Source organism: Paramisgurnus dabryanus, chromosome 24, assembly GCF_030506205.2.
Source record: "Paramisgurnus dabryanus chromosome 24, PD_genome_1.1, whole genome shotgun sequence".
NCBI lineage: Eukaryota > Metazoa > Chordata > Actinopteri > Cypriniformes > Cobitidae > Paramisgurnus > Paramisgurnus dabryanus.
This window is the reverse complement of record NC_133360.1, coordinates 8,927,644-9,062,643: the sequence shown is the minus strand read 5'-3', so window position 1 is coordinate 9,062,643 and position 135,000 is coordinate 8,927,644. Positions and strand designations below refer to the sequence as shown.

At 37.9% G+C, this 135,000-nt stretch overlaps 2 protein-coding genes across 2 annotated transcripts in view; both read left to right on the top strand.

Moving 5' to 3' along the window:
- Positions 1-46,812: 46,812 nt before the first annotated feature.
- ahr2 (aryl hydrocarbon receptor 2) lies at positions 46,813-118,740 on the top strand. Its single transcript, XM_065244622.2, has 11 exons — positions 46,813-47,125; positions 58,978-59,165; positions 98,757-98,878; positions 100,242-100,331; positions 109,831-109,936; positions 110,178-110,317; positions 110,617-110,819; positions 111,651-111,760; positions 111,854-111,995; positions 112,081-113,899; positions 115,642-118,740. The coding sequence occupies exons 1-11, from the start codon at positions 47,067-47,069 to the stop codon at positions 115,747-115,749; spliced, it is 3,087 nt and encodes a 1,028-aa protein (XP_065100694.1). The 5' UTR covers positions 46,813-47,066; the 3' UTR covers positions 115,750-118,740.
- Positions 118,741-120,593: 1,853 nt separating this feature from the next.
- ahr1b (aryl hydrocarbon receptor 1b) overlaps positions 120,594-135,000 on the top strand; it is a 33,136-nt gene continuing 18,729 nt past the window's right edge. Inside the window, exons 1-2 of the mRNA XM_065243237.1 lie at positions 120,594-120,634; positions 122,728-122,915. Coding sequence (XP_065099309.1) covers positions 120,594-120,634; positions 122,728-122,915 — 229 coding nt within the window. The remainder of the gene's footprint in view (positions 120,635-122,727; positions 122,916-135,000) is intronic.

The window sequence follows — 135,000 nt, the reverse complement described above, 5'->3', positions numbered from 1 at the left end:
TTTGTCATTTCGTTTTACCTCAGAGTCTAACATTATTCTAGCGAAAATAAATGGCTATGGGAAGATCTGTTAACCTAAAGGGAATTAAATGTTTATTCCTTTTTAATAAATATCTGTTTTAAGTCTGCTATATTGTGTTAAAGTCACTGGTTGTTTATATATTTGATGAAATACCATGTTATCTAAATATGTGTTGAGGTATTTTATTATATTAAATTAAATTAAAAATAACCTGTGTTATAATACATTCATATAATATAACATTCAGTAATATAACATTAAATTATTCTAACGTTAGGGGAACGTTAAAATAACCTAAAAATAACATTGGGTGAATGTTTATTTTCTTTAAGAAAACATTCCTTGCTATTAAACAAAATCATTGGAAAATAACATTCTAGAAACCAAAAACTAATGTTAGGGGACCGTTTTGGGTACCAAATTGTTAGCTGGGGATGGGCAGAAATAGTTGGCTTACATGGAAATCCAGGATTTATTAATATTCTACATTAAACAGTGTATTTTTTATTCGGGCTACTTGAATTCATTTTGGGCTACCAAAAATGAAAGAGTGCCTGCCCGAAGGGCTATCAGGGATTTAAAAATTCTGGAAAAAAATAATACAACAAAATCTGGAAACATACTAAAACTAAATGTGAAAAACAATTACTAAAGCAAAATCTTGAAAGAAATACTTTTAAAAAAATCTTGAAAGAAATACTAAAACAAAATGCGAGAAAGAAATACTACAACTAAATCTTGAAAGAATAACTAAAACAAATTCAAGAAATACATACTACAACTAAATCCGGAAAACAAATACTACAACAAATCTGGAAACGAAATACTACAGCAAAATCTGGAAATGAAATACTACAGCAAAATCTGGAAACTAAATACTACAGCAAAATCTGGAAACGAAATACTACAGCAAAATCTGGAAAACAAAGACTACAACAAAATCTGGAAAACAAAGACTAAATCAAAATCTGGAAAACAAATACTACAACAAGATCTTGAAAGAAATACTAAAACTAAATCTAGAAACAAATACTACAGCAAAATCTGGAAAAGAAATACTACAACAAAATTTGGAAAAGAAATACTACAGCAAAATCTAGAAAAGAAATACTACAACAAATCTGGAAACGAAATACTACAGCAAAATCTGGAAACAAAATACTACAGCAAAATCTGGAAAACAAAGACTACAACAAAATCTGGAAAACAAAGACTACAACAAAATCTGGAAAACAAAGACTACAACAAAATCTTGGAAACAAATACTAAATCAAAATCTGGAAAACAAATACTACAACAAGATCTTGAAAGAAATACTAAAACTAAATCTAGAAATAAATACTACAGCAAAATCTGGAAAAGAAATACTACAACAAAATTTGGAAAAGAAATACTACAGCAAAATCTGGAAAAGAAATACTACAACAAAATCTGGAAACAAATATTAAAACAAAATCTTGGAAACAAATACAACAACAAAATCTGGAAACAAATTCTAAGAAAATTCAATTTTGATTAAAATATAAAGTCTTTAGAATTACATTTGTATTTACATTTGTCCTGCATTTAAACTTATTTAGGACTATCCTGATGTTTTTACTAACAAACCCACATATGAGTGCAGATATACAGCTACTGTATATTTATACGTTTGTGTGTTTATGAAAGAGTAATGATATGGTAGAAAGCTGAGGCTTTGATGCGACGCTGTGTGTGTGTTTGTGTATTTCTGCATGTGTTTGTATAATATAATGAAGTCTGAGTTCACCTTGGAGTGAGACTGGAAATCTCCTGAGACAGACAGTGAGGTCAAAGATCACATCCGAGTTTGGACATACAGAAACCACACACACACACAGGAGTTTGATGTCTTATTTATTGAGCTGTCTTTATTTTTTAGTACCCACTGACTATATAAAGCTCGAGCAGGTTTTGTGCTAAAGTAGATTTACATGCACTACAGTACATAAAATCGGTGGCCCTGTCTGTGAAATCATAATATAATGATGAGACTAGCATTAAAGATTGATTTTGCATCGATTTAAATCTTTGAGAGATATCAAGGTTATACTTTCTTTATATTATATAGGATGATATAATGTCAGTGATGCACTGTACAGTAGCTGTAGTGTACACGTAGTGCGTCTCATTTCGTGTCTCCGGAGGTCGCATTTGTACCTCATTAGGGTTGTCTTCTTCAGGAAAGCAGCGGTTACATTTCAAAGTATGAAAGAAATTACAGTAATTACGCATCACGAGAAATTAATGTTAATTTTAGTGTCACAAAATGATCTCAATGACATATTTGCGGCTTCGAAATGATATGCAGCTTCTAAGTCACTTCTGCCAAATGCCCAAATGTGAATGCAATGATCTTACACCAGAAAGTATCATATAAGCGGACGATTAATTCTTTATTTTGTCATTTTAAGAGAAGTCATTGCACGGAAAGGGATTAATTAGTAAATGATTTTCAACTTCAAACTTTAACATCAGTTGGCTTCAGTCCCAGGTGTATAGTGGATCTCGCATATCTCCGTGTCGTGCCCCTCGCCTTTAGTTTTGCAATTAAACCTGACAGGAAAGATCATGCTGTTCATCTGATGCCAGCACTTATCCAGAGCGAGAGACCGAGAGAGTTCATCCATCAGTCACAACCCCCTTACCAACCATCCACGCCGACTGCTTTTATATCTCTTGTTTTTTTGAACCCCTGAAGTTCTACTTCCTGTATGAACGTCGTCATTACCAAACGTTCAATATCCTCATGATGGTGCACTACCGTCTCTGTCATGCCGTCTCCAACATCCAGCTGTCCCCAATCAATCCAGCCTTCCTCCTTCCCAGCATGCCACCTGTCCCCGCTGGGTGACTTCCTGGTGTCTGGCGTTCTCAAGCTTTTTGATTTAAATTTTATTGAAAATAAGGAACATGCAGAATTACTATTAAAAAGAATCCAATTACACAAATGAAAGCGTATGGGGTGACCGGGGCTAGTTGTCACACTTTTTACACCAATTAAATATTTCTCTTTTTTCTTTTGTGCTTTTATATTTGCGCATTGAAGACCCTTCACCTCCGATCAACAACACGAAATGATTGAATATATCTTCATATATCAAGCCACTTTTTAATTTCATCCTCACACTGGTTCATACATGGCAGGTGTAGTAAATATGAACTGTTTAAATAATTTTTTATGCGTGCTCCCACTTCACTGTTTTCTACCGGAAGTCTTGAACCGGAAAGGAAATACGTCACATCACTTATTTCCGCGTTCGAGAAAAAGGTGGATAGCTGTTTTGGTTTGAGGTGTGGTTCGCTTATTAAGTAGCTTAAATTTGTGTATATGGGATGATGCAGATCTGTGTAGAGCATCCTTGACATAAAAAAAAAACAAAAAAGTAGTGTCAGTGTCTCTTTAACAGTGAGTGAGTCAACAACAAACAACTGCTTTTATCCAAAGTGACTTGTGGTGCATTTGATCAAACCCATAACCTTTTGCATTGTTAACACACTGAGCTACGCACACAAACTTTATATCATCAAGCGCTGAAGGATTGCTGCCGACTGACAGAAGATGGGTGCTTAGCGATTCGACGGCATCAATTATTAACATTTCCTTTTGTAAACAGACATTTTATGACATAGAAATGATTCTTTTTAGAAAGTCCATCATCGAAGCGTTTGCACTCGAAGTCTGAACTTTCTGTAAGACAACCCGGCTTTATTCTCCCCCGGGGGTTTTAAACATTTATGTGGCAGAGATGGAAATATGGCAATAAAACTCTGAGTATTGGCTGAATGGAGAAACTAGACAGGAGTTATTTGTTATTGAGTGTGTATGTGTAGACGGGGTGATGCTGCCCTCTAGTGGCTGAACGTGTGTCTTTATTTGGTGTTGGTAGTCTGCTGGTGGACGGTAATAATAACTAGTCTGTAAAAAAGATATAGAAAGATAACTGTGGAATTGCTGCTTTCATGTAACTATTTTCTTTAAAAGACTTCTGCTGAGCTGTCCCTGGGGCAGTACCCTTTCTTTCTTTCTTTCTTTTTTTTTCTTCACACCATTCCATCATCTAAGGTTATATTCATGGTGGGAACGTGTTTATCTTTACACAAGTTAATCCATACACAGGTTGGGGGACTTTTTTGGTATCTCCAATTCACCTAACTTGCATGTTTTTGGAAACCGGAGTAAATCCACACTGGCACATGCAAACCCCCACGCAAAAATCCACCTGACCTAGCCGGGCCTCGAATTAGGGACCTTCTTGCTGTGAGGCAACTGTGTTACCCACTGTGCCGGCCCAGTACCCTTTCAAAAAGTACATACTATAGTACCTCAGGGGTGCATATTGGTACCTGGGTCAATGACGTGACGTTAATTATTTTGTGTCCGTATGGTTCAATTAAATGTAAATAATAATTAATAAATTAATTTGGAGATTACTTGCATACATTCTTACCGAGCACCTAAGGGGACATGGAGAAAAAATTTAATAAAGTTTAGTTTTGCGTGCGCACGCGAAACTCGCGTTTAGTTTCATGTGCGCAGCGAAAACTGCACATGAAGGTTTCGCGTGAGGACATGAAACTCAACTTTAGATTTTGTTTACTCCAATGTCACCTTAGGGGCTCGGTACGTTCTCTTTTTTGAGGACCAAATGTAAAATTTCTGGTTTTATTTCATTTTGAAAGAATATTTGGGGGATAAGTGCAAAAATGTCAATGTGGTGTAACCAGTCTGTGTCAGTTGGTGTAACTAGTATTTTTTTAAATGAAAATATAAATATATTCATAAAAATGTGGAATAAAATATAATAATTTTATTACATTTTTTAACATACATTTTTACATAATTTGTCAAAGATTATTTAGAAAACTGAGCTGTTTTTGCATATGTCAGGACAAATATTACAAAAATGCATTAAAATTTACATTTAGAAATAACTAATAAAATAATATTTTAAAATGATTTTTTTTTTTTTTTGATGATGGACTTACATGCCATCAAAGTGGATCAAATATTTAATATTTCTCATTCTTTAGGGCAATTAGCGATTACACCATTTGACATTTTCAGGTCCATTCAGTCTTAATTTCATAAAAATGGTGCAAATGTACTTTTTTATTGCATAAAATTAACTTAAATACACTATGTGCATTGAAATAAACCTAATGTGTGCTTTTAGAATACGTTTTTTTTTATTTATTGAATTTCTCATCTTATCAAACTGTTTTTGTCGCCGACCTTGCTTTGAGAAAAATAACACTGTAAAAAGTTGAATCAATAAAAAAATACTTAAAATAAATTGGAAATTAAGTTTTTTCAGCTTATGGGTGAAAAAGTTTCTTTTTTAAAGTATTTTGTAAGTTAATCCAACTTTTCACTTTTTACAGTGAAGCCAAATAAACAAGACACATTAAGAAATGATAATTCGATATTTGACACCACAATTTTTTTTACACATTAATCCCTTTTCCTATCCCATGGGTCATATGAAAGCACTATATAAATGCAGTCCATTTTAAATAAACCAAGAAAAAAAATACACAATTATGTCTGGATGCATGCAAACATGATGCAGAATCTTTCAAATAAAAGTGGATTATCCATTGGTTTAAAATCACTGTATTGGTATTGTCAGTCTTTCTTTCATCACCATCATCATATGAGGTGATAATTGAAAGCGTCTGCTGACAATCTGAGAGATGAATGTGTTTGCTGTCAGTTTTAAAGCTGTGCTAACATCTGTTTGATGATTTAGGAAAGGATATCAACATGCAGCATGCAGGGAAAGATAAATGCGTGATGTCAGAAAACGTGTGCCGACTGATGCAGGTGTAAATATAACAAATGCCAGTGTGTTTGAATAAAAAATAATTTTTAGGAAACAGCGTTGACTTTTAAAGTATCATAACAGCCAGAGAAATGCATAGTTTATTTAGCTTTTAAATCAAACATTGTCTATTTGTCACCCTGTCTGTGAAATCCAGGTTAAAGTTTCATAATCTAATGATGAGATTTGAAGCATTAAAGTTTGATTTTAATCTTTGACATGATTTTACTTCGTCAATTCTATATGTAGGATGAATTATGTAAAAAAAATTACTTAAAAATAAATACTGATATTTGTGCTAAACAAATATTTAATCAACACTGGGATAGGAAATCCGGGCCTGTTTGAAACTAAAATAAAAGTAAATTAGGAAAGCAGTGTAACACATTTCCAAGACAACCACAAATCTGTTTTTAGAAATAGGTTTTAATTAAAATCAACCCTTGGGGTGTAAAAGCGTGTGTAGTGTATACGCCCTCCTGTCACTTCTATAACCACAGCCGCTTTTAACCGCAGATAGTTCTTACTGCTGCCCCCTGCTGCTCGTCCCTTGTTTTACATTCACAGCCACTGAAATGTTTATTGTTCAAAGGGTTTTCTGTGCAGATTTGTAAGATGGTTGATGTGCGTGTGATGCTTGGCTCTCTCTGTCTTTGCTGCCAGGAAACCGCAAGAAATTCCCTGGTGAACAGCAGAGAGGCGCAGGCAAACTTCCCCTGATCTCAATGGGAGACCACACACCCGGATCAACCCGGGAGCGCAGATGAAGCTTGATTGACGGGAAGTCAGATGGCTGCTACGCGGCGATGTGATGGTAGGCAACATAACTCTAGTACCTAAAAGGTTAAGGCTTAAAAACAACAGCTCAGATACAATTTAAAGTCACGTGCAAACAGTTCTCATGCTCATCCACATGCGTTTAATTACTCTGTACTCAACAAGTGGCCAATTATTATTATTGCTTTTAAAAACATCTGAGATACCTGAGAACTCAAGAAAATAACTGTTTGCCAGTATCCCTCTGGATCCCTGTTGTTAACCTCGTCCAGCTCCTCCAACAATCGGTCAAAACTTTGACCTTTGTGATTTTCATCAAATGCATATTTTCCAAAAGGTCTGTTTACCGTATTCACCAAAATGTGCCGTTCGGCACAAAGCGGGCACGCCAGGGTTTATTTGTAAGGCTTGGCTCGGAAAGGTCATCCAGTGAGCATTGCTTTATAATTCAGAACAGACGCAACTGGAGACGGTTGAATGGTGAGCAACGCTGGGTTTATTAGTAGGGTGTGAACAGGAAAGAGAAATGGCATTAGCGAATGTATCCAAAAAAACTTGGGCTTACAGAATATGTTGATTTTGCATTGCTTTTAGCAGTTTTCCATCACACGGTGAAAGGGAGGCCAAGGTGGGAGTTCTCATCTTTGCAAAAACAAACCAGCGGCAGGGTTCTTGCTATAAAAGAGGCCAGGGAGGATTTTCTTGTTGGTTTTCTTACTGGTGATGTAGGTGTGATGGAGGTCAATGGGTAATTCAAAAGAGATTAGATTGATTGTTGCTAGGGTGTTCTGACTGGTTGCTAGGGTGTTCTGGGCGGTTGCCAGATGGTTGTTATGCTGTTCTGGGTTCACTGTAAAAAAAGATTTGTTGGTTCTACTTAAAAAAGTAAGTGATTGTGCTGCCTTAAAATTTTTAGTTAATTCAACTTAAAATAAATTAGTTAACTCGAAAAAAGTTGTTGTGTTAATCAATTAATAAAAATAATGTAAGTGATCATGCTACCTTAAAAACATTTGTTGATTAAAATTTTTTTGAGTTAACTGATATATTTGAAGTTGAATTAACTCAAAATTTATGTTGAATTAACTCAAAAAAGTAAGTGATTGTGTTGTCTTAAAATTTTAAGTTAATTCAATTTAAAAATATTAATTGATTCAACAACTTTTTGAGTTAACTAATATTTTAAGTTGAATTAACTAAAAAAAAGTTATCGTGCTGCCCTTAAAATTAAGTTAATTCAAAAAGTAAGTGATTGTGCTACCTTAAAAAAATAGTTGATTCAACAATTTTTTGAGGTAACTAATATATTTTAAGTTAAATTAGCTCAAAATTTTAACTAAGAAACATAAGTGATCGTGCTGCCCTTAAAATTTTAAGTTAATTCAACTTAAAATATTAGTTAACTAAAAAAAGTTGTTGAATCAATTAATAATTTTAAACAAATGAAACTTAAAATAAATTAGTTAACTTAAAAAAAATGGTTGAAGCAACTAATATTTTTAAAGTTGAACTCAAGTTCAAAAAAGTGAGTGATCATGCTACCTTAAAAATAACTTTTTTTTAAAATGAACTTATATATTTTAAGTTAAATTAACTAAAAAATAACTGATCGTGCTGCCCTTAAAATTTTAAGTTAATTCAACTTAAAAAATTAGTTAACTAAAAAAGTTGTTGAATCAAGAAATATTTTTAAGTTGAATTAACTCACAAATTTAATTTGGCACACTGTCAAAAAGAAAAGATTTCACCCTTAAAAGCATCCTAAAATATACCATTTAAGTACAGATGTGTACCTTTGAGGTACCAATTCTGTATGTAAATCTGAGGTATTAATTTGCGCCCTTTAGGTATTTTTTTGAAAGGGTACTGCCCCACTGTTAGCATGCATTTTGTTATTAATTTTTACATAATATTTTTATTAATTAAAAAACTATTCATTGTTGTAATCATATGCATCCATCAGCCTTTGGTTGAACATAACAATAATTACAAAAATACAAAATAACAGCAATACTCAACATTGATATATTTGTCTCATTTATGGCTCCTTTATCAGACACTTTGTTTGATTTGATCTTAATTTTTCTCCAAAAAGCCCCATTTGCCATCAAATAAACATCAACTTGAAACAGATTTCACCATTAAAGCGGCAACATATCTGTTGCATGTTCACAATTGTGAGAGACACTGACGCTGCTATTTTTAGTAAATTCCTATTGCTGATATGCATGTGTAAAGGTGTAGCAGGCATCACGGTTTTGGAAGGCAGATAAAGGGAAGTCTATTGGATCACCTTCAAACAACCACACCTCTCACATTTCACTCCAAATGATTCTTTCACTCCATCTACCCGTTTGTCTCTTTTCACCCGCTGAGATCTTGCATGGCATCTGGTTTGTGGTGTGGCGATTTTATTTTTTGGCCCCGTTTCGGTTTCTGACAGAAAATGGCAAGCCGAACTGATCTGGAGCCAGTTTTATTTGCCTCAAAACCAGTGCAAAACAAATGTTTGAGATGCTGGTATTCACGGTGGTATTTTTTAATGAAAATCTAATGTTTAGAGTTTAACAACAACAAAATATCTTCAAGCTTTGTCCGTTTTTTGCAATGATTCATCGCATTTTTGGGGTTGCAAGCCTTCGTCGCTGTTTTGTTACTGAATCTTGTCTTTCTCTGTTCAGTTTCAGTCTCCGAAACAGACGAATAGGTAAAACAGGTTTCGGAAAGGCCAGAAAACCCCAGACATGTCATAAAACCAGCGGTATTTTCATTCGAAGCATTTTTCACAAACTTTCCCTAATAGAGCACAAGAGCCGGTTTTATATGGAGACATTGATTTACTGGTTTGTAATTCCAACCCTGTTGCTTTAAATTGTTTTAGGCAAGCAGGATCTTGGATAGCGCAGCACCTCTCCATTCCCAAACCTCTTATAAAAGCCTCTCCCCTCCAAACAAACTCTATAGCTTGGTATGAAGGGTGGGTATGAAGAAATGGAAAAGAAATATAATAGACTGGAGATTTTTCTGGAATGATACAAAGCTGGGCAGTCATTTAAAAGAGGAAAGTGCTTTAAGGTTATTGGCATAAACTTTGCAGCATACTTTAGAATTGCTTACATTTTTCTTCTTTTGTTCTGTTTTGCACATTACACCCTCTCACAATTTTTTTTTTTTACATTCCCATTTATTCAACAAATGAAATGTGTAATAATATTAAAGCTGCAATCCGATGAAAAGTTTTTTGGTTGAAAATTGGTTGAAAATTGGTTGAAAATTAATCAAAAAAGCGCTGTTTTTATGTGCTTCTCTTTTAATGCAAATGAGCTGCTGCTTCCCAACTCGTTTACCGAACACATACTCTGAAAACACTTTACTTCAATGTTCATAATGAACGTGCAGTAATAAATTATGTAAAGTAGATTTAAAATAGAGACGATGACCTCACAGTGGTTTTCAATGGTTGTGGGCAGGGCCTGCGCAAACTGATGTCAGCTTGTCCCATGATGAGCTTATTGATGTTTTACTAAAAATGTGTGTTTTATAAAAAAGGAGTGGGCTGATTATTATCATTACAGGGTTGTTGTGTTCTAACAACATATACAAGTGAATTTGTCATATTAAGTGACCAACATAACAAAGACTAAGAGCTTGAGACTTTTTACAATTTTGATCTGGCTGATCCCCCATCATTTTCCTCTGCAGGTGTTCAAGTTTTTTTGTATCAACCTAACCTGTAATTATTGCAAGAGCAAATGCCAGAATAATGAGGTATGTTGAAATAGGCAACGTTCTATTTGACACATTGATGATGTCATACCTTCTTATGATGTGATTGGTCAATTAACATACAATATTATGCTTTGACTTTATTCACAAGTTCGAGCACGTGTGACTTTACTCACGAGTAAATGTTGCATCGAGGTACACAGCGTCTTTCCAGCGCAAACACATTTTAAAAGTTTGCGGTAATGACGCAGTGAAAAAACGGACATTGATGATGTCATCCCTTCTTATGATGTGATTGGTCAATTAACATACAATATTATGCTTTGACTTTTTCACAAGTTCGAGCACGTGTGACTTTACTCACAAATTATGTTGCATAGATATACACAGCGTCTTTTCAGCGCAAACACATTTTAAACGTTTGCGGTAATGATGCAGTGGAAAAACGGACATTGATGATGTCATACCTTCTTATGATGTGATTTGTCAATTAACATACAATATTATGCATTGACTTTATTCACAAGTTCGAGCATGTGTGACTTTACTCACGAGTAGATGTTGCATAGAGGTAGACAGCGTCTTTTTAGCGCAAACACATTTTAAAAGTTTGCGGTAATGACGCAGTGGAAAAACTGACATTGATGATGTCATACCTTCTTATGATGTGATTGGTCAATTAACATACAATATTATGCTTTGACTTTATTCACAAGTTCGAGCATGTGTGACTTTACTCACGAGTAGATGTTGCATAGAGGTACACAGCGTCTTTCCTGCGCAAACACATTTTAAACGTTTGCAGTAATGATGCAGTGGAAAAACGGACATTGATGATGTCATACCTTCTTATGATGTGATTTGTCAATTAACATACAATATTATGCTTTGACTTAATTCACAAGTTCGAGCATGTGTGACTTTACTCACAAATAGATGTTGCATAGAGGTACACAGCGTCTTTCCAGCGCAAACACATTTTAAACGTTTGCGGTAATGACGCAGTGTAAAAACGGACATTGAGGATGTCATCCCTTCTTATGATGTGATTGGTCAATTAACATACAAAATTATGCTTTGACTTTATTCACAAGTTCAAGCACGTGTGACTTTACTCACAAATAGATGTTGCATAGAGGTACACAGCGTCTTTCCAGCGCAAACACATTTTTAACGTTTGCGGTAATGACGCAGTGGAAAAACGGACATTGATGATGTCATCCCTTCTTATGATGTGATTTGTCAATTAACATACAATATTATGCTTCGACTTTTTCACAAGTTCGAGCATGTGTGACTTTACTCACGAGTAGATGTTGCATAGAGGTACACAGCGTCTTTCCAGCGCAAACACATTTTAAACGTTTGCGGTAATGACGCAGTGTAAAAACGGACATTGAGGATGTCATCCCTTCTTATGATGTGATTGGTCAATTAACATACAAAATTATGCTTTGACTTTATTCACAAGTTCAAGCACGTGTGACTTTACTCACAAATAGATGTTGCATAGAGATACACAGTGTCTTTCCAGCGCAAACACATTTAAAACGTTTGCGGTAATGACGCAGTGGAAAAGGGACATTGAGGATGTCATACCTTCTTATGATGTGATTGGTCAATTAACATACAATATTATGCTTTGACTGTATTCACAAGTTCGAGCATATGTGACTTTACTCACAAATAGATGTTGCATAGAGATACACAGGGTCTTTCCAGCGCAAACACATTTTAAACGTTAGCGGTAATGACGCAGTGGAAAAACGGACATTGATGATGTCATCCCTTCTTATGATGTGATTTGTCAATTAACATACAATATTATGCTTTGACTTAATTCACAAGTTCGAGCATGTGTGACTTTACTCATGAGTAGATGTTGCATAGAGGGAGACTGCGATTTTTTTAGCGCAAACACATTTTAAACGTTTGCGGTAATGATGCAGTGGAAAAAGGGACATTGAGGATGTCATACCTTCTTATGATGTGATTTGTCAATTAACATACAATATTATGCTTTGACTTTATTCACAAGTTCGAGCATGTGTGACTTTACTCACGAGTAGATGTTGCATAGAGGTAGACAGCATCTTTCCAGCGCAAACAAATTTTTAACGTTTGCGGTAATGACGCAGCGGAAAAACAGACAGCGATCGTGGTCGGCGAATCAAAAAGCGTCAGGAAACTTGGTCTTTCCCTCGCACGGCCATGTCAAGTCAATTCATAAGCTGAGAATCAAAGTTGACCCTGCTGTGAGAAGCGTACTGTAGGTAAGTTGGAAGGTTTTGAGAAAAGCAATAAAGCAGGTTTGACAGGAAAAGAAGATTGACAGCTCTAATTGTAAAAGTAGAGAGCAGTGACAGTCAGTGGGCAGACAACTACACAGTGGGCACCCGAACCCCTGGAAAGTCGGAACGATCGAATACTGTAATTGCGTGTAATGGTTGGTGACTTCACTGCCACACAAAATAACACGTTTTTTTAAACCACAATTATATAAATTAACCTTCGAACAGTAGTTCCCCTCATTCACAAGAATAGACGGACCCAAATGCACTTGGTGCGTTGAGGTTCAGGAAGGGCATTCTGGAGACTTCAGACTTCAACTGTATTCCCGCAGATAAAAATGTGATTCACACTTGCTGGCCACAGACTAAAAGAAAGTTATGAGTTGTCCATGGGAAACAGAGGCTTGGATATTTGTGGTGGGTTGAAGACTAAAAGGGGAAGTGGAGAGACAAATAGATGTGAGGAGAAACAGACAAATTAGATGCAAAATTAGATAAAAAGAGGAGGGCATGAAGTAAAATGAGATGGAGAAACAGAGGCCACAACTCGCGTCAACAAGGGAGGCAGAATTCTAATCAGCACCAGATGATCGGCAGCTAAAAACGGCCAAGACCGGGCTGAAAGCGAAAAGGGGGTGAGGAACGCTATGGGAGAGAGGGAGAAAGAGAAAGTCCTCCTCTTCTACACCTCCAGAAGGAACGGGCCAGCCCGCGTTCCCATGAGCCCTGCGGATGTAGACTCACCCTCCTGAAGTCACCACCTGAGAATGTCTGAGACCACTGGCCCACACCGCACCTCGCGTGCGAAGAAAACAGCGTGTGCGTGTTTGTGTGCGTCTGCATTCAGACGCAGAGGCCCAGCGCTGCACCTATGCCAGACAGAGAGAGCGAAAACCAAACCACATAGCCACAGTCTTTGGCAGGGGCTCCTCACCAACACAATAAGAGGGAGGGAGGGGGAAATGGTGTAAAAACAAAAGAATGGACAAAAACAGAACGGTTTTACATAGATGAGCGAAAGGTGCACGGGGATGTGTTGAGGTTTGGGTGGGCGTGTTGAGGAACTGGATTCACTTGGAAACCTCACATTATGGTCAATGAATTGCAAATTGCAGACTGAGATGTTTATGCAGATTATACTCAATAACAAATCTACATTTTTCTATCTCTCTCTCGCTTTTTCTTGCATGCTTTCTCTCTTTCTCTCGCTCTTTCTCTCGTGCTCGCTTGCTCTCGTGCTCGCTTGCTCTCGTGCTCGCTTGCTCCCGTGCTCGCTTGCTCTCGTGCTCGCTCGCTCTCGTGCTCGCTTGCATGCTCTCGTTTGCTTGCATGCTCTCTCTCGCTCACTTGCATGCTCTCTCTCGCTCACTTGCATGCTCTCTCTCGCTCACTTGCATGCTCTCTCTCGCTCACTTGCATGCTCTCTCTCGCTCACTTGCTTTCTCGCTCGCATGCTCTCTCGCCTGCTCTCTCTCTCTCTCTCTCTCTCTCTCTCTCTCGCATACATGCTCTCTCTCGCACGCATGCTCGCTCGCTCGCATGCTCTCTCTCTCTCTCGCTCGCTCGCATGCTCTCTCTCTCTCTCGCTCGCTCGCATGCTCTCTCTCTCGCTCGCTCGCATGCTCTCTCGCTCGCATGCTCTCTCTCTCGCTCGCTCGCTCGCATGCTCTCTCACTCTGTCTCGCATGCTCTTCACAGGCTCTCTCGCATGCTCTTTCGCTCGCTTCCATTCTCTCTCTCTCGTTCGCATGCTCTCTTGCTCGCTTGCATGCTCTCTTTCTCACACTCGCTTGCTCTCAAATGCTCTCTCTCTTGCTTTATCTTGCTTTATCTTGCATGCTCTCTCTCGCTCACAAGCTATCTCTCTCTCTCGCTCGCTCCCATGCTCTCTCTCTCGCTTGCTCTATTGCTTGCATGCTTTCTCGCATGCTCTGTCTCTCTTGCATGCTCTCTCTCTTGCATGCTCTCTCTCTTGCATGCTCTCTTGCATGTTCTCTTTCTCTCACTCGCTTGCTTTCACATGCTCTCTCTCACGCTCGCATGCTCTCTCTCACGCTCGCATGCTCTCTCTCACGCTCGCATGCTCTCTCTCACGCTCGCATGCTCTCTCTCACGCTCGCATGCTCTCTCTCACGCTCGCATGCTCTCTCTCACGCTCGCATGCTCTCTCTCACGCTCGCATGCTCTCTCTCACGCTCGCATGCTCTCTCTCACGCTCGCATGCTCTCTCTTACGCTCGCATGCTCTCTCTTGATTGCTCTAGCTTGCATGCTCTCTCTCTCGCTTGCATGCTCTCTCTCTCGTTCGCTCGCATGCTCTCTCTCGCTCGCATGCTCTCTCTCTCTCGCTCGCATGCTCTCTCTCTCTCTCTCTCTCGCTCGCATGCTCTCTCTCTCGCTCGCATGCTCTCTCTCTCGCTCGCATGCTCTTTCTCTCTCTCGCTCGCATGCTCTCTTTCTCTCTCTCGCTCGCATGCTCTCTCTCTCGCTCGCTCGCATGCTCTCTCACTTGCTCGCATGCTCTCTCGCTCGCATGCTCTCTCGCTCGCATGCTCTCTTTCTCGCTCGCTCGCATGCTCTCTCTCTCTCACGCTCGCATGCTCTCTCTTGATTGCTCTAGCTTGCATGCTCTCTCTCTCGCTTGCATGCTCTCTCTCTCGTTCGCTCGCATGCTCTCTCTCGCTCGCATGCTCTCTCTCTCTCGCTCGCATGCTCTCTCTCTCTCTCTCTCGCTCGCATGCTCTCTCTCTCGCTCGCATGCTCTCTCTCTCGCTCGCATGCTCTTTCTCTCTCTCGCTCGCATGCTCTCTTTCTCTCTCTCGCTCGCATGCTCTCTCTCTCGCTCGCTCGCATGCTCTCTCACTTGCTCGCATGCTCTCTCGCTCGCATGCTCTCTCGCTCGCATGCTCTCTTTCTCGCTCGCTCGCATGCTCTCTCTCTCGCTCGCTCGCATGCTCTCTCTCTCGCTTGCTCTCATGCTCTCGATCGCTCGCTCGCATGCTCTCTCTCTCCCTTGCTCTAGCATGCTCTCTCACTCTTGCATGCTCTCTCGCTCTCGCATGTGCTCTTGCATGCTCTCTCGCATTCTCTCTTTCTCTCACTCACTTGCTCTCGCTCGCTCGATTGCTTTCTCGCATGTGCTCTCTCAACAGAGAGGGAGTAGTTGCACCCCTGATGCACCACAAAATGCATCCCTGATTAATAAAACCCCTAAAACCAGCCTAAGCTGTTTGGTTGTTTTTTGCTGGTCTCCCAGACTGGTTTTTAGCTGGTGTAACAGTCTGGTTTTGCTGGGGTTTTTTTGGCCACTTTTTAGCTGGTCAGACTGGAAAAAGCTAACACCAGCTAATTCACCACCTTGACCAGGCTCTAAGACCAAATTTGCCAGGCTGCAGGACCAGCTTAAACCAGCTCTTCCATCTGAAACCAGCAAAGACCAGCTTGGCCAAGATGGCCTAGTTTTCAAACTGATCAGGCTGGTGGATCAGGTCACCAGCTAATAAAGTGGCCAAAACCCCTCTAAAACAGCCTGCTACATCAGCTAAAACCAGGCTGGGAGACCAGCTAAAACAAGCCAACCATTTTGGTTTTAGATGTTTTTAGCATAGACTATAATAAACATAAATACATATAGAAAAGAAATATAAATAATCAATTATTTTCATCACAAACATGTTGTTAACCCATCACAGTTAACATAGCATTCATTAAAAAATGCAAAAAAGATGTTATGTTCAGCTAAAAATCTATGCTTGATTTTTATAATTTCTTCAATGAATGGAGCGCTAATGCTAAACGCTCTATCCGCGGGTGCAGTCCAGTCTGTGAATTCCCCCTACCGAGGCTCTTCGTCGTGCCATGTGATTTTGGGAGAGCTAAACATGTGGGAACTCTGCAGAGACGCTCTGTTAAGGTTTGGCTCTAAACGCATGTTGGCACAAGAATACATTAACTCGACCTGAGCTAAAATACAGGGAGGGAAAATAGCAAGTTAAATACAGAGTATCAGATCCCTGGTGGAAGAGACAGAAAATAAGGTTATAAGACGAGGAAACTACTTCGTGTTTATACTAAATGAGAGGATAGCAGCTTTGGGATTATGTTAAATCTGCAATCCGTAACTTAACATGTTTAAAATAAACAAAAATCGGTAGGTAAAACCGTTTTGAAAACTCAGTTTCCTACCCTGATTCACAACGGTAAGCTCATAATAATGATTTATTGTTTGAGATGTCAGGTACTGTTAGGATTTGGTGGGAAAAGTCAGTATAACCTTATTTGACCTCAAACAAGGGTGACGCACACGATCTGGAAAATGAAGCCAAAACATTTCGATCGCCCCCCTTGTGGCTGGCTGCAGTAGGTCATAAACCCTGCCCTCTCCATTTAAACATATGGGATGTGAGGCAAACTTTAAAATCAAATTACACTTCAAATCCTTTTTTCCCAACGATGGTTTCTGTTACTTTTGTTATTTCTTATGTTGATGTACTTTGAAGTGTTTGTTTTTCTAATACGTTAAATGGTTTTAAAAGGGGGTGGGATGACATGATTTGTGTGTTTGTGAGTCCAAGAGGAAAATGGGTGGGGCTTTGATATTGTGGCTCCACCTCACGATCACTGTTTTTTGACTACTTTGTTTTGGAGCACCATTGACTTTCATAGTGTTTTTTTTCTACCATGGAAGTCAATGGTGCTTCTGCTTCCAGCTTGATTACAAATATCTTCCTTTGTGATCAGCATAACAAAGAAATTTATGCAGGTTTGGAACAATCTGAGGGTGAAGCAGGGGCGAAAGTACATTTTTTTCATAAAATTAAAACGTAATTTAAAAGATGTTTTAGACAGATATATATTTTTGCTGTGGTCAGTAACGACTTCAGTATAATTTCACTTTAAACATAAGTATCACATTGTTACTTTTGACCCTGTCAGCTAAAAAAAAGTAACACAACATAACATGATATATTTTTTGTTACACTTGTTATTGGAACAACACATCTAGTGTTGTCCTTTTTATTTATTTAAACACAAAATTACACATAATGTGTAAAATAGCATAACAAAAACAAATGTGTAAAAATTAGCACATCCTGTCTAATGCTGTGTTCAGCCCAGCCCCGGTAGAGGCGTCAAGCGCGAGTGATTTCAATGTTAAGTCAATGTAAAGACGCGTTGGCGCGCGTCTGGAGGTCTCGCTGCGCGAATTAGGCGTTTAGCGTGGCGCCGTAGACGTGATTCCGCCTCATACGCGCTTCTAGCTTACTGCGAATTGAGCGTTGCCGTGGCAAATGCGCGAGTTAAAAAATTTGAACTTTGGCGGAAAAATGTGCCGCGTTAACCAATCAGGAGCTTGCTCTAGTAGTGACGTGATTACAGAAAGCGAGCGAGTCGCAGAAGCCCCTCCCATGACGCGAATTTCCGCGTGAATGTCTCGATGACAAAAATTTCACGAGCGAATGAAGCGAGTAAACTCAAAATGCTCAAATGGCAAACTTGACACGAATTTGACGTCTCAAACGCGGCTGGTGTGAACCCACGGTAAGAGTGTAATACTGTTGCATTATATTGAGAATTAATTTAATTTATTTTTCATAGTGTTCATACATTTGTATTCTCAACAATTTAAGTTTGTAATGCGTTTGAAACATTTGATGAAACTGAAATTTAAAATGAAATTTTTTTTACAAAGATAAACGACAAAATATGTTTGCAATTACAAATTAACAAGGTCATAGTCATGCATATTTACTACACTGTGAATAAAAATGCAGCATGAAATTAAAAAGACTTTGTTTTGCAAGTCAATTTAACCTACTATTTTAAGTTTTGACTTAAAATAGTTAGCAAAACTTCTAAATTAAAGTTCAAATTGTTTTTATAATTGTAATTATTTAATTTAAAGTAACATACAATATGTGTTCATTTGATAAAAATGTTGCAATTTTTTATAGTACTGTAACACATCGTGAAGTTTGCGTTCTCAGGCTTTTCAGAATAAAGTAAATCAGGTTTAAATGTCAGAAGATCCTGTCGGGACTAAAGTAATACGTGATACTCTTGTCCCGCTGCTATAACCTGTAGATTGATCAGTACCGTGTTTAGGGGTGTGACGAGACACTTAATCCACGAGACGAGACGAAACACGAGATTGGGTTCACGAGAACGAGACGAGACGATATTTTTACACTTTTTAAGAAACCCTCAATGATAAAATAAATGAATAAGAAACTGAAATTTTTAAACGTTTTAACTAATCAAGGACTGGCCCTAACAATTATTTTGCTAACTAATAATTAAGTAATTTGTTATTTGGGGGTAATAAAAATAGACCCAAGTGAACAGTAGCATTTAAAATTACATAATAACGAAGATGCAATAATAATTGGTTCACATACGTATTTAAACCAAGTTACATTAAACAACATTTTGTGACTTTAAGTAGTTAACCTACAGTCAAAATATTGCTACTACTTTAAAATGATAAATTTGGAAATATTTCAGTCCAAAACGATTATGAAAACATGTTTTTTATTGTGTTATGTTTTATTGTGCTTTTATTGTGTGTATTGTTTTAGTTATGAAGGCTTAAATCAAAACAAACCAACTGCAGTTTGATTGATATTATTTGGAATGCACAACCAAAAACAAGATTTTTGAGAAATGAAAGAAAAACTGAGATCTGGTTTTGGAACCAAACTCTTCATTTATAACATTTAACACATAAGTCAACAACCAATGCAGATATATCATAAATGCCATTGCAGACACACTCTTTTAAAAGATTTTTCATGCATAAGTTTCCCAGCCCCAAACCAAAACTGTCAACATATTGAATATCACACATTTTAAATCAATTTAAGCTTGTGTAGCGCATGCAAATCCAAATCAAAATCCCCTTTACTTATCTTTCATCTGGATCCGTGCCCCTTGGGCCATTTCTCCCAAGCAGTAAAAAGACGGGGACTTTTTGTTAGGAAGTGTTGATTTAATAATCTGTTTTAACATGTTTGGCCCAGAGATCAAAGAATGTTAAAGTACATTCCCCTGCGGCAAAAATAAATAAATAAATAAATATATGTATATATATTTATATATAAAATATTTATATTTATATATAATATAAATTATAGAAATGTATATACAGTATTTAAATGCAAATATTTCTTAAATATATACATGAATGTGTGTGTATTTATATATACATAATATTTATACACAGTACACACACATATGCTATGTAAACACAAACTTTTATGTTGGATGCGATTAATCGCGATTAATCTTTTGACAGCCCTAAATAAAATACAAATATATATATATATATATATATATATATATATATATATATATATATATATATATATATATATATATAAAATACAAATAAAATTTGTATTTATTTATTTATATACATATACATATAAATTTAATATAAATATACATATAAAAATAAATATAAATGAATAAAAATAATAATAATACAAAATAATGTATTTATTTATTTTGTATTATTATTATTTTATTTATTTAAAAAATATAATTTGAAATATGTTTACAAAATGTATTTTTCACCAATATTTTAAATATATTTTAAAGCATTTATACTTATGTCACATTAAATTACATTTTGTTATTATCCTGTAAGATTAAAATTAAATATATTTTTAATTGCAAAAATGTACTTTATAAAGTTTTATATATTAGGCAGGATATATATTTTTTCCATATGGTTTGTAAAATTAGAAATGTATTTGTTGCCCCTGAAATACATCGTAATATATGAAAGTTAAAAATAAATATATATTTTCAAATTCAAAAAATACTTTCTAAAAATATTTATTTAGCAAATATTTCAAACACATTTTTGGCCAGAGAAATTTATTTTTTGCCGTATTTTCCGTAAGCTTTACAAAAAAGAATAATTTGACATAAAAAACAAATTCTTCAAAATGATTGAGCTTGTTTTCAATATACACTTGTACAGTGATGTTATTCCAGGCCTGATTTCCTTTCCTCTATGAAGAGGGAAATTTCGCATAATCTTCAAGATGTTTTGTCGGTGAATTGGGATTTGAACTGACAGTTTTTGGCACGTTGGAATGTAAAGAAGCAAAATAAGCTATGGGAAGATTTTATAGGATTTGTCTTGTAACACGAAGCTATTATGTGGCTTTTGAAAGCATATATGTTTATATGTATATATGTATTGCTAGTGCATGATGTTGCTGTGGCCCTTCTTGTTATTTTTTTGATGTGTCAGTCTCAATTTACTTTGATTTCATAAAAAAGAACGCATTGTACATTTTGATCAACAACTTATTGTGTTCTGGAAAGAAAGGAATACGAGTTTGGAGCGAAATGAGGGTGAGTAAATCATAACAAATTTTTCTTTTTTAGCAAACTGTTCCTTTAAAAGAGGTTTCGACATGCGAGTCCAATGATTTTTATCTCTACTTCTCTCTCACTCTTCGCAGTGATGTTTACATTCTCGTAAAATTTTTATTAAACCGATCGGATTATCGCAGTTATATGTAACAATGACCCTGTGGCCTTCTCACAGTTTGCACAAAACAATCATGCCAACTCGACTGCATGATGTATTTGTCATCCCCACCTTAAGCACACAACAAAAGCAGCCCACGCTTTTTTTGTAAATACACACTTGACAAAACACCCGTCCCGTTGTAATAAAATGTACAAAGATATATAACACCGTCCACACGTCGGCCAGACTCTCCCTAATGTAAACATGCGGAGGTGTTAAGACATCTATCAGTTCGATGCCGGTGGTTCGAAGGGGTTGGCGTTGAGAAATTGACTTTGGAGGGAAGGAAAAACAAATCAATTCTGTAAGATGATTGAAATCCTGATACTGGAAAGTGTACAAGCTTTTCCCCGCTGAATGCAGTCATTTTTTCTGATGGCTCCAGAATCCGGGTTTGTAATAATCCCTTGTTTAAAAGACGAGGGGTGGATTGGGACGGATTTGTTTTTGAAAGGTTCATTTCATGCGTACGAGAGTGATGGTCAACCAGCATGATTCATCAATGAGAGAGAGAGAGAGAGAGAGAGAGAGAGAGAGAGAGAGAGAGAGGGGAAAGAGTTTATTTGATTTTACAGTTTATGAAGAAAATGTGAATTATGGTTGCCTGTGCAAAACACGTCCATGGCCAAAGTCTTCTGAGCTTTTTAAGACATTGCTATCCAGTTGCTAAGGCATTGCTAAGATGTCATGAGTTGATTTTAGGTGTTCTGGGGATATAAAGGTGTTATGGGTGGTTGCTAAGGTGTTTTGAGTATCTTCAGATCATTCCAATGTAGTTAAGTTTTTTGTTTGCTTACTAAGGTGTTCTGGGTGGTTGCTAAGGTGTTCTGGCCTGGGTGGTTGCTAAGGGGTTCTTGGTGGTTGCTAAGGTGTTCCGTGATGGTTGCTAAGGTGTTTTGAGTATCTTGAGATCATTCCAATGTAGTTAGGTTTCTTTTTTGCTTACTAAGGTGTTCTGGGTGGTTGCTAAGGTGTTCTTGTCTGGGTGGTTGCTAAGGTGTTGTGAGTATCTTAAGATCATTCCAAATATAGTTAGGTTTTCTGTTTGCTTGCTAAGGTGTTCTGCCTGGGTGATTGCTAAGGTGTTTTGGATGGTTGCTAAGGTGTTTTGGGTGGTTTCTATGGTTTTCTGGGTGGTTGCTAAAGTGTTTTGGGTGGTTGCTAAGGTGTTTTGGGTGGTTTCTAAGGTGTTTTGGGTGGTTTCTATGGTTTTCTGGGTGGTTGATAAGGTGTTTAGGGTGCCATCTAAGGTTTTCTGGGTAATTGCTAAGGTGTTTTAGGTGGTTGCTAAGGGCTTCTGGGTGGTTGCTAAGGGGTTTTGAGTATTTTAAAATCAAAACAACGTAGTTAGTTTTAATATGTGGTTGCTAAGGTGTTCTGCGTGCTTGCTAATGTTTTCAGGGTAATTGCAAGGTTTTCTGGATGGTTAATAAGGTGTTATGGGTGGTTGCTACCAAATTTTGAGCAAAAAGCTGAGAAAATTCCATTTTTGTGAAGGACTTTTGATAGAGATCAGATGCAGAGCGATCTTTAAAACATACACGGACATAAAGCTATTTGCCCTAGGGCAATACTTCCGGTTTTTATAAGTTGCGGAAGATAGTGGTAATAGCGGTATTGCAGATTCACGAGATAACTCGTCAATGGCAGGGAAAGAGTTAATATGTGGTTGCTAAGGTGTTCTGCGTGCTTGCTAATGTTTTCAGGCTAATTGCAAGGTTTTCTGGGTGGTTAATAAGGTGTTCTTGCCTGGGTGGTTTCTAATGTGTTTTTGGGTGGTTTCTAAGGTTTTCTGGGTGGTTGCCAAGGTGTTTTGGGTGGTTTCTGTGGTTTTCTGGGTGGTTGCTAAGGTGTTTTGGATGGTTGCTATGGTGTTTTGGGTGGTTTCTGTGGTTTTCTGGGTGGTTGCTAAGGTGTTTTGGATGGTTGCTAAGGTGTTTTGGGTGGTTTCTATGGTTTTCTGGGTGGTTGATAAGGTGTTTAGGGTGCTATCTAAGGTTTTCTGGGTAATTGCTAAGGTGTTCTGTGTGGTTGATAAGGTGTTCTGTGTGGTTGATAAGGTGTTCTGTGTGGTTGATAAGGTGTTCTGTGTGGTTGATAAGGTGTTCTGTGTGGTTGATAAGGTGTTCTGTGTGGTTGATAAGGTGTTCTGGGTGATTGCTAAGGTGTTCTGGCCTGGGTGGTTGCTAAGGTGTTTTGGGTGATTGCTAAGGTTTTTCTGGGTGGTTGATAAGGTGTTTTGGGTGGTTTCTAAGGTGTTTTGGGTAGTTGCTAAGGTTTTCTGGGTGGTTGATAAGGTGTTTTGGGTGGTTGCTAAGGTGTTTTGGGTGGGTGCTAAGGTGTTCTGGGTGCTTGCTAAGGTTTTCTGGGTGGTTGCTAATGTGTTCTGGGTGCTTGCAAAGGTGTTTTGGGTGGTTGCTAAGGTGTTTTGGGTGGTTGCTAAGGTGTTTTGGGTTGGTGCTAAGGTGTTCTGGGTGGCTGATAAGGTGTTCTGTGTTGTTGCTAAGGTGTTCTGGGTGCTTGCTAAGGTGTTATGGGTGCTTGCTAAGGTGTTCTGGCCTGGGTGGTTGGTAAGGTGTTCTGGCCTGGGTGGTTGCTAAGGGGTTTTGAGTATCTTAAGATCATTACCATGTAGTTAGGTTTTCTGGGTGCTTGCTAAAGTTTTCTGGGTAATTGCTTAAGTGTTTTGGGTGCTTGCTAAGATTTTCTGGGTGCTTGCTAAGGTTTTCTGGGAGGTTAATAAGGTTTTCTGGCCTGGGTGGTTTCTAATGTGTTCTTTGTGGTTACTAAGGTGTTTTGGGTGGTTGCTAATTGGTTTTGAGTATTTTAATATCATTCCAATGTAGTTAGGTTTTCTGTGTGGTTGCTTAGGTGTTCTGGATGCTATCTCAGGTTTTCTGGGTAATTTCTAAGGTTTTCTGGGTGGTTGATAAGGTGTTTTGGGTGCTTGCTAAGGTTTTCTGGGTAATTGCTAAGGTGTTTTGGGTGGTTGCTAAGGTTTTCTGGGTAATTGCTAAGGTGTTTTGGGTGGTTGCTAAGGTTTTCTGGGTGCTTGCTAAGGTGTTCTGGCCTGGGTGGTTGCTAAGGTGTTTTGGGTGATTGCTAAGGTTTTTCTGGGTGGTTGATAAGGTGTTTTGGGTGGTTTCTAAGGTGTTTTGGGTAGTTGCTAAGGTTTTCTGGGTGGTTGATAAGGTGTTTTGGGTGGTTGCTAAGGTGTTTTGGGTGGGTGCTAAGGTGTTCTGGGTGCTTGCTAAGGTTTTCTGGGTGGTTGCTAATGTGTTCTGGGTGCTTGCAAAGGTGTTTTGGGTGGTTGCTAAGGTGTTTTGGGTTGGTGCTAAGGTGTTCTGGGTGGCTGATAAGGTGTTCTGTGTTGTTGCTAAGGTGTTCTGGGTGCTTGCTAAGGTGTTATGGGTGCTTGCTAAGGTGTTCTGGCCTGGGTGGTTGCTAAGGTGTTCTGGCCTGGGTGGTTGCTAAGGGGTTTTGAGTATCTTAAGATCATTACCATGTAGTTAGGTTTTCTGGGTGCTTGCTAAAGTTTTCTGGGTAATTGCTTAAGTGTTTTGGGTGCTTGCTAAGATTTTCTGGGTGCTTGCTAAGGTTTTCTGGGAGGTTAATAAGGTTTTCTGGCCTGGGTGGTTTCTAATGTGTTCTTTGTGGTTACTAAGGTGTTTTGGGTGGTTGCTAATTGGTTTTGAGTATTTTAATATCATTCCAATGTAGTTAGGTTTTCTGTGTGGTTGCTTAGGTGTTCTGGATGCTATCTCAGGTTTTCTGGGTAATTTCTAAGGTTTTCTGGGTGGTTGATAAGGTGTTTTGGGTGCTTGCTAAGGTTTTCTGGGTAATTGCTAAGGTGTTTTGGGTGGTTGCTAAGGTTTTCTGGGTAATTGCTAAGGTGTTTTGGGTGGTTGCTAAGGTTTTCTGGGTGCTTGCTAAGGTGTTTTGGGTGGTTGCTAAGGTTTTCTGGGTGGTTGATAAGGTGTTTTGGGTGGTTGCTAAGGTTTTCTGGGTAATTGCTAAGGTGTTTTGGGTGGTTGCTAAGGTTTTCTGGGTGCTTGCTAAGGTGTTTTGGATGGTTGCTAAGGTGTTGGGTGGTTGCTAAGGTTTTCTGGGTGGCTGATAATGTGTTTTGGATGGTTGCTAAGGTGTTGGGTAGTTGCTAAGGTTTTCTGGGTGGCTGATAAGGTGTTTTGGGTGAGTTTGGATTATTACAGTGTAGTCGCTAGGGTTTTCTGGGTGGTTGCTAAGATGTTCTTGGTGGTTGCAACGGTGTTCTGTGTGGTTGCTAAGGTGTTCTGTGTGGTTGGTAACGTTTCTGGGTGGTTGTTAAGGTTTTCTTTGTGGTTGCTAAGGGGCTTTTTGTGGTTGCTTGGGTGTTCTGGGTGGTTGATTGTGTTCGGGTGGTTGCTGAGGTGTTACAAGTGTCTTAAGCTCATTGCAATGTAGTTGCTAAGATTTTTGAGTGGTTGTTTAAGTTTCTAAGTGGTGTTTCAAGTGGCTTAAGGGCGTACTCACACTATCCAAACCAAACCATGCCCAGGCGTTTGACCCCTAAAGCCTGGTTCGTGTGACTAGTGTGATCGCTCTGTTCCGTACCCAGGCACGGTTTGGTTAATCACACCTTGGCCGGCTTGCAGAGCAGTTTACTTGGGCTCAGGTGTGGAATGCGCAGTGTGATCGCAAATTTAAAAGGAGAGACATCAATTGCGCAACCACTCACCTGCATCTGCCTTTGTAAAACATCTTCAAACCAACTTAGCAATATAATGGCATGTGAGAGGGCTGTGTGTCATCGCGTACTAAACGACTCCGAATGTGAGTGCGCACTAAGATCATTGATATGTAGTTGCTAAAGTTTCTGGGGGGTGGCAAGATTAGCTGGGCAGTTGCTAAGGTTTTCTAGGTGGTCGCTAAGGTGTTCAGAGTGCTTGCTATGGTTTATTGGGTGGTTGCTAAGGTTTACTTGGTGGTTTCTAAGGTGTTCCGAGTGGTTGCTACATCAAAAGAACCCATCCCATGTCTCTGTAATTTCCCGGTCACTAGATTTGGCCCAGTTCCCTCCTTTGATTCAAGTTTGTTTTGGCCCTTTTCAATTGTCCAACAGGAAGTCTAATCATTTTGTATTTGTATTGTATTCAACAGTCATACATAACGACTTTGCTAACTATAGAATAAAGAAAAACACTGATCTCAAAACTATTACAGACTTAATTTTTCACACAGACACACACAGAGAGTAAGAGACAGGGATCACTGACATTAACCCCAAACATCTGCTGCTTATTAGCGAAACAAACTGACCGGCTTTAGGGAGTCAAAACATTCGAGACAGCTGTTATAGGTCAGTGCGTGTTTGTGTGTGCGTGATGCGTATTTTCGCACTAATTCAATATTCACCCACATGTTAATGATAAAGTGGAAATGTGTCCTGTTTTAGGAACGCTTGAGAGTGCTACCAAATCAAAAGTATGAGGAACGTTGTGTTTTCCCAACTTAAAACCTCATAAGACGCCCTGCAATTCATGAGTCACATAATACTCCGCGTAGACACATTCAAAGGCTCCGTCTGGAGAGCGCTTGCTCATTTTCCCAGAATGCCGTGGTGGTGTTCGGCTTCTCATTCAAAAGGTTTTCCAGGTCGGACACATGACGAAAAACAGGTTCTTCTGACATTGAAAACACTTTGTAAACATTTCCAGATTTAATAAATGTACAGGTATGTTTTTTTAGATGTTTTGTATTTAGACTCTCGGTCAGTCAGTCAAGGCTTAAACCAGCCTGTACTGGACTTGCTGGTCCTTGAGCGTTTTAAGTTGGTCAGACCAACAAATTAGCTTAAACATCTAAGACCACCAACCTGTAAAACCACCTTGCAAAAACAACCTGTAAAATCACCTTGCAAAAAAACCTGTAAAACCACCTTGCTGGTCTCGGCAGGCAGTTTTTGCCAGTTTTACAGGTGCTTGAGCGTCCAACAAAACTAGCTTAAACATCTAAGACCAGCAACCTGTAAAACCACCTTCCCAAAACAACCTGTAATACCACCTTGCTGGTCTCGGGCAGGCAGTTTTTGCAAGTTTTACAGGTGCTTGAGCGTTTTAAGTTGGTCAGACCAACAAAACTAGCTTAAACATCTAAGACCAGCAACCTGTAGAACCACCTTGCAAAAAAACCTGTAAAACCACCTTGCTGGTCTCGGCAGGCAGTTTTTGCCAGTTTTACAGGTGCTTGAGCGTCCAACAAAACTAGCTTAAACATCTAAGACTGGCAACCTGTAAAACCACCTTGCAAAAACAACCTGTAAAACCACCTTGCTGGTCTCGGCAGGCAGTTTTCGCAAGTTTTACAGGTGCTTGAGCGTCCAACAAAACTAGCTTAAACATCTAAGACCGGCAACCTGTAAAACCACCTTCCCAAAACCACCTTGCTGGTCTCGGGCAGGCAGTTTTTGCAAGTTTTACAGGTGCTTGAGCGTTTTAAGTTGGTCAGACCAACAAAACTAGCTTAAACATCTAAGACCGGCAACCTGTAAAACCATCTTGCAAAAAACCTGTAAAACCACCTTGCTGGTCTTGGCAGGCAGTTTTTGCAAGTTTTACAGGTGCTTGAGCGTTTTTAGTTGGTCAGACCAACAAAACTTGCTTAAACATCTAAGACCGGCAAACTCCTTGCAAAAACAACCTGTAAAACCACCTTGCCAAAACAACCTGTTTAAACCACCATGCTGGTCTCGGCAGGCAGTTTTTGCAAGTTTTACAGGTGCTTGAGTGTTTTTAGTTGGTCAGACCAACAAAACTAGCTTAAAACATCTAAGACCGGCAACCTGTAAAACCAACTTGCAAAGCCCTTCCATTGTAACTGTGTAAACCCCCCATTGAACCACCTAAACACACAGCTTTTCACAGGCAAGATCGCTTGTTTTTAATATTAGGAAATGTGAATTCATCTTAGGCACATGACCAGAGATGAATGTGGTTTTCTTTTAAGCTAAGGCAAAATAAAGTTTATTTAATGTAAGTGCAGTGATTCTATTGAGTCTGACATAGAGAGAGCGAGATACTCAAGGTATGCATGTACAGTACAAAATTGCTAAAGTAAAGAAGAGAGAGAAAGATAGACAGGCAGAACATATTTGCAAATCAAATGTCAAACTTTGAGCCAACATATAATTTCTTAAGTATGCATGTACTTTGTTTTTTGTTGAGCCACTGGATGGCGTTGTTCAATTTGGTCGGGACTCTTTGGCTAACTTCCTAAAAACCTATATATTTTCCATATGCTTTCCTCAAGTTTAATTATACACTGACTATACAGTCATCTATGTATCTCACACACACGTGGACCCTTTAAAAGTGTGAGACAGAAAACAATGGGCGTTTGTGTGAGAGAGATTTATTGCATTAGGGGTGTCTATAGGGCATGTTGATCTCTCTGTACTGATTTCACCATAACCGCTCGGCCTCTGTGCATGCATGACACCGCACGCTCAAGCGACTGTGCAAAAGTGTGTCAATAGTTTATACTTAAGAAACCTTCCTGCCACTTTTACAGCAGCGAGATACGAAAGCGACTTAAATGTTGTTAACTTGATTGACAGTTGCTTACAAAGCGATGCTGCGTCCTTAACTTTCTTGCGATCGCAGTTTTGCGATTATTACTCAAACAGGGTTTATGTTAGTACTGGATAAACTCTTTGTTTGTCCTCGTGAGTACGGCAAAGGCGTGTTTTGTTAATGGGGCACTTGGCTTTCGAGGGGACATAAATCACTGAAATGCGATTTTCAGGGCTTAAACAGTGATCCGTAACACAACTGTGCACTTTATCTAAAAGAACTCACATGTTTACAAAGCATTGTGACTTTAAGCGTTAAAAAGGACTCTTTAGAATGGGTCTGTGAGATTTGTATTACATGGCGTAATACGGCAGCTTCTTAGTTTAGTGGTTTTGGCACTTAAGCACGCGTCGTAAATCGTAAAAAGATGTTTGCTGTGAATCTATTTGCTTGCAAATCTATGTTTGGCATGAGCTGAAAATCATCTCTGCATGTTTTGGGCAATTTTTTCTTGTGGAAAGTGGTCAAACGTGTACTTTTACATGTGTCTTTTTATAGGCGATAATTCACCCTTGTTTTGAACGCGTCACGTTGTATATTTAAGGGCGGTTTCCCGGACGGGGATTAGACTCTTAGACGTAAATTAATGTAAGAGCTGTCCAAACTGAAAACAACTTGCATTGACATATCTTAAAATACATCAGTGCACTGCAAAAAAGGATTTTCATGAAAAAAAAATATTTTGTATTTTTGTCTTGTTTTCAGTAAAAATTTCTAAAAATTCTTAAATTAAGATGCTTTTTTGATGAGCAAAACAGCCCAAGAAAAGTAGTCTAGTTTTTAGACCAAAAATATCAAATCTAAGTGATTTTGTGCATAAAACAAGCAAAAAAATATGGACCATTTTTCTTAAGCACTAAATTCAAGAAAAATTGGCAGATTTTTTTGCTTGTTTTATTCACAAAATCACTTAAATTTTATATTTTTGGTCTAAAAACTAGACTTATTTTTTTGGGTTGTTTTGCTTATCAAGAAAAAGCATCTTCATTTAAGAATTTTTAGATAATTTTACTAAAAACAAGACAAAAACACTAAGATATGTTTTTCTTGTAAATCATTTTTTGCAATGTGGCCTTTGTTTTGCCTCAAAATACACACAAGTAATTTGTTATATTTCCTAATTAAACTTAAGCCTATTCCTGGCTTAAGATAATCCCTGTCTGGGAAGCCGCCCCATAGTGTTTACATTTGCAGATTTTTATTACATTTGTGAAGAAATTCTTCAAATGTGCGAACCCTGTCTTTGAATTTTTTTTGAAAGTCTCAAAATCTAATACAATTATTTTAGAGCTTCAAAAATTGATTTCAATCATTGACTTCACATTGATTTCAATCTTTGGCATGACCTTATTAGTCAATATTAAAGATAATAAATATATTTACTGTAAATGTGCCGATTTAGGGATATGACAGAGAGCGATTTATAACAATTTTTGATCGTCAACCCAATGCTATTTTATGGCTTTAGATGATTTCATTGGAGCTTCAAAGTTTGATTTCAATCATTGATTTCAATATTAAAGATATCAATGTTATTTTCCACACAATGTTATTTATCTTTATTTGGGATGATTTTATGTAAAAAACAATAAATTACAAAACAATGGGTCTCATTCACTAATAATTGCGTTAATTTTTCGTATTTATACGCAAACTTGAACTTTTTACGAAAACTTTTCGCCTAATTCACAACATGTGCGTACGCACATGAGTTTGTTCTTGTTCTTAGGTTAGTGAATTTGGAGTGTTCTACATGAGCGTCCGCCCGCACAATGTTGGTAATTTGCATAAAACACGCCCAAACCAGCTCCATATAAGGATTTTCCGCAGCGCTGGTCCACAGAAAACTTTAGAGCAGTTTGTCATAGAAGCAAAAGAGCTCGAAAAGAAATCCATGATCAGGTTTATTATCTGTAAAGTTCCGTTTTGCTTGGCATTTTTTATTTGGGATGTTTTGCTGTCGCTGGAGGAAACCAGTGTTGTCCACTGACGGGAGTAACATTAAAGAAGTATCGGATGCGTTAACAAATATGCCATGTACTTAATATGACAGAGACCAGGGGCGTCGCTAGACCCCTTTTACTGGGGCACGTGCCCCAGTGTAAATCTTTTGTGCCCCTGTGTAAATCTCAAGTTTACATTTTAGCAGTTAACTAGTTTATTCAAAGACAATCGCGGCAAAACGGATCTATATGCAATGTAGTTACCCAATTCACGTTTGAAAAAGCGACGCAACAGTCGCACTGACGCGTGCACGCCTCAATTCATGTCCGCGCACGGACATGAATGGGTGCGCGGACGCGGACATGAATTGAGGCGTGCACGTGACTGTTTTGCCGTGCGCAGCCGCATACAAAGTACACGCGATTGAGTTGGTTTATGAAAACATGGCGAGACTAAAGTAAGTTTCTAAATAATAATGAAAATCTCATTGACGCATGTGATGGACATCAGAAATGTTTTGTGCAAAGCAGGAAAAGGGAAGGAAAAATGAGAGATGATGAATTTAAGGGAGTAAAGACACATAACATCCTACCCTGTCAGGGCTTAAACATTAGAGGGAAAATTTCAGGAAAACCTCTGTCAATAGTCTATAAAATTGCATTGTTCACATACAAAAACTGTGTTATACTGTTCTGTATTTTCAGATATGAAATTAATATTTAGTTCACTAGCTCTAGGTCATTACATAATCAGTTAGCAGTAACTAAGATTTTTTAGTAGTCATAAAATGAAAATATTCTTAAAAATAAAAAAAGAAGTTATTAATCATTGTTATGTAAAATGCAAATGTGCATAACATTTTTTTCTCTCCAGCCATTATTTCCAAACATTTTATGCCTTAAGACATGTTAATGATGTATAATAATATATATATATATATATATATATATATATATATATATATATATATATATATATATATATATATATATATATATATATCATGTATAATAATATATATATATATATATCATGTATAATAATATATAATAAAGAAAATATTAGATTATAAAATATAATCATGTAAATTTTATATATAAACATTATTATAAACAGTATAATTATAACCTAGTATTTGATTATAGTGTACGTGATTATTGCGTACGAGTGAGTTTATGTTTTCTTGAACATTTACGTACATTTATAAGACATTTTTATAAGAAAGTTTTTGTTGAACCACGATTTGTTCTTGAAAACATCCGTACGCACATCTTATGCACAACTTTGTGCTTACGCATGCTTTGTGAATGAGACCCATTGACTTCACAGCTAAGGTCCCATTTAATGCATCAGGTCCCATTTAATGCATCAGTGTAACTTTTTACAAACATACACTTAAAAAAATCCTTGTTACACTTAACGTTTTAAGTTTAATCAAATTGAATTTACATTTTATTTCAACTTTCTTGACTGGTTAGGAGTTGCTATAAATTACATTAAAAAGTTGAATTATCTTAAGATATTTCATTTTTTTTTTTTTATAGCAACTCCTCACTAGTCAAGAAATTTGAAATGAATTATAAAGGGACATATCATGAAACTCTGACTTTTTCCATGTTTAAGTGCTATAATTGGGTCCACAGTGTTTCTATCAACCTAGAAAGTGTTAAAAATATTAACCCAGTAACTTAGTTTTGATAAGTCATTCTGTGCAAGCATTTGAAAAATTTAGGTCGTTCAGATTTTGCCTGTTTTCAATGAAGCACCATCATTGCGATCAGTGTTTGCATTTCCGCTCATTTGCATTTTAAAGGACACACCCAAAAACGGCACATTTTTGCTCAGTCCTACAAAGTGGCAATTTTAACATGCATTAATTAATTATTTCTGAAGTATTTTGAGCTAAAACTTCACATACGCACTCTGGGGACACCAAATACTTATTTTATATCTTTAAACAAATCTCATCGTATGACCCCTTTAAACTTTTAAATGTGTGTGCAATAAGGTATTTTTACAGGGTAGGATTAGGAATTTAGACAGTTAATAAAAGTTTTTATCTTTAGTGTGTACCTCATCATAACCTTTGTGCTATTTACATGATTAGTACCATAAATCTTTTTTTTTTTTCTAAGGAAAATGATGTCAATCATTTTTTTATTTATTTATGCTTTTCACCTGGCAGAAGATGAAATGGGCATCGAAGAAGAAACCCGAGCAACCACATACAGTAGCAATGTGTTTAAAAACACCAGCACCCCCTATAATTGTGACACTATTTATATATTTTTCTTAAAAAAAATGTAACTTATTCAAATCAATGTTCATATTTTCTGTCTCGCTCTTCCGCTGTTGGGGAATCTTGGCTTGGTGTGGTGTTGGTCTGAGCCATCTGGAAATTTCAATTCTGGAATACAACGTACAGCAGAAAAATCTCCTTTACCTCATCTTACCTCGATTGACCTCATACTGTCTGCGCCTCACTTTCTCTCGTTTGTTTTTTTCTCTCTCCTTAGCTTTTCCTTTCAACCATTCAATCTGGTTGAAGGGAAAGTTTGCCCAAAAATGAAAAATCTATTACATTTATGCATTTGGCAGATGCTTTTATCCAAAGTCACTTATAGTGCATCCAAGCTATAGACTTTATGTGTATATCCTTGGGAATCAAACCCACAACCTTTGTATTGCTAACACAATGCTCTCACAAATGGGCTACAGGAACTATTTACCCATACAATGCGATGTACAATTTGCGATGTCACGAAAACCGTGTGTCTGCCATTGCTGATATTAAACTAAAGTGTCTTCTCATTACATTTACTGTAAATGTTCATGTGCCGTTTTAGGGATATGACAGAGCGAATTATAACGATTTTTGATCATCAACCCAATGCTATTGTATAGCTTTAGATGATTTGAAACAGAGGGCATCAGTCGAAAATAAGTTTCGAATGACATAGTGAGGATCTTAACTAGATCACATTACCACAACATCAACCCAAAACTCATTTCAGTGTCCCAGAGCACATGCCAGGCCTCGTTGCCAGATCTTCTTGCCCTAATGGTAACGATTATTACTTTTTAGAATCAGGAGGGTAGCACATCATAAACCGCTATTTGCTGGTTTGCTGGTTTTGTTTGTAATTAAACAAAATTGCTTCTATGGTAACACAAAACTACCATTTCCTTTCGCAAAGTGTGCATTTTCCTTGTGTTGGCCAAGGAAGCTGCTGTTGGAAAGGCGTGACGCTGTTTGGTAAGTGACTGCCAAATGTTTCCTGGTAGAGGAATCTGTGGGTACAAAAATGGTATTTAGCCAAATCATCCATGCGATTTGGAAAGGCCCGAAGGTTTGTTTTAGCTCTCAATTAAACAAGGTGTCGTTATTATTAGTCACAGTTTTCTAGCTTTATATATGTCCCTGGCGGCAGATCTGATTATAATTAAAAGCATTTGACATCAGTAAACTGAGTGCTTTGCGCTATTTAAAGTTTCTGTAAATTTAATAGTACCCATACGTTTAACTCTCACACTATGCCCTTGAGGCATGCTGGTTACACGTTTAATGGCTATTTTATTTAAAATGTAACTATTAAAAGCGATTTCATATTTCATGCATCAAATAGCATTCCTGTAGCTCAGAAAAAATGTAGTGCGTGTAGTACCCAAAAGGTACTTGTTGCCAAATGTTACCTGAATAGTACATATTAGGACATCTTTAAAGGGTATTGCACCATTTTTGTTTTCTGACAGGTCACTTTAGGGAACACACATTAGAGGTCTACACGGGTCCAAAAATTCCTACCCGAACCCGATCAGACCCGTAAATGTGCTACACTGAACCGACCCGGACCCGTCTGTTGTTTTGAAAGCTGGACCCGGAACCGACCCGGACCCGTCTATTATTTAAAAGCTGGACCCGGATCCGACGCGGACCCGTCTATTATTTAAAAGCTGGACCCAAACCCGTCCGGGAAGACACAGACCCGACCGGCAAATATTTTTTAGCTAAATGTTATTAATAAGTCAATAAACAAGTAGCGAAAATTAAACTTTTTGTCTTACCCATAACGTTAGAAGTTAGTCTTCTCCCTCCTCCTTGTACCTGACTGTGTGTGATGCACAATCCTTATTTCCAAGAAAGTTCCATCCATGTTATTCCTCTCTTGACGATTGAAATGTTTAATGCTTATTCCAGCTTTAAAAGTCCACTTTGTTGTGTATCGGGTCAACTTGCTTAATAATGTTTACCCATTTGGATAATAACGATTGCTCGTTCAGTGTCATATCTGCTTTCGTTAGCTTTACTTTGCTATCACCTCTGTGCTCTTTGAGCAGAGTCGCGAAAACTGTAGATATAACAGCAAGACGTTCAATTTATAATATTATTATAAAAATTAGAGAAGTCACGTCAGTGCAAAATGCGCGGTACGGCGGAATAGGTCCCGCCTTCTAAATAAAATAGCCAATTGTCAAAGGTAAAGTCATTGCGTCTCACTGCAGAAGCTCCTGACTGGTAGCCAGATAAACATTACAAGAGCGCATGCGCGTTAGCTGCCTGGTTGGAGCAACCAAATATAAACTTTTTAACGCAACTTTAGCGTCATAGAAAAAATGTATGCGACAGTTCATCTAAGTTTTTGTTGCTGGAGAAATATTTTATTTAAATGTGAGTGTGTGTTCTCCGAGTCCGATCGACCTCGGGTATTACCCACAATGTTAAACAGACCCGGACCCGAAGTAATAGATTGAGACCCGACCCGGACCCGGCTGATCATTTAAAATATAGACCCGAACCCGTACGGATCCCGGGTCGGGTCCCGGGTCTTCGGGTCTCGGGTCTTCCGTGTAGACCTCTAACACACATACTGTTAAAATGTATAGCTTGTAATGCACTGTAAGACACTTTGGCTTGGTTAGCTTTTCCATCGAGTTTAGTGTGAGGGATTATGGTCGTTATATTTGCGCTGCCTACTGCTGTGACATCCTACAAGTGAGAGCGTTGTTTTACATTCCCATGCATTTCATTTATTTCTCAGTCTGCCACAAAATTAAAAATTGATCACCACAAATAGATGTTTGCAAATCGCGTTTATCACTATCTTTGTCTCACATAACAGTTTTTGTACAAACACCTGTGGTGTCAGTCGACGCACTCCGCTGAGCCGCATTTAAGCATATATGTGGACGTGCATGTCGCGAATGTGCCGCCACAAACTGCAAGTCTGGAAAAAACTGGTATGATGTTCCTGGTTCTCAACCTGTGGATGTTTTCCACCGCTAAACTTGGGAACTTACAGCAAAGGACAGATGACAACAGGTTTACACGAGACAGCGCAAGCTAGCATGAGGGTAAAGCTAATCTTTTACATTACATTTTACATATGACGCTGGTAGTGACGATTCTCTGAGACCAAACAGTGATCTACAGTGTTTTCGTGCCACGTTTTGGTGTCAGGGTCGCTTGAAACCCCAACCGAGGCGGTACTAAAAAAAGGAGCGGGTACTACGTACTGCACCCAGCCGCCATCTTAGTCGCGTCCGCATTGAGGAGAGAGTATTAGCGTAGTGTACGCACTTTTCTTAGTGACGTATGACAAATTCGGAGGGCGGGGGCACAGAGCAGCAGCAGAGTAGCCTCCGTAGGCTGCGGAAGCTCTCATCCTGAATGCGGACGCGACTAAGATGGCGGCGCTACCGGAAGGTATTTATTTTCGTTAATAAAGTTTTAAATATGGATATTTCTACAACAACATCGCGCAGATTACCCTCAGAAGACCTTTGTTTATCATCCTGGAGCCGTTAATTTTTGCACTTAATAGACAGACCTTCTATGTAGATACCAGAGAACAATGTAATAATGCTGTATCAATGCATTCTTTGGCACCTTTAAAGTCGATAAAGCTTTAATTTTTGCCATGATCACAACATCTGCCATCTAAATCTTTATAAAGAGTATTTCATCAGGTACCCTTGTTTATTTTGCTCACTAAAAGCAGAAAGCAAGTTTGATTTTTATATATTTTAGTAACGCATATAAGCCCCAAATACATTTATAATCTTACAACCTTGTATCCATCATAAAACGTAAATAAATATTGTTTACTCCTAGCTTGCATGTCAAGTACCCACTACTTGAGCTCCTTTCGTAATCTTCGTTTACCTGAGAGGGCCATCAGGAGGTGGTGGGCGGAGCTTATCTATTCATTTACACCGATCGTTATCATTGGAATAAACAAAGCTTTGTATTTTTCCACGTTTCCAGGTCATGTTTGATCGAGTCTCGCTCTCTTCGCCAGTCAACAATAGTCACTCACCTTGTTTGGTTGCTGACAGATAGAAGATGATTAGGTGCGATTTGACATCTGCCACAAAAATGTGGCGTAGATCGAGTTCACTTGTTCCACCATGTTTAACCATGTTTACATGTTCATCCAAGAGGACCGTTTTGCTAATGGTGACTTTGTGTTTATATTCTCTGGCTATCACAGCAGTAAATAGACCACACATCTTTTCTCAGGGTTTGATTCTTAGGCTTTTTATTTAAAGGTGACTCACTGGAGTGCGACCAATGCGTTTGTGATGTGTCCAAGGGTGTGTGTTTGTGTATTTATGAGAATGCTCATGGGTCTGTGTGTTTGTGCAGGGTAACCAAATCACGGTCTGATGTCAGCGCTAAACCTTGGAAGGAGAGACGTATTTTAAAAGGGAACAAATGTTAATATCACATTATAAGTAACTGAAATCCAGTGCTGGATTTGTACAGTACGGTCGTGTATACACAATATTATAATGGGAGGATTATAATAAGGAGACGGTGAGGTTCCAAAAGCTGATGCTACTTTGAAAGGCTGTGACTAATTTAAACCTGCAAATAAACAGAACGCTTTTAGGATTTCAAACAATTTAAAACAAAGTAACGTCATGACGTGAAAAGAAGAACTATTTAGAATTCCGTGCTATTTCTAGCTCGCTAATCGAATAAGCAAATTTGTGACTTTGACTATGTGAACTCTTTTCCACAAAACATCCGATTTTCTTGCGACCCCTGAAACACAATGGATGCTTTTGGGATCATTTTGGGATACGTGGGGACAAAACATAAATGCCCTGCTCCAGCATGCTGTCATTGAATCAAATATTACTTTCTACTCCGTTATACTGATAATATAATTTGTATTACGAAATTAAATGGATTAAACTCAAACCAACACAAAGATTCGATTCCAGGGAATAAAAAATCCATAAGAAAAAGTGTCTGAGCACACTGTAAATGTAATTATTTAAAATATTTCCCTAAGGAATTCAGAGTTTTTTAACATGTCGCTATTCGGTTGCTATGGTGTTGCTAGGATGGCTGCCAAGGCATTCTGATTTTTATCATGTTACTATGGGGTTGCTAGGATGTTGCTAGGTGGATGCTTAGGCCTTCATTGTTTTAAGCATGTAACTATGCGGTTGCTAGGTGGTTGCCAAGGCATTCAGTTTTTTAACATGCCATTATGCGGTTGTTAGGGTGTTGTTTAGGCATTCAGTTCTTTAACATGTCACTGTGCAGTTGCTATGGTGTTGCTAGGTGGTTGTTTAAGCATTCTGTTTTTTAATGTCACTATGCCCTTGCTAGGGTGTTGCTAGGTGGTTGCTAAAGCATTCATCCTTTTAACATGCCACTATGTGGTTGCTAGGGTGTCGCTAGGTGGTTGTTAAGGAATTTAGTTCTTTAACATGTAACTATATGGTTACTAGATGGTTTTTAAGGCATTCAGTTTTTTTTACATATCACTATGCAGTTGCTATGGTGTTGCTAGGTGGTTGCTAAGGCATTCATCCATTTTTAACATGCCACTATGCGGTTGCTAGGGTGTTGCTAGGTGGTTGTTTAGGTTCAGTTCTTTAACATGTAACTATGCGGTTGCTAGGGTGTTGCTAGGTGGTTATTTAAGCATTCAGTTTTTTAACATGTCACTATACGGTTGCTAGGTGGTTTTTAAGGCATTCAGTTTTTAACATGTCACTATGCGGTTGCTATGAGGTTGCTAGGAGATTGCTAAGGCATTCATGGGTTTAAACATGTCACTATACGATTGCTAGATGGTTGGTAAGGCATTCTATTTTTTACATGTCACTATGCGCTTGCTATTGTGTTGTTAGGTGATTGCTAAGGCAGTTCGTTTTTTTAACATGTCACTAGGCGGTTGCTAGGTTGTTGCTAAGTAGTTGCTAATGCATTCATCGTGTTTAGAATGTCACTATACATTTGCTAGGCTGTTTTGAAGTTGTTGGTAAGGTATTTAAGGTATAAGTTTTTTTTAAATGTCACTATGCGATTGCTAGGGGGTTGCTAGATGGTTGTTAAGACATTCATTTTTTTAACATGTCACTATGCAGTTGCTAGTGTGTTACTACTAGGTGGTTGTTTAGGCATTCAGTTTTTTAAAATGTCACTATGCAGTTGCTAGATGGTTGTTAAGGCATTCAGTTTTTTAACATGTCATTATGTGGTTGTTATGGTGTTGCTAGGTGGTTGCTAAGGCATTCATCCTTTTTAGCATGCCACTATGCAATTGCTGGGGTGTTGCTAGGTGGTTGCTAAGGCATTCATCGGTTTCATCATGTGACTATAGGGTTGCAAGGTGTTGCTAGGGGGTTGCTTTTTAGCATGTAACTATGCAGTTGCTAGGGTGTTGCTTATGGAGGACCACAAAAATCATTATGTAACATTTTATTAGGCAATAAAAAATGAGATTATAAAAATAACATAGAAATGAAATATTAATCCATTAATAAATAATTCAAATTAATATAACAATTTATAAAAACAACATAAAATACTCAATAAGTTCATCATTTTAAATTGCATTTATAAATTCTTAATTAAATAATGGAATTTCAAATTGTATTTCAAAAAGCGATTTAAAAAGAGAAATAAATAACTGGATTTATAAATTGAATTACAAATACAGGTTTAAATTAGGCATTTAAAAGGGCATTTCCATTTTCTGTTTTCATTTCCCCGTTGGTTCTCCTTATTCTTTTCGCAATTGGATTTGCTTTTCGTTTTAGCCTCTCTATTTAGCTTTTCCGTGACTCTTTGGGTCCTCATCTGAGATCTATAAATCTGCGCATGACGTACAATCAGAGCCAATCAGCGAGCTTGTTACATCCTCCTGGCCATAGCTAATTTGCATTTCTCATTTGACCATTTGCAAGGACCCAAAGAGTCACGGAAAAGCTAATAGAGAGGCTAAAACGAAAAGCAAATCCAATAGCGAAAAGAATAAGGAGAATCATTGGAAAATGAATACAGAAAAGTCAAACGGAAATCTATTAATTGCTATTTTTATTGTCCAGGTAGTTATTAAATATTGAAGTTCTTTATTACATTTTGCATGACTCTTGTGGTCCTCCATAGTTGCTAGGTTGTTGTTAAGGCATTCAGTTTTTTAACATGTCACTATGCGTTTACTAGGGTGTTACTAGGGTGTTCAAGGTGGTTGTTGAGGCGTTCATTGTTATTAGCATGTCACTATGTGGTTGCTTAGGCATTCATCGTTTTTAAACACGTCAATATGGGGTTGCTAGGGTGTTTCTAGGTGGTTGGTAAGGCATTTAATTTTTTTAACATGTCATTATGCGGTTGCTAGGGTGTTACTATGTGGTTGTTAAGGCGTTCCGTTTTTTAACATTTTGCTATGTGATTGCTATCGTGTTGCTAGGTGGTGTCTAAGGCATTCATCGTTATTAGCATATCACTATGTGGTTACTATGGTGTTGCTAGGTGGATGCTAAGGCATTCATAGTTTTTTAACATGTCACTATGCGGTTGCAAGGTGGTTGGTAAGGCATTTTGTTTTTTTAACATGTCACTATGTGGTTGCTAGGGTGTTGCTGGGCAGTTAAGGCATTCATTTTTTTTAACATATCACTATTCGGTTGCTAGGTGGTTTCTTTTATCCTTATAGGCCATGTCTAAAGACACCACTCATTCTTGTAAAATTCTGGTGCCTGTTAAATCTGGTAATTTAACCATGAAGTATGAGCATTACTAAGTCATGCTTGTCGAAGCATGCACCGACCTTTAAACTAAGGCTACCATGGTAAATCTAGAGATATATTTTGACTACTCTTTCAGGTACACCCTGAAGACTCTCATTATTTGCTTTTTAAATTACTCACTTACTAAATTACGCATTTAATAAGTTCCCTGTGTTTTTAATGCATTTCTCAAGGTTTGACCACCTTCTGAACGATACACATCTATTATTACTGAAAATCATTCAAACTGGGTCCACTTCAGCATCTATTTTCCCTCTTGCTGCATGACCGGACTTTCAAACATCAGGGTGACAAATCACCGCAGAGTAAACTGTGTACGGAAGATGGATATGTTTTTTTATGAAACAGAAAATCCCTTTGTCATACACAGACCTCACAGACCTACAGTAATGAGCAGTGCCTGGAAACCTCCCACACATGCTGGCAGGAGCCAGTCTCCTGTTCCACAGTATTCCTAAGGAAATTAAACATTGGAAGTGAGTTATTCTTTAAATAAAAATGCTACAGTATGCTGAGCTTCAGTTTACATGAACATTGACAGATTTAGGTCATTCAAGTTTGTCGTTGTCCAGCGTCAGAGGAAAGCATTCCTCATAGTCCATCGATCGGACAAACAGATCAAGTTTTTTTAGACGGCTTAACAAATGTTTAGTGACAGTCTTTGCCATTTTTGATAGAAACGGTCAAATAAATTTCTCTCTGGAACACAAAATCACCTCCAATAAACAGCCAACTAGTTTTTTATTTAATTTTAGTAAAGTTTGCTCAAAATTTGCCAACGAGATGCTGTGCTGTTTTTGTTGCTAAGCAGTTGCTAATTGGTTAGGCTGCGTCCAAAATCGCCTACTTCCATACTATATAGACCGTTTCAGCAGTAACAACATAAACAAGCCGCTGTCGCGGTCCGCACGTAACTTCCGGTAAACTCCGCTAATTATAAATAACAACAAAGTTCTTTAAACATAGTTTATTTATATAACAAGCAAATAAAACAACACATAGATTACCTAGGAAACCAAAACATTTATTATTTTCGACGAGGCATTTGTTCAAGAGATCAGTTTAGCAACTAGTCAGACCATTAAAAAAACGAAACCGCAAGTAAGGTTCGGATCCAGACGTGTATCACGTGCGTCCGATGAAACCGTCTATAGTAGAGGTCTTCTTGGGTCATAGAAATGTACCCAAACCCAAAATGACCCAAATATAAACAGACGCAAAATAGTTCTTGGGTCTGTTACCTGAGGCCTGAGATTCAAGGCCGCTCATTTTGTACCCGTATCTGAGGCACACGTGAAACTTTCAGACCCAAATTTGCTCGGGTCAGACCTCTGGTTTTCGGATCTAAGTGGACCCATTAAGTCCTCTACTATATAGTAGACGAAAATCAGTAAGCGAGGTGAGTAGTATATCCAAAGTAGTATTTGAAAAACAGTAGGTGAAAAGTACCAACTACTTCTGGAAAATTTTGAAGTTTCCTTTCATTGTACCCTTAACTATCCCATAAACCCCTGGAAAAGGAGTCACCCAATGAAGAAGAAGGAGGAGAGGTGTCGTCATATTAAAAATTGTAATATGAAGTGGACTTAAAGGGACACTTTTTTGAAAATAGGCTTATTTTCCAGCTCCTATAGAGTTAAACAATTGAGTTTTAGCATTTTGGAATCCATTCAGCTGATCTTCCGGTCTGGCGGTACTACTTTTAGCATAGCTTAGCATAATTCATTGAATCCGATTAGACCATTAGCATCACGCTAAAAAATGACCAAAGACTTTCGATATATCATTCATTCATTCATTCAAGACAGACGGAAAATTAAAACTCGTGATTTTCTAGGCCGATATATGCACCCATGTTACGGCAGCAAAGTCCTTGATTATTATGCCGAATGAGAGTATAGTTCCTAGCCATATAGGCCTAGAAAATCACAAATTTTAATTTTGCGGCATTCTTAGTATACGGTTTTTTATGGGTATAAATCTTCTCAGGTTTGAGCAATAACCACTGTTTAAGCATTTTTGGTGAAGACCCAACAATAGCAGAGTAAGATTTGTACTGTACAGAATCTAATAACATTGGCCACATGCCAGCATGAGGAAAGATAACATTTCATTTGTTTAAAGAAAGATAACACCTTGCACATCTCTGCATTCTTGGTGCGCGTTCAAAAAGTTCCTTTATTCTAAAGCGAACTCTACTCAGCGGTTGAAAAACAACGGAGCATTGTTTTCTTTTTGAAGTCGTTCCAATTTACAAATTCACCCCCACCCTACATCCTTCTCTGTCTGTCCACTTCTAGGTTTTTAGTTGTATAAACAGTGTGTGAAAAGACAATACCTGAAGTGAAGACACAGAGAAACCCGACTTGTAGAACAAGTGATTGCAGACACCATAACAGGCACGTCCGCAAAACACACACACACACACACACGCCCCCACACGCACACAATGAGCAAGCTGTTAAAAAGCAAGGAAATCATAAGTGGGTTATACAGGCCCGAGGCACATCTGCTTACCTAAACTGACAGATTACGCTTATAGCTGCATGCACTGTGCTTTTACAGACGTGGTTAATAAACCAGGACAGTATGAGGTTAAATTTAATATGGTCTGTTTCATTAACTGTGTGTGTTATTTGTGGTGCACGTTTAATATTGCACATACACACTCAGAAAAAGGTTCAAATGCGGTCACTGGGGCGGTACCTTTCTAAAGCGTGCATATTATTACCTCAAAGGTACATACTGGTACCGAATGTACACATATCATTTCTTATGGTACAAATTAAGACCCTACCCAGTGACAGGATTTAAACAAACGCCAGACGGCGGGGGGACATTTCACAAGATTTTTTTTTTAAGATGTCAAATAAATTTTTGGTGTCCCCAGGGTACGTATGTGAAGTTGTAGCTCTAAATACCACATACATAATTTATTATATCATGTTAAAATTGCCACTTGTAGGTGTGAGCAAGAATGTGCTGTTTTGAAATGCAAATGAGCTGATCTCTGCACTAAATGGCAGTGGTGTGGTTGGATAGTGCAGATTAAGGGGTGGTATTATCCCCTTCTGACATCACAATGGGAGCCAAAAAATTTATTTTTTCACATGCTTGCAGAGATTGGTTTACCAAAACTAAGTTACTGAATTGATCTTTTTCACATTTTCTAGATTAATAAAAGCATTGCGGACCCAATTATAGCACTTAAAAGTCAGATTTTCATGATATGTCCCCTTTAGGTGTTAAATGTGTCGGTTAGGGTTAGTCGAGGTTAACTTGCTTGTCCCACAGATGTGAATTATACCTGAAATCAAGCAGCTTTTATGAAAGGTGTGCTGTTACTTTTATGAGTGACTGGATGTAAATAAGGGTAAAAAATCCAGCTGACTTGTATTGAAGGATAAACATAGAGGGTCATATAGGGTCATGAATGTCTTATTCTTTTATTGGCCAACTTTGAGAACGACATGCCAACCAGATTGTTATTGTTTTTAAATGTGTAAAATTTTATAAATACGTGTTATATTTTTATATTAATATTAGTGCTGGGCATAGATTAATCTAGATTAATCTCATACAAAATAAAAGTATTTTTTGCATACCATACGGTATGAGTTTGTGCTGTGTGTAATTATTATGTATATATAAATACACACACATTCATGTATTTAAGAAACATTTACATGTGTAAGTAATTTATTTCTAATTTTATATATTCTATATTATATATAAATAAAAATATATATATATGTATGTGTGTGGGTTTAAATATACATAATATTTACACTCAGCACACAGCACAAACTCATATATTATGCAAAAAATTTCTTTTATTTTGTATGAGATTAATCTAGATTAATCTATGCCCAGCCCTAATTAATATATTTGATTCTCAGAAAGAAAGGTACATTTAGTCATTAAGCAGACGCTTTTGTCCAAAGTGACTTACAAGTGAGGTAAACAACAGGTACAAAACCTGTCACTGTATGCTTTTCTATTACCCTTTAAATTGTGCAAATTGACATTGCGAATTGAAAATGGGGTGCTTCGGTTAAAAATGATGCCTAGTGCGGTGGATATGATATTAGTCAGTGTGATGTTTAAAATGACTTACCGCGAGAGGAAAATTACGTTTCAGTCGCATATCATGGGTTAATGGAAACGGCATAATTTTGCAATGTCTTTTGTCAACATTTGCGTTATTTTCTAAAAGTTTTGCGCAAATCTGTATTAGACAAACAGCTACTGGGGTGGCCCCCCTTATGCTACGTACACACCAAATGCGGAGCATTGCGTTACTCACTCTAGATTACTCACGGGATTTAACTTTGTGTCATGCAAATTTTCCGCTCGAGTTGAATATTTTCATTGCATGTTTTCACTGTAAATGCGCCGCCCATATCACGTCATTTGCATCGCCCCACGCGAGGACGCGTCTGATCACGTCTTTGCATTGACTTTGTATGTAATCTACTCGCGCAAATTTTTAAACTCTCGTCTGGTGTAAACCCACGGTTAACAAGTATAACCTTGTTCCTACCGAGAGGCAACCTTCCAATCGCTCTGATGAAACCAATACAGAAGTGACTTAACTGCAATTCATCAACTGGCCGCTAGAGGTAGGCTCCAAAAGGGAGTCAATTCCCATTGACCTCCATGTTAAAATGCCTAACTTTACAGCAGAAAATATGTTTACAGCCTTGTACAAAAAGTGTTTTTGGGCTGAATATTTTTGTAGCTCATCTGTTTAAATTATATAAAGCCTTAAGAGTTTGCGTAATTAAGGGCGTGGCCACTTGAATAATGGGTGAACTGCCACTGCTGTCACTAGAGACGAGCTGGGCTAGCGTTGTTTCAGCAACCAGCCACCTCCTCTTTACCCACATCCCGCCTCTTTAATGATGCGTGAGTGAAGCGTGACCAAGATGGCGAAGGCAGGCACCGCCTACTTTAAGCTTCAAAAAAGCTCTTCACAAACCTATGGGTGACTTCAAAGACACTACGTCCATATTTTTTTAAAGTCTATGGTACCTACAAAATGCATATAAGTACCTCTAAGGTACAAATTGGTACTGAATGTATACATCGTTTACCTAAATTGTATAAATTCGGACCATTTTAAAGGGTACTGCTGCCCCAGTGACAGCTTTGGTACCTTTTTTCTGAGAGTGTATGCTTGAATAAAATAAAATAAATGAACAACATACATTGTATATTTATAACATTTTAAATAGCTGATATTTCTATTTCAACATAATGACAATAAAGATGTACAGTGACCATTAAGTGTATAGTGTCCTAAATTTGCAGACTTTAGTTACATCTATTTAAATGCATAATATAATTACTATTTGAATAATTAATTTAATGACGACATAATGTTTGATATAATGATGTTCACTTTAGGTGTGGTTTAAGTTTGCATTTTTTGGGGGGTGCACCTTAAAAAAACATTTTTTTTATATAAAAAAAATTTAACAACAGTAACTGTAACTACAACACAGATATAAAGTACATATGTAAAGTAATACATCAAGCATAAATAAGGACAATTTCAGTAATTACAGTAAACGACCACTAATTATGTTATAACACACGTTATAGCGCCCTGGTTTTGTTTGTGTCACGTATTTTTGTATTTTCTCATGCACATTTTCTTCCAGTACGCCAGCTTTCATATCTGTATTTTTAAAAATAAACTTTAATTACATAAACTTTTAGAAGAGCTCCCTTCTATAACTCGATCAAACTGCGCGAGTGAGAGAGCAGGAGCACTGCTCGTGTTTTTCTCCGGTCCACCTTAAAAGCGCTCCTCCTTGTTTATGATTTCCTGAAAACTTTTCCAACCAATCGCAGCACGTCGAGCCTACCTGCCTAGCGCTCTACACAAAACCAAAGGTTCTGATTGGTCGACGCTCGGGAACCCCGGCCAATCAGCTGCCACTGATGCATATTTGGAGCCACTAGAGAATGACAGCTCGAAAAAAACAAAAAAGGAAGAAGGAAAATTTGTTCAACTCACGCCATTGCCATCCTTTCGGAAACTTTTCGCGTTTGTTTTAAGCTGCTTTCATACAGTAGTACTGTGGACAGGAGTTTCATCAGACAAGAAATATTCGCCTCTTGTTTTCATCCATGTGAGAGGATTTACCGGTCGGGCGCACGCGTTCGTCGACATTTTATAGGAAACGAAGGGGAATTTACATGCTAGTCGTATTTTAAAAACTTCACACAGACACCAGACAACCATGTCGACGGCTATCGGCACATATGCGAACAAGAAACGGAAGAAGCCCGTTCAGAAAATGTGAGTATTTTGTGGGAAGTCTCACGTTCAAGTTCAAAGCGCGCGTGTCTCGTGCATCAAGGTTAAAGATATATACAGAAACATCGAGAGAATTCATATCGAAACGCTTGATGTTGAAATGTAGCGCTTCTGTAACATTGCGACAATATAATGAAGCAAAATGCAGCGTTTCATTTGCTTAACCTTTTAAAACTGGAAATGTGTTGCTTAAAGTTATGCGTATGGTGTCATTTAACTTGGTTAAAGTTATTTTCGTAATTGTTTCATATAGAAAACGCTGTTGCAGAACTTGCAGTTTAGCTTATGTACAGCATATATAACGTTAGATATACATCAAGGTGAGGTTGTTTACGACACTTTTGACCCAATCTACGTGAATTGAATGTGTCTATATATATTTACCATACACAATATATGTACATAAACATATATTGGGTTGCATATGGTCAATTCAGATACTTTTACTCGACCTTGCAATCGTTATTCATTTACCGTATATATATGGTTTATGGTAAATATATGATTTGTATCCTATAGCTGCTTATTTTGAATAATATACTCTGTAATCCTGCATGTACATTATATCAATGTTTATCTTGAGCATGCTGGAAATTACCGCCGTATAAACTCATGTTGTCGTCTGCCATATGACTTTAGTTTAATTTCCCTGAGGTGATCTGGGACTTTCTGACGAATCTAAAGGACAGTTTCACTGTTTGCATCGCAAACAAAAGCGATTCTGAATTTGACCCATTTCTGTATCCGGGGGCTCGCAGACCTCTTCGGGACACCTTAAGATTCGGGCTTGGTGTGTATAGTTTTGGGTCTGGCATGGAAACAGTACTCTTGTATTAATCATAATCAAGTCGAGAGTTGGCGGCGCTCTCACGCGATGCTTACACGAGGGAGGGGTGAGCCGGGGGGAGTATGTTATTGTAATCTGATATAGGCTTTTTTTTAACATCATGAGAACAGAGGTTTTTTTACTTCTTAACTTTTTTTCGTTCGCTCCCCCCTCCTCAAATTAACATATTTTTAAGTCACGCAAACTCTTACGCAACTGTTGTGGAACTGGCTAGAAAGCCAAGAGCTGCTTTGAGTTGCAGGAGGAGCTCGTGGAGGCTCGGTTTTTGTGATTTTTCGTATAGTTTGGCTGGCAAATAATGCTAGTTGTAATTGTATGGATTACTAAATATATGGATAGTTAATTCCAAGATGAAAAATAACTTTGTATACTGTGGTATACTTTAGCATTTACTATTTAGCTTAGTTGTACATTGTAGCGTACTGTTGTTTGTTAATGTATACTGTAGTATTAACTATAGTGAATAGATAAATATTAGTAAATGTTGAAATATACTTTAATATTTAATATTATTAAACTGTAATAAATTGTAATAAACTGTATAATATGCTGTCTGTATATTATAGTAATTTCTACACTTAATGTATACTACAGTATTTTGTAGTGTAGTCTATACTATAGTATTCTGTAGTATTTACTATAGTCAACAGTAGTAAAATGTAATCAACTGTAGTATATTACAGTCATTAGTACACTTTGTTAATGTATACTATAGTATTCTGTAGTGTATTTTATAGTGAATTGATGAACTGTAAATACCATAGTATACTTTACTATAGTCAACACAATAGTAGTAAATGTAATATACTACTGTATATAGTACTGTATATTACAGCCATTACTACACTTTGCTGTAGTATTTACTATAGTAAACTGTAGTAAATTGTAATAAACTGTATAATATGCTGTCTTTATTATGTATACTACTATTTTGTAGTGTAGCTTTCTGTAGTTTTTACTATAGTGAATTGATGAACTAGTAAACACTATAGTATTTACTATAGTCAACAGTAGTAAAATGTAATCTACTGTAGTATATTGTAGTCATCAGCACACTTTGTTAATGTATACTATAGTATTTTGTAGTGTATTTTTTTTATAGTATTCTGTAGTGACTTGATGAACTGTAGTAAATACTATAGTATACTTTAGTTTTTACCATAGTCAACAGTAGTAAATGTAATATACTACTGTATATAGTACTGCATATTACAGTAATTACTACACTGTTAATGTATACTATAGTATCCTGTAGTGTATTTTATAGTGAATTGATAAAATGTGGTAAATACTATAGTATACATTAGTTTTTACTATAGTCAAACGTAGTAAATGTAATATACTAGTGTATATAGTACTGCATATTACAGTCATTACTACATTTGTGAATGTGAATTATAGATGAACTGTAGTAAATACTGTAGTATACTTTAATGTTTAATATGATAATGTTCAAAAACACTACATCACTACCTAGAATTTTTTACAGTTTACTACTGTATAGTAAATAGTAGAGTATACTGCAGTATTTTTATTGTATACTGTATACTTTTACTTTTAGAAATTGTTGTTTGTTTAAAAAAATATTCTTTGAGAATATATATAATATATGGCAAAAATGTTGATTTTTCTAATTTGAAGGATGCTAGCTGTCCCATTCTGCAGGTAGATCTTAGTTTTTTAGGGGTTACATTAAGGTGCATAGCATGCACATTTAAATTGATTTTAACGACTAATTCAGTATATTTCTAAAAAATATATATTTTTACGAGCAGCTTTGAAAAGAATTTGCGTGTTATCCCTTTGATGCATGGCATCCACAGTTTGCATTTTTGGGGCATTTAGGCTCGCGTACCCGCTCCTAAAGTTCCACAGGAGATTATCATTGATATTTATATAGATAATTGTGAGTGACTGTCTTTACTTGTCTTTTATTTTTTTGACAACACATCAACATGGCTAACAAAAGTGATGATGATTCACTTCTGGAATATTGACTGGTATGTTCAGTTTGAGTGGGCAGATGTGTGACTTTCTTAAAATACACTTTGAAGAAAGATCTGTCATTATTATAGTTTTGTTTTGAAGTAAAAAAAAACGATGTAACGCATTTTTTCCTTTTGTAAGAACAAAAAGTAAAGTACGTGTAATACAAAAAATCTGTCAGGTAGACATTTAAATTAATTGCCAGAAGTATAATAAAAATATAATTGACATAATTAACCTGACTATGTTGGATCACAGCAATTAAAGTAATTTAATAGAGTCAGATAAGGTAAAATAGCTATTTAAATGCACGTTTGTACTTTAGGTATACATAAGTAGCTGGACACTAAAGTATGTGTCTAGTGATTTAGTCTTTGTAATTCTGCACCTTGCTGCTCGTCTGACCCACAAACGCTCTTCAAAAGAGCGCGGTGGTATAGAGCTCGTACCTGTTGACAGAGGCGTCGGGCCCACCCACTGGGTTGTGTGTACATTACGCCTGTCATTGGCGCAGGAGAAGGGCGACCTTTGCGCGGTATGTCCGCACTTCTGAAAAGCTACTTATTGGAGTTACTTACGGCAGTGTGTATTTTACTGCTGATAGACGTTAAAATAATTTGGTATGGTGGTAAGATACTGGAACAGCCAAAGTCTGCTTCTGACACAAAGAGGGTATTGAGAGGCTGTGTAACCGGACTCCTGGCTTCACACCGCGGCTGCTGGAAGCTGGAATGCTGCAGAACAGTAGAACCTCTCTCTCTCTCTCTCTCTCTCTCTCTCATTTTCTCTCTTTCTTTCTCTCTCGCTCTTTTTCTGTCTCTCATTTTCTCTCTTTCTTTCTCTCTTGCTCTCTTTCGCTCGCTCGCTTGCTTGCTCTCTCTCGCTCTCTCCCCAAAGAGTCTTGTCAAGATTTCCTCACGTCTAATCTGTGCGAAAACAAAAACACAGGCACAAGAAATGAACCGGTTCACCTTCTGCCTTATGTTGAAAACTGCAGCTGGAGCTTCAGCTGGGTTGGTTGTATTTACCGTCTATGTAAAATGAAAGTTAACCCTGGTTACTTTCTACGTAGAATACATGTTCCCGGTCTCGTTGTGCAAGGTTCAGTGTTGCATGCTTTGTCAATGAATTGCTCATTTTTGTATAGAGTAAGTTGTGCGACCGAACAAACGGCACAGCTTTTAAAGGGACAAATCACCAAAAAGTGAAAAAATTCTGTCCCCTGATTGTTTTTAAAGTCCTAGTCAAACCCGGGTGTGTCTCATACGTCTTGAAAAGTGAAGCCTTTGGCTCTTTGATCGCCCCCAGGTGGCTGGCTGCATTATAAGTCATAAACCCCGCCCTCTCCATTCAAACGAATGGGACTCTGCTCTAAATAAAAAAATTATTTACACTTCCAATAAAATTTTTGGTTGTTTTAGGTAGTGGTTGTCACACCAATATATGTTTAATTGTTCATTTTTGTGATCAGTTTCATTTTAGTTATCATATAAGCCGCACCGGAGTATGAGCCGCATCATTAAAAAATGCGTCATTAAGAAGAAATAACATATATAAGTCACAGTGGACTATACGTCGCGTGTAATTAGAAAATTATTTCACAAAATCCAAGCCGAAGAACAGACATTTAATCTGGAAAGGCCAGTTATTCAACTAAACAATAGCAGACAGAACAGCAGGCTGAATAGATGTCTGTACGTTAACGTAACATTATCAGTTATTTAAACGATAAACAATAGCATACAGAACTTACCTGGAAGGTTGAATAGTCTAAATTAACCGAACAAGCCAACTATCGTGAAGTTCGCAGACTCGTCATTCCGCATTACAGAATCCATTGAATTACATAAATACAGGAGCAGCATATAGCGGACTCTTGCGGCTGTAGACGGTAATGATGTCTCTTGCCTCATAAATGTCAAAATTAATTTATACTTACTTACATTTATACAACTTTATACTTATGAAAAAAAACGCGGCTTATAGTCCAAAAAATATGGTAGTAATTTGATGCTATACAGGGCGTGTAGGCATGATTGGCATGGTTGAATTGGTAGTGTGCAAGTTTGGGCGGAAGTTCGATACCGCGGCTCCACCACTGCCTCCACGAACGATTCCTTCTGCGCATACCTTGGCTCCAAACTGACGTTTTTACGTAACATGGTGGCGACCACGGTTGGACATTTTAGCTTTAATTTATTACTATGGAAGGAGGCGACGTCGCGTAGTCCATCTTTTTTTCACAGTTTATGGTCAAACCCCTTAAAGGGATAGTTCACCCCAAAATGAAAATTCTGTCATAATTTACTTACAAATTATTTCTGACAAACCCAAAGGAAGATATTTTGACGAATGTTCGTACTCTTTTTTTGTTTTTTTGTTTTTTTTTCTACTATGGAAGTGAATGGGGCTCTTCCTTCATATTCATCGAAACAAATACATTTATACAGGTTTGTAACAACATGAGAGTGGGCAAATAGTGGCACAATTTTCATTTTTGGGTAAACGATCCCTTTAAGTCTCTCTTGCCGATGTAAAACACAAAAAAGAAGAAAGGTAGTCACCAACAGCCTCGGTCTCCATTCACTCTCATTGTATAGAGAAAAACAGAGTCAACATTCTTCAAACAAGATTTGGAATTGATGAGTGATTTCTTCTTACATGGCAAGTAGTTTACACAGTCAAAAAAAATAGTGTACACAGTCTTGACACTACCATTCAGGGTATCCATCGGCACACCTAAACGTGTAGTTTTATTTAAGAAGCTTGCGCCGCTTGCACAAATAGAAACATGTAGTCCAAGTCTTTAACAGAAGTCATTTGGCTATAATTTTGAACTGTCCGCTGAATACCAAGAATGCAGACTGCAGGGCCGGATCGTCATTCAAAACCAGATTTTCTCATAAAAGTCCAGTGTGACTAAATAACGGTCAGATGGCATTGACTCATCTAATGCTGTTGTGCAGTGGTCTGTTTATTGAAGTAATAAGTCTGAGAAACCGAACGCTTGCCAATGTCCCTGCCGATCTCCACCCTACAGCCTTAATGTAAGGCATTCACATTATTTTGACAAAGCACTGTACATTGACACTGGGTTTGATGTGTGCTGAAAGTTATTTGGGTCGGTGCTGGTGTGCTCCCTTTGAGAAGCCCCTCCTTTACGGATCAGTTTCAGCATCTTTGTTACTTCAAATAATTACTTGCAGGAGCATTGTAATAATAATAGTAATTGTGCAATTTTTTTGCATTCGATTCAGTGATTCAATTCAAACTATACAATAACATGAATCAATTCAAAAGGTCCGATTCATTTATTTTTATGGTGTTTTATATCATTTCAATTTCCTGGCAACACTCACTACAGAAGGATCGTCCAGAATCACGGTTCCTCTGATTTAAAGGATTTCAGAGCAAATACTTTTCTTTTGCTTTGAGATCCTTTAAACCGTATTCTTGGCAATCCTAACAATGTTGCTTAATTTTATATTGCCAATAAGTTTGTGTGAAATATTTTGTGAATATTTTATATATCAAACAGTCCCGACAGAACCTTTCGGTCACAACAATTGATGCAGTGTGATGCTTTGTATGTGCGCCATTGGACCCAATTTTAGTTCCCCAGCTCGTTTTTTTTATCCAAACCAGATGTGGTTGAGCTTCAGCTGAGTTTATCGGGTGGAAAACAACCGCTTTTGGCTGAATCCACCATTTTTTCTTCTGATCTTAGATCTGTTTTCATGTAAGAGGCAACGTAGGGGTTTGGTTGCGGGAGGGGGGTAAATATCTACATAGCTTTCCAAATGACCAGTACTAACAGCATGGGAAAACTAAACAGAGCTTTGTAATAATGTACCATGAGATGGAACTTGTATGAAAACTTCCTCAAAGTTCCTTCTCGTTGTCCTCAGTAAACCTTTCGAACAACGCAGTGCATGCAGATGATAAAAGCTATTGTGCAACAATGACAGTAAATGTTTTGAAACCGTGCCTTTTTTAGATGCAAAGTGAAACGACAGAGCGGTAAAGCAAACGAACAGACGTGCATTTCAAAGAGAAAGTAAGGGAGAGAACGCAGATGAACGAAGAAACGACAGGAGAACAAAGAGTGCAGTCTTGAGATGGCCCTTTGTGTATTGCAGGCGAAATGAGAAGCCATGTTGCATGTTGGGACCTGCTGGAGGAAAACAGTCATGATGTCACACCTCATGTGTTTGGCCAGGGACGCTTGTGCGCGAGAGGAGGCAAACGAAAAGAGAGAGAGAGATTTCAGATGTTCCCTCTGGAGGGATGATCTTGATGAAAAAAAAATAAACCCTTGCCAGCCTCAGTGACCACAGTAAATGGTGGGAGGTCCGCACAATCAGTATCATGGGCAGAGACTTGAATCGTGGTGGATCTTTTCCCGCTCCTACCGAGCAGATGTAATTCAGTCGGAATGTGAAGAGGAATGTTTTATGGTTTAGCTCTTGGGTCGCATTTCCAGCAAGAGGAACAGAACAAAGACCAATAGAACGAAGCCAGCATATTAGTAATTGCAAACATTGTAGAGCTGAAAACAATTCATTACGTTCAGTAAGAAGTTACGGTTAGTTGGACTGTTAGCACTGCTAGTTTAGCTGTGTTTTGAGGTATGAGACTTGTGGTATTGGTCAACCCAATCTCAAGGCAAGTCGTGGGAAAGTCATGAAATATTTGATTGATTTATTCGTATTCATAGACACGATTATCTGCTTTTTTTGTCACTCAGCACGAATTTCTTTAATTGTATGTTGTTGTTGTTTTTTTACCATTGTTGGTTTGGGTTAGAACGACTTTGTTGGATTTCAGACATCCTAACCCCACCTCTAAACCAAACCCCAAGTAAAAAAAAATGGAAGTAAAAGATGTAGAAACCAATACATAAAATTACATCCCAAACCCAAGCGACAATGATTTAACAAAAGAAAAACAATACATAAAATGACACGAATTGCTAGGGACACGAAAAACTATTTAAAGAAATTCATGCTGAGTGACACGAAAAAGACCTTTGTGCTGAGTGACACAAACAAAGTGAAAATCGTGTGCATGAACACGCATGAATAAATCAAATATTCAGTAAGAGGTTACAGTTAGTTGGACTGTTAGCACTGCTAGTTTAGCTGTGTTTTGAGGTATGAGACTTGTATTATTTGTCAACCCAATCTCAAGACAAGTCGTGGTATAGTCATGAAATATTTGATTGATTTATTCGTATTCATGGACACGATTTCGTCACTCAACACGAATTTCTATAATTAGTTTTTTGTATTCGTAGCTTGACTTTCTTTTCGAATCCTTTTATGTTTTGTTTTTTCTTTTTTTTACCATTGTAGGTCGGAACGACTTTGTTACATTTCAGACTTCCTAACCCAAACCCCACATTTAACCCTAACCCCAAGTGAAAATAGTAAAAAAATTTGGAAGAAAAACACGTAGAAACCAATACATAAAATTACATCCTAACCACAAGCGACAATTATTTAAAAAAAGAAAAACAATACATAAAAAGACACGAAAAATAAAGTCTTGCTAGGGACAAAAAGACATTCGTGCTTAATGACACGAACAAAGCGAAAAATCGTGTGCATGAACACGAATGAATAAACCAAATATTAAAGAGGTTACGGTTAGTTGGACTGTTAGCACTGCTAGTTTAGCTGTGTTATGAGGTATGAGACTTGTGTTATTCGTCAACCAAATCTCAAGGCAAGTCATGGTATAGTCATGAAATATTTGATATATTTATTCGTATTCATGGACACGATTTAGTCACCCAGCACAAATTTCTATAAATAGTTTTTTGTATTCGTAGCACGACTTTCTTTTTCGAATAATTTTTTGTTTTGTTTTCTCTTTTTTTTCCAATTGTCAGTCAGAACGACTTGTTACATTTCAGACATTCTAACCCTCACCCCAAGCGAAAATAGTTAAAAATTTGGAAGAAAAACACGTAGAAACCAATACATAAAATTTCATCCCAACCACAAGTGACAATGATTTAAAAATAGGAAAAAAAGAAAAACAATACATAAAAAGACACGAAAAATAAAGTCTTGCTAGGGACAAAAAGACATTTGTGCTTAATGACACGAACAATGGAAAAATTGTGTGCATGAAAACGAATGAATATCAAATATTAAAGAGTTTATAGTTAGTTGGACTGTTAGCACTGCTAGTTTAGCTGTGTTATGAGGTATGAGACTTGTGTTATTCGTCAACCCAGTCTCAAGGCAAGTCGTGGTATACTCACAAAATATTTTATTTATTTGTGTTCATGGACATGATTTTCAGCTTTTTTGTGTCTCTTTTTCGTGTCTCACAGCAGGAATTCCTATAAATAGATTTTTTTGTGTCCGTAGCACAACTTTATTTTTTTTGTCATTTTATGTTTTGTTTTCTCTTTTTATTGTTACATTTCAGACGTCCTAGCCCATACCCTAACTTTAACCCCAAGCGAAAATAGTTTTTTTTAAAAATGCAAGAAAAACACATTGAAACCAATACATAAAAATCATGAATAAATAAATAAAATATTTCGTCACCATAAAACGCCTTCAGGTAGGGTTGTATAGGTTGAAAGCTGTTTTATTGGGGTCTTTAAAGCTCTGCTGTAGGGCTTTAACCTCTTGATATGATCAATACACCGCATGTATTGATATACGATTATAGCAAGACTTCTCTGACCTTAGTTCATGGCTTAGTTAAGGCGTTTTGAGATTTTGGTGCTAAGTTACTGATATAAAAATTGTTTAGAAATGTAATAACTCTTACTTGGCCATTAAGACAGTGATTTACGGTCAGATACAATAAATGAAATCTCATGAGAACTGTAACTGTAGGCGAACCAGGGCAAGGCCAACAAATGATGAACATCATCGTGTCTTTCTAAAGAATTGTAGCTCAGGGCCGAGAGGGAAGGAAGGGGCTGAACGCAGTCTTTTGTCCCCGCAGGCCTTTTTTTGGGGGGTTAGTTTTACTTTACTTTTCTGGGAAAGCATAATTAGCGTCCGGCTCAGATGGCTAGAGTTACCGCTACGAGTCTTCTGGACTGGCGGGGAATGAAAAGGCTAAAGGAGGTTGAGTTACAGGCATAGTTTTGAAGCCAGTGATTCCAGTAAGAATGCTCAAGCTTATATAACCAGTTTTATATCGGAAACTGGACAGTTATTTTGGTGCATGGTGCAAGTGCTAAATAAAAGATTTGCCTTTTACATCACTGTTTCAAAATGTGACAATGCATAACAACTAACCGCAACTAATCGTAATAGTGTATATATATATATATATATATATAACTACACACACATGCATGCGTGTATATATTTAAGAAATATTTACATGTGTATGCACATTTTTATTTTTATATATAATTTCTATTATATATAAATATGAATACTTTATATATACACACATTTTTTTTTTAATTATGCATGCATGTGTTTATGTATTTATAGATATTTATCTATAATTATTATACATATATGATGTTAAAAAAAACTTTTATTATGCAATGATTAGTTGCAATTAATTGTTATGCAGCCCTAGTGCTATGTTTAAAATACATTTTTTTATTTAAATTTTATTTTGTGAAGTTGACACAATTAAACTGGACTGACTCATCAGCATTGTACCACCACCTGCAAATGACTAGCAAGTTGACAGCTAAAACATGTTGTTTATTTAAAAAGGGGGGGGGGGGACGAGTACTATAATTTTTCCCACACGAGCATCCGGTTTTAATAGGAAATACATTAACACAGGAAAGGCAATTGTACACGTCAAGTGGATTTATGATATTTTGTTTATTTAGCCTGGAAGCAGCGCTTGTGTCAGTGTTTTGTTGCTATTATATACATTAATAAGGATTTACAATGCAAGTTTATTTTGGAAACGCATACCTGTCCGCAACATCGATAAATCAAGCGATGACAAGCAAATACCTTATAGACGTGTAATGTTTCAAGAAAAACCATCTACAGTATTAAGTAATGCAAACTGCATATAAATATTGACTAAATAACTCAATGTTTCCAAGCATTACATACCCCAAAGCAAAGTTATTATTTCTTTTACAATAAATGACAAAAAAAATAATTGTAAAACATTTAGTTATATCCTGGAGATATTGCAATGCATCTGGTGCATCTTTGTTTTTCCAACAGAAAAGCCCCAAAATCTAATTTTGAGACAATTAAGGGCCTGTTTGAGGACATATGTCATATTCAATTAGAAAGAAGAGAGATGGCTGCCACTTAGTGCCTGGCTCAGGCCTGGTTCCTGTGTTTAAGCGACCAGCTAAAAGTTTTAAGGCAAACAGAGAAGGGGCTCAAGAAAGTAATGACTGAAACCAACAAAGTAAAATGAGAAAAAAGATTAAAGAGCCTGTGGAAAGCCTTTAGAGTTTGTTTAAATAGTGCTTGTCTATTATGCACGTCCAATTCATGATGATGGATGTTATGTTGTATAATAGAAATTCATTTCGTTCAGACTTTTCGATCTTCATTTTGTTGAATGGATGCTTGTGCCATTTTATCTCTTTTAACTCATTCCCATAATGCACTCTTTTCTGATAAGAATGTCGGATAAAAGGGCGTATGGTAATGTCAAGATGTGTACGTGCGATTAAGTTGAATATCTAAGACATGTTGACGTATCGCGTCGCAGAGCTAAAAAAAATATTTTCCAGTTTGAACCCTTTTACATAAATATCTATAGCTTGATTCTTGAACTGTCTGCATTGAATGAATGTGATGCTTTAAGATGCATCAGCTGCGTGGAGCTGCCCAGTGTGACGTGAAACCAAGTTTGTTTGTGGTTGGTTTGGACCAAAACCAAAAAGACAAATTAACATGGCTGTGTAAATGAATTATCACTTGTTGCTTTGTACTTTTTATTTGTTAGGTAGCTCAAGGACAAAAAAATGACATAAGGAACCGTAACCAAAAGTTTAACCCAAATTTTATTCATTTTCTTCTTTCAGCCCCAAACCCCCACCGCCCGAAGGAGTAAAATCTAACCCATCCAAACGGCACAGGGATCGACTGAACAGCGAATTGGACAAGCTCACTAACCTGCTGCCCTTCTCAGAGGACGTCCGTGCCCGACTAGACAAGCTCTCAGTTTTGCGACTCAGTGTTGGATACTTGAAGGTTAAGAGCTACTTCAATGGTGAGATCAGCTTTATTTAGGCACAAAATATTGTTACATAATGCATGTTCTTGGTCTTAATGTTACCACAAATGTCAGTTTTCATCATCTTCAATGTAATAACTTGTTCCACCACTTAAACCAGTTTCCTTTCAGCTGATGTCATCAAGGTCCTAAAAGGCATTTTTGAGTGCAGCATTTTTTATTTATTTTTTTATATGCAAGTTTCGTTCATTACATTGTGTAGTTATGAATGACATGCATTATTCTTTCAATATCTTTGTAATTTTTAGTACATGTAGGCCTAGGGGAATTGCAAACAGGAAATGATTCGAATTATAGTGTAGTACATTTGAGTTAAATTCATAATAAGGTTACTGGTGCAGCCGAAGGTTGAGGTCGTCTCTGCCACATTAGACGCAAGTAATGCCAAAAAAAGTCATTTGCACGGTTGCACTTCCACTTGTCGCCCTTGATGGTTTTCGGTAAGCCAAATGTGAGATAATGCTTCACTGAATGATGATTCAGTCTCAATTTGATGCTTTGATATTTCCCCCTTTATATATTGTGTTGAGTAAAATTCAACTGAATTTGTTTGCATGAAGAAAGATTCATGTCACATGCAAGATGTGACTGTAGACTTGTGAGCTTACCAGACGTTGTTTGTTGTCTCTGTGGGACGTTTCTAGGGAGCCGAACGATCACATGACGTCCTACTCTGGTTTCAAGTCCTTAACTTACTAAAATACATCATAATTAGTCTGCTTTTGCTTTCATTTCACTTTTTTCTGGCTAAAAGGTTTCATAAATGATTCACACAGACATACGTGAAAGAGCTCAAGATCAGGTTCTCAGCGATAAGGACCGTGTGCTTGGTGATAAGGCTTCGCTCTTCCTGTTTCTAAGTGCTGCTTTCCAAATTATACATTCTGACTTCAGATCTTCAGCCAGGAGATGCTTGTTTGTTTGCTTTTCTTTAGAAAACAGCCTCGCAAAAACATCTCAACATGACCTTGCGAGGAGCGACGTAGAACCTTCTGGTGGACTTGATCCAGATGGTTACTAAAAATAATACTTTGGGGAAACTTTTCAAGAAAAGTCCACTCAATGATTTTCAGAGCAAAACTGAGTTGAAAGGATATGTAAATTTGTTTTTCAGTGGTACAGTTTCTGTGGAGCTAGTAAATCAGAAAAGCTCTTGTGTGCTCATATGTAGTCCGATTTCAAGAACTTTAACTCTTTCCCCGCCAGCATTTTTTATGATTTTCACAAAATTTTAATGCCTTCCAGAAAATGCTCCTTTTTAAATATATAAACATACAATATAAGAAATAAAAGAACAGACCCTCTGCTTTCATACCTTCCTACCTTCATGTGTTCTGTTTTTATCATCTCTCAAATATGTGTAGGTTTCATCAAAAACACAAAATTTTGAGCAAAAAGCTGAGATAATTTAATTTTTGTGAAGGACTTTTGATAGAGATCAGATGCAGAGCGATCTTTAAAACATACACGGATATACAGCTGTTTGCCCTAGGGCAATACTTCCGGGTTTTATAAGTTGCGGAATAGCGGTATTGCAGATTGACGAGATAACTCGTCAATGGCGGGGAAAGAGTTAAAATAGTTTTATCCGTGATTAAATTTGACAGGTTCGTTTAGTAAAACGGCTTTGCCATTTCTAATACGTTAAACACGTACAGGGAAGGAAATTGGGCCAGAGGACATGTTGGTGTCCTTTACTATCGCTTATAGTTGATTACGAAATAAAAGGAGACACATTGTTTTTCAGGATTTACTTCACAGTGTGACCTTATGTGACCTTTACATTAGTTATTAACATATAATATTTAGCTGTAGTGTTTTTTGCTAGTGCAGATCGAAGATCGTTCGGATTAAAAAGTAGTTGGACAATGGCATTTCCCTTCTAAAAGCCGTGTTCACGTTGACCTTACTAGAGTCAGGTCAGGGTTTTATCTTTGCCTCTGTTATCTCGTCTTGAAACCGACAGTGGCAACAAGCATGTGTCTTTTCTTGCTGAATAAGCATGGCAGCTATGAAATCTATGCATAAAATGTCTTAGTCAAAAGACAAAAGGGCCTTATTGGAATTATGTTGAGATTCATCATGGCACCATCAGAGGACGGGGAAGGGAAACGGGCACGGTTCGGCGTGGAAAGTGCTGAATCAGACGACATAAAGTTCCTGGCATCGTCTCCACGCAGCCCCTGCTGTGTTCAGTCATGCTAAGCCTGTCTGAACGCATTCGTGCTTAGCGCCTACTTAGTCTAAATTGGGTTAATTCCCATTCCTCTTAAATCCCTGTTTATAAAAGAATAGGTGTGTTCGCAGGACAAAATGTGATGCCTGGTGTCATATCAAAGGTTTCTAACCTGTCATAATTTCATAGATTTCCTCTATCTGGTGCATTGTGTGGAAATTCTTAATCTTTTCCCTCACCACATCCCCTTGTCCCTCCAAATAAACAGACCACCTAAACTTTGGCAAAAACTCAAACGTGCCAGCCTAGTGCCCCCCAGCTAAGCTTTCTTTTTTGTTCTGCTTAAATAGTCTGAAAAAATGAAGACGGAAAAGAAAGACGTGGGTTTTTTGACCTAACCACAAGATTCACAACTACGTAGCGCACTAGTTGCTCTTCAGAGACTGGAGACCAAAAATATCTTGTAAAATCTGTTTGTTTGTGTATACTTGCTTGGTAACCAAATGTGTGAAGCCAAGAGGTGCGACATATGGAAGGCGCTCGGCCAACCACGTCTGGGTGTTGTGACGGCAAGCATTGTGTTCAACACAAATAGATGTATATAAGAAGAAAGACAGGAAATGCAAGACATTGTACAGCTACTTTGAATGCAGTGGTAGCATGCATGTGGCAGACACATCCAAACAATGGGTCTAGCCAATAGCCTTATTTCCTTTAGTATCTCTTTTTTGCATTGTCATTTACTGGTGCCCTTCGCTGTCACCTGCAGGAGTGTTTACATTGCAACCTTTGCTTTCTGTAAAGGATTCCTGTGATATCAGGAAATAGCAGGTCCACTATTAAGTAAAAGAGCATTTTGGGTGCTCCATTGGCCCATGCTGAGCTATTTTCAGTTTTACACCCACATTAAGGACTCGAGTACTGTATCTCTTTTATCGGCATGGCTATTTTTGTCACGGGGAGAGAGGCGTGCCCAGGGCTACGAATTCTTCTCCGTCTGACTTCTGGCAGGTCAGACATCGCCTCGGCAGAGAATGGATTCTCTTGTTGCCATCCTCCCATCATCCGAGGCCATAGAGACAGAAAGAAACTTCGAATTTTATCCCACGCCGATGCGCACAAACGACGCATTGTGCGAACGGTGCTCCCGGCATGCATTTGGGCCGGGACAGCTTGGTGTTTTGGTGAGGGTCATGTCTGGAGAAGAAACCGCATAGAACCGTTTTTGTCTGAATGGTAACGTGGTGTGTCACTGGTCTGGCTTGGATTTGACCTTAGGGATGTCTTCAAAACTACTATTGTGGTGCCAGTAGAAAGTATAAACCCCCTGTTTTTGGCTTGTTGAACTTTAGTTTCTTTTTTTCTATACTGCATTCTGCATCTTATCTAGATAGAGATCACCACGTTCCTGACGGTAAATGGATGGGAGGGTGGGGGTGGCAGGGCTGAGGGAAGCGTTCAGAGCCCTGAGCCGTTCCGGCACGCCATAGCGGTGCTGCAGGCGGTGGATTGAAGGGAAGATTGAAAATTAACTTTTATTTTTAAAATCGTAAAGAAGTGAGCATAAACGTTTCACTTATATATCACAGTACAGCCCATTCTCAATTCTAATTGGTTGCTGTATTGTTAAATGTAGTCAGTGATGGGTGGGCTGCTGGATAGTAAACTCCACCTTCGTTTGATGCATGATAACAGATGTTGATGTTAATCTGAATTGTGAAACGACTTTCTTTCCTAACTTTGCCAAAAAGTTGTCAAATTTTAATATATTTTTATAAACCATCTTTAGAGTTAATTCTTAAAAAAATGCGAAGAAATGCTTTTGTTTGTTTTCCAAAATGCAGTATTTTAAGACCAGTTGACTCTAGTTAGACCTCCACTACTAAAACGCCTGATTTCACTTTTATGGCCATGAAAGCAACATCCACCATTGTCCTGCGTGAGGTTTTGTTTCCCCTGCCCTTTGTTTTTGTTTGTTTTTTCTGTCTCTTATTGTCCTCAGTCATAAGAGTTCGCCTGGCCTTTCGTTTGTTGACGGGAGACAAGACAAATGTACTTCGAACGTCAATATTTGTGTTGGCGTGAATCAATGGAGACCGACACCAGAGGTTTGGAAAGTAAGAACAGAGGAAAGTACGGATGAGAGTCTCTTTCACTTGACCCGTAGTGTTGAGTGCTTTTGGTGATCCTTTCTTTTATTTAACCTTTAATGTGATCGTTTAGTCGTCTAGTTGCAAAACAACAAACCCAGCAGGGGCCCGAATCTGAGCTTGTACATTCTCAGGTTTATATTACGCCCGTTACTTTGAAGTACTAATTCAAGAGACAAATGCATTTATCTTGTTTTTACAGGGTTGCAGGCCATTTAAGCTCAAGTAGTATTGTTGTCTTTTTGAAGTTTATTTTGCAAACCACATTAGTAGTCCATTAATAGGGCATTATGTACACAATATATACGGAGAGTATAGTTCCTAGCCATATCGGCCTAGAAAATCGCAACTTTTAATATTCCGTTGGTCTTCGTACACGATGTAACTACAGAAGAGTCAAGTTTTAAATAAGAAAAATTTCTAAACTTTTTGGTTATTTTTGAGTGCAATGCTAATGGTCTAATCAGATTCAATGGATTATGCTAAGCTATGCTAAAAGTGCTAGCACCAGACCCGGAGATCAGCTGAATGGATTCCAGAATGGTAAGAATCAAATGTTTAACTCTAGGGGAGCTGGAAAATGAGCATATTTTCAAAAAAAGTGGATCATAAGAGTCTGAAATGTATGTTGATTATATAATTTTCGGTTAAGTAAAAAAAACTTCCTGTGCCTGTTGACGTAGACAAGACTGACATTATCATAATTCCTCCCGCTTTCACTCACAGCCTGTAAGTAAACTCCTGTTAGCATTGCATTGTAAGCAAATCTTTCAAACATGGTAAGGAGCGCCACATTTCCTGCTGACATCAGAGGTATTCAGGCCAATCACAACGTACAGATTAGCTGGCCAATCAGGGACCCAGAGCTTGTCAGATCGATCTTTGTACAAAATCAGAGGGTTTAAGGAAACCAGTATATTTGGAGCTACAAAAATGTACAGTATTTGGTAAATAATGTGTTTTTTAACCATAAACCACACAAACACATTGTATTATACCAAATACACAAAATAACGTTGTTTATTAGAAATGAAATAGTTGCACTTTAAAACTTTTTCAACTTTATATATATATATATATATATATATATATATATATATATATATATATATATATATATATATATATATATATATATATATATATATATATATATATACATAATCACATGGCATACAATACTGTATTCATTTATTTCTTGATGTATAGGTTTAACTTTTTCCTGAGACACTCACCTAAAATACAATCATACCAAAGCTTCTCGTAAGCACATTGCTCGAGGGAATATCTCATTCAGGTGATTTTGTCTCTATTTATAGCCCGGCACACGAAACCTCTCTTACCCAGTTGCGTTCCTATGCAAACCAGGTCACCCACTAATGCGAAACCTGCTTTTTCATCGTTGAAATCCATCATGCTTCACTTTTTCGACCTTTAGTTTAGATAAACATCTTTCGAAGGCCTGAAACACAGACTATGGCAACTGTTTTTTTTTAGTTTGCCTTAGCAAGTCACAACCACATGTGGTTAAAGCATACAGGTTTTTTTACAGACACTAGAAAAAGGGAACCAGTGGAGCAACGACGCCAATCCAGAGGAGCTCTCTAACGTAAAAACAACCACTGCGGTGTCGCACCACACTTCGAGTGGCGATAGCATCAACAATCGTGCCTATCAGCAACCAGAGACTGAGCTTTTAAGATCCTCGCAGTCAAAACACAGAGCTTGGCGACTCGTGTGGAGACAGGCCCGAAGAGGATAAAGAGCCAGCATAACTTCGTCCACAGTTTTGCAATGAGGTTCGAGAGAAACCTAACGTGATATTCACATAAGAAAAGCTTGTACAGAAAGCTTGTGTCATTCACCCGGCGTCACCTACACAGTATGTGAAACAATAGCAAAATTGGCTTCTCTTAGTAGTGATTCATGCGCTCGCAGCGATGAGCAATCTCGTAATTTCAGGTTGTAGTCGTCTTCAAACAGACTGCATCATGCAGCGCCGTAATTTCACCCGTGCGGTATGTTGTGCATGTCCCCAAACGGTTTGTTTTCTTCTTAGTGTGCATGTAACTATGAATCACTGGGCAGGTTCAGATCCTCAAGCAGATGTTGGGGGGTGAACGGTTGGCCGGCTTGCGGCTGCTACTTGCCTCATGCTCTTTTTTTTCTCGCTAAAACACGTTCGCACAAAGCAAGTGTTGGATGGATCCATTGAATGGGTGCCAAAGTTAGGACCTTGAAAGTGATAGACAGGAGATGACTCATGATTTATTTCCTGTTAGTCATAAATGGTGAGTAAAATGCTAACAACACCAATGGGAAGTGTCAAAAACAATATTACTTGGTTGTAGGTTTATTTTCGTCTTAATCAAATGCAATTGTCGGTAGTTTTTCAAAACTGAAGCATTTACGGTAGGACCACAAATGGGTGATTCTCACGAAATCCAGATTTAGGTGTCCAGCATCAGAAAGCCCTTAAAGCACAAGGTCTGAACTTACTATAACCATTATTGAAAAAATATTTCCTTTAGAATTATTTACTTTTTTTTATAATTATCAAAAATTATCATTACCGCAACATGAAATTACATTTAATATATGCTTTTACAAACTCATGTTTCGGTAATGAGAACTAAAAAGTTGTCTAGGTACTATGACAAACAAAATTTCAACTTTTATCTGGAGTGAAAAAATAAGAACTGCTAACCTGGTAGCCATCTTGAGTGTCACAGTCAATTATGTCCCTTCCAACTATTTTTTTTTTTTTTAATGTTAGTTCCTTGAGGGCTTAAACAATGATTGAAAATTGTTGCGGAGGATGAGAAAATTGCTCTTGGACACATTTATATTCCTTATTATTGTCTCTACATTTACCAACGATCGCCAAATACCACATGTTTTTTACTGTAAATGTTTATAGTATAACATGCACTGAAGCTTTTTATTTTTTTAGATGTTTTAATTATAAATATTTCCATGTCAAAGAACCCAAATCCAGTCATGGACACGTTGCGGTAATGACAATTTTCCCCTTAAATGTTGAAAAAAACACATGTTATTTGAAATCAAAAATAGTACATGAAGAGATGTTTGTTACTGTATGCTTCTTATTTTGATAGCATTTACTTTTTTATCAAAATGTTTTATGACACCTCATAAATCTAATTTCGTGAGAATCACCCGAATACTTTTGACGTACAAAAAGTGTTGGCCCATATTAAAACTAGAAAGTTTGGGGGTTTTCGCAGTTTCGTGATAGCCTGGGGGCGGCGACAACGTAAAAACAGCCAATGACAGCTTTTTATTTCTTTATCTTGAACTTTGATGTGCTTACACATGTGTTGGAACGTGCTTTGTTGAATCTCTTGGCGTTGTAACCAAGTGAAACCTGTTAAACGTGTTGCTTAATTTCCTCTGTGTACACAGGAAGTACTCTGTGTTCAGAAACAGAGAGGGCGAGAGAAAGTGCAGTGGAGCTTTTTCATTTGATTTGTCTTTTAGTCGACTTATGTAATGTTATAAGCTTAGCAAGGTTACGGTAAACAGTGTAGTAATGTGTATGTCTTTATTCTGTTTTTTAAATACTGTGGTAGTGCTATGGTACAGTGATGGTGTCAGGTGGTAAAACCATGGTATTTTGATGGCTTTGATATATTTTTGTATATACATGGTGCTTCAAGGTACTTCCAATGCTACCATTGTAGTACCATGATACAGCAACAGATACCACATGATACCATCGGTGCAATGTTGCAATATTTGTTGCTTTACACTTCTGTTCTCTCTCTATTGCCTGAAGGTAAATGTTGGTTTGTGAGACTGGTTGCCATACATTTTCACTCGTCAATCCTCAACTTCTTTTCTCACTTGCCTGCTACATTTGCAGTCCACTGATCCTGTCATTCATTTTCACTGTAGCATCACACTTTTAGCTTTATGCTATGCTAATACCATAAATCATGATCGTGTTATTCTTGAAAGTACCTTAAAGTTTAATGTTTGTACCATATTAACATGGTAATAATTTATACAATACCATGGTTTAAACAATACATGGCTTAAAGTATGTGGACACCCAATTCTAATGATCGGGTTTGGTCATTCAGCTAGTACACACCCTAGAGCCCGGAGTGTAGACGGTTTCAGCAGTAACAACATAAACTTCCAGTAAACTTAATCAAAGAATCAATAACCACAGAGTCCTTTTTTTAGAGTAGTTTATTTCTGATAACAAGCAATATAAACAATTAGATTACATTAGTTTAAATCACAGCTGCCAAACCTCCCTTCACATAGTGATTGATGATCGCCATCTCCCCTCATATTTAGGAAACCAAAACATTAGTTATTTTCGACAAAGTATTTGTCTCAAAATACCAAAAATATGATTCAGTTTAGCCACTAGCCAGACCATTACACAAAGAAAAACGCGCATGCGTCCAATAAAACATCTATAGATAATTTCAGCCGTAACAACATCCACTAAGAATACATAACCAAAGGTTTTTTTATTAGTTTATTTATATAACAAGCAAAATAAACAGCTCGTTTATATAACCAAAACATTTGTTATTTTCAACGAGGTATTTGTTCAAGAGTTCAGTTTGGCAACTAGTCAGACCATTAAACAAACAGAAACCGGAAGTTAAGTTGTGACCAGACTAGGGTTGCACGATAAATCGCATGTGATTGTCGTAATGCCGGTTCTTTGCTTAGTAGTAATTCGCCATCACCTGCTTTCAGATGGAGCGGCATTTACTACACAAAGCCGTAGTTCACCAATCGGGGAAATTTCGCATTAATGATCACGAACTGCGATATGTATGCGATATGGCCCAGCTTGTCAGTGATGATCATGAACTGCGATATGTATGCGATATGGCCCAGCTTGTCAGTGAACTACGGCTTTGTGTAGTAAATGCTGCTCCATCTGAAAGCAGGTGATGGCCATTTACTACTAATCAAGGAACCGGCATTACTGAGGCATGTGGGTCTGTAGTCTGTTTTTATGTGTATGTGAACTTACACGCACCCACAGCCCTGCAAAGTAGTTTATTTGACTCGCACGTGTACACAGACGTTGGAAGCATGTTCATTGCGATAAAATGCAATGCATCTTTTAGGCGACATTCTGCTGTAGACGAATGCGCGACCTATGCGTACAATGTACACAGGATTTGGAAAATGCATCACGGGCACTGTATGCGGACCCTCGCATAAGCATTAAAACAGGACTATACTTCGTCCTTAAGCATGTTCCAAATGCATAAATGTACAATAACGTTTCAAGGCAACTGGGATGTATAGGAGATTTTTTTCAATGAAGCAAGTTAATATTTTACATGCTTGCGTGTAGTAGATATTAACAGTAAAGACAGAAATAGAGACAGATATATAATAGGTGGATGACTGGGAGAAAGTGAGAAAGGAAGGAGATGTCTTTGGGAGGTTTATGATCAGCATTATCTAGAGTTTGGAAAAGGAAAAAGATGTTTCCTGACGCTCTTCCACTTTGGCTTGAAATACGATGGAGGCATTTTTATAAGTTCAACAGTTCCCCTTTACAATTTTTGGGTTTTATCATAGCTCTCATAAATAGGGATGTGATGCTTGAGTTGCAGAAACAAAACTGTTGCAATGCAACAGAGAAGATAATATTTGCTCAAGTAAGAGCGAGAAGGTGAAAGTTCAATTCTTCAATTATTAGCCGACTTGTTTATATATCATTTTACACTATCAGGTGCTTTTAATCCGGTGAATGGGTAAAAAGCACCCGACTAGTTATAAGTTACTGATTAAGACGATGCTTTATTTGTGTATGGAGCCTTTTGCACTTGAAAGCAATATATTTTTAGTGCACATTGCAGACGTAAGTGTTGGTATTTATACGACTATACAAATGTTTATTTCCGTGCCATACCCTTACAATTTTGCGCACACCATAAAAATGCAACACCTTTTTTTTTTCGAAACAATGACATGTTGATATCTCACCTATATCTATATAAAGTACCTGTATCTCTTTACATCCTCTATTGTCAATACCTAATCAGGAAACAATCATCGGAGAGGAAAATTACCAGAAGTGCAACGCCCCACCTCCGCATTTCTGAATGAAAGTTTACAGAACAAGTTGACAAGATTTTACTGTCTGTTTACCTGAGGTGAAAAGATCTCTGGCGTATTGTCAAGAGTTTACAGCTCTCACATTTTCACCCTACCTGCTTTTCTGTACAAATAAAAGATCGACAAGACTTTCGGGCAATGCATTTGATAAAAACGGACTAAAAGGCAGTAGTGAGAATATTTTTTATTATTTTATAGTATTTGTTATTTGACGTGTCGCGTTTACGCAACACTCGCATGAAACTCAACAAAAGTGCAAATGCCATTCGACTTAATTCGAGTTAAATGTGTTGTTTTTACAGCACAGTATGCAAATAAATGCATTGCAATATAAATACGAAAATAATGTTTTTTTATTAAATTATAATTAGTTAAGTAAAAAATAACAGGGTAACGTTAAACATTTAAAAACAGTGAGGCCCGAATTACTCTCCATCTTGCAGTCGATTAGCCGACTGTTTTTCGTTAAGGATGATCCATTGCTGATATCAATTCATTCCTGTGTGCCATTGGAAAAATGACACTCGAACCTTAAACAAAAAAGACTCCCAGCATGAAGGGTGTTAACAAGAAGGAAGAAAGGGGGATAAAAGCCAAGTGCAAGAACAATATCAGCATTGTAAGACGAGACCGATAAAGAAAGCCCTGTGGGCGAGAGCAGTTTTCTTTGGACCCCGACACCATTTCCCGTCTGCGCAGACTTGAGAGGTCACTGGACGCCCCGTCACACTGCAGTCTTCCTCTCAAGGCTCTTTTCCGTTCTTTCCTCGCCCTTTCTCACCCTTCTGTAACTTGTTTTCGCCATCTAATGAGCGTTGTATCATTTCACATTTTTGCCCTCGCTGCAACGACCACAGGAAGAGAGAGGCTTGCTTTCCTGTTTACAGAGGCACGGTAACGAAATGCGACAATGGTGTGCGTTTCTGTTCTGGTTCGTACGTGAAGTTAGCAAATAAGTTGATTGATTGTGTATTTTCAGGTGAGATTATCGCCATGTGTTTACGTATGTGCTGGGTTATGCATGCAGGCAGGAAGCTTTGATGTCTCTGTGCTGTGTGTGTGTTTGTGTGTGTGTCTGCGCAGGCGCAGTCAGGACGTCTGGTGTGTGTATGTGTGTTTTTTGTTGGCAGTAAAGCGTCTCAGGGGAGGCAGGGCTTGCGTGAGAGCACTGCTGCAGATCTGTCAGTGAGAAAAGAGCTGCTCAAGGTCTGGCTCGGTGTGTGTATGTGTGTGTCTGCGCCGAGCTCCGATTGTTCCCCCATAGGGAGGGAGGGTTAAGCCAGCCCTGTCTGTCAGCATGGAGCTGCCGGTCGTGTATGTGTGTGTAAATGTCCCGTGTTTATCAAGGGGGGCTGCGGAAGAAGTGAGGGATTGCGGACTGTTTAAAAAAAACAGCTAGATTTACCCACATTAAAAATACTGTAGTATACTTTACCATAGTAAACAATAGTACTACACTTTGTTAATTCTATAGTATACATTATGTACCTGTGTATAGTGAATTGTTAATACTGTAGTATACTTTAGGGCTGCAACTAACGATTATTTTCATAATCGATTAATCAGGCTTTTTTCCGATTAATCGACTAATCGATCGTTTTTTATGATAAAAACCTAAATATTTACTAAATATATACTTAGTATATATTTACCCAACCCACATAAGAAATACTTTAGTATTTACTGTAAGGAAAAAAATACTACACTTTGTTAATACTATAGTAGCCTATACATTATGTAGTATAGTGAATTGTTCAACTGTAGTAAATACTGTAACATACTTTAGGGATGCACTAACGGTTATTTTCATAATCCATTAATCAGGCTATTATTATTATTATTTCGATTAATCGACTAATCGGATAAAACCCTAAATATTTACTCAATTTATACCTTAAAGGAACAGTATGTAGGATTGTGGCCAAAACTGGTATTGCAATCACAAAAGTTGTGGCTAAAACTGGTACTGCAATGACACAACTGGTGGCCAATACACAAAATGACAACATAAACATCAGTTGAGGGCTGCAACTCCACTTTTTAAATGACAACATCCTGGCCGGACCACTGTTGTCAGTGATATAAGTATTTGAAATGAAAATGATTTCTTGATGTCTAGTGACATATCATGGCCATTTTATAATTAATTGATATAAATTTCTTACATACTGTTCCTTTAATATATATTTACTCAACCCACATAAGAAATACTTTAGTATTTACTATAAGGAAAAAATACTACACTTTGTTAATACTGAAGTATACATTATGTAGTATAGTGAATTGTTTAACTGAAGTAAATACTGTAGAATACTTTAGGGCTGCAACTAACGGTTATTTTGATAATCGATTAATCAGGCTATTATTATTATTAGAACTTATTATTTTTATTGATTGATCGGCTTATTGGATAAAACCTAAATATTTACCCTATGAATTTTCCCCTATTAAAGCTAAATAAGGCACTATATTAGGGTATTCACATGTAGAAGTGTACTTTTAAAAGTACTGACTAATTTTAATTATAAGCGCAGAGCTGGTGCTGTATGAAGCGGACGCATGTCCGCGCTGTCAAACGGTGTTGCGGGAGGATGTGATGTCACAGACAGACAGTGATGCGAGAGCATGTGACGTCACAGATCAACTAATCTATAACGAAATTAGTTGACAAAGAATTTCTTAATCGATTATTATCGGGTTTTGTCGATTAGTTGTTGCAGCCCTACTATACTTCAGTACTTACTTTGGTAAGGCATTAAACCACAGACAGACGGTGATGCGGGAGCATGTGACATCACAGATCAACTAATCGATAATAAAATTAGTTGACTACGAATTTCATGATCGATTATTTTCGATTTTGTCGATTAGTTGTTCCAGCCCTAGTATAATTTTGTAAGGCAAAAAACACTATTATTGTTTTTCCTTATAGTAAAATATTAAAGTATTTCTTATGTGGGTATTTTCTCTTCAGAGATGAAAGAAGCCAAGTATGTGAGGAAGGGTGTGTTTGCAGTGTCCGAAATGACTTTTTAGTTGACACACTTGACAATAATGTGTGAATTGCGAAAAAAGGAATATTTCTTACTATTCATAAAACTGCGTTTTGGATATCTACTAATGATACATAGCCTCTGTGACAACCGTTTCTCTTTGCATATATGAGACTAGTCAGGATCTCTGTAAAAATGCACCTGTCCTGTGTATGTAAACACCCATGTTGTGATTTTATTTTTCATATTTATTAATTAATTGCTTAATGTTTGTTATGCGTCACCACACGTTTTAATTTGATCATTATGGTTCGTAGATGGGTGTCTGTATATATGCTCGAGAATAAGTGTGTGTGTGTCTGTTTTATCCTGCCGTTGTCGTTTTTCTGTTCTCACTCTCTCACAGCAGGACTGTCCAAACTTCCCGTTTTCTCCAGACACACATCCAGGATGCTCGAATCAAATGAAAACATGTCTGGGTTCCCACTAACAATAGAAAAAGCAAGAAATTATATTTTGCTCAAAGGTGAAATGTGTCATTTCTTTCCTGTCCAATGAACGACGTGGGAGAGCGTTCAGGGAAATAGTAATTCAATTTGCGTTTCTGGTTGGTGACATTAGAAATGACAAACTAAATGTTTAAATTTAGTTAAAGGTAAAAATATATTTGAAGTGTTTTGTAACTTAATTTACATTTTTATCGGTTTTATCCGAAGCCTCGTACAATGCATTACAAGGTATAGATTTTTATCAGTATATGTGCTCCCTGGGTTCGACCCCATGACCTTATATAGCTTATAATAGAAATAGCCTGATTGTTATTAGATTTGCATTATTGTACAATATTTTTATTACAGTTTATCTTTGGATTCTTATCCAAAATTCGATTTAAGGTAAATACGACGGTATCTTCCACGCTGGATGGCCCAACATGTTTTGTATGGCAGCATTCGGCATGTAGTCTTTTGATCTCATAATAAAAGTCAAAGTCTTTTGTACTTCTCCTGCCAAACACTGCTGGAGCAAAGTCACTGAGTCACCGAGAGACTGACTCATTCACTCATCATCACACACAGTGCCTCTGCTGGATAGTTGAATAATCTGATCATTTCCTCCTCTGCGGTGAAATGAAGAAGCCATCAATAAGGTCATAAACAAGAAGTGTATGTGTGTTACGATAAAGTCTTCAATTTCACAAGTTGAATTTTGGGAAGAAAACTTGCGACATTACTATATTTTGGTACTGTATGTTGCTAGGGTGTTTTATGTGCTTGCTAGGAGGATTCCTATTGGTCAACACACCCCAAACCCAAGTTTTTGTAATGTTTGCAAGATATGGCCGTAAGTTTTAAAATGTTTAGCAATAGTAACGTTGTCCTTATTAATTACTTATGTCCTACATGATAAAAATACTAAAGTATACTTGAATATGTACTATGGTAAGGTCAAATACCATAGTAAAATTCCTAGATACTATAGTGTTTTGATCCACCTTACGCTGCGTCTCCCTTGCCATACTTCCTGCGTCCCTGTAACGCCGTCTTTAGCAATATTTCAGATAGCGATATACTTCCTGGCTCCTTTGATGTACACATTCAGACGCACTTTAACCCTTAAGGCGTCCCCAAAGTGTCACTGCAGTGACGCAGCGCGAGTTCCCTCGATTGGGAACTGTAACAATGTATCTTACAAGTGTAGTAATTACTGTAATATACTACAGTATACAACAGTTAACTGCTAAATGCTATAATAACTACTAAAGTATGCTAAATATTGTTTCATGGTTTTTTATTTGTCATGCTATAGGGGTTCCTCGCTATCTTGTTCTCTATTAAGTTTCATTTTTTTATTTTCTGCATGCCTGTGCTTGCACAAAGCTCTGCCACAGTTAAAATATTAAAGTTTCACTTTTTAAAGCCAAGTAACAGGGTGGAAACTCAGAACCGTATCGGAAGGACTTCTGACCTCGAGCCAACCCGACAGATCGCTAACACCCATTTTCGTAAAATCTTTTTTTTTTGTTCGAAATATTTGTTTCGTCCTTTCTCACGGCTCAGGATTTGGCTGACAAAACAAACTTGTAGTTGCTGGCACATAAATGACCTCCTGTGTTGAGATTTCACCGAAGTCGTGGTGACAGAGCCGTGACAAAACTGACAATCGTTTGTCTTCATCGTAAAAAGGGCAAGGCCGAGGATGAGGCGGTCGCATGCCGTCTTTCTTATCTAGCATTCTTTCTGTTGAAGACACCGTAGCAAGTTTGCTCACTTTTACAAGGCTATCTCGACTTGATCAATGCAAACTGGCTTGGTTGAAATGTCTGTGCAAGGTTGTTCTTGTTGCAGAACAGGAGGGCTGAAAAATAGTCGAGGAAGAAAAAGAAACCAAGAGATTAACCAGTAACCCCAAACCAGAAGCCTTCTCCCAAACCTCAAGCCAACTGGTTAACTTCAAACCCCAAGTCAGGCGTCTGCACACACGCAGGCTCTGCTTACGCGGTGTGGTGTGTATGCATGCAACGTACGGCTAGATGGCTTTTTTGTTTACAACTGTGTGCACGCTGGGTCTTCCCCCAACAAAACTTAACTTGACCTGGTTTACATTACATCATGTTACAAATCAGCCACCGGTTTTATGTTTAGGGGATAGGTCTTCACAATGAAATAATAATAGAAGATTGTTAAGTAGAATCAGATCCAGAAAAGGTTAAATTACTATTCCCACATGCATCCATGCACTCGCAGTTAATCCATCACAGGCCATCCGCTTTCCTGTCCGGGCCTCCTATCCTCTTCCGTTTTGGCGTTCTTCCCACGTTTCACGTTTTTTGCCGTCGCTCTCCAAAGCAGGAGCGTGTGGCGGCCGTCTACATCCTTTCCCAACCCTGAGTGGCACCTCAATCCAGCGAGGGGCAAAAAGCTCTCCCAGCGATTGTGTTGCGATTTCACAACCGTGCCATTGTTGTACTGTTTTTGGTCTGAGGGCACGGCAAGCCTGTACGAGCACTTTTCCAACATGTCTGGTCGGGGGCTCCTGCAGCCGCCCACTTTCATGTGCTGGCCTGAGGTATGTAAACAGGATACCCTGAGCCTCACACGGAGAAAAGAAAGGGAAGGCATCACGGTTAACTTAAAAGACAAAAAATGGGAAAGAAAGAGATCTAGTGTCGGCTTCGTAGCTTCGTAACGGTCTCTCTTGTTACTCTTTTTTTTTTGGCCTCAGCCTGTGATGATCCTCTTTCGCTATTGGCTGCTTACAATTATCTCTGTCCTTTTCTCTTTTTTCCCACTTAACGGTTCGGGCAACAGCTGAGGGAGTTTGTGAAACAATAAATGACCAGCTGTTGAGCAGATTTAAACAGCAGTCGAAATATATGGCCACACGTTTTATTTTTGGAAGCTGCAATTATTGTTGCCTAACTGAAAGCAGACAGCCACTCTGTGAAATATGTGTCACGTTTTCTCGGCCAGAAATAAAGCAGAGAGCTCTGCCCTATAGTTTAAAACGGGCTACGCTCGTACTTTGAACGCTCCGGTTCGTCAACGTTTCTCTGCAAACAGTTACAGCCAAAACTGCGGTGCGGTTTACAAAAACAAACCAAGTTGTGCTCTTTGTAACGTTGCTTCCGAAGAGACCCTGTTGTCGGAGCGCCCACCTTCCAACGCATAAAGCAAAGCAAAACAAGCAGGGCGCAGACACAATGGCGCTGGTAGATAGCGATCAACCAGGCTTGGGCGGGTAGCAGGGTTGAGGTTGTTTCTTGAAAGAGTAATGGTGGAGAAGATCTCTCTCGCTTTCTGTCCCTGGCTTTGCTTTTCTTCTTCTCTCATTAAGGGCTTAGGGATGGTGGGAGGACAAAAAATAGACATACATACGACTCCTTACAATCCATTGGCTGTGGTAATTGAAGTGACGATGCATACAGGACTTCCCAGAGCCCCTTCGTGAGAGGGGAAATCTGAAGGCAACATCTACTGGAACTAAATGTTTTCAGATTAAGATAATATTCCCTCTGCATAGTTGGCGTGTTTTAATTTCTCTCGCTCTTGCTCGCTCTCTTTCTCTCTCTCTCCCTTTCTTTTTTCTCACTCGCTTTTTGTCTTGCTCTACTTCTCTGTGAATGACTGCCAGTTTATGGCAGTGTAATCTGTGGTTGCCAGCTAAGTTGTTAGTTTTGAGTTAAAAAAGGTTTCATTTTGACCATTTTAAATGTTTACTAATGTTTACATTTTATTAAAAAAGTTTTAATTTTTTACTTTTCATTTTTGGTGGAATTTAATATTTTTATTTTTATAAAATAATATTATTAATATAAAATAAATAAATATATTATTTTATTTATTATTATTATTTAAAAAAAATTACATATGGAAGTAATCGCATTGTAAATACAGTTACATTTTTACATTTATAAATTATTTAAATTTTAATTATTAAATATGAATTAGTTAATTTATTACTTAAATATGTATTATATTTTTACACAAATATTTTTACGTACAATTTGAATTGCTCAGAATGTGGGTTTTCACATAAAGGGTTTCAATTATTTTGATATAATACACAAATATTTAATACAATATTTAAAGGTGCTCTAAGTGAATTCACGCGTTTTAGACCATAAAACATTTTTTGTTACATACAGCCAACATTTCCTCACTATCTGCTTGCTGCCTGTCTGCTGATCAAACTGTAAAAAAAACGCGATCTCTGTAGACAGCCCAGGCTCTACAAACTTCAATATAAACACAGTGGCCAAACCTAGCACCACGAAACAAAACAAATTGTTCCAGCCAATAAACGACAAGAAGGATTTGGGGGTGGGGGTTGTGTGCGTTCATGAAAGCACGGAAGGGAGGGGGAGGAGTTGGCTACACTCCGTTTGTTTGAAAACAGTTCAAACATCAACAAAAAGTGACGTCTCGCAGATTCGCTTAGAGCGCCTTTATTATATATATTTTTTACTAAAATCTCATTACGAAAACTCCCTGAATTGCTTTTATGGATGAAATGCGACAGACATTTTTATAGTGTAACTAATTGCGTTTTAACTGTGTAGGATGCTCAGCTCTGGTACTGTGCGTTCACACTGGACGCGGAAGAGGCCGCAAAAATGCGTTATTTGCACGTAGTTGGACACTTGAACATTTTAAGTTTATTCGCTTCAGTCACGTGTGAAATATTAGTCATTTGAGACATTAACGCGTAAATTTGCGCCATGGGATGGGCTTATATAGCTCAAAATGATTTGACGTCCTCAATCACTTTCTTCCAAACAAGATCCTTTTAATTCCTGTAAAAAGTACAAAGATGTCTCCATTGTTGTTTTGTTTTTCTGCCTCCGCTCGGTTCCTGTAATCACGTCACTGCTAGAGCAAGGTCCTGATTGGTTAACGCGGCGCAAAATCAACCAAAAATAAAAATTTTCAACTTGCGGGGATCACGCGTCAATGCTCAATTCGTGCGGAACACGTCATCCGCGCCTTCTGCGCCGCAACATCCACGCTTACCGCGCCACAGGATGCCTATTTGTGTCTTTGAATTGACTAAACATGTAAATAATTCACGCTTGCCGCCTCTTCCGCATCTGGTGTGAACGCACCATAAGTACGCTATTTACTGTATGCAACCTTTAATTTACGGTATGCAACCAACATACCACAACTTGTGTATCTTGCTCTCCATAAAACTAATTTAGCCATGTAGTGTACACAGACATCTGTTTACCCTATGTGTTGACTTCAGCATGCAAATTTTGCAGTCTTGACCTATTTGCTGTTCACTTCGTGAGGGAAATAGTCAAGGAAATTTAGGTCACCTGAATGAATTTGCACTGTAAATGTTGCTAGCCATGCTTAACATGCTTCTACAAATGCAACATAATTGTGCCTGTTTTTTTATGATGAACAGGTGCATCATGGTACTTTTGTCATAGTTTGCACTCATTATCGTAGCTTTTTAAGGAACCCTTAAAATATCCATCCAGTAACTTGTAATGGAGGACAGCTGTGCGTTGACGCAAGTCGTTCAAGTGCAAAACAGAACAGTGAGCCTTAAGCTTGTATAAGTGTAGTGTCTCTTTAAAATGGGAAGGATTAGGCCCTTTCTTAGCTCTCACACTCATTCAGACAGATATTTAAATGTCTCTGCTTATTAAAAGCAGTGCAAATTTGAATGTCTGGGCAGATGCGTGCCAGACTCAATGAAGCTTAGTGAGATTACGCAGAGCGAAAACCCATCTTAAAGGGCCAGCGCGCCATTTTCAACACATGATGTTTGCGGAGCAGGATAATCCTGTCAGTCGTATTGACGACAATTTTGCGGAAATGTTTAAAGTATCGCAGTCACCATTCGCTTTTATTCGTATCTAAGCTCTCATTCTTCTCAGAGAACAGACACTTTCTGGCCGTGTCAAATCTCCTTTATGTAAACATTGTTACACCCTACATGTAGTGTTTCATAATGATTTGTGGAAGTGTACACACCTTCACGCAAGCCAGGAATGTGGAGAGTTGAGTCGAAGGAGGGGCCGGCCTTGTTTTGAGGATGTGCGAGAAGTTCACACACCATTCGGCAGTTTACCACGGTAGAATGTCATAGGGCTGCATTTTACTCTCAGTGCCTCTACCCCGTATTTTTTGCACAATTCTCCGTGCGTGTACGCGCACATGCCTCGACGAGCTGTGAACGCGCCTGTGGCGGTTATTGGTTTCCAGATGAACAGATGCTGCTGAATCATTAGACGTGTGGCAGACGCATGCTGTTAACCACAGTATTTGATACAGTAAAGAAAATACAAAGTCAGCACTATAAAAGATAGCGTTGTTTTTGGATCAGTTTCATATGCATGAAAATCTCTTTTTGATAACTGTTACGAAATCTTTTGACTTATTTATCATAGCATATATCATTTTTTTGCATGATATAATTTGAATTTAGATTGCTGTGGAATATATATATATTTATTTATTTATTTAAAAATAATAATTAATACTGTGTAGTGCAGAGCTAAATATTGTAATGGAGGATTTATCATGCTAAAAAGAATTGAGGTGTTGAAAGGGTTAATTCCTTGGAGACTACCGAGTACATTAGGCGCCTTATATCCATGGTTTATTCAAATAAGAGCCAATGTTTAAATTTTATATCTTGTCCTAGCATAACCTTTGTGCTGAAAGATGAGCTGGTGTGTTTATGCATGTGTTAGTAAAGGCCCCAGAGATGGTTAACCCGCCACGTTACCACAGAGACCTTCCTAGGCTTAGCTTCGCATCACTCATGGGACTTTGGTTATTATGTCTCGGTTGTTAGCAGCATGTTTTTCTGCATAAACATTCGATCATATATGTTAACATAAAGATCGACCACGTTCGTCTGTGTCTGTTAGTGTTTTCGACAACTACAACGAACCACACAAGAAGGGGAAACCCCTGGCACCCTTCGCGGTCTGGACATTTACTTTCAGTGGTGGTACCCGACGCACGTGGCTCTCGTCTCGCCCCACACTGGCACTTTTACTTCCGCTAAACGCCACTTCCTCTAATGATGCTGCTGCACAGACGCACACATGCAAAAACCAGTGCCCAATTTGGTCTCATCGGCACAACCTCGCCAACACCGAAGGTTTCAGAGTGACATGCGTGTTCCTAGTCACACACATCAAACGCGAACCCTTAACCCCAGCCCACACACGAGGCCTTGTTTCTAGGAACTCCTCTACGCTTTGCGGCGAAATCGTTGCGTCACGCTCGAGTTTCCTAACTGTTGCAGGAGGCAACCTTTATCAATTGATCACTGGTAACCTAGCAACAAACCCTCACGGGTTACTTGGCAACCAACATTATGCATCACAGTGGGAAAATACAGCTCACGATGGGACTGCAAGATTATGATGTCAGTGATATTGGTTATTTCTTTGTTGTTTAAGTCTGTGGGAGTTCTGTGTTGTTGTTTTTTTTTGGTGAGGGGGTGGTAGATTTTAAATATTTAACATACCTTGATATTTATTTATGTCATGCCTTTTAAGAAATGTCCATCATGGAACACAACAATGCATTTTGTGAGTGTAATAATGTTAGCTTTTTTTTTAATTAGGTATTTTTCCATGTTGCTGTTTTTGTCTTCTGGGTTTAAAATTAGCAATAAGTCAAATGACACTTTTGGCGCTTTTCCATCGCATAGTACCCCACGGTTTGGTTTGGTTTGGTTTGGTTTAGGTCAGGTCAGCTCACCTCATTTTGGCTTGGTTAGCTTTACCATCGAGTTTAGTAACACTTCGGAGTGGGAGGGATTATAGGTGTGTTGTTATATTTGCGCTGCCTACTGCTGTGACATCATACAAGTGAGGGCGTCGTTGTACATTCCCACACATTCATTTATTTCTCAGTCCGCCACACATTTACAATTGACCACCATAAATAGATGTTTGCACATTGAGTTTATCACTACATCTGTCTCACATGACAGTTTCTGTACGAACACTTATGGCGTCAGTGGACACTCTCCGCTGAGCCTCATTTAAGTTGCATTTAAGCATATACGCGGACGTGCGCGTCGCGAATGTGCCGCCACAAACTGCAGGTCTGGAAAAAATTGGTATGGTGTTCCTGAACAAACTGTGGATGTTTTTGGGACAGCGCAAGCTGGCATGAAGGTAAAGCTAATCTATTACCTTATAGCGCTGGTAGTGACGATTCTTTCAGACCAATCAGTGATTCATGTTTTGGTATTAGCTCGGCACGCTTGAAACCCCAACCGGGGTGGTACTAAAAAAAGTATCGGGTACTACGTACTGCACCCAGTGGAAAAGCCCTCAAAAGTAAGCTGACCCAAACCAAACCATGGGGTACTATGCAATGGAAAAGCACCATTTGGGTCTTTATGCACCACTGATAATATAGTTATTTATATTATATTGCATTTCCTTAGAAAGATTGAGATCCTTCTAAAAGTTCCACCTTTTATTCCCTAGTTGTCAGGCGTTCCACCATCTAGTTTGATGTGTGTGTATTTTTGGTGTGACCTCACTTGCCTCTTCAGGACTGATTTGTATGTGTGGTTTTCTAAGGAAGGAAGGAAGTTATTTCTTCTTGTGGAATATGCTAAAATCACAGTGTATATTTTAAAAGCGACCTGTTTTGCATCTCTTCGGTTTATTTGTAATAATCCAAGACGTTTCGGAATTTAAACCACGTCCAGGCTCGGTGCACCGCCGGGGATCTCCGGAGACTTCCCGTGGCCGCAGCACTTTGAATTATTAGGAGACTGTTGTGTGTGTGTGCGCCTCTCTGTAAGACAGCAGTCGGGATCCAAGCTGCTTGCAACTTTGCGGTTGGCGATCGTGGTAACTTTCACCACCAAACCCCACCCACACGCATCCAGTATAAAATACACATGTCCTTATGAGTTGATGACGAGAGTCTTGTTGAAAACATCCAAGGCAGTCAAGTTATGGGAACGTGCGTGCACGAAGCCCAAATTGATTCAAAAGTCCCGGACAGCAAGATTTTCGCAACTTTTCTTTGCGTCTTTCTCACTCGTTTGCGATGAATGACAGCGCTTGGCAGAAGCCTCTGAGCCGGGGCTTTATTGCCAGTAGCGTTGCGTGTTAAGAGTTTATTTAGACGGGGAGGTCAGGGGAGGAAACGAGAGCAGTTAAGAGAGGTTACATTGGGAGTAAGGGGTGTGTTTCAGTTTTAGAAGATGGATGGATTGATTTTTTTGTATGCAGAAAAGCTTTTCTTGGTTTTGTGCTGATGGTTTTGGCACCTTTCTTGATAGATTTCTTGAATTACTGTCCATCAAGGTCCATGGTGTAACTATAGTGGTCAGACACATAACACATTTTACACAATGATTCAGTTTTTAGGCATTTAACAGAATGCATTAGCTAAACTAACTATGAATGAACTAAACTCCCAAATTTTGGTTTTATGCATTGTACGGTTGCATAAAAATCACCTTACTTCTTGATTATCTTAGACTGTGTTTGTTTATTCTTTCGTTTTGAATTGAACCATGGGTGAATTTGACTGGCTAAGCCGGGAAGCAGGAAACGGTTTGGGAAAACACCATGGAAGGGGGAAGGTTACTTCAAATGAATTCAAACTTCCCCTCTGTACAAAATTATATAGAATCCCACGAATGACACTACGGGTGAATCACAGTGAAACAACGTTTAGTCATTTAGCGTTTATTGCACATTTGCAATTCGGCAGGTAATTTTATTCAAAGCAACCTGTAATGCATTCCAGCTACACAGTCAGTCCATATTGTGGGATCAAACCTGTGACCTTTGTGTTGCAAGTGCTGTTAAGCAACAGGAAGCGTTTGTTACAAAAACGACTTTTGCAAACAATGAAAACAAGAGTTGGTTGACCTATTCAGTGTTTAAAACTGAAAAAAAAGAGAATGAGTTGACAGGCATCCAGGTGAAGGGTGGAATGAATGTTTTTGTCTTTCCTGCTGTTGTTTTTTTCTTTCTCTCTATCTTGCGCTGTATTTTTTCTTCATTACGCAGGTTGAGGCCAGCGTCTGCAACAATGAGCTGCTTTGTGCTCGTGTGTTTACCTGGCTGGCAGCTGCAGGGTTGCAACCATGCTTAGCAAGAAGTGCGTTGTGTGTATTTTGGCCTGGGTTGTGTTTCTGCAGGGTAATATTTTGTGTGTGTGTGTTAGTGTGTCAAAAAGTGCTGAGTGATAACTCACCGGAGTCCAGGCCTTGCGTGAGCAGCGAGCGTGCGAACTTTCAACCCTGGCAGGCTCTGCTAACGTTTTTGGGAAGGAGAGCGTCAAGCGAGCAAGGAGTACAGATAAAGAGAGAGGAGGTGGAGGAAGGGGGTCTGGAAGAGAAGGGTTTGGTTACACAAGGATATGGAGTTTGGTAATTAAGAGCAGCAGGGAAACAAGCGGCGATCGAAACTGCCAAGAAAAAGGGGGAGCTTGTGTTTCAGCTGCATTTTCCATTTCGGAGTGTGGTCAAGCGGATTTCGAGCAGGGGGAAAGCGAGGGAACGTTTCTGGCTGGAACCGCGCACACTCACTCTCTCTCTTTATCTCTCGGTCTTTCGTGCCACGAGGTGATTTACAGTAGAAAATAGCGGCTATGGTTGAGTCAACTCTTGCCAGAATGACAACGTTTGCTTTTAGAAATGCGACGGCTTATCGGACATCCTGAAAAATTGGATAAAAACTTAGGCTACAGGGCACAGACAAGTTCTGATGGCCTGGTTGGGCAAGTAGTTTAAATTTTTACTTGCCTTGCGAACTTATTCAATGGCACCAATAAAAATATATTTTTAGCTACATTTTTGCATATTAACTTTTTAAAATAGATAATTTTTATATTTAATAATAAATATGTCATATTTAATTAGCATGCTGGCAGCAAACTGTGGAAAAGTTATGGGAAAAAATTGTAAACAGTTTTTCCTCAATGAAGATGTCGAAGGGCAACTTTCCCATCTCTCTGATGAAGCCGATACAGAAGTGACTTTAACTGGGATTCATCGACTGGCCGTTGGAGGCTGGCTCCAAAAGGGAGTCAATTCCCATATGCATTTTTTGTAACTCATCCATGTAAATTATATTAAGCCTTAAAGTTTTGCATACTTAAGGGATTAGTAAATTTTCTTAAAAAAAAAAATCCAGATGTCATCCAAAATGTTGTATGTCTTTTTTTGTTCAGTCAAGAAGAAATTATGTTTTTTGAAGAAGACATTCCAGGATTTTTCTCATTTTAATGGACTTTAATTGACCCCAATACTTAACAGTTTTAATGCAGTTTAAAATTGCAGTTTCAAAGGATTCTAAACGATCTCAAACAAGGCATAAGGGTCTTATCTAGCGAAACGATTGTCATTTTTGGCAAGAAAAATAAAAAATATGCACTTTTAAACCACAACTTCTCGTCTTCCTCCGGTCCTGTGACGCGCCAGCGCGAACTCACGTAATACATCATCACGTCAAGAGGTCACGGATGACTTATCGAAACTACACCGCAGTGTTTACAAGTGTGGAGAAAGAGGACCGTTCCGACGTTTTTGTATGTCGAATGATACTAATTAATGTCTTTGTGTCAGTTTATTGTTTAAAATGGCCCGCAAATGTGCGTTTCATATATGTAACACGTGACCTTTCGATGTCATTACACAATTACGTGAGGTCGCGCTGGCTCGTCACAGGACCGGAGGAAGACGAGAAGTTGTGGTTTAAAAGTGCATATTTTTTATTTTTCTTGTCAAAAATGACAATCGTTCCGCGTTTGGGATCGTTTAGAGTCCTTTGAAACTGCAATTTTGAACTGAATTAAAACTGTTAAGTGTTGGGGTCCATTAAAGTCCATTAAATGAGAAAAATCATGGCATGTTTTCCTCAAAAAACATAATTTCTTCTAGACTGAACAAAGAAAGACATCAACATTTTGGATGACATGGTGGTGAGTAAATTATCTGGATTTTTTTAAGGGCGTGGCCACTTAAGTGACAGATGGCTAGACGGGCGTGGTTTCAGCAACCAGCCACCTCAATTTCACCCACATCCCGCCTCTTTACCCATTTTCGGTTTTCCGGGAGTGATTCGCGAACACAAGATGGCGACGCCAGGCACCGCCTACTATTGGCTTCAAAAAAGCTCTGCACAAACCTATGGCTGATGTCACGGACACTACATCTATTTTTTTACATGCAAAATTTTCAACCAATTTTTTAAAAATTCTTGCCATTCTTGTGTTTTGTATTGTTACCTTTTGTTTGAGTCAACCGAATATTAATTTAAAGGCAGGGTGGATGATTTCAGAAAAAAAACACTTTGGAAAAGGGAGTCGGGCTGAGTACCAAAACACACTTGTAGCCACTCATCAGTAAGGGGTGTGTGTACTAACCGACATCATTGCATGGGTTGCATATGTGTGGGGCGGGTCTAACAAAAGAAGGTCCAGATTCTATTAGGGTAGGGGCGTGTTTGTTTAGGTGATTTCAAATATCAACATTGGCTTTCAAAGATCATGCACCCCCCCTTTAACCATGAAAAAAACACATTAAAGTTTGCGAGATATAAAACCCATGCTCCTTTGCTCTTGTTGTTTGTGTCACGTTTATGTTGATGTCACAGTAGTAGAGATGGCGCAACTATGACGATGAGTCTAATTCGCTAAACTCTAATGGAAAAGCAAACAAAGCCAAAATAAAACAAACTTGTTGTACCACACAATTGAAAAACACTAATAGTCACCCCACAGGCCAACTTTAACAACTCTGTATGGTGACCCGAAACTGTGTCACACGGGTCTTCAGCCGTCCTTATTGTTGAGCCCTGAGCTAAAAACAACACCTGACTCACCCGCCCGTCAATCACAACTCTTTCGCTGAAAAGGTGGAGGGGAACGGGCAGATAGGAAAGAGTTGGCGAAAAACCAGGACCGATGCACGACAGCTACTCAGATCATCTGGCTGCTTCCCAATCCAATATCTGGCCATCTTTCTCTCCAGACTCTTGCAGATGCAGGCTGTAGCTTGTCCTGTTTTGTTCTCTCGCCCGTTGTGTTGGTTTGATGTTGGCTTTGGCTTAGACTTCTGAATGTAATATGGCCATTCATTATGATCCTGACATATAAACTTACCTCCAGCTATGCCTGTCCATAAATTCAGCCTAGCACACGCGCACACACCCAAGACATAATTAGGCCGACGTAACAGACATGTGTCGCCAGAAAAAACTTTATAGCTCGGATTATATAAACAGATGGTTTCGTTGTAGGCGGTGATTTTTGACAACACTTCAGAGTTGTACGTGAACGAATATCCACCTGGTCGTCTTTTTAATGTAACAAAATAGTCAACGTGAAACGGCGTTCACAGCCCATTTTACTTCCGTAATGGGATGCGTTGAAAGATGATATAAAGGTGAAAGATGATATACAAGTAGGGTAGGACTTGATTTTATCTGGTGAGAGTTAGGAATGTATTAATTTTATTGCAGATAGCTACTTTAGGATACTTTATTATGTTATGTAGATTAACTTTATTTATGGATGATAAGTGATTTTGCATTGGCTTGTTGCAGTTATTATGCAAACTCATCATTCATCCAGAGTTCTTTGGAAATTTGAGGAATAAAAAGAAAAAAAATCAACCCAGCCCTCCAACTCCCTCATTTGGGTCCACGTCTCCAGTTATTGTCCAGTCGGCTGTCTCCTTATCAATGTTATAGCCACAAACAAATCTCAGGATGTGGTTTTCCTGCCCTAAATGTTGAGTCACCCTTAAACCTTTGGCTGGAAGAATGTCGCCCTTTCCATTTTACTCTCACAGATTTCCTCCTCGACTCTGTTTTGGCGGCATTTCGACAGCCCTTGGGCCCGTCTCTCACACGAATGCAAACAAACACACAATTTTTGTGACTGCGTGAACTCCGAAACACCTTTATGATGGCCGAACTCTGTTGAACTTCTGAACAGTTCAACCTTACGTATCCCATCTGACCTCAGGATAAACCAGCCACAACCTCAGTGAAACCATGGAGGGTCTGGGTCTGATCAATTCAGCTGGGTCAAGAAGGTTGGTGACCTTGACGGCTTACTGCACATTTTGTTTTCACAAACGTCCGCTTTTACCAAGCGTTAAACAGCACATATTTTTCACTTCTTCTTCGGCAAAGCGTCATCCACATTGCGGCATTTTAGCACCACACCCATTTCGACAGAAAGACAATTTCTGACCAGTACTGAAACAACCAGCCGGCTGATACCTCTGTAATGGAGTGACACACAAAATAGATAAATAAAAATTAAAAATGTAGTAATTGTACAGTGATAAAATATCTAAAATGTGTAATTAACACCAAATAAATTAGCAGAATTATGACCTGTGCATTATTTTGAGTCTTTTTGACCTTTTTTTTGTTTTATATTTATATATTTTCACCTAAAGGATTATTAGGAACACCATACTAATACTGATTTTTTGAAAATGATTCGAGCTTTATGACATGGTGCATTATCCTGCTGGAAGTAGCCATCAGAGGATGGGTACATGGTGGTCATAAAGGGATGGACATGGTCAGAAACAATGCTCAGGTAGGCCGTGGCATTTAAACGATCCCCAATTGGCACTAAGGGGCCTAAAGTGTGTCAAGAAAACATCCCCCACACCATGTATATATATATATTTTTTTTACTTGTGTAATCATTTCATTGTTAGCTAAGACTTTTTACTTTCCGTAAATCATTTTACGTAATATCAAAACGAAGTGGTTATGTATCAAGTTTGCGATCAGAAATTCTGTAAATAAGCACGAATGTCAACCTGATACCTTATGAACGAAAATTTTATGCATAACATCGAAGCACACTAGTGTCTGCAGCTATCAGCACATTGTCCAGACGCCGTGCTAATGATGTAAATCGCATAGCGCGGGGTTAACGTACGACCTTGAGAAACGACTGTATGCGCGGCATATCATTAAGGTCAGCGGTTTTTCGACCTCTGGTTCAGTTTACGCCTGGCCTGCACTTTGTTACAGCAAGGTTACAGCGAGTTGAGCAAACTAAACAGAAACCTCCCACGCGCAAACACACGACGACAGAATGTAAACTGTGCGACGTCTCCCGACAGCCCCGAAGACCTCGCTCCTCCTGTGGGGGGTCAAGGTTCGAATCTGTTTGTGCGGGTGTGAGCAAAGTTCATGGTTGATGGGAGCGAGAGATCATTTTTGATGTTCAATTGAAGCTCTTGTTGATATTTTTCAATAACTAGGGTCTGACCCAGGAGCGATCTGCAAAGAGAGGAGTAACACATCTGCCGACTCGTTTTCTTTCTCTCTTATCTCTCTGACGGTCCATTTCAAGTTTAATGCCTTTGCCTGACAGGAAGCAGGCTATGTAAACAGTAAAGCGGTTGTACAACAAGTCTCATGATGCCCCATCCCCCAGCAGCTCTCTCTCTCTCTCTCTCTCTCTCTCTCTCTCTCTCTCTCTCTCTCTCTCTCTCTCTCTCTCTCTCTCCTCTCTCTCTCTCTCTCTCTCTCTCTCTCTCTCTCTCTCTCTCTCTCTCTCTCTCTCTCTCTCTCTCTCTCTCTCTCTCTCTCTCTCTCTCTCTCTCTCTCTCTCTCTCTCTCTCTCTCTCTCTCTTATTTGCATGGACCTGCTCTCTGCGCTTACACACACTTTTGTTTTGCTCTCGGTTGATGCATCACTTTGAAGGATGACAGAATCCTCGCAACAAAACTGTTTACAGTGTTGAAAGGACAGTACTGCAATGACAACCAGACAAACCTACAACAGTATACACTACTGTACTGTACATGTACTGAACTATTATGCTGTACTGTATAATACGCTGTCCTGTACTATACACTGTACTGTAACTTCGTCAAACTTTCTCTCCAGTACATAACTTAGTTTAAGTCTTGCATTTTGTGCGGATATATGCATGTTGTATAATAAATGAATGTTGTATATAAGGCTTAATGTCATGTAGAGTGCGTCATATAGAAAGCCCATCAGTTTGTGTTTATTAACCCTTTAGTTTCACTTCATCACGCAGCTTTTCCTGTTAGATGTTTCTGTTAAAAATAGGGATCGACCGATACCGATTTTTTGTTTTATCAGCCTTAGCCGATGACGGATACAGGCTCCCGATTTTCTTGAGCCGATATTTGGCGCCGATATTGCTTTTGCTCACTCAATGTACATCATAAAAATGACACGATGATGCCAAATGTTTCGAGTCTCAATTTAAAAAGTAACATTTATTGAACTTAAAAAAAAACTATATTTAACAAATAGTAAAAACAGGTGAGGGTGCTATGGAACCATGAACTGCCTTCTCCACAATGACGAGGAACTATCAGCAAAGGATATTGATTTCTAGTACTTTACTACTACAAATATATATAGAGATGAGAAATTAAAACACGCTTTGTCCAGCTATGATCAGCTGTTCGATGTTGTCATGGAAAGGTTGGTTGTTTTTAGTCACATGACCTATAATCGCTTGCGGCTTCCAGCACTCTGCCTGTAAATAATGGCGGAAAAAATTGGCAAACACAGCAGCCACGTATCGGCCGATACACATAAAAGTTGGAAAAATCGGCCCGCCGATAATCGGTCTATCACTGGTTAAAATCATAAAATAAATTAATAACCTAGTATGTGTTGTTTGTTCTGTCATAGTTTCTTCAAAATTAAGTTTTATTGGAGTTTTTTTTTTTATTAAAATAATTTCATTTTAACCATGACGGATACGCCCCACCCCTTTGATTTCCCCGCCCCCAGTTAATCGAGTACTCGTTTTTCAGACCTAAGGATTAATCGAAATGAAAAAATGACATAAATGCACATCCCTAATACAATTTTGATGCAAGATGAAAAATGTATGCTGAAAAAAGTCAGGACATTTTAGTGGACAAGACTAGTAATTAGATTAACGTTAATCTTACGTTCAATGTTTGCGGAAATAAATATGAAAAAGTATCGATTGAGTATCGATTTTGAATCAACCATGTAAAAAATTATTAATCGGAAAAAAAATGTCCAGCCCTACTGTACGGTACTATCATCGCTATGCCGTACTGTACTTTACTGTATTATACAATACTGTACTTTACTGTATTATATGCTGTACTGTACTACACACTACTCTATGCTTTACTCCACTTACACTGTTCTATACACTACACTATGTACTATAAAAACTTAATATGAATGCACTGAATGTCACTTTGGATACACATCGACCAAAAATATTTATGTAAATGAAATAGATAGGATGTTAACATTTGATAACGATTATTAAAGGAGAGGCGCTTGATTGATTGAGATGCCGAGGCAGGTTTGTGTAGAGAGAACGTTGGGGTCGCCCAAGTTCCGACCTTTCATCGTTACTATTGGGAAACAAGCAGAATATATAAGACATTTATGGTTAAACTCTTGCAACAAACATGTTGAAATGCATTGCTTATTGTACGACCCAGACGTTTCACTTTAATTAGGCCTGATTAGAAAATGCATACACAGCAATAAGTCCTCCTTGGTGTGCTCTCAAGAAACATTACCTCCAGAGATGGCCGATTGTGTGTGTTAGAGAGAGAGAGAGATAACACAAACACTGATACCACTATTCTGCATCTTCTCATTTCTTCAAGTCCTAACCTGTCCCCCACCAACAGACAAGACAGTATGCTGAAAATCAGAGTTGAGGTTTTCCTTGACAATGTTAAAAAAAAACAATGGCCCAATTCAGCAAGGGAGTTTCAAAGCCTTTACAATCCCAGTTGGGGGAGTAATGTAACAGAAGATGCATACCAGTCATACTAAATCTCTGAATGCTCTATTATACAGCGTATACGTTTAATGAAACTCATCAACTGCGTTTGTTTGACAGCAAGCTGAGAGAATAACCTGGCAGCGTTTGCAAAACTTCTGGAATATTTACATAAAGCACGCCGTAAAGTGTTAAAACGCAGATCTTGATACCTGACAAGAGCACGTTAATGTTAACTATGTGTCGGTACATGCAGGAAGAATGTTTGCTTAAAAAAAAAAAATGGTGAGAAAGCTTATGCACTTTTAACAACAAGATAAATGGCATTCCATGTTAAGTATGTTTGCATGTGCAATGCCAACGTGAGTATCGTGTTGTTTTGAAAAAGTTTCACATTTCAGTCAAATACGAAGTATGATTTTCATTAAGCGGGAAAAAGAGCGAACAATTATAGTTTTACCAACATTTATAGCGTCAAGGGAGTGAGAAAAGGTTTGGTGAGAAAATGCCTGGGAAGTGGTCCAGTTTGTTAGCTAATAGGGTTCAGGTGCTGTCAAGGATTCAGTCATGCTCAGCACGCAAGGTTATTAAACCACAAGCCAACCGAGAGCCTAGTGGGTTTCCCTCTCTCTCTTTCTTTCTCTTTTAATTTCGAACCCTCAGTTTTCCTTTGCGGTGAACATTATCCAGACACCAAACAATAAATGTTCATCACACTGTTTACGAGAAATGTTGAATGTTTTAATGATTCGGTTATGCGATACCGGCAGTATTTGAGTAAATGTTACAGCAAGACCTGTGTGTGAATAATAAAACCGTACCATTGTCATATTTTTATGTTGGCATGTTGTAACGCAAGCACGAGTCTGTGGAGGCGTTTCTGAGATCGGATGACAGGAAGCGTTGAACTTCCTTTGTTCTTCTTTGTAAACAAAACATTAAAGGACACAGAACTTGTTTACATTTTTATCGCTTTAAACTACTGTTATAGGTATGCCGCATTTCTTACATCTTGCCAATGAATTTTAATGTTAATTCAAAACGTTATGACAAGAAAAGCAGATTTGGAAATTGCAACATTTGTGTGTGGCAACTGGCAAGTTTAACTTCCATATTCAGGTCACAAAGCCTTCCAAGAAGTGTGGTGGAGTCATCCACAATCCACTACAAACCCAGAATTTTTTAAAAGCCCTTGAAGCCAAATTTTTTTGCACATTTAAGATTAAGGTCTGAACTTACTATAACCATTATTTTTAGAGAATTTAAAAAATATTTCCTATGGAATAATTTACATTTTTTTTAGATTATCATAAAAAATTATCATTACCGCAACATGATATTACATTAAATATATGCATTTACAAACTCATGTTTCGGTAATGAGAACTAAAAAGTTTTTTAATTTTGACATTTATCTGGAGAGAAAAAATAAGAACTGCTTACCTGGTAGCCATCTTGAGTGTCACAGTTAATTATGTCCCTTCCAACAAATTTTTTTTTGAAAATATTAGGGCTTAAACAATGATTGAAAATTGTTGCGGAGGATGAGAAAATTGGTATTGGACACATTTATATTCCTTATTATTGTCTCTACATTTACCAATGATCACCAAATACCACGTTTCTTTACTGTAAATGTTTATAGTATAACATTCACTGAAGCTTTTTATTTTTTAAGATTTTTTAATTATAAATATTTCCATGTCAAAGAACCCAAATCCAGTCATGGACATGTTGCGGTAATGAAAATTTTCCCCTTAAATGTGGAAAAACAACAAAATTTGTTTGTATGATGTCATTTGAAATCATGTGCAAAACCATGAAGAGATGTTTGTAACTGTATGCTTCTTATTTTGATAGCATTTACTTTTTTTAAATGTTTCATGACACCTCATAAGTCTAATTTTGTGAGAATCACCATTCGTGTCTGGCTTTGTTTTGTTATACAAACTCTATTTCAATTTCAAATAAATTTTTGATAAAGTCTAGTCGCAGAAGTAAAATACAAATAAAAATGTTTTTTATGCTGGCTTCAAAAAGTTTTTTCACAAATCAATCATAAGTATTTTTTATAAGCTCATCCTGTGGCAGATTTCAGTCATTTCCGTGACCCATATTAGACAAGTTCACCAGTTACCTGATCACCTTCCACACTCGTTCTCCCATTTTCACAAAGATGTGGTAAAGAAAGGGTTTAGATGTTACGGCCGAGATACACCGCGAAAAGAAACGTGAATAGAGAGAGAAAGCGAGATCTTTGTGGTTTCATTGAGAAGCCATGTGTGTTGAATTACAGCAATGGCAGATGAACAGACAGTAATTGATTGGCGGTTCGGATTTTCTGTTTGTGCGTGTATTAGCATGTGTGTTGTATTTTGCGTTTTCCCGATCGTGACCGCGCTGCCCGGTCCTCATTTCCGTCATACTGGAAGGGTCAGTGAGGACGATGTGATTCATGAGTAAGAAGTGGATCGTGATTACATGGATGTTCCACATCCTCCATCTTTAATAACAGGCCAGATATACTTATAAACGGCTGGCGTTTTAAATACAGAGGCCGTGCTGTCGACGGGCTGCCAACGTTTGACGGACCTGAATGCCAGGAACATCCAGACCGTTGGAAAGAGCTGAAGAAAAACCAACACACACTCCTTTGGCCAGCATGCGTATGTGTGTAGTTTTCGGAAAGAGTTTGTGTTTTTGTGTGGTACTTTTTGTTTGTCGTAGACTATGAGGCTCCTTCCCAGCTGCCTTGTTTTGCATTGCCACTTTCTCTCTCTCTCTGTAGCTCAGAGCCCTAGGGACGACAATGTTGATAATTTCGCCTATATGTTCTGTCTGTTTTCCTCATCAAATATCTTGTTCTCCGTCTTACGATGTCCGTACTGTGGTTATGTCTTTGGTGTGGTCACAGAGTTTGTATTACACCGCCATTTTCCTCTCCATCAGGATCTGTGGTGAACGTCTACTAAACTTTCTGTTGACATCTCTTTCATGCTTTCTCCCTTCCTTTTTCGTTCTTTTTTCATTCGTTTGCAATTTAAACTGCCAGTCAGATCAGCAAGTCCGTGTTTAAAGTGGTTTGGTTTGTCTCTGCTTTTCCCCCCGCTAAGTAATCGCTCAACATCTGTGTCCTGTGGGGAGATATTTTTGGTCCCTAGCAGCAAAATGCTGTTCTCTCCAATCCCCTCGTGTCTTTTTCCTTCGGTCTTTTTTCTCAGAGGGTTGCGATAGAAAGGGTTTGATAAGGTCTAGAAATAGCACAGCATCTGCGCTGGTCAAAAAGGAAATGGCTTTGCGAGCCGCACCCACTAGCTTATGTTAACTCGACTCAACGTTAGCCTGGAGCTAAAAAAAAAGTCCAACCGAAGTCCTATGCACATTACTTGACGGAAAACCGAATGGATTTAGCCGTTGTTCTTTTAAGAATAAAAAATGTTGATTTCCAAGTTTTTAAATTGAAAAAGTGCAAAAACTTGTTGTAACTATTACTGGAAATCGTTTAGCGATGTTTTTCGCAATAATGTCCGTTGAGCTTCATTTGTACAGTAGTGAGGTAACACAAAGGCTCTTTTAGACAACTCTGTCATTTGTTTTCCTCTCGCATAAAACTGACAATGCGGCAAAGCTTGAAAATTGTGGTGTGTGAAGTGAAACCGTTGATGTGTTTGTGTGTGTCGGTCTGAAAATGTGTGCGGTGCGAAAGTGTTGAAATTTCTCCCTCAGGAATGAAAAGACTTTCACAAGTCTCATTTTTTCCAGTCAGTCGAAAGTCGAGTTTTAAGAAGTGACCTCAGAGTTTACCTCAGTGTGAACTTTCATTCCTAAAAACACATTACAATTAAACTTGGATTTTAACTCTGTGTCAAAGTTTACCTCAGATTTTAGCTCTGGGTCAACGTTTACCTCAGATTATAGCTCTACAACAAAGTTTACCTCAGATTTTTGCTCTGCGTCAAAGTTTAGCTCAGATTTTAGCTCTGCGTCAACGTTTACCTCAGATTTGAACTCTGCTTCAAAGTTTACCTCAGATTTTAGCTCTGCATCAAAGTTTACCTCAGATTTTAGCTCTCTGTCAAAGTTTACCTCAGATTTTAGCTCTGCGTCAAAGTTTTCCTCAGATTTTAGCTCTGCGACAAAGTTTACCTCAGATTTGAACTCTGCTTCAAATAGGGTTGCCAACCGTTCCGTATAATACGGAATCGTCCCGTATTTGACACATAAAATTCTTGTTCCGTATTGAACTGATACGGAACGCAGTTTGTTCCGTATTTTATGAAAATTAATTCAGTGCAAATACAAGACAGACACATAGCTTATAATGTCAGCCATGAACGAAGACCGCATCATTTGTATAAGAAAACCCTGACTGTGCGGTAATTTCTCCCTCTGTTTGTCTATGATCTGCGTAGCGTTGCAGCCCCATCAGGGAATGCCCATTGGTCGTTTCAGTCATTGTGATGTCACGTATCATAGCAACGATGACGACAAGTGACAACAGCGGGAAATGTAAAAATGACTGCATCCGAGCAGCCGGCGAAAAAGAAATGAGCACAAAAATATAGAATTGAATGGGAAAATGACTACCCGTGGCTGGAATGCGTGAGGGACAATGAATACAAGGCCAATTGTACCATATGCCGTCGCGTTTATTCTGTTTGTCACGGCGGAGTGTGTGATATAAAGCAGCACACATGAGTAGATAATCACAAGAGGAGCGAGAGGCTGCGGGCACAGGATGGAGCAATGTGGTTCATTGTCCGTCAGTCGTCTCCAGAGGCTCATATGGTATGTAATTATGTGGATTTTTAAAACTCAAATATAGTTGATAAGAAAGTGATTATATTAAAAGAGATAGTACAAGTTTAGCCTAACAATCCACATATATATCTCTCCAGTGCTCTCCCTCTGTTCCTGCATCCCGCATCCTCCCGTCTCATAATGTGTCAATCATTTCTGATGGGTTTCTTATTAAATAATTATGTATTTAGATGGATCAATGTTTAAAAAGGGGTGGGGTCTTTGAAGAGGGCGAATAATAAATTTAAATTAAAACCATGGTTCATTGTTGGCAAAATGATCATGATAGCCTTTGTATTTCACATCTATGTGGTTCAGTCTTGTATACTTATGAGGCATACTTTGCTATTTATTAAATATTTAGGCCTAAGAAGTTGTATAAAATATATTTATCTAAATTTATTAATTATTTTCCACTATTTTCACCAGAAGTCTTCATTTCAGGGGTTATTTTTTTCAAAATTATCTTCTGTGGGGGCATGTCACCGGACCCAGGCAAATCCCCCCCCCCCCCCCCCCCCCCGTTCCTTATTTCTATTTCAGAAAGTTGGCAACCCTAGCTTCAAAGTTTACCTCAGATTTTAGCTCTGCATCAAAGTTTACCTCAGATTTTAGCTCTCTGTCAAAGTTTACCTCAGATTTTAGCTCTGCGTCAAAGTTTTCCTCAGATTTTAGCTCTGCGTCAAAGTTTTCCTCAGATTTTAGCTCTGCGTCAAAGTTTTCCTCAGATTTTAGCTCTGCGTCAAAGTTTTCCTCAGATTTTAGCTCTGCGTCAAAAATTTTACCTCAGATTTGAACTCTGCTTCAAAGTTTACCTCAGATTTTAGCTCTGCGTCAAAGTTTTCCTCAGATTTTAGCTCTGCGTCAAAGTTTTCCTCAGATTTTAGCTCTGCGTCAAAAATTTTACCTCAGATTTGAACTCTGCTTCAAAGTTTACCTCAGATTTTAGCTCTGCGTCAAAGTTTAGCTCAGATTATAACTCTCCGTCAAAGTTTACCTCAGATTTTAGCTCTGCGTCAAAGTTTACGTCAGATAATAGCTCCTTGTCAAAGTTTTCCTCAGATTTTAGCTCTGCGTCAAAGTTTTCCTCAGATTTTAGCTCTGCGTCAAAAATTGTACCTCAGATTTGAACTCTGCTTCAAGGTTTACCTCACATTTTAGCTCTGCGTCAAAGTTTAGCTCAGATTATAACTCTGCGTCAAAGTATACCTCAGATTTTAGCTCTCCGTCAAAGTTTACCTCAGATTTTAGCTCTGCGTCAAAGTTTACCTCAGATTTTACCTCTGCGTCAAAGTTTACCTCCGATTTTAGCTCTGCGTCAACGTTTACCTCAGATTTTAGCTCCGCGTCAAAGTTTAGCTCAGATTTTAGCTCTGCGTCAACGTTTACCTCAGATTTTAGCTCCGCGTCAAAGTTTACCTCAGATTTAAACTCTGCTTCAAAGTTTACCTCAGATTTTAGCTCTGCGTCAAAGTTTAGCTCAGATTATAACTCTCCGTCAAAGTTTACCTCAGATTTTAGCTCTGCGTCAAAGTTTACGTCAGATAATAGCTCCTTGTCAAAGTTTTCCTCAGATTTTAGCTCTGCGTCAAAGTTTTCCTCAGATTTTAGCTCTGCGTCAAAAATTGTACCTCAGATTTGAACTCTGCTTCAAGGTTTACCTCACATTTTAGCTCTGCGTCAAAGTTTAGCTCAGATTATAACTCTGCGTCAAAGTATACCTCAGATTTTAGCTCTCCGTCAAAGTTTACCTCAGATTTTAGCTCTGCGTCAAAGTTTACCTCAGATTTTACCTCTGCGTCAAAGTTTACCTCCGATTTTAGCTCTGCGTCAACGTTTACCTCAGATTTTAGCTCCGCGTCAAAGTTTAGCTCAGATTTTAGCTCTGCGTCAACGTTTACCTCAGATTTTAGCTCCGCGTCAAAGTTTACCTCAGATTTAAACTCTGCTTCAAAGTTTACCTCAGATTTTAGCTCTCCGTCAAAGTTTAGCTCAAAATTAGCTAAAATCTGTGGTAAACTCTTGACACTGAGGTATTAGTTGACCAATTTTGTTTAGTAACCTCAAATTTTTGCTTTGTATGAGTTTACCTCAGATACCTCAGTGTATAAATTTACCTCAGATTTGATCAAACTGTTAATTACTGTAACCTCAGATTTGTCACCAAGGTAAAATGCTAGGTAAGCTAACACTGAGCTAAAATCTGAGGTAAAATCAGACACCGCTAAAATCTGAGGTTAATTAGCAATTTGCTAAAATCTCAGGTAAACTCTGACACTGAGGTGTTAGTTATGGTAAATTGTTAGCTATTTTTATTTAACTTAGATTTTAACATTCTAGTTTAGCTCAGTGTCAAAGTTTACTTTAGGTTTTAACTCTTTCCTTTTTTTTTTTAAAGTAACCTCAGCTTAAGTGTTAACCCAGTATTAATGTTTATATGAAGTAAAACTCACAATTTTACCTGAATACGATGCTCTGTATGTACACTTACAGTATGATACAGGAACTGCCTGTATCCAAACACTGCCAATACGCATCAATACAGACCCTCAAATGTTCTTTAAAAGCTTTCGCTAATGAACACACTGTTTCATTGGCTAGCACCTTATAAAATTGACTGTAATGGAAGTTGTGATCAAACACATTTTTGCTCGGTACATGTTGAGAACAAGTAAAAAATGACTTAAGACATCTGTAAATAAAATCTGTGTGTGCAGACTCTATATCGCCCACCATTTCTCTCTTTTAACATAGTTTTAACTAAGAAAAGCAGTAGTAAAATAAAGCTGATGTAGCAAGACCCTTTGATCATGTTTGTCATGGTTCTTTCCTGAATTCTTAGAATAAACATTGGAGGAGAAGTGGCTCATTGCTTCCCGAATTAAATACTTTTTTGGGTTGTTTCTCTTGTGGGTTATTGGGTAATGCACATGTATTCCTTTTAATACTACTAATCTCATTTGTGGTCGTTATAATCACTAAGTTTCGTCACAGTTTAGACCAAGTCCTTTTATAAAAAGTGTCTGAGCTATTAAATTCAACCATGATTTTTTTCTTTCTACAGCCACAATCAAAAAGACCGGAGGTGGATGGCTTGGTGATCGATCTGGGACGTTTGGAGGAAACGGACAGATGGCCACCAGTCTGGATGGAGTCAGTTTTTCAGAAGGGGATCTGCTGTTGCAGGTAATGCGCACATAAGCCCGATCTACCTCACGGCACTTATTCAACCACAATTTACATATCATTCCTCGCAGTTGTCCACAGTACTACCCACTTGTTTACACACGCCACACCTGTCTCAACTTTAATGCCTTCTATAAACACCTTACACCTCATTTCCCACTCAAAATGGCCCAGGTCTTTGTGCGTCTGTGCATGTGTGAGATATCAATCGTCTGCTGGAAGGTCGTTCTGGTGTTTTCTTCTTCGCCACGGCGCGCTTCTGAATAAACATCTTGGACAAGTCTAAGCGGGTTCGCTAGTTTCCCAGTCTGGTCTTTTGACTGGTTTTAATGGGGTTGAACACTTCCATGCTGGTCAGGCTCCCAGGTAGGACCAGCAAACAAGCTTAGGCTAGTTTAAGATCTTTGATATTAGCGCTAAACGTTTACCTTTAAACTGCATGTGCAGCATGTTTTTTAGGATGATAGTAATATGTACTACATTTTCTCTAAAAAAAAAAATATATAATTTGACTGTCGCTTGCTGGTCTCTAGATAAAGTGCTGATTAAAAAAAGAAAAAATTCGAACGCTTCTCCATAATAGCCAACACAGTTCGAGGTGCATAATAATTTAGCTCGCCTCACTAATAAATAAAATAAACTCAGCCACAAGGATTCCTGCACAGCCTAATGAAAAACGTAAGTTTCGAAGTCATTAAAAGTGGCAAAAACTTTGGTTGACATTTGGTTTATTTTAGCTGTTGTCATGCTTGGTGAACTGGAATGAAGTTTGAGCAATCGAGATTCTCCAGTGTTGAGCAATGTTATCTTTTCTTTGTAAACTATATCACATGTTGCTTTCCACCTAGAAATATTGAGAGCGTTTCATTTTTATCCACATTTCTCTCTCTCCCTCTCTCTCTCTTTCTCTGTCTATTGTTTGACGGCTGTTGGTTCCTGTGCGTGACTAGAGGCGATATTCACCCCGTCTGTTGTCATGTTCAACACTTTAACAAAAGCCTGGCTAATTACATGGGATGTTTACAGAGTAAAAAATATATAAAAGAAGAAAAAATAACAAAAAATTATCTTATACAAATCTTAGCCATCGTGATTTGCGTAAAACAAATCAAAACTAACATTTGTTGCCATTATATTATAACTTCACACAACCCTGTTTATGTCTTTCGAGTACTACCAATAAAAATCTTTTTTGGGATTATTTTATGTCCAGTCGCTCGCTTCACGGGCAACTCTCTCGTCCCCTCCCTATTGGACAGTTTTGCTCAATGTATTTGCATTGTTCATCCAAAATGACGTCCAGCACACTATAAACAAAATATTGCTAAGCTTCATTTTTTTCATGTACTTTCTTTTATCTCAGGCTCTCAATGGCTTTGTGTTGGCGGTCACAGCCGAAGGCTACGTGTTTTACTCCTCTCCGACTATACAGGACTACCTGGGATTTCATCAGGTGAGTTTAACTTCAAATCTTTTCATTACCGTTTCTTTTTTTTAATTTAATGACCTGTTATGTGCCTGATTGATAAAAAACTAAATTCAGTGGATTTGACCATTTTTTCCCCACTTTATGCATTTTTTATTCTCATTTACCATTAAAGGCCCATTCGAAATTTTACTGGATTTCCGCCAAATTCAGTGCTAAGACCGCAATTTTTTTTTAAATCGGCCTGACTTACATAAACAAGGCGTATATTGTTATGATTAGGTTATGTATTAAAGATAACACCAGGTGCTTGTTGTCTTTCTTTTGTTTAATGTGTGCATGTGGTTTGTTTTCCTTAACCGTCCTACCAATTTGCACAGTTGTACTTCCTGTCTCGTGATTGGCAATTGATAATTTTTATGTAAACACGTCGTCAAATAGACAACTGTTATCATTGAGGCATCATAAGTGTCGTCAATCATACAGTAGTAGTTCACACTCGTCAATTTCCTTTCACAGTGGTTATTGCTTTTTAATACGTCAGTTTTTTTAAGTTGTGGTAAGGGCTGATGGTTTCTGGGTTAGAGGCAGAGATTTGATTACTTATTTGTGAAGGTGTTTGGTTACTGTTCAGCATCTTTGGCGTCAGATGGCCATAACAAGGCAAAATCACAAATGAGATTAAATCTCGCAATTGTTTTCCTAGACAGCGGTGAGATTTAATATAGAGCAATTGGAGACTTTCGCTCAAAACTTTCGCTTGTCTAATGTTTCTCCTGACGCCAAAGTTTTCCAAGATCAACAATGTGAACTCTTTTAAATATTAAAATATTATATTTTAGCGTTGATGTTATTTAATAAACAATAATATTTATTCGTTTAGATCATTTGTCTTGGAAGGACCTCATTACATAAACTTTACCATATGTTAACTAAACTGATTTTTTATCAGGGAAAATAAAGTTAATACTTAAATGCAACAACAGACCTCTATTAAAGGGATAGTTCACCCACCTTTTTTTTGCCGTAATATACTCACCCTCATGTAAATTTCTTTGTTCTGCTAATCACAAATAAAGATATTTTAAAAAATGTCACCAAGCAGATCTGGGGCACCATTGACTTCCATAGTAAAAATAATATATTTTGTAAGCTAACATGCTCCCATACATTTATTTTCTCTGCTAATTACAAATTAAGATATTTTGAAAAATGCAACCAAGCAAATCTGGGGCACTATTGACTTCCATAGTAAAATAGTAAAAAAAATATAAAGTCAATGGTGCCCCAGATCTGCTTGGTTACCAACATTTTTGTGTGAACTATCCATTTAAGTCCCAAAAGCTGTAAAAGAGCAACTTCTGCGCAATAAAAATTCCCATTGCAAAGAATTTTGTTTTGTAAGCTAACATTCTCACATAATTATGTTGGCTTGACAAAGCCAACATACTGTTCTTCGATCTAAGCTTATTATTATTATTATTATTATTCTTCTGGTCCACACTTTTTCTCACAGTAACTCCTCCTAGAGCTTTCAAGCTACACCCACAAAACTTTACAAAACTTTTAAGACTGGTACGTAGATTGGTGCTATGACTTTTCTAACTGATGGGACCTACCGAATTCCTAAACGGGGCGCTCAAACACCCCAAATTTTCCATTGACTTAACATTGCGACAAACTTTGACGGGTCATAGCTGCAAGCGAGAAATTTTTAGAAACTTGTGGGTTACCACATTTGAAGAGGCTGGCAGGCTCTGTAAGAACATACATCACATTGGGGTGTAAGTTTCACCCTTGGGGTGTAAGGGGCACCCAAATTTCCCCATTGACTTATAATGGGGCAGGGAACATGCCCATATAAGGGAATAAAAGCGTCCCAGATGGAATATCTTCACTTTAGAGTGTCGTAGAGACATGGGGGTGGGCTCAATTTAGTCAGGCATCCAATCAGTCTCTCAGGATCGCCCCATAACTATTAAGCCACGCCCCTAGCAACCATTTTTGGGCACCCTAGCAACATATCCCATAGACTGCCATTATAAAATGCCCAGATGGATATCTTTGCAGCACAGTGTCACAGAGACATGGGGGTGGGCTCATTTTGCTCAGGCATCCAATCAGTCTCGGAGGATTCTTATTGAGGTATTAAGCCACGCCCCTAGCAACCAAATATGAGCACCCTAGCAACATAATAAACAAAGCCTTATATCTCTGGATCCGAACATCATAGAGACATGGGGGTTGGGTCTTTTGGTCATGTTAGCCTTATGCTAGCTCCATGCTAAGTCATACTAGCTTCATGCTAGTTTCGTGCTAGCTTTATGCTAATTTCATAATAAATCTTGCTAACTTCATGCTAATCATGTTAGCATCATGCTAGCTTCATACTAATTCATGTTAGCATAATCATAATGCTAACTTCATGCTAATTCATGTTAGCATCGTGCTAGCTTCATGCTAATTCATGTTAGCATCGTGCTAGCTTCATGCTAATTCATGTTAGCATCGTGCTAGCTTCATGCTAATTCATGTTAGCATCGTGCTAGCTTCATGCTAATTCATGTTAGCATCGTGCTAGCTTCATGCTAATTCATGTTAGCATCGTGCTAGCTTCATGCTAATTCATGTTAGCATCGTGCTAGCTTCATGCTAATTCATGTTAGCATCGTGCTAGCTTCATGCTAATTCATGTTAACTTCGTGCTAGCTTCATGCTAATTCATGTTAGCATCGTGCTAGCTTCATGCTAATTCATGTTAGCATCGTGCTAGCTTCATGCTAATTCATGTTAGCTTAATGCTAATCATGCTAGCATCATGCTAGCTTCCTGCTAATCATGCTAGCATCATGCTAGCTTCATGCCAATTCATGTTAGCATCATGCTAGCTTCATGCTAATTCATGTTAGCATCATGCTAGCTTCATGTTAATTCATGTTAGCATCATGCTAACTTCATGCTAATTCATGTTAGCATCATGCTAGCTTCATGCTAATTCATGTTAGCATCATGCTAGCTTCATGCTTATTCATGTTAGCATCATGCTAGCTTCATGCTAATTCATGTTAACATCATACTAGCTTCATGCTAATTCATGTTAGCATCATGCTAGCTTCATGCTAATTCATGTTAGCATCATGCTAGCTTCATGTTAATTCATGTTAGCATCATGCTAGCTTCATGCTAATTCATGTTAGCATCATGCTAGCTTCATGCTAATTCATGTTAGCATCATGCTAGCTTCATGCTAATTCATGTTAGCATCATGCTAGCTTCATGCTAATTCATGTTAGCATCATGCTAGCTTCATGCTAATTCATGTTAGCTTCATGCTGATTCAAGTTAGCATCATGCTAGCTTCATGCTAATTAATGTTAGCATCATGCTAGCTTCATGTTAATTCATGTTAGCATCATGCTAGCTTCATGCTAATTCATGTTAGCATCATGTTAGCTTCATGCTAATTCATGTTAGCTTCATGCTAATTCATGTTAGCATCATGCTAGCTTCATGCTAATTCATGTTAGCTTCATGCTAATTCATGTTAGCATCATGTTAGCTTCATGCTAATTCATGTTAGCATCATACTAGCTTCATGCTAATTCATGTTAACATCATGCTAGCTTCATGCAAATTTATGTTAACATCATGCTAACTTAGTGCTAAACATGCTAACATGGTAACTTTTGGTATCATGTTTACGGAAAGTTATATTACTAAACTAAATTTGTTTTAAATTTCTCTCAATCTGTTTTAAACGTTCAGGCTAGGCTTTGTCAAGCCAACATAAAGTTTGTCTTCAAACTTTTCTATCTAGTTTTTTTTGTTCTACTAATTACAAATAAAGATATTTTAAAAAATGCCACCAAGCAGATCTGGGGCACCATTGACTCCCATAGTAAAAAAAATAATATAAAGTCAATTGTCCCCCAGATATGCTTGGTTACCAACATTTTTGTGTGAACTATCCATTAAAGTCATCGGCTAAGAATTTTGTTTTGTAAGCTAACATGCTGGCATACATTTCTTTGCTCTGCTAATCACAAATGAAATATATTTTGAAAAATGCAACCAAGCAAATCTGGAGCACCATTGACTTCCATAGTAAAAAAATATAATATAAAGTCAATGGTGCCCCAGACCTGCTTGGTTATCAACATTTTGTGTAAACTATCCCTTTAAGTCCCCTGGCTAAGAATTTTGTTTTGTAAGCTAACATACTTGCATACATTTCTTTGCTCTGCTTATCACAAATGAAGATATTTTGAAAAATGCAACCAAGCAAATCTGGAGCACCATTGACTTCCATAGTAAAAAAATATAAAAACAATGGTGCCCCAGACCTGCTTGGTTATCAATATTTTTGTGTGAACTATCCCTTTACGTCCCCTGGCTAAGAATTTTGTTTTTTAAGCTAACATGCTTGCATACATTTCTTTGCTCTGCTAATCACTAATAAGATATTTTGAAAAATGCATCCAAGCAAATCTGGGGCACCATTGACTTCCAGAGTAAAAAAATAAAATATAAAGTCAATGGTGCCCCAGATCTGCTTGGTTGCCAACATTTTTGTGTGAACTATCCCTTTACGTCCCCTGGCTAAGAATTTTGTTTTGTAAGCTAACATGCTTGCATACATTTCTTTGCTCTGCTAATCACAAATGAAGATATTTTGAAAAATGCAACCAAGCAAATCTGGGGCACCATTGACTTCCATAGTAAAAAAAATAATTTAAAGTCAATGGTGCCCCAGATCTGCTTGGTTGCCAACATTTTGTGGGAACTTTCCTTTTAAGTCCCCTGGCTAATAATTTTGTTTTGTAAGCTAACATACTTGCATACATTTCTTTGCTCTGCTTATCACAAATGAAGATATTTTGAAAAATGCAATCAAGCAAATCTGGAGCACCATTGACTTCCATAGTAAAAAAAATATAAAAACAATGGTGCCCCAGACCTGCTTGGTTATCAATATTTTTGTGTGAACTATCCCTTTACGTCCCCTGGCTAAGAATTTTGTTTTGTAAGCTAACATGCTTGCATACATTTCTTTGCTCTGCTAATCACAAATAAAGATATTTTGAAAAATGCAACCAAGCAAATCTGGGGCACCATTGACTTCCATAGTAAAAAAAATAATATAAAGTCAATGGGGCCCCAGATCTGCTTGGTTACCAACATTTTTGTGTGAACTATCCCTTTAAGTCCCCTGGCTAAGAATTTTGTTTTTTAAGCTAACATGCTTGCATACATTTCTTTGCTCTGCTAATCACAAATGAAGATATTTTGAAAAATGCAACCAACCAAATCTGGGGCACCATTGACTTCCATAGTAAAAAATATAATATAAAGTCAATGGTGCCCCAGATCTGCTTGGTTACCAACATTTTAGTTTGAACTATCCCTTTAAGACCCAAAAGCTGTAAAAGAGCAACTTATGCGCAATAAAAATTTCCCCTAGCTAAGAATTTTGTTTTGTAAGCTAACATGCTCGCATACATTTATTTTCTCTACTAATTACAAATTAAGATATTTTGAAAAATGCAACCAAGCAAATCTGGGGCACTATTGACTTCCATAGGGAAAAAAATTATATAAAGTCAATGGTGCCCCAGATTTGCTTGGTTACGGAAATAATCCCTTTAAGTCCCAAAAGCTTTAAAAGAGCAATTTATGCGCAATAAAAAATTCCCCTTGCTAAGAATTTTGTTTTGTAAGCTAACATGCTCGCATAAATGTATTTGCTCTGCTAATTACAAATTAAGATATTTTAAAAAAAATGCAATCAAGCAAATCTGGGGCACTATTTACTTCCATAGTAAAAAAAATAATATAATGTCAATGGTGCCCCAGATTTGCTTGGTTATGGAAATAATCCCTTTAAGTCCCAAAAGCTTTAAAAGAGCAAATTCTGCGCCATAAAAATTTCCCCTGGCTAAGAATTTTGTTTTTTAAGCTAACGTTCTCGCTACACAAGTCTGTGTTGGACATCTCTTTACTTCCTTGTTTTGTTTTAAAGCCTTATTCAAATTTATGTAAGCTAATATTTGCAAATGCTCGGAGATTAAGTGTTTTTATCCCCCCCTCGTCAGCCTGCGACGTGAGAGCGTATCTGACGGAGTTCGGTTTTGTTTATAGAAGAGGTGAAGCTTAAGGAAAGGACATCAAAGAGAGGCAAATTGAATGTTTGGATGCTTCATTAAAAAACTTGAAAAACCTGCTCGTCTATGTGTGTGTACAAGTGTGCACAGACCGCAGCCTGATCTAAGAGAGCTCTTGTGTGTTTTTGTGTATACATGTGTGTGTTTCTGTGTGGGGGGTCGTGTATTGTGTGTGTATAGATTGTACATAAGCTGTAGCTCGAAACCACAAAAGCCATTTCATCACTTGCATCCAACAATAAAAGCATTTAGGCTACATGTAACGTGAAGTATAATCAAATACATAATCTCGCTCTAAACACACAAAAAGTCTGTACAAAGTATAATACATACAGTGTGTACTTGTAAGGTGTGTAAATATACATTTCGACTATGTACTTACATTTGCGATATATGAAAAGGAGCTGTGCTTTGTGCTTGTAGATGCATATAGTTTGTATGTCTGTGTGTACACGCTATTGGTTATCTGCTCTTCTCTCCTAATCCAGTCTATAGCATACAACACAAGTCAAGGTTGCCAGGATTATCCGGTCAGACAGACCTACAACACCTGCACAGACACACATAATTGCATATCCACAGGCAGTAAACCAAACACCTGTTGAAACCTACAGTATTGTTTATTGAACAGTTTCTGGATATTTATTGTATCCCCATTCCTGAAATAAATTTGCTTTAATGTTAATGTTAGAGGGCTGGGCATTATACCGAATGTTTACATTATGCTTAGTTTAATTTTGTAAGGCTACATAACTATATGCGCAATCATGTATATTGCAAAGGTTTTAGAGCACTTTACATGTTTACAGATTTATACATTCATCGAACTCGTTGGTCCTCTGTTCACTTGGTGTGTGTGAATTTTAGTGGCATCTAGTGGTAAGATTGTGAATTGCAACCAACAGCTCACCCCTTAATTTCAAAACGCATATGGTAGCCGCCACAAGACAAACACTTTATCATTTGACGAACTGTGCTCTGTAGAGCAGTTTGTCCGTTTAGGGCTACTGTAGAAACATGACGGCGACTTTCATGTAAGGGGACTCGCGGTGTATGTAGATAAAAACAGCTCATTCTAGGTAATAAAAACAATACAAATAATTTTGTAAGGTTTTTATACATCACTGATAAAGTAGTTATGTATATTATATTGCATTTCTGTCAAGAGGTTTTTATATAAGTCCCACGTTGCACCTTTAAGTCAATTGTTGTTGCAATACAAATATGAATGTAAATATTGCTACACCGTAAAAAGAAGATTTGTTGGTTTAACTTAAAAAATTTACCTGGTTGCCTTAAAAAAAATTATATTAGTAAACAAATTGTGTTTAACTTAAAAAAAGTTACCTGGTTGCCTTACAAAAATTCAATATTAGGGAAAAATGCGTGTTTAACTTAAAATAAGTTGCCTGGTTGCCTTAAAAAAAATTCTGTAAAAATTGTAATTAATTGTTAATTAAGTCAAACTAATATTTTTAAGTTGAATTATATTTTTAAAATTTTAAGGCAACCAGATAACTTTTCAAGTTGAAAGAACTTTTTAACAGTGTATGTTTATCTTTTTTTTTAATATCAAATCGAAAGACGACTTACAAATCCATAACTAGATTTTTTTTACCTGGTTGCCTTAAAAAAATTAATATTAGGAAAAATATTGTTATTTAAAATAAACTAAAAATATTAGTTAAGTCAAACAATTTTTTAAGTTGAATGAACTTAAAATTTTAAGGCAACCGGCTAACTTTATTTTTAAGTTGAACCAACTTTTTACAGTGTATGTTTAGCAGTTTTTTAAATATCAAATCAAAAGACAACTTAGAAATCCATAACTACTTTTTTTTGTTTACCTGGTTGCCTTAAAAAAATATATATTACTAAAAAAATTGTGTTTTACTTAAAAAAAAAGTTGCCTGGTTGCCTTAAAAAAAAATATTCGGGTAATTTTTTTTATTAATTCTTAATTGTTAATTAAGCCAAACTAATATTTTTAAGTTGAATTAACTTTTTAAAATTTTAAGGCAACCAGATAACTTTTTAAGTTGAACGAACTTTTTTACAGTGTATGTTTATCATTTTTTTTAAATATCAAATCGAAAGACGACTTACAAATCCATAACTGGTTTTTTTACCTGGTTGCCTTGAAAAAATTTTATATTAGGAAAAATATTGTTATTTAAAATAAACTAAAAATATTAGTTAAATCAAACAAATTTTTAAGTTGAATGAACTTAAAATTAACTAAAATTTTAAGGCAACCGGCTAACTTTTTTTTTAAGTTGAACCAACTTTTTATAGTGTATTTTTATCATTTTTTTAAATATCAAATCAAAGGATGACTTAGAAATCCATAACTACTTTTTTTGTTTACCTGGTTGCCTTAAAAAATATATATATTTGTAAAAAAATTGTGTTTTACTTAAAAAAGTAACCTGGTTGCCTTAAAATGTTTAAATATTATTAAAAGATTTGTAATTTTAAATAAACTTAAATATTAGTTCAATCAAACTAATATTTTTTAAATTGGATTAATTTAAAGTTTTAAGGCAACCAGATAACTTTTTTTAAGTTGAACCAACTTCTTAACAGTGTATGTTTAGCAATTTTTTAAATATCAAATCGAAAAACGACATACAAATCCATAACTAAATTTTATATTGGCCAGGTTTGCTAATTTTAAGTCAACTGAGGTTGTTGAAATTGCAATGTAAGAAATGATCACAAAATAACGTTTTCATCATAATCTATAAGTACTGCTGTTGAAATGTTCATTTTAACATTTGAATTTTTTTTTGTTTCATCTGTTATATATAATCCAAGCCTCACATAAACTACTGTTAACACTTTTCTTCAGTGCCAATGCATGTACACATACTATATATCTGCACAGTTTTACATGGATATGTGTTTAAATATATTAGATATATGTATACATATTTGTATATATTCCCTCTCTCAACACCCTTCCCCGTGTGCCCTCATTAACGTTTAAACATACGTGTGTTTGTGCAAGTAATCGTGATGTTTTTAGACCATGTCTGGATTTGAGTCCTGTTTCTTATCCCACATTATGACAGCCTATAGCAATTAGTGCAAACAGACAGTAAGCGCTCAACAGGAGAGCGAGAGAGAGGAAAAGCAGACCGAGTATGGATAGCATATCTCCTATAAATGTGTTTTTTTTTTTTTTAATCTACTGTTTAGGAGAAGGGGCGCGAATTCAAAATATGTGTTCGTTGCGTCATGTGAACCATGTGCACCATGCAATACGTGCCTGCTGCACACGCGTCGATTTGATTTCCTTTATTACCTTTGATTGTTGTGGTAATCTTGTATGTTTTTAATGTCATCTTTCTCCTTCTTGACAGTCGGATGTTGTCCACCAGAGTGTGTTCGAGCTCATCCATACAGACGACCGCGCAATGTTTCGAAGGCAACTGCACTTTGCTCTCAACCCGGATGACAGCGACAACGGTTAGTAGCAAATTAGACTTCCGACAAGGGCTACTGAGATGTCATAATATGCGTTCTTGTCAGTGCCGGCCCTAAATGTTTTGTGAATGAGTAAATCCCATAGTTCTCATTAAATTTGTCAGATGTTTAGCTTGGTTCAGATTTATACAATGGTGCATTGTATAAACCCAGTATGCTGAGTCACAGACGATTGTTTTAATGTCGTTTTCTCTTCGTTTCGGATCAACCAATCGGCCTCCAGGAATGCAGAGCAGCAGTGACATCACCAGAGACATGGTGTCCTACAATCCTCAACATATCCCACCAGAAAACTCTTCCTTCCTGGAAAGAAGCTTTTGCTGCCGATTTCGTTGTCTTCTTGACAACTCATCTGGCTTCCTGGTAAATATTTGATATTTGTGTCTGTAGGCTGTAGTCTCATATGTTTGATTTGAGAACTTTAATCAAAGTTCAATTAAAGATATCAAGGTTATGTTTTGACACAAAAAAACCCTCAAACTAGCTGGGTTTTCACAGATTGGGTAACCTTTTAGCTGTTTTTTTTGCTCTAGACTCAACAATTGGTTGTCTGTGTTCACAATGATACATAAAACCAGCTGAATAAATAAATCAGTTGTAGATTGTTTGTACTCATTGTCTGACCCTTGTGACCCGTAAACGACTTTCCCTTTGCCCCCAAGGCCCTAAACTTCCAGGGAAGGCTGAAATATCTCCACGGCCAAAACAAAATGGCAGAAGACGGGACCATGGTCCACCCTCAGCTGGCTCTTTTTGTCGTAGCCACACCCCTTCAGCCACCCTCCATCTTGGAAATCAGAAGCAAGACTCTGCTCTTCCAAACCAAACACAAGCTGGACTTCACACCCTTGGGAATTGACACAAGGTAGCTTGGTTTAGTCTTCTTAAAGGCAGTGGGAACATTACGGTACATTCACACGGGATAGAAGCGTTAATGATTGAAGCGTGGCCAACAGCCAATCACAGTGGCCGCTACACATGCTCCGGTCTTCCATAAACGTAATTGAGTGGCTTTGCCTAGGTTGTTTGCATAAGGCGATCTGATTGGCGGACGCACGTGTTGCCACTTGAAAAGTTGAGAAATGTTCAACTTCTGCCGCGAGCAACGGCAGTGACGCGGTGCCGACGGATCCACAATTCAGTTCGGCAACGCTTGATGTCAACCATTAAAAGCGAATGGGAAGTGTTAACGCTTACGCCCCGTGTGAATGCTACAGTTACTGGTGGGGGATAAAGTTAAACAATAACTGAGATCATAATTTCAATTAAAAGTTTATGCTCGTCAGAGCTAATGTTGTAGTGAGCAGTTTCGGCTCGAGTCCTTTGCCGATCCCATACCCCTCTCTCCACCCTGTATTTTAATTTGTCTTATCAAATAAAGGCAAAAATGGCCCATGGTTGAAATATATGATTAGTATATGATTTAAGGTGGATGCATTTTTTATTTGGTAAGAAGCACTGGTAAAAACAGGGTTAATTTAAAATTCCAGATGCATGTAAAAAGGTCATGTGACTCATTAATTCTGTAATAATCCCACATACACATTCACATTGTGGCTGTTTTGACAAAAGTAGCCATTTTGTTCTCTTAGAAACACAACGGAATGGAAACACTTAATTTTAATTTGCAAATAAAATGAGCAAGTTGGAGTGAAACATGCTGTTAAAGTTTTCCTACCTGTTTCTCATCTTGCAGAGGGAAGGTGGTTCTTGGCTACACTGAAATTGAGCTGTGCATACGAGGATCTGGTTATCAGTTCATTCATGCTGCCGACATGATGCACTGCGCAGACAACCACATCAGAAGTAAGTTATCGCCGACCTTAATGCATGTTCGACATGACCTGCTTTTAAATAAGACTTTTCAGTAATAGAGGTTTCTCTTACACGTTCTTGCAGTGATAAAGACAGGAGAAAGTGGTTTAACAGTCTTTAGACTGCTCTCAAAAGGAGGTACATGGGTCTGGGTGCAGGCGAATGCCAGGCTTGTGTATAAAGGAGGACGACCTGATTTCATCATTGCTCGACAGAGAGCATTGACGTAAGTTGAACCTAGACCTGTAATATGGTAATGTACATTGATCGCTTTGTGTTACTGTAATGACCAAAATGTTCATATTTTTCAGTAATGAGGAAGGTGAGGAACACCTTCGACAAAGGAAGTTGCAGCTTCCTTTCAATTGCGCCACCGGTGAGGGGGTACTGTACGAGACCGGGCCCACACTGGACATCACAGATATTCAAAATCAGAACAAGGGTCAGAAGATGCACAACCCTCCATCTGTGGACCCAGATTCTCTACTTGGATCCATGCTAAAGCAGAACCCTAGTGTCTACAATCAGAGCAACGATCCCAATTCCCAGTTCAACCTGGACAGGGCCTTTAGGGATAGCCATGCCTTGCTCAATGTTCCTGGGAACACCTGCCAGCCACCACCCCTGAACACGATGGCTGGGATAAAGGAAGAAAACAACGTTAAGGAGATGGTGGAATCCTTACAACAGATCATGGGGGACAGCACTCTTTGTAACAGCATGCAAGACCTCGATGTCGACAATTCGGAGCTGAAGGAATGGGAGGCATTTTTGGTCAGGATAAACCAAAATAACATGATGGATCTTGATGATATCATCACCAACGACATTCTTTCCTACGTCGAGGATGCTCTTTTCAAGGACAATGGTATTCAGCTGCCCGACCAGCTTAAGGGCCAGGATCCTTTTATTGAGGTTCCAGAGATGGACTTGCAGAATACCTTAACTGCTAACCAGGGATTCAACGGCCAGCCGGGGATGCTCTCGGGATCCCCCGGTCAAGCTGGGTTTATGGGAATGAACATGCAAGAGGTTGTGGATGCCGGTAGTTCTGGAAGAGGGATGGCGAAGCTGACTCATATTGGGCCGCAGATGCCAATTGTACAGCAGACGCTACCTAACAATACTTTCGCCCAGACGTTCGGACTGGATCAGACACCCCAAAAGACACCCGGCAACAATCAAGTTATGTTTAATTCTTCTCTTGGCATGCCGTGTAGCCAGCAGCAGACCCAAGTCAGGCTTGGTCTTCAACCCCAACAGACCCTATATGGTGCCGTGAAAGAGAATGGAATCACACAATGTGGCCAGGGAAACATGCTGGCTGGAAACCAGACCCATCCCAACACAATGTCTTTGCCTCTTCAAAACTCTATATTGCAGGGCACTGCCACCCAGCCAATGGCCTTCCACAACCAAAACTCTCTTTCCCAGCAACAATCGATAAATCACAACCCTCAGTGGGTACCATCCTTGTCCGACACCAAAAGTATCGTGGATAGCCTGATAGACAGTTGTACCCAAAATGTTTCAGTTGCACAAGATGCAGGACTGCACTCCTCTGCCCCTACCGCACACTTGCAAGGACAGTTTTCACTTCATACTCAAAATGTCGCCAATCCAGGACTGACCGCCTGGCAGGTGCCCAAGTCCACTCCACAGCAGCTCCCTAAATCACTGTCCGGTGGACATCAAAATATGACCGGACTCTACGGAGACCCACTCGGACAGTTAATGGCACAGACAAACCCACAAGGATTTGGGTCTGGCTTCCTGCCCCAGAAAACCGTCAGTAACGGCTATCCTCAGCAGGTGGACACGATTAACAACGGCCCTCATCCGATCGCAAACAGCTGCATGTTCGTAAATACCCCTCAACCCAGGGTAAATGGGATGCAGTATGGTTCCGCGGATCTGTCGTCCTGTCAGATGGCTAAAAGTCTCTTGACCCAGAGTCCAACTCAAGCATCTTGCTACTACCAAAGAGGACCTAGCGAATCAATCGTGGGCTCATCTGTCATACCGCAAGAGGACACCAATATCAGTCCCATGGCCTGCCAAGTCCCGCTAGGATTGACTCCGGAGAACATCATTGCTCAGCAGTATCTCTCCTGCAATGGCCAGACACAGGTAAACACCATTAATGTAATTATAACTCGAAACTAACATGCTCAAACATCAAAGCACCAGGTGTGCGGCTCCCTATTTTTAGATGATATAATCTGTGGATATAATGGAACTGCCCTGTTCTTACCCCAGGCTCAATGTGTCTGCACTTATAAAGTTTTTTTTAGTCATTCAAGCACTTTGTTGGGATGTTACTAGTGTTAGCATGTGTGAATTTTTTTTTTTTTTTTGGGAAAAGCATTTTGGACAGATACTCAGGTTAAATGTGTTCAGTCATGTTCATTCAACTTGTGTGGGGAAAGTTAGGTGCAGTTTTAGGAAGACGATGGGTGTATAGATAGATGAGGTAAATGTACCTGGTTACTAAATGGTACACCCCTAAAAAAAGTGCTACAAGTGTTTTTTCACAGTGATGGCATTGAAGAACCATTTTTGCTTCTCAGAAGAACCTTTCAAACTAAGCTTCTTAAAGGGATAGGACACAACTTTATAATGCCAAAGACCCTCAAATATGATAAATCTTTTGTGAGGGACCCACTACCTAAAATGTATATCAATTTACATATTTTTCTCTGTGACATTTTCTGAGGATCCCCTAGAGCAGGGTTCCTCAAATCTTACACTGGAGGTCCAGAGCACTGCAGAGTCCAACCCTAATCAAACTTACGCATCTGTGATTTTCTAGTGATCATGAAGTCCTTGATTAGCTTTCTCAGGTGTGCTTGATTAAGATTGGAGCTAAACTCTGCAGTGCTCCGGACCTCCATGGTAAGATTTGGAGAAGGGGGTCCTAGAACCTCCTGGAGGCCCCCTGGGGGTCCTAAAACCCAGTTTGAAAACCCATGAAAATGGTTCCTCTATGTCATGGGGTGCCCAAACTCGGTCCTGGAGGGGCGGTGTCTTGCAAAGTTTAGGTCCAACTTTCCAACTGTCCAAGTTTCTAGCATGCATACTAAAGCCGCCTTTCCACTGTAGTCAACAATCGGACACGAATGTCGGGAGTTCGCCCCCTAGTGGCAGTCGACATGAAATTGCAGTTTAATTGTAAATCCTTGCCAACATGGGAGAAAGGCTGGGTGCACGATCTCTGAAAGACAATGTTGACATTTGAAATCACATAAACAAACATGCCCCTACCCCAATAGAATCTGGACCTTCTTTTGATAGACCCGCCCCACACACGTAAAAAAAAATTATACGATTCCAACGCTGAAAACGGATCCGAAAATTACGCATTCACAGATGGTCGTAGCCCCTTTGCGACTCTCCATTTGGAATGAATGACTTCCGGTTTGTCAGCCATTGTTTGTCGTGTACATTGGAAAGGCGGCGTAAGACTTTTATTAGTTGCGTCAGGTGTGCTTGATTTGGGTTCGATTGGACACTGGCTCTTCAGGACCGAGTTTGGGCACCCCTGCTCTGTCATCTTGTAGCACCTTAATTTTTAGAAATGTAATCAATTTAACTTCTGTTGAATTTGAGCCATGTCTGTCTCTTGGATGGGTCAGACCCATTGTCTTAGCGGAGTCAGAATGTTCTGGCTTTAAATTTGATTGATCTCCATAAAGTACACAAACTACTTTCTACTCTATTATTCAGAAATACTAAAGAAAGCGCAAAATGGTTGCACGCAAAGGTTTAAAGTTCTGCTTTAAAGTTTTTCCATGCAACACTTAACAAACATGACATGATCGCCACGGAATGGGAAAAACATTCCTCATGGTTTTAATTTTGTCCCTTCACAGATCGCAAGCCGCCCACTGGAAGAGGAAGCAACGTTCCACTTTCCACCACTGGTCAACGGAACTGCCTACTTTTCCGAGAACAACCAAAGCAATTGCTGTGACTATTAGACAGAGATGTCACCCATGGCGGTGACCGACACATCACAAGTCTGACAAGCAGCGCACCTGTCTATAAAAAAGTATGCATGCTTGTTTGTCCCTCGAAAGAGATGCCTCCGCTTCTGATGAAACTCTTGGCTGACAACCTTCAAGACTTTAGAAATCTGAGAGCACACTCAACAACCACACTTAGTTTTACACTCACTTTCACAATCTTTGACAAATACGCAGCATTTTTTCATTTTAAGCATCGTCCTATATAGATTTCGCTTCGTTTGGTTGTTTTGTTTTGTATGCATCACCACTCTGGCAAGATAAACACTGAGTGAGAGAGAGAGAGATGTGTGAGCAAGTGTGTATGTGGCGAGAGAGCCGAGAGTTAAATTATGAAGTATGCAGAAGTAAAGGTGGAACCTTTTAATTGCGGCATAGATTCCAGAGAAAACGATTCGCGTCGAGCACGAGATGCTATTTATTGGGGTAAGTTTCGTCTCAAAAAGGGAACGGCAATCTCGTTGGTGAGGATACACAGGCCCTTTATATTGCTACCTATGCACTTAAGAGGTCCCACCTGTAGACCTTAAACCCTAGTGTTAGCATTGTACAGTAGCTTAGTCCTTATAATCCAGCGAGTGTGTTTTCATAATATGAATACTCTACTTATGGCCTGCGGGTCATTATTGGACTGCAGGAACAAATTGCTGATTTGTTCACAGAAAAATTAGCCCACAGCTCCGCCTATTTGGACTTTGCGGACGACGGCGATGGACTGTGTAGCGTCCGAATTTTTTATACGGACGATTCCGTAAAATTGTTGGATATGAGACGCCATCGTATTGGATATCCCCGAGAGAGACGGAAACGTGTCACGTTTTCAACAGAAACAAACTTTGTGGCTGCTTTTGTTTTTTTTATACTGCAGGATATTTTTTCTTCAAGGAGTGAAGATGATTAGTAAAGACTTCAATTCCCTTGGACATCGTGCGTCCTCTCTTGCCACCCTTTTATTGATGTTAACCGTATGTTTCTTGTGTATTGCAACAATAACAGAATGTTATGATATAGATTCAGTTTTTCTTTTATTTTTTTGTCTTTTGTACTTTTTTTTATGCATATAATCAAAATTATGAAAATGCCATTGAGCCATTTTTGTTCACTTTTCTGGTTATAGATTATATATACGGCCTCGCTTTTTGTTAACGCTTTTGCTTTAATTCTTATGAAAGAATTCTAGGAATTCTTGAATCTTGTTACGTGCCATGACAATCACACCGGTCAGCTGATTCCGCCTCCAGACGAAGACTTCGGAAAGGAGAATTTTGGAGATTTCGCAAGAAAAAAACTATAAAATATTTGTCAAAGAAAAAGGATGGGTTTGATTTTCCAATTGTTACGACCAAAGTGAAACTATTTGCGCATTTTTCCTCTCGTTTCGTGAACGAGGTTTAAAGTTTGTAAGTCCCCATGTGCCTTATTTTAGGAGAATTTTAAATAGTAATTTAATACGAATTTATAGCATTATGACACATTTCTCATAGGTTTGGAAAAATGACTGTTGGTTGTTTTGTAAAAAATGAATCGCCTTCTTTTTGAAAGGCTCCGATTTTGTAAGTTTATTTTTTTTATCAATCCCGCTTAATTTACTCGTAGAAACTTGTTGTGTTTTAGACTGTTGTTGATCTTAGAGATTGCACTTTCTCTTCTCGGCGAGGACAGAACATGTGTGGTGTGATATATATATACAAAATCCCCAAGTCATGCACCCAAAGCTTTTGTCCTTTCATCATCTAAAATAGGAACACCGTGTGCCTTAATTTCTTTCTCCCCAAGGATATTTCATTTATTCCCTCCATTTTCTCTGTCTTTAAATAAAATGATTGTGGCTTGCGGAAGGAGGAACGGATTTGAAATGGCAGCTATAATTGAATCTGAGAAGCAATGTATTTAACAACTGGTTGTTGTTGTTGTTGTTAGCATGGACGGAATCGCTAATGCTAGTTGACGCTAATATGCTACGTGTTGTACATAGCCTCACAGTTTAAGTTACAGGACACTTACATTCACACTTATTTTGTGCTTTTTTATTTCAAGATTAGCAACTTTTGTTTTCCTTTTGGTTTTTGTTCGTTATGAACGCTAACGGAGATAAGATGTATGATAAGATGTAAATACGCGCGTTCTCTATTTGATTGCCGGATGTCTGGCAGCTTAGAGTGGAGGTTAGTATGAATACGCGATTGATGATTGATCTGTTTAGTAGTTTGTACTGTCGATTTAAGATCACGCACAAATAAACGCGACGGATTGGTTTGCGCCAATGTGATTTTTGCGTACCGTATCGCACCACGTGCGACGCAATGAACCCCGCCCACAGTATAATCTCATAATAACTGCATATTAAAGGATCATTACGATTTGCATTGGCTTTAAATCTGATAATGCAGTTTCATGTTCGCATTCGTTTTATATTGAAATAAAGATGCTTAGGCTTAGATTCGCTACATTTTGCTTTCATTTCCCGTTCCCTCAAAGTGCCATTGATTAAACCAGATTTATATTTCATAGACCTCACTAACAGCATTGAACGCCCCCGTGTGCCAATAATCGGTAGCCTTTTGGACACCCAGCTCTTCACCACTAAACTATACAAGAGAAACAAAAGCACTTATTCTCGCATAACGTGTTTGTGAGGTCGCTTCATATGCAGTATCCTTGTCTATTTGTTGTATTTTTGTTCGTTTCTGTGCTTGTTTTTTCCACCCAGCATTGTAAATGCTTTCACGTGTATTGTATATCTTATTTTGTACATTGTTTCGCACAACTTTAAAGTCTATATACGTAAATGGATGTCCCGCAAATACAGCCATAAACATACATCTATATTATGCAATATAGCTTTTGTTTGTTTGTTTTGTATTTGTATTATCAAATTGATTCATTTTTGTTGTTTCTCTCAATACTCATATCTTTATAACATTAAAAGGTGGCCATTCACTCAAATGGTTTTTCTTGCTTGTTTTGTCCAAAAATGTAACATTTATACACATCAATCATATGCACATACAGTATGCATCAGTTTCAGGCATTGAATTGTTTTCAGATGTGACCCTGGTTGACCTACTTTGGACTCAATTGTGAGGTTGTAGTGTTCATGTTTACCACGTGGGGGTGCTAATGTACATATTTAGAATCTGTGTCAATATACTTCTTTAGTATAGGTTACTAGTTTAAAATTAAAATGTTATGCTTCGGTCAGTTTAAATTAATCGACCTATTTAGTACAGCCACCCTGTGATTTATTTATTTGCTTTAAAAAATAGGTTTTAAATAAATTAGTGTCTTCTCATGTGGTTGACCACAATTTTATAGGGCGTAGTACAACAAACTGCAGGAGATGTACACATTTTTTAAAATCTTTTATTCATTACTGCCCTTTCAAGTACATGTACATATGTTTGCAATATGTATTGCGAGTCAATAGACATAAGAGGAGTCTTCTTTACCTACTATTACAGTATATAGTGACATCATTGCATGAATTAATTGCTTTTTATAGGAATGAACAGCCATAAAAAGATCATAACAGATGAAATAAAAATAGAAGGATCAGGTAAAGGTTTGCCAAAGTATAATATATAGTATAAAATATGGGTATAATCACAATAATCACTTTTCAAAATATGGTATAACAATTTGTTGAACAAATATGAAAAATACAAAATAAATGTGTGTGTGTGTGTGTGTGTGTTGAAGGATTTATTACACCAAAAACTAAATGTTTAATTTCTAATTAAAAAACAAAAATGGGTTTTCAAGTTCAAGTCTAAACATACATATAAAACTGTACAATACTTTATTATTTACTATAGTACTATAAATTAACTATAATAAAATGATAAACTTCAGTAAATACTGTAGTAAAAAAACAAAGTGTAAATACTGCAGTATTTTTTCAGTCTAGACGTTAAATTAATATTAATTAGGTCACGCTAGTAACCTTCCCTGACGGTCCGTCACGTGAAACTCATTAATATTCATGAGCCAACATGTTCCACCCTCATACTAACGTCTGCGAATCAGAAAAGCCTATGAGCGAGCGTCATCTAATTAATATTAATGAGACGTGTTAATTCCTAATTCTTTTGACCTATCACGGGGTGTAAAGTCTGACGTCCTGTTTCCTAGGAGATTTTTCCCCTTTGCCTGTAAGCCGCGGCCTCGGATGCTCCGCGCGCTATTCCGAGCAAATCTGTGCTGGTTGCCTGGTCAACCACATGCGCGCGCATCTAACCTGACTCTGATGTCGGGGGCGCGCAGTTGTGGGACTCAGCGGAGCAGTTGAAGCAAAAAAATGACACGAAGCGAGGGCAAATGATGACTTTGGATTTCGATTATTTTGTGCATGTATAGATTGTTATTTATTATTTAATCCATGCACGTGAGTTTAAAAGTTTGTTTGTTATACTTGACGACCCTAAAGATGAGGAATATAAAGACGCGTGCACCTGCTCTCAGTTTATATGACTGTTGATATTGCGCCTCACCTGAATGTCTGAAGAGGAATTACACTTTTTTGTAGCTCTTATTTTGTGTTTGAGTATATTAGGCTGTTTCGTGTCGTTGTGGGGACTCTCGGTCCCTTTTTTTGGACAAAAAAATTATTTTAACGCGATTAAAATTATGTTTTTATCATGAACTTCGACTTTTGATTTTAACGCCCATGCCTTGCACTAGAAGAAGTGTGATTTTTTATTTTTAGTTGTATTTTGTATAAGTAGAATAGGGGGGCCTCGCTGTTGGGTCTGTTTTTAGGGTTGAATTTATTGGATCTGAGGAGTTATTGAAGTGTAAGCATGTATGCAGGACGCAAAAGAAGAAAACCAGTGCAAAGAGCGTAAGTGCTATACGTTTATATGTATATAACATTATTTGTGTTTTTGTGATGCACACTCATATCCTCTCAATGCATTTACTGACTTTTAACTTCGTTTGAAATACTAAATTACTAAATTGTTAATAATTATTGTTTATTAATTATTTAGAAAATTATATAATTATTAATTTATTCAAAATTATTCAAAATATTTTAATTGATGTCAACAAAAGTGTGTGTTTATGTCTGACCCAGAAACTCAAGTCAGTTCGGGTGACCCATATTAAATGTAATCTGTTCATTTTTGTCAAATCAACATATATTTTTATGTTACTTTAACTCAACAAACTAAGTTAAACAATTCTAACATATTTTTGTAAGTACACTTTTTTAAGTCAAAACTTAAAATAGTAGGTTGAATTGACTTGCAAAGCCTAGTTGTAACTTCATGCTTCATTTATTTATTTATTTTTGAAAGGCCATTCTGTAAAAAAACATTGTTAATATTTATATTTTACTCTTTTATTTCCACTTAAGTTTACATAAAAATTAGGAAGAGGATAAGTGTCAAATTAATAGGTTATTTATTTTCATTATCATTTTAGAATCCGTTAAACGAACATTTCACTGTAAAAATGCAGCATTTTTGTCAAATCAAAATATTTTTATGCTAATTTAACTTATAAGAACTAGTTAACATTTTTTACTTATTTTTTTTTAAAGTTATGTCAAATAGTAGGTTGAATTGACTTGGAAAACCAAATTGTTTTAACTTCATGCTGCATTTTTTTTACAGTGGAAGGGCTTTCTGTCAAAAATGACATTGTCAATATTTGTATTTTACTTCCTTTACTTTTATTTCCACTTAAGATCACATGAAAATTAGGAAGAGGATAAGTGTAAAACTAATATATTAGGTTTTTTATTTTCATTATCATTTTAGAAACCATTTAAACGAACGTTTCACTGTAAAAATGCAGCATTTTTGTCAAATCAACATATATTTTATGCTTATTTAACTTCTAAGAGCTAGTTGACTTTTTTACTTATTTTTTTAGTTATGTTAAATAGTATGTTGAATTGACTTGGAAAACCAAATTATTTAAACTTTTTTTTACAGTCGAAGGCCTTTCTGTCAAAAAAAGACATTGTCAATATTTATATTATACTCTTTTATTTCCACTTAAGGTCACATGAAAATTATGAAGAGCATACGTGTAAAATTAATTAGGTTATTTATTTGTATTTTTTAATTAGAAACCATTTAAACAAACATTTCACTGTAAAAAAAAATTCGGCATTTTTGTCAAATCAACATATATGTTTATGCTAATTTAACTTATAAGAAGTTATATCAAATATTCACAGGTCAAAACTTAAAACAGTATGTTAAATTGACTTGCAAAACCATGCTGCATTTTTTGGTGTTGGTACAGATGTAAAAATATTTAAGATATTTTGCACTTTTGGTTTCCATTTTAATTTAATTTAACTGCTTAAGCTTAAAGTACCTCGATAATCGGAATCGTATTAAAGGTTTTTTTTATTTCCTTTACTTTATCAATTTCGAATCCATTTTATCTGTGATATTTTGTCTTTTAATAAGTAACATTTTTCAATGATATAAACTTAATAGTTTTAACTTGTATCCTAAATAATAACTATAGACCTAATATTATTCAATGTTACATGGACGATAATAATTATTATATTTGCTATTTTTATTTTACTATCAATAAAACATGTAAAAAATTACAGTATTAATGGCAGCTGTGCAAAGCATTCTGGAAATCAAAATTACAGTGTATAATACAATTGTTTTCATTTTTAATTTTTAAATTACATCACTGTAAATATAAACCAACTAGGCCTACATACTGCCTAGGCTTTATCTAAATCATTATGCACAAAATCCCCTCAGTGTCCCACGATACCTTTTCTGTATCCCATCTGTATTGTTTTGATGCTCACAAGAAATCAACTGTTGTGCATCATTATTTTAAGAGATTTGTTATGCTGGCTTGCTGAACTTACAGCCCTGCTTAACTGAATTGTTTCATAACAATATGAATTGTCCTGTGTGATCTCAAGACTCGTGTTCTTGTTCTTTTTAGTGTGAAAGCACCCCCGGCCGAAGGGTCGAAGTCAAACCCGTCCAAACGTCACAGAGATCGCTTAAACTCCGAGCTGGACCGGTTGGCCAGCCTCCTTCCGTTTCCAGAGGAGGTCACCAGCAGTTTGGACAAACTCTCCATACTTCGTCTGAGCGTCAGTTACCTGCGTGCTAAAAACTTCTTTTCAGGTCAGAGTCCACACAGAGCTTTGATGTGATGTGATGGGGTGCGAGTGTGTATAGCAATGTGTGTGTGTTCTGGAATGTAACCATACAATACAGGACCCTGGGTAACGTGTTTATGACTTTAGCTGCATGGGCCTAAATTCTCAAGACCGGGCCTGGAGCTATTAGTCCTGTTTAACAAGTGCAGGTGCATGAGTCACCTTATATTACGCTAGGAGTGAATTAAGGTCATGCATATTATAAAAATACAGATGGCTTATTTGACTCATCCATGCAGGCATTTACTGTGTTTGTTTCTTTCGAGAAAATAGCCTTTGTGTTTCTATTCCCAGATTTACATGTCCAATCTGTTTTGATTTGTTTTAAATCATCTGGCTTGTTAGCCCCCTTTTTGTGACGTTCTCCCTCCATGAAGTTTGAGTTTCTTGCTAATTTGTTTGTTTTCGGCATCGCTCAGAAGAACGGCAACGTCAGCACATTCTGTATTATTTACTCTAAAAGCTTTCGGACGAAGCCCTGGTTCCTTGCGGTGTGGTCTCAGCTGTCTTTCCCATCACCAAAACACATTTAGTCCCATTACCAAACACTTTTAGCTCACCGAGAAATACATCCACACTTTAGCATTTGTGTGGGCCAACGGTGCACAAGAAAATCCTGTCTTCTGATTCATCAACCAATAAACAAACAAATTAAAAGCCAATTTATCCGAAACTGTGACGTGATCAGATAAAAACGTCATTGGCGTTGATGTTGCGCACTGCGGGAATACGTTTCCATTGACGCATGAATAATTCAAGATTACGGCTTGAAGTATTTATAAAATGGAGCTGTGTTTATTTAAACGATGAGAGAATGTAAAATGGCTGTTAAGGTGAATATGTAAGAAACAGGTTGAGTCTTTGGGATAAAATTATTGCTACAAATATAGTAATTGGGCGACTTATGACTGGTTTTGTGGTCCAGGGTCACATATGAAAATCTCATTATTTTCTTCCCGTATCCTAAATACACATGACTTAATTCTTACAGCTGAACACAAACAATTTTATATAAATAGTTTAATATTCGAATATAAAATAATTTGTGTTCACCTACATTTGGGATGGCTTGAGGGTGTACAATTGAAAAATAGATAGAGACTACCTTTAAATTATCTTCTATTGTACAAATATATCTTGATGAATGCTCGGTCCGATCATACACCCTTTTATGGCGAATACGCCAGCCAAATTATCTTTAGCAACTGACTCATGATCAGCGCAAACAGCCTTTGAAGGCCTCCTCGGGGATGAAGGGCATTTTAAGATACCCTTTCGTTGAATGTAGGTCAGGGTTTCTTAACACTTAATGCCTCGGGAAGTTTCGTGTATTATTGGAGAGACGGCAACTATAACAAGACCCCAATTAAACTCTACATTCAGCACACTCTCACCGTGTCTTTTTTTTTTGGTGCCGTGACCCGGACTAAAGAAATATTTATATTATATAAATATATATCAGTTTTATTTTTAATTTTGGGCCATGGCACAAGCTATTCCACCTTTGATAAATATAACATAATTTTTTATGAACAAATACAACATAAAACATAGCTAATTATCTGACATATGCGTAGCAGATTAAATGCTGTTAATAATTGGAAATTAAATCTGTAAATCTCTTAAATTCCCTTTCCACCATTTTTGAATTATTAAGTCGCTTTAGGTATTGAATATATCTAATGCTATAGTTTATAACAGTGTGTTCTGTTTAGTTGCCAAAGGTTGATATATTGGTTGCTATAGGGGGTGTATGCGGTTACAGAAGTTGAGGGCTTAGGGATAAGAGTTTATTTAAATCTAAGGCCAGACTGGGATTTCCAAATACTCTGGATTTGAGATGTTTTCCTTTTTTTTTGTGATTATATGTATTGCCAGGTTTATAGAGGGCAATCTCTAATCTCCAAATACATGCTGAATACCTACGAATTGGGACTGCGAACTAGATGACAACAAAGAGGCGATTTTTCAATTTTATATTGATATATTTTTGTACTAAACACTCCTTTTAAATAACAAATTGTAACAAAAGTGAATTACTTTGAATCTAAATAAAAACACATGTTCGACCAATTAGATTTCCAACAATAACAAATGTTGTATCAATTAGCCTAACAGAGCTGTCTGAACAAACAATTTCGTACTGTCAAATGTTGCAAATTTAATTTGTGAGCTCCCAGAATGCATTGCAGCATGATGTATCTGTGTATAAAAATACTGAAAGCAATGCTTCTTTGCAAGATGTAAAAAAATAATTTAATTTAAAGCTGATATTTTTTGTTAAATAAACATTATTTATTTAGTTTTGTAACACTAATGTGCAGAATTGCACACTTTATCATAATATTAATTTTTTTTTTCATTGCTTGCAACACAAAATCTTTATAGCTACTTCTTGATAATACTTTTTATTGCATTTACAAACAAACTAATTAGCTAATAATTATTTTATCGTCATTTATAATTTTACATCCTTTATGTTTATTTATTATAGAAACCTACAGAATTATTTTTAAGGAAATTATATTTCACATTATTTAGCAAGTCATCGCATATTGCATTATTCATTTTTGCAGGTTTCTTCTGCATTGTGTAAGATTATATCACACTTTCTAAAATTATATCACGTTTCTGAGGAAAGTAAAATTATGTTTCTCTCTAAAATGCATAAAATATAAAATCATTAAATATATATCCAAGCCATACTTTAGATTACGAGGCTGGTACATTTATGAAAACTGTCAGTTAAAATTGATTTTGTTGGACGGAGCATCAGATACCAATAATTTGTTTTTGTGCAACCAATATAAAAACAAATGTTTTCGTTTTACTATATCCCTGCAGTTTTTTTTAATGGTCATGTCATGTTGTTTAGTTCGTGGAGGGTCTGTGGATTCGTTCTGATGTGTTTCATGTTTGAATTGACTGAATGGTCACACTTTTTCTTTATTCTTACCCGTTGCCCTGTTGCTGGGCGCCCCAGTCGTACAATAGAAAGACTTTTTTCAGTATTAAAAGACAAATTAGCGTGAAAAGACCTTCCTCAATTCAAGAAAGTGTGGGTGTTTTTTCTTACAAAAGCAATCTGGTCTGATCCCTTTTAGTGGGATTAGTGTTTTAAAAACACTTTCATTGCCCTTTATGGGCCTTGAATGAATGCACATAAATAACTAATGAGTTTGGTTCTGGTTCTTTCTTAAGACTCAGAACAGACTGGTCTAGCCTAATGTTAAAACATCACTGTTTTGAAAGCTCAGAAGCTCATTTGGGTTTCAATGGGATTTGATAGACTTCTTTAACCTCAATCTGCTGGCCCATCACTGCCCTTACTGTCTTTCTGTTTGCCTGTCTATGCACCGTATTTGTCTATCTGTACACTGTATCTGTCTGTCTGTCTGTCTGTCTGTCTGTCACTTTGTCTGTCTGTCACTTTGTCTGTCTGTCTGTCTGTCAATTTGTCTGTCTGTCTGACTGGCTGACTGTCTGTCTGTATGTCTGACTGCCTGTCTGTCTGTCACTTTGTCTCTCTGTCTGTCACTTTGTCTGTATGTCTGACTGTCTGTCTGTCACATTGTATGTCTGTCTGTCTGTCTGTCGGTATGCCCATTGTACCTGTCACTTTGTCTGTCTGTCTGTCACTTTGTCTGTCTGTCTCTCTGTCTGTCGCTCTATCTGTCTGTCTGTCTGTCTGGTGTATCTGTCACTTTGTCTGTCTGTCTGTCTGTCTGTCTGTCAGTCTGTCCGGTGTATCTGTCACTTTGTCAGTCTGTCTGTTACTTTTTCTGTCTGTCTCTCTGTCTGTCGGTCTGTCTGTCTAGTGTATCTGTCACTTTGTCTGTCTGTCTGTCTGTCTGGTGTATCTGTCACTTTGTCTGACTGTCTGTCGGTCTGTCTGGTTTATCTGTCTGTTTGTTTGTCTGTCTGTCTATCCAGTCTATCTGTCACTTTGTCTGTCTGTCTGTCACTTTTTCTGTATGTCTGACTGTCTGTCTGTCACCTTGTATGTCTCTCTGTCTGTCTGTCTGTTTGTTTGTCTGTCTGGTTTATCTGTCTGTCTGTTTGTCGGTCTGTCTGGTTTATCTGTCTGTCTGTCGATCTGTCTGGTTTATCAGTCTGTTTGTTTTTCTGTCTGTCTGTCTATCCAGTCTATCTGTCACTTTGTCTGTTTGTCTGTCACTTTTTCTGTATGTCTGACTGTCTCTCTGTCACCTTCTATGTCTCTCTGTCTGTCTGTCTGTCTGTTTGTCTCTCTGTCTGTCTGTCTGTCTGTCTGTCTGTCTGTCTGTCTGTCTGTCTGTCTGTCTGTCTGTTGGTCTGTCTGGTTTATCTGTCTGTCTGTCTGTCGGTCTGTCTGGTTTATCTGTCTGTTTGTTTGTCTGTCTGTCTGTCTGTCACTTTGTCTGTCTGTGAGTCTGTCTGTCACTTTTTCTGTATTTCAGACTGTCTGTCTGTCACCTTGTATGTCTCTCTGTCTGTCTGTCTGTTTGTTTGTCTGTATTTCTGTCGGTCTGTCTGTTTGTAGTCTGTCTGTCTGTCCAGTCTATCTGTCACTTTGTCCTGTTTGTTTGTCTGTCTGTCTGTCTGTCTGTCTGTCTGTCTGTCTATCCAGTCTATCTGTCACTTTGTCTGTCTGTCAGTCTGTCTGTCACTTTTTCTGTATGTCAGACTGTCTGTCTGTCACCTTGTATGTCTGTCTGTCTGTCTGTATGTCTGTCGGTCTGTCTGCTTTATTTGTCTGTCTGTCTGTCTGTTTGTTTGTCTGTATGTCTGTCCAGTCTATCTGTCACTTTGTCTGTCTGTCTGTCTGTCTGTCTGTCTGTCTGTCTGTCTGTCTGTCTGTCTGTCTGTCTGTCCCTCACTTTGTCTTTCATTTTGTCTGTCTGTCTGACTGTCTTTCACTTTGTCTGTCACTTTGTCTGTCCCTTTGTCTGTCTGTCTGTCTGTCTGTCTGTCTATCCAGTCTATCTGTCACTTTGTTTGTCTGTCTGTCAGTCTGTCCAGTGTATCTCTCACTTTGTCTTTCATTTTGTCTGTCTGTCTGACTGTCTGTCACTTTGTCTGTCTGTCTGTCTGTCTATCCACTGTATCTCACTCTTTCTCCATGCCTGTCTGTCCACTGTTTCTGTCTCTCTGTCTGTCTATTTATCCTCTCTTTCTGTCTGTCTGTTTGTCTGTCATCTGTCTTATCTACTCTATCTCTGTTTCTTTCTGTCTGTCTGCCCCATCTACCTGTCTGTCGGTCTGTCTGGTTTATCTGTCTGTTTGTTTGTCTGTCTGTCTGTCTGTCACTTTGTCTGTCTGTGAGTCTGTCTGTCACTTTTTCTGTATTTCAGACTGTCTGTCTGTCACCTTGTATGTCTCTCTGTCTGTCTGTCTGTTTGTTTGTCTGTATTTCTGTCGGTCTGTCTGTTTGTAGTCTGTCTGTCTGTCCAGTCTATCTGTCACTTTGTCCTGTTTGTTTGTTTGTCTGTCTGTCTGTCTATCCAGTCTATCTGTCACTTTGTCTGTCTGTCAGTCTTTCTGTCACTTTTTCTGTATGTCAGACTGTCTGTCTGTCACCTTGTATGTCTCTATGTCTGTCTGTCTGTCTGTCTGTCTGTCTGTTTGTTTGTCTGTATGTCTGTCGGTCTGTCTGCTTTATTTGTCTGTCTGTTTGTCTGTTTGTTTGTCTGTCTGTCTGTCTGTCCAGTCTATCTGTCACTTTGTCTGTCTGTCTGTCTGTCCCTCACTTTGTCTTTCATTTTGTCTGTCTGTCTGACTGTCTTTCACTTTGTCTGTCTGTCTGTCTGTCTGTCTGTCTGTCTGTCTGTCTGTCTATCCAGTCTATCTGTCACTTTGTTTGTCTGTCTGTCAGTCTGTCCAGTGTATCTCTCACTTTGTCTTTCATTTTGTATGTCTGTCTGTCTGACTGTCTGTCACTTTGTCTGTCACTTTGTCTGTCTGTCTGTCTGTCTGTCTGTCTATCCACTGTATCTCACTCTTTCTCCATGCCTGTTTGTCCACTGTTTCTGTCTCTCTGTCTGTCTATTTATCCTCTCTTTCTGTCTGTCTGTTTGTCTGTCATCTGTCTTATCTACTCTATCTCTGTTTCTTTCTGTCTGTCTGCCCCATCTACCTGTCTGTCTGTCTGTCTGTCTATTTGTCTGTCTGTCTGTCTGTCTGTCTGTCTGTCTGTCTGTCTGTCTGTCTGTCTATCTATCTATCTATCACTTTGTCTGTCTGTATGTATGTATGTATGTATGTATGTCTATTTGTCTGTCTATCTGTCCGTCCATCCATCCCTCCATCTATCTACTGTATAGTTCATCTATCAATAGCTCTCTATTTCTCTCAATTATTTGCCATCCATATCTCAGCGAGAGCCAGCTGAAAGTGTTTTGGTAGAGAGATTCCAGTGCTAATCCACTTACACACAATCTCAGATCAGAAAAGCGTCTGCAAAAACAGACTGGCAACAGTGAACTTTTGAACCCCTGGCCAAACTAGGACGATGTTACTTTACATCACAGCAAAAATGAGCTGGTACAGCATTAGCCGGGGTGATCAGAGCCGGTTTTATTTTCAAACGGCAGGGCTGTCAGTTTTTGCCAAGTTAGTGTAAGGACATCTCAACCGCAAGCAAACCTTCCCAACACAAACACATACTGTCTCTCTTCACCTCAGTACTCTCTGTGGTGGTCTGTATAAATAAGCAATTGCCAAAAGCAACTGTTTTACATTAGAAGAATTGTGTTTATCTACCGAACACACAAGTTTTCGAATGTTTGTACCAGACGGTTGAATTGTAATGATGTACAGAGACATAACTAAATCATTGTCCTCGCAACGCTGTGTGCGAGCATGTCCGGTTCCCATCAGGTGAAAAATGTCAAAATCAGAGTTTGCGCATTGTTTGACATTTCACACTTTTTTGTACCATTATAAAGTTTCATTATCAAGTTTCATCTGTTTATTAGTTCATTCTCACTTGTTTCTTATAATCCACACATTTTATTTGCTTTATCGTGTGTAATATGGTCCGTTCTCTGGTCTATATAAACTTTCCCAGCCAATAAATAACGACACGAGTTCAAATTGTTTCACAAATTTGTTCCACATGTTTACACTTTTTAAATTCATTTCATTTTATTAGAATGTCTTTGTGTCATAAAAATCTGATCTCATGGTCATTTAAGATGGTTTGGCACAGCTTACAGTAAGATTATGTCTATGATCAAATCCTGAGCCCAGTCATTTAAATGTCAGAATAGACACCCGAATGTCACACCGTACTTTGTGTCTTTTTGGCTTTTTTGTGCATTTATTTCTTACATGTGGATTAAGTAAAAAGATGCAGAATATGATCCAATTTATTGTGTTATTGTTTATGCATTATCATGTTAGGAAAGTTTGATCTGCTTTTCCAGAAGTAGCGTGAGAGGTGATGTAATGAAATTCGCTGGATCAAACCGATACGTTACAGAAATCCCTTCTGGAAGAGATTCACATCTGAACTTAATATTTTCCTTTCTGACAGACGGGCTGATTATTTGAAGTGAGACAGACTTTATTTGGTGAGGGCCAATGAAAAGATTTCAACTTTGATCTGTTTATAGATCAGATACCATGGTAATGTCAACAAATACCAATTTACTGTCCCAGCACATTGGATTAATGAAGTAAGATGCATTCACTTTGGACAGATGAGCGCTGGGCGTTTATGCACCTTGTTTTTGTAGTTTAAAGACATCTGTGATATATCAAATCCACCACTTAATATCAACCCAAAGATATACAGACAGTTTCATCTGGGGAACCAAAACTATTAGATGCGTTTTATACGGTGGCCGAGAAGTGCAAAGCAAAACAACAAATCCAAAATCAACAATTTTAAAACACAAAGGCAAATCTAAAAACACAACAACGATAAATCCAACAACAAAATAACAAGTCAGAAAACAACAAATCTGGGTGATTCTCACGAAATCCAGACTTTGAAGGTGTCCAGTATCAGATTTTTTAAAAAAGCCCTTGAAGCCATTTTTTTGCACATATAAGATTTAGATACTTACTATAATCATTATTTTTAGAGGATTTAAATAATATTTCCTATAGAATTATTTACATTTTTTAGATTATCATTATCAAAAATTATCATTACCGCAACATGATATTACATTAAATATATGCATTTACAAACTCATGTTTCGGTAATGAGAACTAAAAAGTTGTCTAGGTACTATGACAAACAAAATTTAAACTTTTATCTGGAGAAAATATAAGAACTGCTTACCTGAAAGCCATCTTGAGTGTCACAGTCAATTATGTCCCTGTTTTTTTGAAAATGTTAGTTCCTTGAGGGCTTAAACAATGATTGAAAATTGTTGCGGAGGATGAGAAAATTGGTCTTGGACACATTTATATTCCTTATTATTGTCTCTACATTTACCAATGATCCCCAAATACCACATGTTTCTTTACTGTAAATGTTTAAGCTTTTTATTTTTTAGATTTTTTAATTATAAATTTTTCCATGTCAAAGAACCCAAATCCAGTCATGGAGACGTTGCGGTAATGAAATTTTTCCCCTTAAATCTGGAAAAAACAACAAAATTGGTTTGTATGATGTCATTTGAAATCATGTGCAAAATATTACATGAAGAGATGTTTGTAACTGTATGCTTCTTATTTTGATAGCATTTACTTTTTTATCAAAATGTTTCATGACACCTCATAAGTCTAATTTCGTGAAAATCACCCCTACTGGTTTTGGAATACTGTGGATTTGGACATACTACTCACCTCGCCTACTGCTTTTTGCATACTATATAGTATGGAAGTAGGCGGTTTCGAATGCAGCCATAGTTTCTATAGCAGTCGAATTACAATGGCAACCAAAAAGTAATGCCCTAGCAACCACACAGAAACTGTACCTCAGCAACCTTATACTGTTGGTAACTACTCACAACTCAGACAAACACATTTTCTCCTAGTTTATTTATTTCTCCTTAGGAATTTTGGATGGCATTTGTTACCCTTAAGCTGGATTTAAACCAAACGCGGTAGAGGCGGCAAAAACACGCTTCTCGCACGTAGTTGGACGCTTGAGCACTTTGAGTGTACTCGCTTCATTCACACGTGAATTGTAGTCATTCGAGACATTCACATGGAAATACACGTCATGGGAGGGGCTTTTGCAACTCCGCTCGCTTCCTGTAATCACGCCACTATTAGAGCAAGCTCCTGATTGGTTAACGCAACACGATATTTGCCAAAGTTCAGATTTTTCAACTTGCGCGTTTCTCGCGGCAACACTCAATTCGCACCATTTGCGCTAACAAGACACACAAATGAGGCGGATTCGCATCTACCATTGACTTAGCATTGAAATCACTCGCACTTGACGCCTCCACCACGACTGGTGTGAACGCAGCATTAAATTTACTGTCGAATGGAATTCCTTGTTTTATTGCTGCTACCCATAAACATTAGCATTTTCTTCTAGAGCGGGTTAGGATTTTTCTAGGGTAACACTTTGGCCATCACTAAAAAATCCATAACCGCTCCTGGCTGCCTCTGTCTGACGTGTATCCGCTTATGGACGTCCTGCTGTTACAGTACAATAGAGAGGAATGTGAAAGACACACACACATATGTAATGATCTAATGAATGAACACATGCTGTGTATACTGTATGAACACAATATTTCTGTAATAATTTTGTGTGTGTGGTTACAGCTGGCTTCATGCAGTTGTATTATTAAAGAGACAGGTGTTGCTGTCACACACACACACAGAAAGCATGCATACTAAAGATTTTGCATTACCTCAGCCGAGAGCTTTGGACAGATTTTATGCATGGCCCATAACCAATCATTTTTAAACATTAATATCATGACACATGTAATTGTTGTTAAATCCCTGAAGTTCATAGCCTCGAGTGGCCCGAAGTTCTCATTTTTTGCCTTATGCACATAAGTTTACTCAACGCACAGGACACATATTTCGAAATTACGAACCACACACCTGACGGGCTACATACATGTTGTGACGAACTTCGCATTGAGAGCTCTCGAATAAAGAAGTCACCGGCCGCCACTGGTGTTTAGTACATCTAGCACATTCGTATTTACTGAGTACTGAGTGAGCTGTAAATAAGAGAGAAGAGAGAGATGTTTTCATCATGGCTGTTTTGATATTTTTATCGTTTGTTGGCTGTCTCTACCGCACCAGCTCTTATCCAAAGCTCCCTGTTCAGTCAAGGTCTGCCTGTCGCCCCGGGCCACCCTCGTTCGGCCACATCTGCTACCGCCCGTGATGTCATCAACACGTGACGTGCCGCAGAGACCAGATTGTTAATATTTGATACACACTCTTTTACTCTTCTCTCTTTACTCCTGCTAGTTATTTATTTATATACTGTATATTTTTTCTACAGTAAAACATTCAAATAAAGAGAATCACAATATAGCATAATAGAAGCTTCTAAAAAAATGTAATTATAGCAATCTATGCATAATAATAAATGATTTTTTGGTGAAAAGTGACCTGTACGTTTTTAAATGCATGCATTTGGCACACAATCTATACAATTATTCATGTCATTACATGTGCTCCCTGCGGGGCAAACCCACAACCTTTGAACTGTACACAAAATGCTATTTTTGTTTAAATGCGCTTTTAAAAGTCTGGTTTACATTTCTTTCCTAATTTGCCGGTCATTATCTCGAGTACACGAGGGCGAGCGTTTACATTCGTTTACATGTAGTCTCCGTTCGACCTTTCTCTCTCCAGCACTGTGGGACAAGAGCTAAAGATCATGGGAAAAGAGTCTTAAACATCCCGTCGGCCTTTGAAGCGTATAAGGAGGATTGTCAGGAGCAATGAAAGTTTCTTAAAGCCCCCGTTGTCTTCATCCAAACTGACTTTTAAGTATTCACATGCTTATTAGAGTCATAACAAACCTTACAGTGCAAAAAATGATTTTTAAGAAAAAAAATTCTTAGTATTTTTGTCTTGTTTTCAGTAAAAATATCTAAAAATTCTTACATTAAGATGCTTTTTCTTGATGAGCAAAATGACCTTAGAAAAAGATGAAAAAAAATGATTCATTTAATTTACTCAATTTTTTACAGAGCCCCTAAGGGGACATGGAGCAAAAATTAAATAAAGTTTAGTTTCATGTGCTCACGCGAAACTTTCATGTGCAGAATTTTTTTTAAAGTTTAGCTATCGCGCGAGCATGTGAAACTATCGCGTGTTCACCTGAAACTATCGCGCGCGCATGTGAAAGCGAACGTTTCACGTGGACGCGATAGTTTCACGCGAGCACACGATAGTTTCACGCGAGCACGCAAAACTAAACGTAAAAAAAAATTCTGCACATAAAGGTTTTGCGTGAGCACATGAAACTAAACTTTAGATTTTTTTACTCCAATGTCACCTTAGGGGCTTGATAATTTTTTAAGATAAGTGGTTGCAATAAAAAATTTTAAGCTACATTTAAACAAAACAAAATTAGAAAAATAAAATAAAATAAAAACTTTAGTTTAAATGTAGCTTAAATAAATTGATTGCAAACACTTACCTTAAAAAAATTTGAGTAAATTGAATGAATACGTTTTTTCAGTAAATTATACAATTAACATGAAATAAGATTAATAAATGCTTTAGAAGTATTGTTCATTGTTAGTTCATGTAAACTAATGCATTAGCAAATACAACCTTATTGTTACCAAATATTTGTTTGGTTTCCCCTGAAATGAAAAAAATTATTCATTCAATTTACCCAATTTTTTGAGGTTAGTGGTTGTAATAAATTTATTTAAGCTACATTTAAACAAATGTTTTTTGTTTTGTTTTGCTTCTCAAATTTTTTTTGTTTGTTTAAATGTAGCTTAAATGAATTGATTGCGACCACTTACCTTAAAAAAATTTTAGTAAATTGAATGAATAATTTTTTTCAGTGTATCTAAAAATTACGACCGAAAATGTAACTTGTGTTCCTTCACATGAACTTGCAGGTCCTATAGGCCAAGGGTCACGATGGGTCACGGCCCGAGAAAATTAAA

What these genes read in the sequence shown, in the direction of transcription:
- ahr2 (XM_065244622.2), top strand. Translation starts at nt 47,067, where the DNA reads ATGTCGACGGCTATCGGCACATATGCGAACAAGAAACGGAAGAAGCCC. An exon ending in ACAACTCATCTGGCTTCCTG is followed by an intron (nt 110,318 to 110,616) that starts GTAAATATTTGA and finishes TTTGCCCCCAAG; the next exon opens with GCCCTAAACTTCCAGGGAAG. An exon ending in CCTGCAATGGCCAGACACAG is followed by an intron (nt 113,900 to 115,641) that starts GTAAACACCATT and finishes GTCCCTTCACAG; the next exon opens with ATCGCAAGCCGCCCACTGGA.